Source organism: Petromyzon marinus, chromosome 1 (genome assembly GCF_048934315.1).
Source record: "Petromyzon marinus isolate PM22_M1 ecotype Great Lakes invasive population chromosome 1, UKy_Petmar_22M1.pri1.0, whole genome shotgun sequence".
Classification (NCBI taxonomy): Eukaryota; Metazoa; Chordata; class Hyperoartia; order Petromyzontiformes; family Petromyzontidae; genus Petromyzon; species Petromyzon marinus.
This window is the reverse complement of record NC_133667.1, coordinates 461,027-605,205: the sequence shown is the minus strand read 5'-3', so window position 1 is coordinate 605,205 and position 144,179 is coordinate 461,027. Positions and strand designations below refer to the sequence as shown.

Here is a 144,179-nt window from a genome sequence, read left to right as displayed (position 1 = left end):
ATCTCTGTGCCTGTGATCGTGCGAATGTATTTAATTCAAATCGCAACAGAACACAACGCACAGGTGTGCAGCGTTGCACGTGCCAAGCGCTCGGCCTTGTCCAGACCACCAGCACAACAGAACTGCATGGGACCGCCGCATTTTCTCAACTCTTCCGGTTGGCGGTCTAAAAAATGGAACGGCCCACACCTGTCTGTAGCTAAACCCTTAACAGGTGTATGGCTGTGGGGGGGGGGGGGGGGAGGGGGTGGGGGGGCCTAGTTGAGAGCGGTGGCGCAGCGGTTAGCGCTCTGCCGTACAACGGCCTACCCCGGTCCCCAGGTTCGTCACCTGCTGGACTGGAGCTCACGCAAACCGCGTGCGCTTATTAGTCCACAGAGAGAGGGAGAGTAAGAACAACAACGCATCAATCGGCCGACAAGGACTCCGCTGTGGCAGGAGGCCGCATGTCTGTCTCAAACACAAAACTTACCGCTAAGAATCGTTTTGGAAAGAAAAGGAGCGGCCAGAAAATGATAATCACACGAAATTAGAAAACAAAAAGTTTGGCCTGCCGGCTGGAGGGGCCTTGCTGTCACGTCCAAGGGACGTGTGCTCTCTGAGTAATATTTATAATTTAGGAAAACATTTCGCAAAGGGCCAGATGTATTTCTTGAGGCTTTCGTGCCGGTAAATTATCGTACTCTCACTTCCCGGGCACCGCGAATTCGAGCGCGAGTCACAGTGATCAGGCGCGACAGGGGAGGGGCGGGCGGGCGAGCGAGCGAGCGAACGTGAGTTTGTTTATTATTCCTCCTCCTCCTCAGCCACGGCTCCCCCTCCTCCTCCTCCTCAGCCACGGCTCCCCCTCCTCCTCCTCCTCTCGCACGGCCGCCACGGCTGCACTCAGTTGACTTCACGGACCAAAAGCTGCTTCCACGGGGGGGGGGGGGGGGGGGGTGGGTGGTGGGATGAAAGGATCGAGGGTGGTTCGCCCCACGGAGTTCCTCCCGGGAGCGCCCCCCCCCCCGCACGCGTCCGGTGCTCGGCGCTCCGCCTTCGCAGCTGTAACAGGGAGCAGGAGGAAGAGGAGGAGGAGGAGGTTTTGTTGACCTCGCTGCAACCAGGGCCGCCCGTAATGCAACGTGCCAGCGGCGGCCTACAGCAAGTTCACATTTTGCTCAGATTCTAGCCGCCGCCGCTGCCCCCGCCGCCCGCAAGCGGCGCTCGGACAGCACAAACGGCAAAAAGCCCTCGACGACGCGTTACGTGTCGAGGGCGTCGACAGTGCGCGGCGTTTGGCTTGCAAACGTAGACGAGGCGACGTTTCGGGCCAAAGGCCCTTCTTCGCGGCACACGGAGAGAGAGGTCGGGGCAGGTCGAGACTCGAGCCCTCCCGCCGAGCGAGGCTTTCCCGTGGCACACGGACCACCACCGCCTTCAGCGTCCGCCTGTAGCCGTGCGACGGCTACAGGCGGCGTCACTATTCGCACGCCGCAGAATAAAAAAAGGGGCTCGTCTTCTTTGGTCCTTTCGGTAAAGTCACCATGTAGAATGAGAATAAAATAATAAATTGATAAAATAACGCAATAATATTCTCACGACGTTTCGGCCACAACGCAAGCGGCCGTCTTCAGGTGAAAAGTACAGAACTGTCGGGACGACAGAGCTTCAATGAACGATGTTAAGATTCGTAGCGACTTTTAAGCTGGTTGGGAGAAGTGAGGCACCTTGACAGAGGGGTTTACATATCAAACAGCTGAGGGATTAGCTTGTGACTGGTCAGGGAAATGGCTATGTAAAGTCAAAACCTACACATCCACAGAGGCAACTAGTAATTTAGCATTGAAATAGCTAAGGGATTAGCTTGTGACTGGTCACTATTCGTTTTTTTTTGCAAGCAGCAACTTGAATTAAAATATTGTTTTGAATTGCTCAGAACTTTCACATAGATGTCTTCACGGTGAATCAGTGCGATCAACCATCATGCGGGCTGCCGGTGCCAGAGGATCGGTAGAGATTGGGAGCACAGAAAGGGGCTCGTCGGGGAAACGCGTTTCAAACGCTCATCAGACCCCCGCGGTGTCGACAAGTGGGGGGCGGTGTCGAGGGCAGCCGTCCACTCGCTCTCTCTGTCCTGGCCTCTCTCATTACCGGCCGTAGAGAGGGGCTGCCGCGAGAAACGTCACCTCGTGTATACATTTACTTTCCCTCCGAGACTGCACGCGCGCGCGCGGAGCGCTATTGACACGGAACGCGTCGAGTCTCTGAAATCGCGACAGGAAGCAGGCGGCGGGGTGGATCGGCGGCGCGGCGCGTCCACGGTCGTACCAACCCGCCGACCTTGACCGAGCACGGACAACTGCGGCCGCGTGCGAGTCACTCCGCTCCTTCCCCTGCGGCCCACAAAGAGCCGGCTCCGACGGTGCAGGGGCAGGCGTGACCCACGCACGCGATTCATGCCGCGCGTGAGCTGCCAGGTCGACGCTGCTGCTGCTGCTGTTATTATTATTTTACCGATACTGTTGTTGCCAAAAGCAGCGGGGGGGGGGGGGTGGGGGGGGGGGTCGGGCACTGTGGGAGATTACGCCGGTCGTGTTTTGCTGGCGGGCTGCGGTTTTTGTTATTTTCTGGGATACTTGGAAGTGGCGACACTTTTAATTTCGCGTGTCGAGTTTAATTAATCCCCGGGTGTGAGAACACATACGTGTGCGCAAAGGTCCCCCGTGTAGCCTCTGACAGGTTGCTGGGGCAAGTGCCGTTAGCGTGCAGCACCTGTGAAGGCCGGCACGGCACACGAGGGGGCGGGTGGCCAGCACCACGCCCGGCCGCCTTTGTCTCCTCCACCTGTGTCAAGGACTCGGTTCGTCCCGGACTCTGCACGGTTCGACTCGTCCACCACCACCACCACCACACTGAGTTCAACCAGCACCACACTGTCACAACACTCACTCACTCACTTGAGTCACTCCACATTCACCAACTCAGTCGCTCACTCACTCTCTTAATCCCCACTCACCACACACTGCAGACCACTTCCCTGGAGAATTCCCTCCTCCCACCACCGCCTCTCTCCCCCCAAGCTCTTACAACAACAACAACAACCACCGTGCTCAAATCAGTCAATCTTGGTGTTCTTTATCTCTTATACGCTCCAGCTTGGATAGTGCCAATAGTTGCTGGTCGTCTCACACCCCGGGCCTTTGGGTCACGTGCTCAGCAACTGCGTTTTAACGTAAAAATACAGGCACACAAGCACGCGCGCGCACGCACACACGCGCACTCCGAAACATTTAAAGTTAATAAAAAACATTCTCGGTTGCCCTCAAATGAGCGTGCACTTGGGTCTGGGTTCGTGCACGGAAGGGCGGGAGGGAGACTTTCTTTCATTTCATTCCCACACTTTGCGTGGGGCAGCGATGACTCCGGCGCTCCAACAGAACGCTCCCCTCGCTCTCTCAGCAGCAGCAGCAGCGTAAACAAGGGGATGCCGTTGTCCTCCCTCCCATAGCTGGCCCGCGTTTTTTTGCTTTTTACTTTACGCATCCCATCAGCGGCAAGGCCTTTCTTCTGGGAACGAGTCTTATCGGCAGCACCGCTTCAACAACTCGGGAGTGGATTTGACGTCCGAGTGTTTCATCGGCAGAGTCGGGCTATGCTCGAAGCACTGCCGATGAACTTGAGAGACGTTTCGACGCAAGGCCGCACCTCTCTCTCCGTCAGCTTTGGGTCCTGATTCATAGCGAGACGACGTGACGCACAACGCGATGATATAACCATTCACGCCCCCTGCCACACGCGACCTGCCGACGATCTGCTTGGCAGCGGCGTGCCCGCGCGCACCGCTGGTCGGACAGACGCTGCGACGAGGTGGTGGGCCCGGGAGGTGGCGAGGAGCGGGGGGAAGTTATTTCAGAAACTTGCCCTGTAAACGAACTTTTGTTTTACCAGGTGAGGCCCAGAGAGCGATAGAGCTCTTTTTCAAAAGCGACATGGCTATGGCAAAAGAGAGCTCAACGAAGCGGCGGCTTGGATTCTGAATGTGAAGTGAAAAACCGGAGAATTCAGAGAAAAATCATGGGGAGAGAGACACGCAAACTCCAAATACACAGCAGGCGTCAGGCTCGGGATCGAACCCACGACCTTCTGCGTACCAGGCGAGGGAGTTAACATCTCCTAGCCACCGTGATGATGATGATGAGAGAGACGCAAACTCCATATTTACAGCAGGCATTGTCAGGGTCGGAATCGAACCCACGACCTCCTGCGTACCAGGCGAGGGAGTTAACACCTCCTAGCCGACCGCACCCTATTTTTTTACCGTGGCTGCCGCGCCGGGAGATATCAGTGCAGCAAGCGCACACGGCTCGTCAGAGCAGAGTCGTCGGGGAGGTGAGCACGGCCGGGCGGCCGGGGGAGGGTCGGGCCGCACCGGGCGGAGGCCGCGGGCCGCCGAGCGCCTCCGGCCAGCGGTGCCGCTCGTTAAAAGGCACTTCCATTGTTGGGGGGGGGGTCGGAGCAAGAGGAGGAAATGCACGGGGGGGGGGGGCTAGGAGGGGAGGGGTGGTATTGGTTGGCGAGCCAGGCAGAGGGAGAACCTTTGAGTGTAGAGTCAAACGGCATGCCTGCCCAGAAGGTGGTTCTCTGTGCAATTGCCTGTGTCTGGGAGCCACTGCCAAAGCTGTCATGGCCCAGACAGTTTATAGCACTCACAACGGAACAGGAGCAGGAGGAGGCAGTGGGGGAGCAGGAGGAGGAAGAGGTGGTGGGTCAGAGAGGGGAGGGGGGAGGAGGAGCAGGAGGAGCAGGAGGAGGTGGTGGGTCAGAGAGGGGGGGGGGGAGAAGGAGCAGGAGGAGGAAGAGGTGGTGGGTCAGAGAGGGGGGAGGGAGGAGGAGCAGGAGGAGGAAGAGGTGGTGGGTCAGAGAGGGGGGAGGGAGGAGGAGCAGGAAGAGGTGGTGGGTCAGAGAGGGGGGGGGGGAGGAGGAGCAGGAGGAGGAAGAGGTGGTGGGTCAGAGAGGGGGGGGGGAGGATGAGCAGGAGGAGGAAGAGGTGGTGGGGCAGAGAGGGGGGGGGGTGGGAGGAGCAGGAGGAGGGCGATTTATCTTGGTGCGTTAACAATCCGTTTTTTGAACACGCTCACTGTACACGGCAGTGCATAACGTTCCAGGGCAGGGGTGGTCGGGGTGGTAGGGGTAGGGTGGTAGGGGTGGGGGGTATGGGTGGTACGGGTGGTAACGATGGTAGAGTGGTAGGGGCGGTAGGGGTAGAGGTGGTGGGTAGGGGTTAGTAGGGGTAGTAGGGCTGGTAGAGTGCTAGGCGTGGTAGGGGTAGAGGTGATGGGTAGGGGTGGTAGGGGTGGTAGCGGTAGAGATGATTGGTAGGAGTGGCAGGGTGGTAGGAGAAGTGGGTAGGGGTGGTAGAGTGGTAGGGGTGGTAGGGGTGGTAGAGTGGTAGGGGTAGTAGAGTGGTAGGGGTGATAGAGTGGTAGAGTGGTAGGGGTGGTAGAGTGGTAGGGGTGGTAGAGTGGTAGGGGTGGTAGAGTGGTAGGGGTGGTAGAGTGGTAGGGGTGGTAGAGTTGCAGGGGTGGTAGAGTGGTAGGGGTGGTAGAGTGGTAGGGGTGGTAGAGTGGTAGGGGTGGTAGAGTGGTAGGGGTGGTAGAGTGGTAGGGGTGGTAGAGTGGTAGGGGTGGTAGAGTGGTAGCGGTGGTAGAGTGGTAGGGGTGGTAGAGTGGTAGGGGTGGTTGAGTGGTAGGGGTGGTAGAGTGGTAGGGGTAGTAGAGTGGTAGGGGTGGTAGAGTGGTAGGGGTGGTAGAGTGGGAGGGGTTGTAGAGTGGTAGGGGTGGTAGAGAGGTAGGGGTGGTAGGGGGCATGTCGGTGATAAGTGGGGGGCGTGGTAGAGTGGTAGGGGTGGTAGAGTGGTAGGGGTTGTAGAGTGGTAGGGGTGGTAGAGTGGTAGGGGTGGTAGAGTGGTAAGGGTGGTAGAGTGGTAGGGGTGGTAGAGTGGAAGGGGTGGTAGAGTGGTAGGGGTGGTAGAGTGGTAGGCGTGGTAGAGTGGTAGGCGTGGTAGAGTCGTAGGGGTGGTAGAGTGGTAGGCGTGGTAGAGTGGTAGGGGTGGTAGAGTGGTAGGGGTGGTACGGGGCATGTCGGTGATAAGTGGGGGGCCTCGGTTTCATTTCTGCCTAAAACCAACTGAGGGAGGAAATCCTCCTCCTCCCTCTCTCCCTACCTGTACTTGCCTCATCTATTTAAAACATTCTACTTCATTTATTTACATAAATGTATCATCTTAAGTGCAACTGACATGCTTTTGCAGCCTTATCCACGTCAGTTGCCCGCATTGATTCATTGTTACATTGGGTCCACGCTTGTTAAAAATAAAAGTTTAAAAGCCCTCTCTCTGTCTCTCTCAAAGTGCTCTTGAAGTGGGCCGGGTGGCCGCTGGGAGAGAGGCGTTCGGCCAGCGGCAGCGGCGGTAGCGGCGGCACCGCCCGTGAGCGATGTTACAGCCCTGGCAGGAAGGGGAAAGCGGAGAACCCTGGGGAAACGCACGCGGAACCGGGAGACAACGTACAGATGGCACGCAGTCAAGACGTCGCCCGAGACAGGAATCGAACCCATTGCCGTCATGGTGTGAGGCACACAGCGCTCCTGCAGCAGTGCCACCCTCTTAACTTTGCTGGGTTAATGAAACACTTGAAATCGCCGTTCGTGATAAATGTTTTTTTGGGTTAGATCGCGTAAATATAAAAGTGGTGTCGTTAAGCCCGCCACCGCCCGACACAGCCAATCAGTAAGGTTTGTCACGAAAACAAAACGTGCCCATTGGTTACTACTTCAGCACTCACCGGTTGCATGTTGGAGAGTAAACCCACAACAACATCTACAATTGGAGCCAGGCCAAAGCACGGGGCCCTCCCGGCACGGGTGCCGTGCTGTTGTTTTCCACTGGCTGGCTGCCAAGCCGTGCTACGCTGCCGGTCTCATGAGATGTCTGGACGTGGCTCCGGGGGCCAGGCAGGGTCAGGGGTGGGGTCCTCAACGCTTTAAACAAGGAAAAGAAACCTGCTATGTTATTCATAACAAACAAACTAAAGAGTAGGCCGTTATGTGCCAGCGTCACGGTCCAAATTAGAAAAATGACAACCGCCAATTACTCACTTGGGTCAAACCACACTCCCACATCCCTCCCCACACAGAGCCAAACTCCCACTACCGACGGAATCCAAGGCCACACGTCGCAGTGCTAGCAGCACCCTCCTGCATCACAGCCTTGAGACTCTTCTGTGACGCTGATGCTATCAACGATGTGACTGTTGCTAGATAATCGGCTCCGTTGTCCGTTTCAATTCGCCGAACGCCTCCACCGTTTATTTATTTGCCATGTGCCTCCGTTGGCCAATCGAGGCCCTCGCGGCACCGTGACGGCGATGGCGGGCCGGGCCCGTGTCGGCCGCGTGCTGCGGGACGCCGCGCCCCGCGTGGCACGATACCCCCAGAGTACGCGGACTAAATTTAACGCAATTACGGAGCCTGCCGCGTGACCTCCACCGCGGACGATGACCTCGGTGGCTCTCGCTGTGCCCCTCGACGCTCGACGGGGGTGGGGGGATGACACGTGGCCCGCCACTCGGTCTCGCGCCACTCAGTAGCCAGGAGGTGGCAGACCAGCAGGGGGTTCTTAAACGTATCAGTGTGAAACTTGCAGCTTTGAGTCGCCACCCCTGTGCACAGCGGCGCCTAGTTGTCTCCGGGCTGACTCCGGGCTGTCTCCGCTCCGCTCCTACGTGTAGCCCGCTCCACGCGCGAAGCCAAACTCTCACCACCTGGGATGATTTCTGGCCAGACATCCCGAGGTGGGTGTCTTGAGACTCTTCAGCGAGGCTTTGCTGGGCTAAATGAAGTGCATCGTCATCATTACGATGACGACCGCTGTCAAGAACTGTCTACTTTAGTCCACATGGCAAGTCCTTAATCGTTCTCCCCTGATTCTCCGACACCTCTGCCCTGCTAATGAACGCGGTGTCGGGGCGCACCGGCTGGCACGCGCCCTGTCACCTCGCCCACACAGGGAGGGCATTGTCCTCTGACAGAGTTGTTAGTCGCCGCTCAGCCGGGCCGGGCCCTGTCATTATTTTCGTGGCCGAAGCTTCCCTCAGGCGCTGGAGGCTGTCAACCATCACAGACCAACGCGCAACCGCACCCACAATGGATAGCGATCGCCCCCCCCCTCCCCCCACCACACACACTGAGAAAGAACTGGCAAGACCCTCCGGCAAACGAGTCACGAGACTCAATGAGATGGCCTCAGGTAAACACGTGGAAGAGTCATCATAACGATAGGAGCTTTGAAACGTGCCCAGAATAATTCCCCCGTATGTGCCCCGCCACTTGGAACGACCCGGTGGACCGCCGTGTGTGATCGTGAGAAGGGTGCGGCACGCGTCCGCTCACGCAGCGGAGCGACCATCGCCGTGTGCGTTCGCTCCACGCGCCACCGGGAGCATCTTCGGGAACTGGAACGTCGGACGTGGTGCGGAACAGCCACGCAAGACGGCACCGCCACTACCGCCGCCGCCACCACCGCCACCGTGTGGTGACGGCCGATGGGTGACGAGCGGCGATGAGCGCCGGGAGGGGGCCGAGCGGCTGGTGTTGTTTTTATTAGGGAGCCGACAGCAAGCGAGGACGCAGGTGGTGGCGAGATGGCTAATCTACACAGCCCTGAGGAGCAGGGGCAGGAGGAGGAGCACGCTCATTATCCTGCACTCGCTCGCTCACTCACACCTGCACGGGCACAACGGGGGCTCTGTGTCTCTGGGTGCTCACCCTCCCCTCCCGGCACGAGCCAAAGCACGCACGGGCCCACGGGCAGACGGACGACAGAATGGACGGATGAACAGACGGAAGGACAAATGGACAGAGGAAAGAATGGACTAACAAGTGGACGGACGGATGGACGTTTGAAAAATGTACGATGGACGGACGATGGACGACCTTGCGCAAGAGAGCTCATGCACCTTTCACCTTTGACCCTGCCTGGGTCAAAATCGCGATGTGAAAAATTCTCCCAAAAAGGCAAAGGCGCAGGCCCTGCAAATAAACGCTCACACCACCGCTGGCGGACGAAGGGGCCTCCACCTCCACACTGCTCAGACGGTCTCGCGTAAGGTTGAGTTACCCGCACCTTGAGACCACGTGACATGTCAAAGGCTCGCTGGCAGATTATGAGGCCCCCACGCGTACGGCTCCCAGAGGCCAAACTCTACGATCGTCTGCGAGCGTTGGTGACCGCGCAGTGCTGACGAGTCCCGGCGAGGACGACACTGACCCACGGCAGAGTCGCTCCGTGCCACATCGCGCCCAACTCATTTTGACACGCCGGGTAGCTGCGTGGTTCGTTTTTGCGCGTGTCGGTGTTGCGTGCGCCGCGTGGACCGCGCGCTTCTCCGCGTCGTCGCTCCGCTCCGGGGGTCATTCCGGCGGCACGCTCGGGGCAGGGAGGGGCCTTGGGGCCTCCGTCCGGGACCTCCGACCGGGGCCCGACTGACCGCCCGACGCGGCCGCTGTTTTATTCGCACGGCCACCGTCGGGGAACCGGTTTGTCGAGGCGCACCTGCGGCCGGCCGGGCCTGCCGGGAGAGAAGTATGCGAGACCCGGGGAGACAGACAGACAGTCTGCGCCGCGCTCACCCTTTCATTAAACCCTCTCCAGCTATTTGCTTGTTTGTTTTATTTATTTATTTTCAAACAACAGCGCAGGAGGCAACAAAAGAAGCGGAGCGGCGCTTCGTCCGCCCAGACGCCCCCCGGGAGCCCCCCACCACCTCGTGCTGCCCTCCCCGCCCCCCCCAGAAAGGGGGCCAAAGCCTCCTTCAGCTCGGTACAAACATTCAAAACGTCAAATCGTTATGACGTTTGACATTGATAATAACAAGTGACGATTTCTTGCTAAGAACGAGCATTGCGAGGTTGTTGGTGCCCATCTCTTGGTTGCAAACCCGCAGGGCCAGTGGTGGAATTCCACGTTCCTGCGGCGCGGGTGAGTTTATCCACAGCACAACTGCCGCTGCTGTTTTCCCGCACAAAGCGGCGCAGTTATTCCCAGCCGCTGCCGCCGCCGCTGCCGCCGCCGCTGCCGCCGCCGCTGCCGCCGCCGCTGCCGCCGCCGCTGCCACCGCCGCCGCGTGCAGTCCCAACCGAGTCACACTGCCGGATGGATTCCGGCGTTGGGGATGGATGCGGTCGAATGCCGGTGGGCTCTGCGGCGGTGTTTATTCGGTGAGCTCACGCCGGATCCCTCGGCCACCGTGGCTCCTGACGCGGCATGGGATGCGGGGGGGGGGGGGGCGTGCGGGGGTCGCTCGCCCCTGGGGGCCATCGGAATCGGCGCGCGGTTTTAACCGCGCGTTGCCCCCTAATTAGATTTCACCGCTAATTGCGCGATTACTCAGACCGATCAATCACGGAGGAGGGCCTGGAGCCTGCGATGGCTTATCGCACGCCGCGTGACGCATTGGCTTCTCGCCACGCGCTCATTGGCGTGTGTTGTCTCGGGCCGTGGGGAGGGGTGGAGCAGCGGTTAGCGCGTTGCCGTACAAGCCAGGTGACCCGAGTTCGACTCCCAGATGCGGCTAACATCGGTGGCGGTTGAATAGAAGGCTGCGGAACGACGGATGAAATTCGTCCGTTGATTACTCCACCCGTACACTCACCCACTCACTCGCCCACTCATCGCTCCCTCCCGCTGGGGTCGATAAAATCGGTACCACTTTGTAGAGAAACGTAATTTAGAAATGGCACATCTTTGCAAATGACCCCCGAGTGAACCTGGGCCGAGGGTGGCGGCGGCGGCCTTCTCTCACAACCAAGTCTCTCCTTGGGCCGCCAACAACTATCGCTCTCACACGCACTCCGAGACGAAGGGTGCCAGCGCTCTGGACGCCGCCGTAGGCTCCAAGAGCCGAAAACTTCCACGTGGAGTCGGTTTTGTTGTCGGTTGCGCCGGTGCACCGCTGCCAACGCAGCACCAGCAGCAGATGCAGCAAGCGCCAGCCGAGGGCGGGTCTGAAAGTAAACCGCGTCGTGACGTTATTTATTTCCCGACCACCACCGTCTCGTTAGTCACCACACAGTTGCATCGCGGCTCTAGAAAGAGGTCTTTTTTGTACAAAATTAAAAAAAATGTGTCTTCTTGTTTTTTGGTTTGCCGCCGCCGCCCACCCCCCTCCCTGGTTTAGATCGTGGCCGAGACCACGGCGGGGGAGACGGCGCCCCGAGAGCACGTTGCTGGTGCTGCCCGCGGCGCCGTGATTTACTGCCTGGCCTTAAACGGCCCAAAAACATCGGGTTGGAGTTTAGTCGTTAGATTGTGATGGGGGTCTGGAGGGTGAGGGTGTAAGGCCTACCGGGGGGGCCATGATGATGTCAAACTCATGGCGCTGTCTCTTTTCAAATCCCTCCCCCGCCAAGATCTTGCGGCCTCGCTCAAGTCAACCGCTATCCACTGCGGTGTTCCTGGTGCCGTTTGTCGCTGGCGGTTCGGCGTTTTTGATGGTCCACACGCAGCCTCGGCGTTGTGAGATCGCTGTCTGGCGCCGCGCTCGCAAATTAATCTGGCGCTCACGGCAAAAGGTTGTTTTTAAAAATATATATAAATTAATATCGCCCGCGTAGCTATATATTTAAAAAAGTGATTCCGTAGGTGATTACGACAATCTATCAGCACGAAAACAAGCCCAAACTAATCAGCGCGCAAGAACACGCGGCGTGAGTCATGCGGCGTGAACATGAACACGCGGAGTGAACGCGGGCAAGCGGAGTGAACATGAACACGCGGAGTGAGTCATGCGGCGTGAACATGAACACGTGGAGTGAGTCATGCGGAGTGAACATGAACACGCGGAGTGAACGCGTGCACGCGGAGTGAACATGAACACGTGGAGTGAACGCGTGCACGCGGAGTGAACGCGTGCACGTGGGGTGAACGCGTGCACGCGGGGTGAACGCGTGCACGCGGGGTAAACGCGTGCACGCGGCATGAACATGAACACGGGGAGTGAACGCGTGCACACGGAGTGAACGCGTGCACGCGGGGTGATTGCATGCACGCGGGGTGAACATGAACACGCAAAGTGAACGCGGACACACGGGGTGAACGCGTGCACGCGGGGTGAACGCGGCCCGTCCGTGCCCACGGGGCTCCCGAGGATCTCGCGAGTCCTCCCCTCTGGTGAAACGAAACATCCCTCAGCGTGATGGCAGATTTCAACAACAATAAGAATAATAGTAAAGTTGAAAACGGAGAGAGGTGACGACAGCTTGGGAATGCCTTCATCTGCGTTCCCTAACCTACACGTGTTCTCTGACCCACGCACACACAAAGATCCCCCACCCCCCCCCCCCCCCCCCCCGTCTAGCCCTTGACAGGCTGTCAGGGCAAGTGCTTTGAGCTAGCAGGCATTTAAAGCTGGGATGTCGGAGTGGGTGGCCAGCGCCACACCCGGCCGCCTTTGTCTCCCCAGTGTTGATGTTTACATACTGCAACCAGGTACTCATTTAAGTCCGAGTCTAACTAGGAGAGGTGTCCCAGGGCCGGTTCATTTATTCGTCACCGATAATGACCGTGAGCGGGAATTGAACCCAGGTGGCCGGTTTTTTTAGCAGCTCGCTAACCACGGAGCCACCGCTCCCCACTGCTTGAGTGCATACAGGCACACACGTGCGCTCGCACGCACAACAACAACAACAACAACACTCAACGGTGGAGACGTCACCACGGCGCTTGTGCCAGGCTAGGTGCAACCGCGAGGAACTCGCCCGCGTAACCGCACGTTCCGACAGCGCCAACACGGTTCACTTGCGCGCGCAAATATTCACGCGCTTGCCCCGGGCACGCCCGCTCACGAGCGGTGATACCGTAACCTGAATCGCGCGCGTTCACAATGTTAACCATTGGGCTAGTTGCACGAAAAGGAAAAAAAAGTAGACAAGTTATTATCAAGGACCCAATCTGATTGGCAGTTGCTGCGAGGTCATGACCTCCTGGGATCAGGTGCCTTGGTTACTTCAAATCCCTGGACCCCGTCCAGGGGGCGCGAGAATCGTCCTGCAACTTGCCGGCAACCGCCGCGTCGCTACGCGCTTGCGCCACCACGAGGTGGACCATCCGATTTGCTTGCCGTCGTTTGGGTGGCGGAGGGCCTCACGGCAGAAATCGGTGAGATCGCTACGTGGCGGTACTAACCCCGAAATAATTCCGTCGCCAAGTGCCGCGCGGATTCCGGCCCGTCGATTGACACGGGCGAGGCGATGACGTTCAGGATCCGTAACTCGCATGACGTGCACTCGCACTACGGACATCGCGCCCAGCCGATCGAGTAAATAATGAAACGGTGCGCACCGCTGAGTCATAGACAGCATCCTCTGTCCGTAACGGCTGCAGATGTTGCTTGCGTGAGCTGAGCTTTAATATCGATGCAAATTAGTCGAGACTGGTGGCACATTGCAGCGCTTTCGGGGAGATCGCTCCGTGTTGACGTGCGGGGCAGGCGGTGGGGGGGGGGAGGGCGAGGAACTCAAAGCCTCGCAGACATCTCCACTCCACGCGGTGCCAGCGCGCTTCCCCACAATCGTAAACACAAGCAGCTGCTTGCCGCGCGACGCCAGAGGACGGGAGATTTCTCGCCATCCCTCCTCGTCCGAGCCCCCAGCTCCTCCGCTTTGGCAGAGGAGAATCCCCAGCTCGTTCAGGGCCGCGGGTCGACGCGCAATCAAATCTACGTCGTGTCAGGCTATGTTTGTTCCTAAGCTTGATTTGTTTTCGCGTCTTCGAGCCCGGGGGGGGGGGGGGGGGGGGGATGGCAGGCACGAGGAGAGCCGTCCGTGTGTACAGTACGTGAGTGGGAACGCGATGCGGGGGGGGGGGTACAGAAACAACAGCGCGATGCACATTGCGCTGAAGTATGGGGTGCCAAACTCACGGAGGGAAGAAAAAAAACCCACCCCTAAAAAGTAGTACAGTCAATGAACATTAATTTGAATTAGGAATTGTTCCTGCCAATAAGCCTGCCTGTCCAAACCAAGTAACAGCGTGTTATCCCAGTGTAGGTCCATTTGAGATGCAATGTTGGCAGGGCCCTGTTATTGTTTCTCGCCTTTGCATATTTGCTAAACCATCTCCAGACACTGACGCAGCAACCCCAGTCGCTCGCCGTAGCAGCCGCGACCTCGGAACGATTCGCTCGGTGTCGCCGGCTCACGATTGGCCCAGAGCAAGGTCACGATTGGAGAGATCACCGTCGTGGCCGAAGCGGAAGATTCCACCGCCGCCACCGCCACCGTTGCACCTCGTCACTAAAGACGTCGTCCACACTGTTAAGAGGAGTGGGGCTTTGGCAGCAGAAGGGGCAGCCGGGGGAACGGAACGCGTTTCCGAGAGGACGTCAGGCGTGGAGACGGAGTGGTGGAATCGGCTTGTGTGGTGCATAGAGCGGGCTCCGAGTGAACCGTCGCATCGAGGGACCATGAGAGGTGGCGGCGGCTTGTGGGAGGGAGGCCTTTGTCCAGCAGCGGATCGATCGATAAATCGGCGTGACACATCGGAGGTGGCGCGCTGGCGGGGAGTGCGGGTGAGGTCAGGTGCCAGAGAGGGGCACCGCTGTACTTGAAAGAGGAAATGCAGAGGGCCCAGCCAAAGCCAAGATTCCGGCCACAGGCCAAAACATGTGGAGGACAAACTGTAGCGGTCAAATGAGCGCCCAAATTGTGGTGGGAAAACTGCGGCGGACAAACTGTGGCGGACAAACTGTGGCGGACAAACTGCGGCGGACAAACTGTGGTGGACAAACTGTGGTGGACAAACGTGCCACATGAGTACCGAGCCAGTTGTTGATATTCCACATGCATATGGCAGGGGCGAGTCGCCCCACAGGACAATCGCATATTCTATATAAACGCAGATGATGGGCCAAGTAAACCCCACAATTAGTGACTGTCCGAAAGCGAGCCGCTCAGTCCACCGCTGAGCCACCGACCAGCCACAAAGCGCAGCGCTGATCCCAAGAGTTCATGTTTGTATTTCATCTCGTTCTGCCGGGAAAGCCTCGCCGAGTCTCAAGGCTCATTTTCATGAGGGTCCTGCCAGGCTTTCGCAGGTGGGTGAGAAGTTGCCTGCTGCTGCTGCTACTGCTGTTGCCGTGTGATCCCATACGAGCGATATCGCGAGTCGGGACATTTGGCCAAGACTGGTTACATGCTACGTGTTGCGCTTCACGTAGCAAATTCATTGCGAAACCGGCTCACACACACACACAGACACGGAAAGTGCGAGAAATGTGTACGTCATCTTCCCATTCGTACCACACGACTTCGAGGTACAATTCTGATTATCAGCTCTGGCCTTCGACAGGCTCCAGACTTTCTTCCCCAGCCATGGGACGAGGGCCCCTCAGAGGGTTGAGGAGTGTGGGGGATTTACGGTCTCACCGCTGATTTGTGCGCCTGAAAATATTTTGATTTCCCGTGCCACACGATGGGTTATTGCTCAGATTTCGCTTTCCTCCGTCGCTGTCATTTGTTTCGATTTTGTTATTCTGGTGACTTTGGCCGGTGGCTCCGGCAAGCGGAACTCTGCCCTGGTCTCTTGAAGTTTTCGTCGGGCCAAACAAAAATCGCTGAGCTGAACCCTCACCAGGGGCCCGCATGAACTCGTTAAACGCGCAACGCATTCATATCGACAATAGGAATGCGTTGGGTGCTTTTTCTTTCTCCGGGGAATCCCGCGCGAAATTAAGGTTCGCTTTGAGCGCTTGCAGAGAGCCGGCCTCGCCCGACGGTGCCACCGGCACCACTAACGGCCACCACCACCGCTCCAACCATCGCCGCTGCAATGGCCGCCGTGCGGCGCTGCCGTTACGAGGAACGGTCATTTCCGCTCCTGGCGTTCGCCCAAGAGTTCGAAACTCCCGTTAGTCACCCAGTAGCTGCAGCAGGGCCTCGTTCCACCCTCGTGGAGACTCTGGGGCACGGCTGCTGGCCCCACGCAACTCACCAACAACACTTCCTCACCAAAGGCCACCTTTTGCTCAACAAAGTTGACCTTGTGTCATCAAAACTGGTTTTTCCCTTTCTCCCTGGCCAGCAATTAAGAGGAGGGGTGGGGTGGGGTTTGTTGGCCTACGTAATTTTTTACTTTTGCACAAATGTCGGAGTGAATGCCGCCGGGTTGTGTTCAAGGGATTTTGCCATCACCGCACCGCTGCAGCCAAACGGTTCCGCTGCCCGCCGAGCGCGCGTGCGGACGACGTTGAGAGTTGACGTTCGCGTGGCCAAGGGCGAGCGCCCGAGAGACCAGGGTAGGAGCCCCGCTTGCAAGAGCGGCCCGTGTCACCACGGCGACGAAAGCAACCAAGTTAAAAAAATGCGCCGCGTCTTCTCTCGCCGGGGTTCTCGGGGGGTGCGGGGTGGCGCCGCGCCGCACCTGCGCCCGCTCGCACGGATCAAACGACTCGGCCGCCACGGCTACCGCGGCCCGCCCGAAAGGGGGCGAGAGCACACGAGCCACATAGTGCAGGGCGGTGGCGACACGGGCGACACCAACGGAACTCTCGAAGCACGACCCCCGTCGTTCGCCTCCACGCACAAACGCACCGTCTCGTCAGGTCTCCAGCGGCACTCGCTCAAGCGCATCTCGGGACTGGATTCCACCTCCTGGGTCTCATCAGCAGAGCCGGCCGAACACGTACTGCTGGATTACACGGGCGCCTGTGGCAGGAGCTGTTGCCGCATTTGTTGATTTGCACGCGAGCGCCGTTTATTGTTGATCCTGTCCGCAGTGAGCTCTGGCCTGGGTTTCGTGTCAATAATTTGTCGCTGCTTTTGCTCCTTGTTAGTTGGGCACATTCCCGCCACTCGGGGATGTCCTGTAACTGCTGCCGATGGTCTTGGGTTGTGATCTACGAGTCTCGACGTGACTCCATAGATCTCTATGTAACTCTACGGATCTCTGTGTAACTCTATGGATCTCTGTGTAACTCTATGGATCTCTGTGTAACTCTATGGATCTCTGTGTGACTCTATGGATCTCTGTGTAACTCTATGGATCTCTATGTACCTATATGGATCTTTGTGTAACTCTATGGATCTCCATGCAACTCTATGGATCTCTATGTAACTCTATAGATATCTGTGTAACTCTATGGATTTCTGTGTAAGTCTATGAATATCTGTGTAACTCTATGGATCTCTATGTAACTCTTTGGATCTCTGCGTAACTCTATGCAACTCTGAGGATTGCTGTGTAACTCTATGAAACTCTGTGGATCTCTGTGTAACTCTATGTAACTCTATGGATCTCTGTGTAACTCTATGGATCTCTGTGTGACTCCATGGATCTCTGTGTAACTCGATGAATCTCTGTGTATCTCTATGGATATCTGTGTAGCTCTATGGATCTTTGTGTAACTCTATGGATCTCTATGCAACTCTACGGATTTCTGTGTAACTCTATGGATCTCTGTGTAACTCTATGGATCTCTGTGTAACTCTATGGATCTCTGTGTAACTCTATGTAACTCTATGGATCTCTGCGTAACTCTATGCAACGCTTTGGATCTCTGTGTAACTCTATGCAACTCTATGGATCCCTGTGTAACTCTATGCAACTCTATGGATCTCTATGCAACTCTGTGGATCTCTGTGTAACTCTGTGCATCTCTGTGTAACTCTGTGATCTCTGTGTACCTCTATGGATCTCTATGTAACTCTGGATCTCTGTGACTCTATGGATCTCTATGTAACTCTATGGATCTCTGTGTAACTCTGTGGATCTCTGTGTAACTCTATGCAACTCTGTGGATCTCTGTGTAGCTCTATGCAACTCTGTGGATCTCTGTGTAACTCTGTGGATCTGTGACTCTATGGATCTCTGTGTAACTCTATGGATCTCTGTGTAACTCCATGGATCTGTGTAACTCCATGGATCTCTGTGTGACTCTATGGATCTCTGTGTAACTCTATTGATCTCTGTGTAACTCTATGGACCTCTGTGTTACTCTGTGCATCTCTGTGTAACTCTATGGATCTCTGTGTAACTCCATGGATCTCTGTGTGACTCTATGGGTCTCTGTTTAACTCCGTAGATATCTGTGTAACTCCGTGGATCTCTGTGTAACTCCGTGGATCTCTGTGTAACTCCATGGATCTCTGTGTGACTCTATGGATCTCTATGTGACTCTATGGATCTCTGTGTAACTCTATGGATCTCCGTGTCACTCTATGGATCTCTTGGGCTCTGTATCACTGTCTGCACGCCAGACTTGGCCGGGGATGCACGGCCTGCGGTTGTTTTCGCCGATCTTTACATAACAGTCGCACGGCATCGCGAACGCGTGCGGATCGCCTTGCCGCGAATGTTATGTCACCACAACCTATGGCAACCTCTGGGGTATATTAAACACCGGGTGGAATCTTGCACAAGCGCTGAGCACTTCTCCATTGGAAACCAATTACATGAACAAAGCGGCGTAGGCGCATTTAACTCAATCCGTCTGTTTATCCCGAAAAGCCTCACCGAGCCTCAAGACTCTCCTTATGGGAGGGTCCTGCCAAGCGTTTTGTTAGCGGTAGAGAGGGCGATGTTGCTGCTGCTGATGCTTCGATCCCAATTGAGTGATTTTGTTGTTTTACCAATATGAGCAAGCTGTTGGTGATGCCAAGGGAAGTCACCTTCCCAATCTGCCCAACTTATGGGCCACGATGCCCGCACACGTCCCGGCACGATGCGGCTCCCGTGATGATTGCATCGTCGAGGCACGCGTTGTGTCCCGTACCCCCGCTCCGTTTCACGACCACCGTCGTCGTAGGCAGGCTTGCTTTCGCGACCAAAACTATCCACGACTCGCTTACCTAGCCGGCTTCGCCCGAGACTTGGATTCTCGTCTTGGATTAATAGACGGCCTACGCGGAAGGTGGGGGGGGGGGGAGGGTGCGTGACGTCAGCAAGGCACACTGCGTGACGCTGCCGCATGCGGGTGACATCACAGATGTGACGTCACCGCTCATTTGCCATGCAAAATATTATATGCATTATTACGCCCACCCCACCCCTAAATACAAAAGTCTATTTTTATACTTTTTGCATTGTGTACAGTCTGGAAGCTACCCACATGCCAATTTCCAAGTTTGTTGCATGTTGGGAAGTATGCTAACCATTTCGAACAGACACACACATTCACGAATTTCCCTGTTATATATAGATAGAGGTTTTTTTTGTTGAGTTAGAGCACGTAAATAGAAACATGTCGTTAAACCCACCACCACCGGACGCGATCAATTCGTAAGGTTTGTCACGTGAACAAAACGTGCCAATTAGTCACCACTTCAGGACGAGCCCAGTGTGTGCTCAAGCAGCACAAGCCCAAACAAACCTTCATTACGGTTACCCTATTCTTACCCTACTCTTACCCTATTCTTACCCTATTCTTACCCTACGCTTACCCTATTCTTACCCTCTTCTTACCCTATTCTTACCCTACTCTTACCCTATTCTTACCCTATTCTTACCCTATTCTTACCCTCTTCTTACCCTACTCTTACCCTACTCTTACCCTCTTCTTACCCTCTTCTTACCCTCTTCTTACCCTATTCCTACCCTACTCTTACCCTACTCTTACCCTATTCCTACCCTATTCTTACCCTCTTCTTACCCTACTCTTACCCTAGTCTTACCCTACTCTTACCCTATTCTTACCCTATTCCTACCCTATTCCTACCCTCTTCTTACCCTCTTCTTACCCTACTCTTACCCTATTCTTACCCTATTCCTACCCTATTCTTACCCTACTCTTACCCTATTCCTACCCTCTTCTTACCCTCTTCTTACCCTACTCTTACCCTATTCTTACCCTATTCCTACCCTCTTCTTACCCTCTTCTTACCCTACTCTTACCCTATTCTTACCCTATTCCTACCCTATTCTTACCCTATTCTTACCATATTCCTACCCTATTCTTACCCTACTCTTACCCTACTCTTACCCTATTCTTACCCTACTCTTACCCTATTCTTACCCTATTCTTACCCTATTCCTACCCTATTCTTACCCTACTCTTACCCTACTCTTACCCTACTCTTACCCTACTCTTACCCTATTCTTACCCTACTCTTACCCTATTCTTACCCTATTTTTATCCTACTCTTACCCTACTCTTACCCTACTCTTACCCTATTCTTACCCTATTCCTACCCTATTCTTACCCTCTTCTTACCCTATTCCTACCCTATTCCTACCCTATTCTTACCCTATTCTCACCCTATTCCTACCCTATTCCTACCCTATTCTTACCCTATTCTTACCCTACTCTTACCCTATTCTTACCCTCTTCTTACCCTCTTCTTACCCTATTCCTACCCTATTCTTACCCTATTCTTACCCTATTCTTACCCTATTCTTACCCTATTCCTACCCTATTCCTACCCTATCCCTACCCTATTCTAACCCTATTCTTACCCTATTCTTACCCTATTCTTACCCTACTCTTACCCTATTCTTACCCTATTCCTACCCTATTCCTACCCTATTGTTACCCTATTGTTACCCTATTCTTACCCTCTTCTTACCCTCTTCTTACCCTATTCTTACCCTATTCCTACCCTATTCTTACCCCATCCCTACCCTATTCTTACCCTATTCCTACCCTATTCTTACCCTCTTCTTACCCTCTTCTTACCCTACTCTTACCCTATTCTTACCCTATTCCTACCCTATTCTTACCCTATTCTTACCCTACTCTTACCCTATTCTTACCCTATTCCTACCCTATTCTTACCCTATTCTTACCCTCTTCTTACCCTACTCTTGACCCTATTCTTACCCTCTTCTTACCCTCTTCTTACCCTACTCTTGGCCCTATTCTTACCCTATTCTTACCCTACTCTTACCCTATTCTTACCCTATTCTTACCCTATTCTCCGCAACACGCCACGACCTACACGCTGGGGCGCGTACAGTTCCTAAGGCGCTAACCCGTAGCCGATGGCACCCTTCGACGGTAGTGCTGTTTGTTGCTGGCCGCTCGGCGTTTTGCGCCTTGTGGGGGGGGGGGGGATTTAAGAGATCAAGAGCCCGGCGCGCCTTGTGTAACCGCGTGCCCTCTAGCGGTAGCAGGCGACAAACGAAGCTATCTCAGACGACGAACGACAAATCGCCTTCTTCCCAAACAGGTCCTGCAGGGTGGGCTGGTAGGAACATTGGAATTTTGCGCAATTTTATGACATTGTTACGTAAAATTGTGCAAATTGAGAGCGTCTTCCCACCTTTTTGCCCTCAAAATCGTTGAGGGTTCTGCGGACAAATTAACCTCTGTAGAGGAATGGAATGGTGAAATCCTTATTGACTGAAATCTGCTCATTTTGGAGCAATGTATCATAAAATCGTTAAGGGCTGGGCCGAAAAATGACAACAATCGCATTTTAAAATGAGGAATTGTTTCCCGGTATACGGTAGTATGGGGCTTCTGAAAGGGGGCGGACGGACGGACGGACACATTAATCTATTGCAGGCTGGTACACTCAGTTTACAACTTCGTTCCTACCAGTATCAGTGTATCTCTGTGTGCAGTTCAGCAAGACTGAATCCGTAATTGCGGCGCGGCGTGCGTTTCAACGGCGTTTTGGCATTGATCCGCCAATGTCAAAGAGCGTCCGTCGTTGGTAGCGACAATCAGAGGAAACGGGCTGCTGTTGATGTAAGGGCACAGGGCGACCACGAAGAAGACACTTTGAGAGGCGTTTGGGACGAATTAAACTATGGTGTCGATGTTGTCCGTACAGCAGGTGGAGGGTAACATTGGGCATTTATAAAATGGTTAGTAAAACTTGATAACTCATTAAACCGTTTGTAACTTTTTGTGTAATTGTTACATGTTGCCATCGTGAAATAAACTGTTTTGGCATTGGGTCCATCCTTTCGGAACACCCTGCATATTGCTTAAATAGTTTTTACTGCGAAGAGTGCGTCTTCTTTATCAGCAAGCACCGCTTTCAACACGCTGCACCGGTTTCGACATTGGGTGTCTCATCAGCAGCCACGCCTTGCTGGAATCACCACGGTAGATGATAACAGCGATGGGCTACTGCTCACTCACACGCCTCAACATCCTTTCACATTATAATAACAACTCACTTTATTGGAGTGTCTGCAGAATGTTTCAATCTCTCGAGGAATCGTGCAGTGTTCTTCACGACTTAATGTTTACTCTGTTCACAGCTGCCAAGAGTTCGTGAGCTCAGACGATGGAGGTGTGATAAGGCCGCTATTACTCGTGTGTGTATATGCAAGGACTCCTCGACCTAGGAACAATTTGACTTACGAACAATTTGACTTACGAACAACTTGACTTACGAACAATTTGACTTACGAACAACTTGACTTACGAACAATTTGACTTACGAACAATTTGACTTACGAACAATTTGACTTACGAACAACTTGACTTACGAACAATTTGACTTACGAACAGACCTCTGGAACCTTATCCGTTCGTAAGTAGAGTCCTAAGATTCTCTTTCGGGAGAGTCCTGCCAAGTTCTCGCAGTAGGGGGGCGATGTTGCTGCTGCTGTGTAAACCTAAAAATAAAACTAAAAATATAAACAGGTTTTTGTTTTATTATTGTACCAGCTAAGGCACACTGAACTCTTTTTTTTCAGAAGCGACCTGCCAATCACAAATGATGGCTCAACCAATTGGCTCGGCGTGGCGATGTGGATTCTAAACGTGGAGTGAAAAACCGGAGTTCCCGGACAAAAATCCACGCGGCCACGGGAGAGACAGAGAGACGCGCAAACTCAAAATGTACAATAATGCAGTGACGCCGTGCGTGTAGAACAACGCATCGTAACACGATGTTTTGTTCCTGGGTAGTCAGTGTTATTTTCTAATTGCTATTGCCTCAAAAGTATAGAAAATGGCCATTATTTCCCACAAACTTTGCCTTTGCGACCGGGACTTTGTGAAGTAATGACACAAATGCACACCACGTTTTCTCATTGAAAATAGGCGCATTTCAAAATGGTCACAAAAGCAAAGATTGTAGGTAATAATAATGATAGCCACTTTCTGTACTTTTGAGGCATAAGCAATTAGGTTGCTTAGGAAATAACACTTACTACTACCCACGGTGTTATTAGCTCTGGGAAGATGAATCCGTACAACCCCGGAAGAACCCCACGCAGAAGAGAGGGAAAAGCCACGCAAACTGCAACACAAGAGAGGCGGCCCCACGTGTCCCTGTTGTTGTTGTTGGGCCCAAGTGTCACTACCGCAGGGCCGCCACCCTGCCGCCCGACACACACAACCCAGTCCAGGGTGAAGTATGGTCAAATACCCCCCTCCTCCTCGTCCACGACCATCAAGGTGTGGGGGAGGGGAGCTCATCCAGCAGTGGAGTGACGACGATGACTGTACGTGGACAGTACCTCTATACGTCATGGGTCCTCGTTTGCATCCCCACTCCCGTGTCTCCTGGAATCTTCGTCGTCAACGCGAGTCTGGACGCGCCGCGCCAGCCCGATGATTGGGAAACCCGTGCTGCATGGCGCTGGGCAGTGATTCTCATTGAAGAGATCACGTGGGTACCTGCGTGTGTGTCTGTGTGTGTGTGTCTCTGCCTGCGTCTGTGTTTGTGTGTGACCCTCGTGGTGGGGAGCGGCGGTGCAGCGGTCAGCGCGACGCTGCGCTACGAACCCGGCGACCCGGGTTCGATTCCCGCTCACGGTGATTATCTGAACCGGTCCCGGGCCTCCCCTAGGTCGACTCAGCCTCAAATGAGTACCCTGGTGCTATGTTTAGTAAACATCGCCGCTGGGGAGACAAAGGCGGTCGGGCGTGGTGCTGGCCACCCACCCCCTCGTGTACCGTTACCGGCCTTCATAGGTGCTGCTCGCTAACAGCACTTGCCCCTACAGTCTGCTAAGGCTACACGGGGGATCTTTGACCTATTTGACAGTTTAACAGCAGAGGTCTCACTCCGAATCAGTCGAGCGGCAATCTCTTCATCGGTTGCGTAACGCTGTGTGGAAGCTACCTGGTCTGTCGCTCCGCACTAAGCTTCAAGTCTTCTCGGCCACGGTCATTCCCTCCTTTCTCTACGCTTGCGAAACGTGGACCCCCCTAATGGAACATCTTCGCCGGTTAGAAACATTTAGGCTGGCCTGCCTACGATCCATCCTGGGTTTAACCAGACTGGATTGTGTGAGGAGCTCACAAATCCTTGAAAGATCTGGGCAAGGTCCCATCGGTGAGCTCCTCTGGCAGGCAAGGCTGCGATGGCTTGGTCATGTAGCCCGCATGCCCAGCCACCGCATGCCGAAACAGCTTTTGTTCGGCCGGATCGAGGGGGCTAAACGGGCACGGCACGGGCGAGACAAGAGATGGAGCGACGTGGTACAGGAGGACGTGGAGCTGAGTGGACTTGCCGATGACTGGTACCAGCGGTGTCAAGATCGGCCTCTGTGGAGGAGGCTCGTGAAGGACGCTGCTGGGCAGTTGGAGGCAGTCGCCCTCCAACAACAACGGAGGGCGGAGGAGCGACGCTCACAACAACGAGCGGAGCGCCGGGTGGCTAAAGCACAGAAAGTTGGCACAGTAGGGGGCACAGGTGGTGCATCAGCCAGCCATCTCAGTCAGTCGACCCATGGTACCTGGGTCTGCCCCGTGACCTCCTGCCAGCGGGCGTTCGACACTCCACGTGGCCTAAAGGTGCACATGTCCTGGCACAAGCGTCGTGTTGACGTCACCGCCACTCAGTGGCGAAAGGCGGTTGTTGTTGTTGTGTGTGTGTCTGTGTGTCTGTCTGTGTGTGTGTCTGTGTGTGTCTGTGTGTGTACGTGTCTGTGTGTGTACGTGTGTGTGTGTGTGGGGAGCGGTGGTGTAGCGGTTAGCGCTACGCTGTGCTACGAAGCTGGCGACCCGGGTTCGATTCCCGTTCACGGCCAACACCGGTGACGATTATCTGAACCGGTCCTGGGCCTCCCCTAGGTCTACTCAGCCTCAAATGAGTCACCTGGTGCGATGCGTAAACATCGCCACTGGGGAGACAAAGGCGGCCGGGCGTGGTGCTGGCTATCCACCCCCTCGTGTGCCGTGCCGGCCTTCATTGGAACTCGCTAACAGCACTTGCCCCAACAAACAGTCTGTTACATATGCTTAGGTTATTTCAGTAAATTCACATAGATAGAATAATAATAAAGCGAATAGAAATTAAATAAATAAAAATACAAACCACGATGTTTCGATCGCAACACAAGCGGTCGTCAGCAGGAAAAGGGGGTTAGCCTCTAAAGGCGAACTTTATCAACAGTTTGCCTTTAGTCTTGTTACAGGCTACGGGGGGGGGGGGGGGTCTCTTTGTCGACGATTTCTGGATGAGCCACGAGGTGGCGGTGTCGCGCCACCGTCGCAATGCCCCGGAGTTCCACGGCTTCTTCGCACAGAGCTCCACGGCTTCTTCCCACAGAGCTCCACGGCTTCTTCCCACAGAGCTCCACGGCTTCTTCCCACAGAACTCCACGGCTTCTTCCCCCAGAGCTTCTTCCCCCAGAGCTCCACGGCTTCTTCCCCCAGAGCTCCACGGCTTCGTCCCACAGAGCTCCACGGCTTCTTCACCCAGAGCTCCACGGCTTCTTCCCACAGAGCTCCACGGCTTCTTCTCGGCCGATGCGCTGCTTGGACGCAGGGCCGGGTCAAGGACGTGGGGGCCTCCGCCAGCTGGAGGGCCGCCAGAGATGAAGTGAAAAGTTATTTCAATTGTGAATGCCGAATTTTATTTGTCGTTAGCCTTGTAAAAAAATGAATTGTATGTTTTTTTTACTTTGTTTTCCTCTCACAGTACGTTTTCCTCTCACAGTACGTGTAGCTCAGGGGCCTACAACATCTTAATCCGGCCCTGTTTGGACGAAGACCTCCCCTCATTCCTCAATGGTCCCACGGTTCCCGCACGGCGAGCTGCCTCCATCTCCCCGGCGGACGTTCGCCGGGGGGGCGTTCCCGCTCCCTCTTCCCCCTGACTGCCACTCCGGTATTGGCCTCGACCAGCGAGGGCCATTGTGACCGCGACGCGTCCTGCTGCCCAAAGGCCCCCAACTCCTCTGAACGGTCAAATGTGGCCGTGAATCTATGTGGCGCGTGTCCTCTAATCCATGTGCTCGTTTGGCTTCCATTGGTGTTTGGTCTGGGACTGTTGTTGTTTTGCTGCCTTGTCCCAAACTTGTAGTTGGTGTTGACAACTCGGCAGGAATGGATGGACGTACTTGTCTTGAAATTCTTTCGCACCGTACGTAGCCAACCTTGCTAATCGGAGGTGTGGGGAAGGACACCAATTAGTAATTTATCAATTGCTTATTTATATATATTTGTTTTAACGACTTGCACTCATATTTTTGTTTGTTGATGTAACTCGCTGACCCCCCGCCCCCCGCTACTAGACATCTGTGAAAAAGAGCTTCATAGCTCATCGGATTCCTCCTCCTGCGGCCGAAATGATCAAAGGCATTATTTCATCTCTAAATGTAGGGTCGCCTCCTTTTCCAACCACTGACCAAGCCGGGGCATGAGAAGTGTTGCGGTGTCCCACGATAACAGTTCAACTCACTACCAAGTGTAGCAGATAACAGTTCAACTCACTACCAAGTGTAGTAGATGACAGTTCAACTCACTACCAAGTGTAGCAGATAACAGTTCAACTCACTACCAAGTGTAGCAGATAACAGTTCAACTCACTACCAAGTGTAGTAGATAACAGTTCAACTCACTACCAAGTGTAGTAGATAACAGTTCAACTCACTACCAAGTGTAGCAGATAACAGTCCAACTCACTTCCAAGTGTAGCAGATAACAGTTCAACTCACTACCAAGTGTAGTAGATAACAGTTCAACTCACTACCAAGTGTAGCAGATAGCAGTTCAACTCACTACCAAGTGTAGCAGACAACAGTTCAACTCACTACCAAGTGTAGTAGATAACAGTTCAACTCACTACCAAGTGTAGCAGATAACAGTTCAACTCACTACCAAGTGTAGTAGATAATAGTTCAACTCAATACCAAGTGTAGCAGATAACAGTTCAACTCACTAACAAGTGTAGTAGATAACAGTTCAACTCACTACCAAGTGTAGCAGATAACAGTTCAACTCACTACCAAGTGTAGCATATAAGAGTTCAACTCACTACCAAGTGTAGCAGATAACAGTTCAACTCACTACCAAGTGTAGCACATAACAGTTCAACTCACTACCAAGTGTAGCAGATAACAGTTCAACTCACTACCAAGTGTAGTAGATAACAGTTCAACTCACTACCAAGTGTCGTAGATAACAGTTCAACTCACTACCAAGTGTAGTAGATAACAGTTCAACTCACTACCAAGTGTAGTAGATAACAGTTCAACTCACTATCAAGTGTAGCAGATAACAGTTCAACTCACTACCAAGTGTAGTAGATAACAGTTCAACTCACTACCAAGTGTAGCAGATAACAGTTCAACTCACTACCAAGTGTAGCAGATAACAGTTCAACTCACTACCAAGTGTAGCATATAACAGTTCAACTCACTAACAAGTGTAGAAGATAACAGTTCAACTCACTACCAAGTGTAGTAGATAACAGTTCAACTCACTACCAAGTGTAGTAGATAACAGTTCAACTCACTACCAAGTGTAGCAGATAACAGTTCAACTCACTACCAAGTGAAGTAGATAACAGTTCAACTCACTACCAAGTGTAGTAGATAACAGTTCAACTCACTACCAAGTGTAGTAGATAACAGTTCAACTCACTACCAAGTGTAGAAGATAACAGTTCAACTCACTACCAAGTGAAGTAGATAACAGTTCAACTCACTACCAAGTGTAGCAGATAGCAGTTCAACTCACTACCAAGTGAGGAAGATAACAGTTCAACTCACTACCAAGTGTAGTAGATAACAGTTCAACTCACTACCAAGTGTAGCAGATAACAGTTCAACTCACTACCAAGTGTAGTAGATAACAGTTCAACTCACTACCAAGTGTAGTAGATAACAGTTCAACTCACTACCAAGTGTAGCAGATAACAGTCCAACTCACTTCCAAGTGTAGCAGATAACAGTTCAACTCACTACCAAGTGTAGTAGATAACAGTTCAACTCACTACCAAGTGTAGCAGATAGCAGTTCAACTCACTACCAAGTGTAGCAGACAACAGTTCAACTCACTACCAAGTGTAGTAGATAACAGTTCAACTCACTACCAAGTGTAGCAGATAACAGTTCAACTCACTACCAAGTGTAGTAGATAATAGTTCAACTCAATACCAAGTGTAGCAGATAACAGTTCAACTCACTACCAAGTGTAGTAGATAACAGTTCAACTCACTACCAAGTGTAGCAGATAACAGTTCAACTCACTACCAAGTGTAGCATATAAGAGTTCAACTCACTACCAAGTGTAGCAGATAACAGTTCAACTCACTACCAAGTGTAGCACATAACAGTTCAACTCACTACCAAGTGTAGCAGATAACAGTTCAACTCACTACCAAGTGTAGTAGATAACAGTTCAACTCACTACCAAGTGTCGTAGATAACAGTTCAACTCACTACCAAGTGTAGTAGATAACAGTTCAACTCACTACCAAGTGTAGTAGATAACAGTTCAACTCACTACCAAGTGTAGCAGATAACAGTTCAACTCACTACCAAGTGTAGTAGATAACAGTTCAACTCACTACCAAGTGTAGCAGATAACAGTTCAACTCACTACCAAGTGTAGCAGATAACAGTTCAACTCACTACCAAGTGTAGCATATAACAGTTCAACTCACTAACAAGTGTAGAAGATAACAGTTCAACTCACTACCAAGTGTAGTAGATAACAGTTCAACTCACTACCAAGTGTAGTAGATAACAGTTCAACTCACTACCAAGTGTAGCAGATAACAGTTCAACTCACTACCAAGTGAAGTAGATAACAGTTCAACTCACTACCAAGTGTAGTAGATAACAGTTCAACTCACTACCAAGTGTAGTAGATAACAGTTCAACTCACTACCAAGTGTAGAAGATAACAGTTCAACTCACTACCAAGTGAAGTAGATAACAGTTCAACTCACTACCAAGTGTAGCAGATAGCAGTTCAACTCACTACCAAGTGAGGAAGATAACAGTTCAACTCACTACCAAGTGTAGTAGATAACAGTTCAACTCACTACCAAGTGTAGCAGATAACAGTTCAACTCACTACCAAGTGTAGAAGATAACAGTTCAACTCACTACCAAGTGAAGTAGATAACAGTTCAACTCACTACCAAGTGTAGCAGATAGCAGTTCAACTCACTACCAAGTGAGGAAGATAACAGTTCAACTCACTACCAAGTGTAGTAGACAACAGTTCAACTCACTACTAAGTGTAGCAGATAACAGTTCAACTCACTACCAAGTGTAGAAGATAACCGTTCAACTCACTACCAAGTGTAGAATATAACAGTTCAACTCACTACCAAGTGTCGTAGATAACAGTTCAACTCACTACCAAGTGTAGCAGATAACAGTTCAACTCACTACCAAGTGAAGTAGATAACATTTCAACTCACTAACAAGTGTAGAAGATAACAGTTCAACTCACTACCAAGTGTAGTAGATAACAGTTCAACTCACTGCCAAGTGTAGCAGATAACAGTTCAACTCACTACCAAGTGTAGCAGATAACAGTTCAACTCACTACCAAGTGTAGAAGATAACAGTTCAACTCACTACCAAGTGTAGTAGATAACAGTTCAACTCACCGCCAAGTGTCGTATATAACAGTTCAACTCACTGCCAAGTGTAGCAGATAACAGTTCAACTCACTACCAAGTGAAGTAGATAACAGTTCAACTCACTACCAAGTGTAGTAGATAACAGTTCAACTCACTACCAAGTGTAGTAGATAACAGTTCAACTCACTACCAAGTGTAGCAGATACAAGTTCAACTCAACACCAAGTGTAGCAGATAACAGTTCAACTCACTACCAAGTGTCGTAGATAACAGTTCAACTCACTGCCAAGTGTAGCAGATAACAGTTCAACTCACTACCAAGTGTAGCAGATAACAGTTCAACTCACTACCAAGTGTAGTAGATAACAGTTCAACTCACTACCAAGTGTAGTAGATAACAGTTCAACTCACTACCAAGTGTCGTAGATAACAGTTCAACTCACTACCAAGTGTAGTAGATAACAGTTCAACTCACTACCAAGTGTAGTAGATAACAGTTCAACTCACTACCAAGTGTAGTAGATTTCAGTTCAACTCAATACCAAGTGTAGCAGATAACAGTTGGACTCACTACCAAGTGTAGAAGATAACAGTTCAACTGAATACCAAGAGTAGCAGATAACAGTTCAACTCACTACCAAGTGTAGTAGATAACAGTTCAACTCACTACCAAGTGTAGCAGATAACAGTTCAACTCACTACCAAGTGAAGTAGATAACATTCAACTCACTACCAAGTGTAGTAGATAACAGTTCAACTCACTACCAAGTGAAGTAGATAACAGTTCAACTCACTACCAAGTGTAGCAGATAACAGTTCAACTCACTACCAAGTGTAGCAGGTAATAGTTCAACTCACTACCAAGTGTAGTAGATAACAGTTCCACTCACTACCAAGTGTAGCAGATAACAGTTCAACTCACTACCAAGTGAAGTAGATAACAGTTCAACTCACTACCAAGTGTCGAGGATAACAGTTCAACTCACTACCAAGTGTAGTAGATAACAGTTCAACTCACTACCAAGTGTAGTAGATAACAGTTCAACTCACTACCAAGTGTATAAGATAACAGTTCAACTCACTACCAAGTGTAGTATATAACAGTTCAACTCACTACCAAGTGTGGCAGATAACAGTTCAACTCACTACAAAGTATAGTAGATAACAGTTCAACTCACTACCAAGTGTAGTAGATAACAGTTCAACTCAATACCAAGTGTAGCAGATAACAGTTCAACTCACTACCAAGTGAAGTAGATAACAGTTCAACTCACTACCAAGTGTCGTAGATAACAGTTCAACTCACTACCAAGTGTAGGAGATAACAGTTCAACTCACTACCAAGTGTCGTAGATAACGGTTCAACTCACTACCAAGTGTAGCAGATAACAGTTCAACTCACGACCAAGTGTAGTAGATAACAGTTCAACTCACTACCAAGTGTAGCAGATAACAGTTCAACTCACTACCAAGTGTAGTAGATAACAGTTCAACTCACTACCAAGTGTAGCAGATAACAGTTCAACTCACTACCAAGTGTAGCAGATAACAGTTCAACTCACTACCAAGTGAAGTAGAAAACAGTTCAACTCACTACCAAGTGTCGTAGATAACAGTTCAACTCACTACCAAGTGTAGTAGAAAACAGTTCAACTCACTACCAAGTGTCCTAGATAACAGTTCAACTCTCTACCAAGTGTAGCAGATAACAGTTCAACTCACTAGCAAGTGTAGTAGATAACAGTTCAACTCACTACCAAGTGTCGTAGATAACAGTTCAACTCACTACCAAGTGTCGTAGATAACAGTTCAACTCACTACCAAGTGTCGTAGATAACAGTTCAACTCACTACCAAGTGTCGTAGATAACAGTTCAACTCACTACCAAGTGAAGTAGATAACAGTTCAACTCACTACCAAGTGTAGCAGATAACAGTTCAACTCACTACGAAGTGTAGCAGATAACAGTTCAACTCACTACCAAGTGTAGCAGATAACAGTTAAACTCACTACCAAGTGTAGTAGATAACAGTTCAACTCAATACCAAGTGTCGTAGATAACAGTTCAACTCAATACCAATTGTAGCATATAACAGTTCAACTCACTTCCAAGTGTAGTAGATAACAGTTCAACTCACTACCAAGTGTAACAGATAACAGTTCAACTCACTACCAAGTGTCGTAAAAACAGTTCAACTCACTAGCAAGTGTAGTATATGACAGTTCAACTCACTACCAAGTGTCTAGATAACAGGTCAACTCACTACCAAGTGTAGTAGATAACAGTTCAACTCACTACCAAGTGTAGCAGATAACAGTTCAACTCACTACCAAGTGTCGTTGATAACAATTCATCTCACTACCAAGTGAAGTAGATAAAAGTTTACCTCACTACCAAGTGTAGCAGCTAACAGTTCAACTCACTATCAATTGTAGTAGATAACCGTTCAACTCAATACCAAGTGTAGTAGATAACAGTTCACCTCACTACCAAGTGTAGTAGATAACAGTTCAACTCACTACCAAGTGTCGTAGATAACAGTTCAACTCACTACCAAGTGTCGTAGATAACAGTTCAACTCAATACCAAGTGTAGTAGATAACAGTTCACCTCACTACCAAGTGTAGTAGATAACAGTTCAACTCACTACCAAGTGAAGTAGATAACAGTTCAACTCACTACCAAGTGTAGTAGATAACAGTTCAACTCACTACCAAGTGTAGCAGATAACAGTTCAACTCACTACCAAGTGTAGTAGATAACAGTTCAACTCACTACCAAGTGTCGTAGATAACAGTTCAACTCAATACCAAGTGTAGTAGATAACAGTTCACCTCACTACCAAGTGTAGTAGATAACAGTTCAACTCACTACCAAGTTTAGCAGATAACAGTTTAACTCACTACCAAGTGTAGCAGATAGCAGTTCAACTCACTGCCAAGTGTAGTAGATAACAGTTCAACTCACTTCCAAGTGTAGCAGATAACAGTTAATCTCACTACCAAGTGTAGTAGATAACAGTTCAACTCACTACCAAGTGAAGTAGATAACAGTTCAACTCAATACCAAGTGTAGTAGATAACAGTTCAACTCAATACCAAGTGTCGTAGATAACAGTTCAACTCACTACCAAGTGTAGCAGATAACAGTTCAACTCACTACCAAGTGTCGTAGATAACAGTTCAACTCACTACCAAGTGTAGCAGATAACAGTTCAACTCACTACCAAGTGAAGTAGATAACAGTTCAACTCACTACCAAGTGTCGTAGATAACAGTTCAACTCACTACCAAGTGTAGTAGATAACAGTTCAACTCACTACCAAGTGTAGTAGATAACAGTTCAACTCACTACCAAGTGTAGCAGATAACAGTTCAACTCACTACCAAATGTAGAAGATAACAGTTCAACTCACTACCAAGTGTAGAAGATAACAGTTCAACTCACTACCAAGTGTAGTAGATAACAGTTCAACTCACTACCAAGTGTAGCAGATAACAGTTCAACTCACTACCAAGTGTAGAAGATAACAGTTCAACTCACTACCAAGTGTAGAAGATAACAGTTCAACTCACTACCAAGTGTCGTAGATAACAGTTCAACTCACTACCAAGTGTAGCAGATAACAGTTCAACTCACTACCAAGTGAAGTAGATAACAGTTCAACTCACTACCAAGTGTCGTAGATAACAGTTCAACTCACTACCAAGTGTAGTAGGTAACAGTTCAACTCACTGCCAAGTGTAGCAGATAACAGTTCAACTCACTACCAAGTGTAGCAGATAACAGTTCAACTCACTACCAAGTGTAGTAGATAACAGTTCAACACACTGCCAAGTGTAGCAGATAACAGTTCAACTCACTACCAAGTGTAGCACATAACAGTTCAACTCACTACCAAGTGTAGAAGATAACAGTTCAACTCACTACCAAGTGTAGTAGATAACAGTTCAACTCACTACCAAGTGTCGTAGATAACAGTTCAACTCACTGCCAAGTGTAGCAGATAACAGTTCAACTCACTACCAAGTGAAGTAGATAACAGTTCAACTCACTACCAAGTGTAGTAGATAACAGTTCAACTCACTATCAAGTGTAGCAGATAACAGTTCAACTCACTACCAAGTGTAGAAGATAACAGTTCAACTCACTACCAAGTGTAGAAGATAACAGTTCAACTCACTACCAAGTGTCGTAGATAACAGTTCAACTCACTACCAAGTGAAGTAGATAACAGTTCAACTCACTACCAAGTGTAGCAGATAACAGTTCAACTCACTACCAAGTGTAGCAGGTAATAGTTCAACTCACTACCAAGTGTAGTAGATAACAGTTCCACTCACTACCAAGTGTAGCAGATAACAGTTCAACTCACTACCAAGTGAAGTAGATAACAGTTCAACTCACTACCAAGTGTCGAGGATAACAGTTCAACTCACTACCAAGTGTAGTAGATAACAGTTCAACTCACTACCAAGTGTAGTAGATAACAGTTCAACTCACTACCAAGTGTATAAGATAACAGTTCAACTCACTACCAAGTGTAGTATATAACAGTTCAACTCACTACCAAGTGTGGCAGATAACAGTTCAACTCACTACAAAGTATAGTAGATAACAGTTCAACTCACTACCAAGTGTAGTAGATAACAGTTCAACTCAATACCAAGTGTAGCAGATAACAGTTCAACTCACTACCAAGTGAAGTAGATAACAGTTCAACTCACTACCAAGTGTCGTAGATAACAGTTCAACTCACTACCAAGTGTAGGAGATAACAGTTCAACTCACTACCAAGTGTCGTAGATAACGGTTCAACTCACTACCAAGTGTAGCAGATAACAGTTCAACTCACGACCAAGTGTAGTAGATAACAGTTCAACTCACTACCAAGTGTAGCAGATAACAGTTCAACTCACTACCAAGTGTAGTAGATAACAGTTCAACTCACTACCAAGTGTAGCAGATAACAGTTCAACTCACTACCAAGTGTAGCAGATAACAGTTCAACTCACTACCAAGTGAAGTAGAAAACAGTTCAACTCACTACCAAGTGTCGTAGATAACAGTTCAACTCACTACCAAGTGTAGTAGATAACAGTTCAACTCACTACCAAGTGTCGTAGATAACAGTTCAACTCACTACCAAGTGTCGTAGATAACAGTTCAACTCACTACCAAGTGTCGTAGATAACAGTTCAACTCACTACCAAGTGAAGTAGATAACAGTTCAACTCACTACCAAGTGTAGCAGATAACAGTTCAACTCACTACGAAGTGTAGCAGATAACAGTTCAACTCACTACCAAGTGTAGCAGATAACAGTTAAACTCACTACCAAGTGTAGTAGATAACAGTTCAACTCAATACCAAGTGTCGTAGATAACAGTTCAACTCAATACCAATTGTAGCATATAACAGTTCAACTCACTTCCAAGTGTAGTAGATAACAGTTCAACTCACTACCAAGTGTAACAGATAACAGTTCAACTCACTACCAAGTGTCGTAAAAACAGTTCAACTCACTAGCAAGTGTAGTATATGACAGTTCAACTCACTACCAAGTGTCTAGATAACAGGTCAACTCACTACCAAGTGTAGTAGATAACAGTTCAACTCACTACCAAGTGTAGCAGATAACAGTTCAACTCACTACCAAGTGTCGTTGATAACAATTCAACTCACTACCAAGTGAAGTAGATAAAAGTTTACCTCACTACCAAGTGTAGCAGCTAACAGTTCAACTCACTATCAATTGTAGTAGATAACCGTTCAACTCAATACCAAGTGTAGTAGATAACAGTTCACCTCACTACCAAGTGTAGTAGATAACAGTTCAACTCACTACCAAGTGTCGTAGATAACAGTTCAACTCACTACCAAGTGTCGTAGATAACAGTTCAACTCAATACCAAGTGTAGTAGATAACAGTTCACCTCACTACCAAGTGTAGTAGATAACAGTTCAACTCACTACCAAGTGAAGTAGATAACAGTTCAACTCACTACCAAGTGTAGTAGATAACAGTTCAACTCACTACCAAGTGTAGCAGATAACAGTTCAACTCACTACCAAGTGTAGTAGATAACAGTTCAACTCACTACCAAGTGTCGTAGATAACAGTTCAACTCAATACCAAGTGTAGTAGATAACAGTTCACCTCACTACCAAGTGTAGTAGATAACAGTTCAACTCACTACCAAGTTTAGCAGATAACAGTTTAACTCACTACCAAGTGTAGCAGATAGCAGTTCAACTCACTGCCAAGTGTAGTAGATAACAGTTCAACTCACTTCCAAGTGTAGCAGATAACAGTTAATCTCACTACCAAGTGTAGTAGATAACAGTTCAACTCACTACCAAGTGAAGTAGATAACAGTTCAACTCAATACCAAGTGTAGTAGATAACAGTTCAACTCAATACCAAGTGTCGTAGATAACAGTTCAACTCACTACCAAGTGTAGCAGATAACAGTTCAACTCACTACCAAGTGTCGTAGATAACAGTTCAACTCACTACCAAGTGTAGCAGATAACAGTTCAACTCACTACCAAGTGAAGTAGATAACAGTTCAACTCACTACCAAGTGTCGTAGATAACAGTTCAACTCACTACCAAGTGAAGTAGATAACAGTTCAACTCACTACCAAGTGTAGCAGATAACAGTTCAACTCACTACCAAGTGTAGCAGGTAATAGTTCAACTCACTACCAAGTGTAGTAGATAACAGTTCCACTCACTACCAAGTGTAGCAGATAACAGTTCAACTCACTACCAAGTGAAGTAGATAACAGTTCAACTCACTACCAAGTGTCGAGGATAACAGTTCAACTCACTACCAAGTGTAGTAGATAACAGTTCAACTCACTACCAAGTGTAGTAGATAACAGTTCAACTCACTACCAAGTGTATAAGATAACAGTTCAACTCACTACCAAGTGTAGTATATAACAGTTCAACTCACTACCAAGTGTGGCAGATAACAGTTCAACTCACTACAAAGTATAGTAGATAACAGTTCAACTCACTACCAAGTGTAGTAGATAACAGTTCAACTCAATACCAAGTGTAGCAGATAACAGTTCAACTCACTACCAAGTGAAGTAGATAACAGTTCAACTCACTACCAAGTGTCGTAGATAACAGTTCAACTCACTACCAAGTGTAGGAGATAACAGTTCAACTCACTACCAAGTGTCGTAGATAACGGTTCAACTCACTACCAAGTGTAGCAGATAACAGTTCAACTCACGACCAAGTATAGTAGATAACAGTTCAACTCACTACCAAGTGTAGCAGATAACAGTTCAACTCACTACCAAGTGTAGATGATAACAGTTCAACTCACTACCAAGTGTAGCAGATAACAGTTCAACTCACTACCAAGTGTAGCAGATAACAGTTCAACTCACTACCAAGTGAAGTAGAAAACAGTTCAACTCACTACCAAGTGTCGTAGATAACAGTTCAACTCACTACCAAGTGTAGTAGAAAACAGTTCAACTCACTACCAAGTGTCCTAGATAACAGTTCAACTCTCTACCAAGTGTAGCAGATAACAGTTCAACTCACTAGCAAGTGTAGTAGATAACAGTTCAACTCACTACCAAGTGTCGTAGATAACAGTTCAACTCACTACCAAGTGAAGTAGATAACAGTTCAACTCACTACCAAGTGTAGTAGATAACAGTTCAACTCACTACCAAGTGTAGCAGATAACAGTTCAACTCACTACCAAGTGTAGTAGATAACAGTTCAACTCACTACCAAGTGTCGTAGATAACAGTTCAACTCAATACCAAGTGTAGTAGATAACAGTTCACCTCACTACCAAGTGTAGTAGATAACAGTTCAACTCACTACCAAGTTTAGCAGATAACAGTTTAACTCACTACCAAGTGTAGCAGATAGCAGTTCAACTCACTGCCAAGTGTAGTAGATAACAGTTCAACTCACTTCCAAGTGTAGCAGATAACAGTTAATCTCACTACCAAGTGTAGTAGATAACAGTTCAACTCACTACCAAGTGAAGTAGATAACAGTTCAACTCAATACCAAGTGTAGTAGATAACAGTTCAACTCAATACCAAGTGTCGTAGATAACAGTTCAACTCACTACCAAGTGTAGCAGATAACAGTTCAACTCACTACCAAGTGTCGTAGATAACAGTTCAACTCACTACCAAGTGTAGCAGATAACAGTTCAACTCACTACCAAGTGAAGTAGATAACAGTTCAACTCACTACCAAGTGTCGTAGATAACAGTTCAACTCACTACCAAGTGTAGTAGATAACAGTTCAACTCACTACCAAGTGTAGTAGATAACAGTTCAACTCACTACCAAGTGTAGCAGATAACAGTTCAACTCACTACCAAATGTAGAAGATAACAGTTCAACTCACTACCAAGTGTAGAAGATAACAGTTCAACTCACTACCAAGTGTAGTAGATAACAGTTCAACTCACTACCAAGTGTAGCAGATAACAGTTCAACTCACTACCAAGTGTAGAAGATAACAGTTCAACTCACTACCAAGTGTAGAAGATAACAGTTCAACTCACTACCAAGTGTCGTAGATAACAGTTCAACTCACTACCAAGTGTAGCAGATAACAGTTCAACTCACTACCAAGTGAAGTAGATAACAGTTCAACTCACTACCAAGTGTCGTAGATAACAGTTCAACTCACTACCAAGTGTAGTAGGTAACAGTTCAACTCACTGCCAAGTGTAGCAGATAACAGTTCAACTCACTACCAAGTGTAGCAGATAACAGTTCAACTCACTACCAAGTGTAGTAGATAACAGTTCAACACACTGCCAAGTGTAGCAGATAACAGTTCAACTCACTACCAAGTGTAGCACATAACAGTTCAACTCACTACCAAGTGTAGAAGATAACAGTTCAACTCACTACCAAGTGTAGTAGATAACAGTTCAACTCACTACCAAGTGTCGTAGATAACAGTTCAACTCACTGCCAAGTGTAGCAGATAACAGTTCAACTCACTACCAAGTGAAGTAGATAACAGTTCAACTCACTACCAAGTGTAGTAGATAACAGTTCAACTCACTATCAAGTGTAGCAGATAACAGTTCAACTCACTACCAAGTGTAGAAGATAACAGTTCAACTCACTACCAAGTGTAGAAGATAACAGTTCAACTCACTACCAAGTGTCGTAGATAACAGTTCAACTCACTACCAAGTGAAGTAGATAACAGTTCAACTCACTACCAAGTGTAGCAGATAACAGTTCAACTCACTACCAAGTGTAGCAGGTAATAGTTCAACTCACTACCAAGTGTAGTAGATAACAGTTCCACTCACTACCAAGTGTAGCAGATAACAGTTCAACTCACTACCAAGTGAAGTAGATAACAGTTCAACTCACTACCAAGTGTCGAGGATAACAGTTCAACTCACTACCAAGTGTAGTAGATAACAGTTCAACTCACTACCAAGTGTAGTAGATAACAGTTCAACTCACTACCAAGTGTATAAGATAACAGTTCAACTCACTACCAAGTGTAGTATATAACAGTTCAACTCACTACCAAGTGTGGCAGATAACAGTTCAACTCACTACAAAGTATAGTAGATAACAGTTCAACTCACTACCAAGTGTAGTAGATAACAGTTCAACTCAATACCAAGTGTAGCAGATAACAGTTCAACTCACTACCAAGTGAAGTAGATAACAGTTCAACTCACTACCAAGTGTCGTAGATAACAGTTCAACTCACTACCAAGTGTAGGAGATAACAGTTCAACTCACTACCAAGTGTCGTAGATAACGGTTCAACTCACTACCAAGTGTAGCAGATAACAGTTCAACTCACGACCAAGTATAGTAGATAACAGTTCAACTCACTACCAAGTGTAGCAGATAACAGTTCAACTCACTACCAAGTGTAGATGATAACAGTTCAACTCACTACCAAGTGTAGCAGATAACAGTTCAACTCACTACCAAGTGTAGCAGATAACAGTTCAACTCACTACCAAGTGAAGTAGAAAACAGTTCAACTCACTACCAAGTGTCGTAGATAACAGTTCAACTCACTACCAAGTGTAGTAGAAAACAGTTCAACTCACTACCAAGTGTCCTAGATAACAGTTCAACTCTCTACCAAGTGTAGCAGATAACAGTTCAACTCACTAGCAAGTGTAGTAGATAACAGTTCAACTCACTACCAAGTGTCGTAGATAACAGTTCAACTCACTACCAAGTGTCGTAGATAACAGTTCAACTCACTACCAAGTGTCGTAGATAACAGTTCAACTCACTACCAAGTGTCGTAGATAACAGTTCAACTCACTACCAAGTGAAGTAGATAACAGTTCAACTCACTACCAAGTGTAGCAGATAACAGTTCAACTCACTACGAAGTGTAGCAGATAACAGTTCAACTCACTACCAAGTGTAGCAGATAACAGTTAAACTCACTACCAAGTGTAGTAGATAACAGTTCAACTCAATACCAAGTGTCGTAGATAACAGTTCAACTCAATACCAATTGTAGCATATAACAGTTCAACTCACTTCCAAGTGTAGTAGATAACAGTTCAACTCACTACCAAGTGTAACAGATAACAGTTCAACTCACTACCAAGTGTCGTAAAAACAGTTCAACTCACTAGCAAGTGTAGTATATGACAGTTCAACTCACTACCAAGTGTCTAGATAACAGGTCAACTCACTACCAAGTGTAGTAGATAACAGTTCAACTCACTATCAAGTGTAGCAGATAACAGTTCAACTCACTACCAAGTGTCGTTGATAACAATTCAACTCACTACCAAGTGAAGTAGATAAAAGTTTACCTCACTACCAAGTGTAGCAGCTAACAGTTCAACTCACTATCAATTGTAGTAGATAACCGTTCAACTCAATACCAAGTGTAGTAGATAACAGTTCACCTCACTACCAAGTGTAGTAGATAACAGTTCAACTCACTACCAAGTGTCGTAGATAACAGTTCAACTCACTACCAAGTGTCGTAGATAACAGTTCAACTCAATACCAAGTGTAGTAGATAACAGTTCACCTCACTACCAAGTGTAGTAGATAACAGTTCAACTCACTACCAAGTGAAGTAGATAACAGTTCAACTCACTACCAAGTGTAGTAGATAACAGTTCAACTCACTACCAAGTGTAGCAGATAACAGTTCAACTCACTACCAAGTGTAGTAGATAACAGTTCAACTCACTACCAAGTGTCGTAGATAACAGTTCAACTCAATACCAAGTGTAGTAGATAACAGTTCACCTCACTACCAAGTGTAGTAGATAACAGTTCAACTCACTACCAAGTTTAGCAGATAACAGTTTAACTCACTACCAAGTGTAGCAGATAGCAGTTCAACTCACTGCCAAGTGTAGTAGATAACAGTTCAACTCACTTCCAAGTGTAGCAGATAACAGTTAATCTCACTACCAAGTGTAGTAGATAACAGTTCAACTCACTACCAAGTGAAGTAGATAATAGTTCAACTCAATACCAAGTGTAGTAGATAACAGTTCAACTCAATACCAAGTGTCGTAGATAACAGTTCAACTCACTACCAAGTGTCGTAGATAACAGTTCAACTCACTACCAAGTGTCGTAGATAACAGTTCAACTCAATACCAAGTGTAGCAGATAACAGTTCAACTCACTACCAAGTGAAGTAGATAACAGTTCAACTCACTACCAAGTGTCGTAGATAACAGTTCAACTCACTACCAAGTGTAGTAGATAACAGTTCAACTCACTACCAAGTGTAGCAGATAACAGTTCAACTCACTACCAAATGTAGAAGATAACAGTTCAACTCAATACCAAGTGTAGTAGATAACAGTTCACCTCACTACCAAGTGTAGTAGATAACAGTTCAACTCACTACCAAGTTTAGCAGATAACAGTTTAACTCACTACCAAGTGTAGCAGATAGCAGTTCAACTCACTGCCAAGTGTAGTAGATAACAGTTCAACTCACTTCCAAGTGTAGCAGATAACAGTTAATCTCACTACCAAGTGTAGTAGATAACAGTTCAACTCACTACCAAGTGAAGTAGATAAGAGTTCAACTCAATACCAAGTGTAGTAGATAACAGTTCAACTCAATACCAAGTGTCGTAGATAACAGTTCAACTCACTACCAAGTGTAGCAGATAACAGTTCAACTCACTACCAAGTGTCGTAGATAACAGTTCAACTCACTACCAAGTGTAGCAGATAACAGTTCAACTCACTACCAAGTGAAGTAGATAACAGTTCAACTCACTACCAAGTGTCGTAGATAACAGTTCAACTCACTACCAAGTGTAGTAGATAACAGTTCAACTCACTACCAAGTGTAGTAGATAACAGTTCAACTCACTACCAAGTGTAGCAGATAACAGTTCAACTCAATACCAAATGTAGAAGATAACAGTTCAACTCACTACCAAGTGTAGAAGATAACAGTTCAACTCACTACCAAGTGTAGTAGATAACAGTTCAACTCACTACCAAGTGTAGCAGATAACAGTTCAACTCACTACCAAGTGTAGAAGATAACAGTTCAACTCACTACCAAGTGTAGAAGATAACAGTTCAACTCACTACCAAGTGTCGTAGATAACAGTTCAACTCACTACCAAGTGTAGCAGATAACAGTTCAACTCACTACCAAGTGAAGTAGATAACAGTTCAACTCACTACCAAGTGTCGTAGATAACAGTTCAACTCACTACCAAGTGTAGTAGGTAACAGTTCAACTCACTGCCAAGTGTAGCAGATAACAGTTCAACTCACTACCAAGTGTAGCAGATAACAGTTCAACTCACTACCAAGTGTAGTAGATAACAGTTCAACACACTGCCAAGTGTAGCAGATAACAGTTCAACTCACTACCAAGTGTAGCACATAACAGTTCAACTCACTACCAAGTGTAGAAGATAACAGTTCAACTCACTACCAAGTGTAGTAGATAACAGTTCAACTCACTACCAAGTGTCGTAGATAACAGTTCAACTCACTGCCAAGTGTAGCAGATAACAGTTCAACTCACTACCAAGTGAAGTAGATAACAGTTCAACTCACTACCAAGTGTAGTAGATAACAGTTCAACTCACTATCAAGTGTAGTAGATAACAGTTCAACTCACTACCAAGTGTAGCAGATACAAGTTCAACTCAACACCAAGTGTAGCAGATAACAGTTCAACTCACTACCAAGTGTCGTAGATAACAGTTCAACTCACTGCCAAGTGTAGCAGATAACAGTTCAACTCACTACCAAGTGTAGCAGATAACAGTTCAACTCACTACCAAGTGTAGCCGATAACAGTTCAACTCACTGCCAAGTGTAGCAGATAACAGTTCAACTCACTACCAAGTGTAGCAGATAACAGTTCAACTCACTACCAAGTGTAGCAGATAACAGTTCAACTCACTACCAAATGTAGTAGATAACAGTTCAACTCACTACCAAGTGTAGTAGATAACAGTTCAACTCACTACCAAGTGTAGTAGATAACAGTTCAACTCACTACCAAGTGTAGTAGATAACAGTTCAACTCACTACCAAGTGTCGTAGATAACAGTTCAACTCACTACCAAGTGTAGTAGATAACAGTTCAACTCACTACCAAGTGTAGTAGATAACAGTTCAACTCACTACCAAGTGTAGTAGATAACAGTTCAACTCACTACCAAGTGTAGTAGATTTCAGTTCAACTCAATACCAAGTGTAGTAGATTTCAGTTCAACTCAATACCAAGTGTAGCAGATAACAGTTGAACTCACTACCAAGTGTAGAAGATAACAGTTCAACTGAATACCAAGAGTAGCAGATAACAGTTCAACTCACTACCAAGTGTAGTAGATAACAGTTCAACTCACTACCAAGTGTAGCAGATAACAGTTCAACTCACTACCAAGTGAAGTAGATAACATTCAACTCACTACCAAGTGTAGTAGATAACAGTTCAACTCACTACCAAGTGAAGTAGATAACAGTTCAACTCACTACCAAGTGTAGCAGATAACAGTTCAACTCACTACCAAGTGTAGCAGGTAACAGTTCAACTCACTACCAAGTGTAGTAGATAACAGTTCAACTCACTACCAAGTGTAGCAGATAACAGTTCAACTCACTACCAAGTGTAGTAGATAACAGTTCAACTCACTACCAAGTGTCGTAGATAACAGTTCAACTCAATACCAAGTGTAGTAGATAACAGTTCACCTCACTACCAAGTGTAGTAGATAACAGTTCAACTCACTACCAAGTTTAGCAGATAACAGTTTAACTCACTACAAAGTGTAGCAGATAGCAGTTCAACTCACTGCCAAGTGTAGTAGATAACAGTTCAACTCACTTCCAAGTGTAGCAGATAACAGTTAATCTCACTACCAAGTGTAGTAGATAACAGTTCAACTCACTACCAAGTGAAGTAGATAACAGTTCAACTCAATACCAAGTGTAGTAGATAACAGTTCAACTCAATACCAAGTGTCGTAGATAACAGTTCAACTCACTACCAAGTGTAGCAGATAACAGTTCAACTCACTACCAAGTGTCGTAGATAACAGTTCAACTCACTACCAAGTGTAGCAGATAACAGTTCAACTCACTACCAAGTGAAGTAGATAACAGTTCAACTCACTACCAAGTGTCGTAGATAACAGTTCAACTCACTACCAAGTGTAGTAGATAACAGTTCAACTCACTACCAAGTGTAGTAGATAACAGTTCAACTCACTACCAAGTGTAGCAGATAACAGTTCAACTCACTACCAAATGTAGAAGATAACAGTTCAACTCACTACCAAGTGTAGAAGATAACAGTTCAACTCACTACCAAGTGTAGTAGATAACAGTTCAACTCACTACCAAGTGTAGCAGATAACAGTTCAACTCACTACCAAGTGTAGAAGATAACAGTTCAACTCACTACCAAGTGTAGAAGATAACAGTTCAACTCACTACCAAGTGTCGTAGATAACAGTTCAACTCACTACCAAGTGTAGCAGATAACAGTTCAACTCACTACCAAGTGAAGTAGATAACAGTTCAACTCACTACCAAGTGTCGTAGATAACAGTTCAACTCACTACCAAGTGTAGTAGGTAACAGTTCAACTCACTGCCAAGTGTAGCAGATAACAGTTCAACTCACTACCAAGTGTAGCAGATAACAGTTCAACTCACTACCAAGTTTAGTAGATAACAGTTCAACTCACTGCCAAGTGTAGCAGATAACAGTTCAACTCACTACCAAGTGTAGCACATAACAGTTCAACTCACTACCAAGTGTAGAAGATAACAGTTCAACTCACTACCAAGTGTAGTAGATAACAGTTCAACTCACTACCAAGTGTCGTAGATAACAGTTCAACTCACTGCCAAGTGTAGCAGATAACAGTTCAACTCACTACCAAGTGAAGTAGATAACAGTTCAACTCACTACCAAGTGTAGTAGATAACAGTTCAACTCACTATCAAGTGTAGTAGATAACAGTTCAACTCACTACCAAGTGTAGCAGATACAAGTTCAACTCAACACCAAGTGTAGCAGATAACAGTTCAACTCACTACCAAGTGTCGTAGATAACAGTTCAACTCACTGCCAAGTGTAGCAGATAACAGTTCAACTCACTACGAAGTGTAGCAGATAACAGTTCAACTCACTACCAAGTGTAGCAGATAACAGTTCAACTCACTGCCAAGTGTAGCAGATAACAGTTCAACTCACTACCAAGTGTAGCAGATAACAGTTCAACTCACTACCAAATGTAGTAGATAACAGTTCAACTCACTACCAAGTGTAGTAGATAACAGTTCAACTCACTACCAAGTGTAGTAGATAACAGTTCAACTCACTACCAAGTGTAGTAGATAACAGTTCAACTCACTACCAAGTGTCGTAGATAACAGTTCAACTCACTACCAAGTGTAGTAGATAACAGTTCAACTCACTACCAAGTGTAGTAGATAATAGTTCAACTCACTACCAAGTGTAGTAGATAACAGTTCAACTCACTACCAAGTGTAGTAGATTTCAGTTCAACTCAATACCAAGTGTAGCAGATAACAGTTGAACTCACTACCAAGTGTAGAAGATAACAGTTCAACTGAATACCAAGAGTAGCAGATAACAGTTCAACTCACTACCAAGTGTAGTAGATAACAGTTCAACTCTCTACCAAGTGTAGCAGATAACAGTTCAACTCACTACCAAGTGAAGTAGATAACATTCAACTCACTACCAAGTGTAGTAGATAACAGTTCAACTCACTACCAAGTGAAGTAGATAACAGTTCAACTCACTACCAAGTGTAGCAGATAACAGTTCAACTCACTACCAAGTGTAGCAGGTAACAGTTCAACTCACTACCAAGTGTAGTAGATAACAGTTCAACTCACTACCAAGTGTAGCAGATGACAGTTCAACTCACTACCAAGTGTAGCAGATAACAGTTCAACTCACTACCAAGTGAAGTAGATAACAGTTCAACTCACTACCAAGTGTCGAGGATAACAGTTCAACTCACTACCAAGTGTAGTAGATAACAGTTCAACTCACTACCAAGTGTAGTAGATAACAGTTCAACTCACTACCAAGTGTATAAGATAACAGTTCAACTCACTACCAAGTGTAGTAGATAACAGTTCAACTCACTACCAAGTGTAGTAGATAACAGTTCAACTCAATACGAAGTGTCGTAGATAACAGTTCAACTCACTACCAAGTGTAGGAGATAACAGTTCAACTCACTACCAAGTGTCGTAGATAACGGTTCAACTCACTACCAAGTTTAGCAGATAACAGTTCAACTCACGACCAAGTGTAGTAGATAACAGTTCAACTCACTACCAAGTGTAGCAGATAACAGTTCAACTCACTACCAAGTGTAGTATATAACAGTTCAACTCACTACCAAGTGTAGCAGATAACAGTTCAACTCACTACCAAGTGTAGCAGATAACAGTTCAACTCACTACCAAGTGTAGTAGAAAACAGTTCAACTCACTACCAAGTGTCGTAGATAACAGTTCAACTCACTGCCAAGTGTAGTAGATAACAGTTCAACTCACTACCAAGTGTAGTAGAAAACAGTTCAACTCACTACCAAGTGTCCTAGATAACAGTTCAACTCACTACCAAGTGTAGCAGATAACAGTTCAACTCACTACCAAGTGTAGTAGATAACAGTTCAACTCACTACCAAGTGTCGTAGATAACAGTTCAACTCACTACCAAGTGTCGTAGATAACAGTTCAACTCACTACCAAGTGTCGTAGATAACAGTTCAACTCACTACCAAGTGAAGTAGATAACAGTTCAACTCACTACCAAGTGTAGCAGATAACAGTTCAACTCACTACGAAGTGTAGCAGATAACGGTTCAACTCACTACCAAGTGTAGCAGATAACAGTTAAACTCACTACCAAGTGTAGTAGATAACAGTTCAACTCAATACCAAGTGTCGTAGATAACAGTTCAACTCAATACCAAGTGTAGCAGATAACAGTTCAACTCACTTCCAAGTGTAGTAGATAACAGTTCAACTCACTACCAAGTGTAACAGATAACAGTTCAACTCACTACCAAGTGTCGTTGATAACAATTCAACTCACTACCAAGTCAAGTAGATAACAGTTTAACTCACTACCAAGTGTAGCAGCTAACAGTTCAACTCACTATCAAGTGTAGTAGATAACAGTTCAACTCAATACCAAGTGTAGTAGATAACAGTTCACCTCACTACCAAGTGTAGTAGATAACAGTTCAACTCACTACCAAGTGTCGTAGATAACAGTTCACCTCACTACCAAGTGTCGTAGATAACAGTTCAACTCAATACCAAGTGTAGTAGATAACAGTTCACCTCACTACCAAGTGTAGTAGATAACAGTTCAACTCACTACCAAGTGAAGTAGATAACAGTTCAACTCACTACCAAGTGTAGTAGATAACAGTTCAACTCACTACCAAGTGTAGCAGATAACAGTTCAACTCACTACCAAGTGTAGTAGATAACAGTTCAACTCACTACCAACTGTCGTAGATAACAGTTCAACTCAATACCAAGTGTAGTAGATAACAGTTCACCTCACTACCAAGTGTAGTAGATAACAGTTCAACTCACTACCAAGTTTAGCAGATAACAGTTCAACTCACTACCAAGTGTAGCAAATAGCAGTTCAACTCACTGCCAAGTGTAGTAGATAGCAGTTCAACTCACTTCCAAGTGTAGCAGATAACAGTTCATCTCACTACCAAGTGTAGTAGATAACAGTTCAACTCACTACCAAGTGTAGCAGATAACAGTTCAACTCACTACCAAGTGTAGTAGATAACAGTTCAACTCACTACAAAGTGTAGCAGGTAACAGTTCAACTCACTACCAAGTGTAGCAGATAACAGTTCAACTCACTACCAAGTGAAGTAGATAACAGTTCAACTCACTACCAAGTGTAGCAGGTAACAGTTCAACTCACTACCAAGTGTAGTAGATAACAGTTCAACTCACTACCAAGTGTAGCAGATAACAGTTCAACTCACTACCAAGTGTAGTAGGTAACAGTTCAACTCATTACCAAGTGTAGCAGGTAACAGTTCAACTCACTACCAAGTGTAGTATATAACAGTTCAACTCACTACCAAGTGTAGCAGATAACAGTTCAACTCACTTCCAAGTGAAGTAGATAACAGTTAACCTCACTACCAAGTGTAGTAGATAACAGTTCAACTCACTACCAAGTTTAGCAGATAACAGTTCAACTCACTACCAAGTGTAGCATATAGCAGTTCAACTCACTACCAAGTGTAGCAGATAACAGTTCAACTCACTACCAAGTGTAGAAGATAACAGTTCAACTCACTACCAAGTGTAGTAGATAACAGTTCAACTCACTACCAAGTGTAGCAGATAACAGTTCAACTCACTACCAAGTGTAGAAGATAACAGTTCAATTCACTACCAAGTATAGAAGATAACAGTTCAACTCACTGCCAAGTATAGCAGATAACAGTTCAACTCACTACCAAGTGTAGTAGATAACAGTTCAACTCACTACCAAGTGTCGTAGATAACAGTTCAACTCACTGCCAAGTGTAGCAGATAACAGTTCAACTTACTACCAAGTGTAGTAGATAACAGTTCAACTCACTACCAAGTGTTGCATATAACAGTTCAACTCACTACCAAGTGAAGTAGATAACAGTTCAACTCACTACCAAGTGTCGTAGATAACAGTTCAACTCACTACCAATTGAAGTAGATAACAGTTTAACTCACTACCAAGTGCAGTATATAACAGTTCAACTCACTACCAAGTGTAGCAGATAACAGTTCAACTCACTACCAAGTGTAGTAGATAACAGTTCAACTCACTACAAAGTGAAGTAGATAACAGTTCAACTCACTACCAAGTGTAGTAGACAACAGTTCAACTCACTACCAAGTGTAGTAGATAACAGTTCAACTCACTACCAAGTGTAGCAGATAACAGTTCAACTCACTACCAAGTGTAGTAGATAACAGTTCAACTCACTACCAAGTGTAGTAGATAACAGTTCAACTCACTACCAAGTGAAGTAGATAACAGTTCAACTCACTACCAAGTGTCTAGATAACAGTTCAACTCACTACCAAGTGTAGTAGATAACAGTTCAACTCACTACCAAGTGTAGCAGATAACAGTTCAACTCACTACCAAGTGAAGTAGATAACAGTTCAACTCACTACCAAGTGTCGTAGATAACAGTTCAACTCACTACCAAGTGAAGTAGATAACAGTTTAACTCACTACCAAGTGTAGTATATAACAGTTCAACTCACTACCAAGTGTAGCAGATAACAGTTCAACTCACTACCAAGTGTAGTAGATAACAGTTCAACTCACTACCAAGTGTAGTAGATAACAGTTCAACTCACTACTAAGTGTAGTAGATAACAGTTCAACTCACTAAGTGAAGTAGATAACAGTTCAACTCACTACAAAGTGAAGTAGATAACAGTTCAACTCACTACCAAGTGTAGTAGATAACAGTTCAACTCACTACCAAGTGTAGTAGATAACAGTTCAACTCACTACCAAGTGTAGCAGATAACAGTTCAACTCACTACCAAGTGTAGTAGATAACAGTTCAACTCACTACCAAGTGTAGTAGACAACAGTTAAACTCACTACCAAGTGTAGTAGATAACAGTTAAACTCACTACCAAGTGTAGTATGTAACAGTTCAACTCACTACCAAGTGTAGCAGATAACAGTTCAACCCACTACCAAGTGTAGTAGATAACAGTTCAACTCAATACCAAGTGTAGTAGATAACAGTTCAACTCAATACCCCAACCGGTACAAATCCACTTCCTACCGTTGCCTCCCAAACACAGATGACCAGGGATCGACACGAGCAAAAGAAGAAGATTTTATTTTATTTGTTTTTATATTTCGACTTCGGTAAGGAACTCAATATTTCCAAAGCCGCAAGTGCTTGTGGTGAACACGAGACGGTGGTCCTCAATAAAGAACGTCACGAAGCAGCTCCTGGCAGAGCCTCGTGCGGCTCCAGGGCCACAGGTTACCGACAACTGCCGATGACGCCAAATTCCCGACTTCCCCGGGTCAAACGAGCGTGGTGAAGATGAAGATGGTTGATCACCATAACGATGGTGATGTTGTTGATGGTTGATCATCATCATCATGAAGTTGATGGTTGATAATCATCATCATGAAGTTGTTGGTTGATCATCATCATGAAGTTGATGGTTGATCATCATCATGAAGTTGATGGTTGATCATCATCGTGATGATCATGCTCAAGGTGATAGTGGTCATAATGATGCTGATGGTAATAGCATTGGCGATGATGATTTTCATGATGATGAGTGTTTACTCAGAAGTGCCTCACTGAGTCTCAATACTCAGGAGGGTGTTATACAGGAGGGTCTTGCCCAGTTGTTACGATGTTACCTTCTCCTGCTGTCTGTGTGATCACAACACCAGTTTGAGTGTTTCGTTTATTTCGTTAAAACGTTTTGTTTATTCAGCTATGGGAGGAAACCGGAGGGCCCAGAGGAAAACGATGCAGAACAGGGGGAGAACATCAGATCTACACACACTCACTCACGTACAAAGATGCCCCGTACAGGGTGGGGCACGTGCTGTTCACGAGCAGCACCTCTGAAGGCCGGGGCAGTACGCGAGGGGATGGGCTTTTTGTTTGGTGCGGTTGCACCCGATTCAAGAGCCGAATGGCTCACAGGGCTACACCTGACAAATTGACTAACTATGAACTATGAAATGGGTGGCCAGCACCACGGCTGCCGCCTATGCCTCCCGAGTGGCGACGTTTTCGACTTAGCACCAGGCACTCATTTGAGGCTGAGTCGACCTAGGGGACGCCCAGGACCGGTTCAGATTATCGGCACTGGCGTTTGGTGGCGGTGAGCGAGAATCGAACTCGGTGCTCCGGGTTCGTAGCGCAGCGTAGCGCTAACCACGACTCCCCCTTCCCACCCGCTCGCACTGCAGAATAGGGGCAGAACGTCCCATCTCCACGTGAAGGCGCCCTAGTCGGGATTCGAAGCCAGGTGACCCTTGCTACGAGGCGCTAGGGTCACCACTCCGCTGTCGCCACCAGCGTGGAGCCGCTCCGGGCAGCGGAGAAGTGCATCATGGGATGTGTGGCCCATGCTGAGTAGGTGGTTGGTGGTGGTGGTGGCGATGGTGGTTATTGTGGTGGTTCTGGTGGTGGTGCTGGCGGTGGTGGTGGTGCTGGCGGTGGTGGTGGTTGTGGTGGTGGCGGTGGTTGTGCCTTTGGTTGTGCCTGTGGTTGTGCCTGTGGTTGTGGTGGTAATTGGCGTTGGTGGTGGTTGCTCCAAGGTAACATTTTTCCATGAGCAGGTGCGTCCGGATCTGCGATAAGAGATGGAAACTGGAATTCAGAATGAGCTCGCCACCGCGTACGGGAAGGTTGTTGTCTAAGCGATAAGAATGAAGTTGGTTAAAATGAGAGTGGTTTTCTTTTTGTTTACATTTTTTACCGCTGCATTTGGGAAAATAATCGGAAGAAACCGGTTAATATTGGTTCCCGCACAAATATATAAATTTCGAGCGCGATAAACAACGCCGCTTGTTCATCCTTTTAACTGAGAGCCAAACGCAGCTCCGGTGGGTCTCATGGTGAGCACATCCGTGGCTTACCCTCCAGACATCAGATAGAGAGGCAGTGAGATAATATATACTACTCACCTCGTATCTATCTCATCTCAATCTCTCTCCTGTGATCTCACTACACGGGGATACGGAAGGGAGGCAGAGTCCGAACTCCGTAGCGCGCTTTTCTTAAACGCGACCACGCGATGCTGATGTGGAGCGTCACGACCAGCAGAGTGGTGCAACTAAAGAGCCTCACCCAGCCAACCACCCACCCGGCCAACCACCCACCCGGCCAACCACCCACCCAGCCAACCACCCACCCAGCCAACCACCCGACCAACCACCCACCCAGCCAACCACCCAGCCAACCACCCAGCCAACCACCCACCCGGCCAACCACCCACCCGGCCAACCACCCACCCGGCCACTCAAACACCCGGCCAACCACTCACCCAGCCAACCACCCACCCAGGCAACCACCCACCCAGCTAACCACCCACCCACCCGGCCACTCACGCACCCGGCCACTCAACCACCCGGCCAACCACCCACCCAGCCACTCACCCACCCAGCCAACCACCCACCCAGCCAACCACCCGGTCAACCACCCACCCAGCCACTCACCCACCCAGCCAACCACTCACCCACCCAGCCACTCACCCACCCAGCCAACCAGCCAACCACCCACCAAGCCACTCACTCACCCAGCCAACCACTCACCCAACCACCCACCCAGCCACTCGCCCACCCAGCCAACCACCCAGCCACACACGCACCCAGCCACTCACCCAGCCACACACGCACCCAGCCACACACGCACCCAGCCACACACCCACCCAGCCACACACGCACCCAGCCACACACGCACCCAGCCACACACGCACCCAGCCACACATCCACCCAGCCACTCACCCAGCCACACACGCCCCCAGCCACACACGCACCCAGCCACACACCCACCCAGCCACACACGCACCCAGCCACACACCCACCCAGCCACACACCCACCCAGCCACACACCCACCCAGCCACACACGCACCCAGCCACACACCCACCCAGCCACACACCCACCCAGCCACACACCAGAGACGATGATTTGAGCTACAACAGCAACTCGCAACCTTCCACTCTCGCCCCACCGCCACGCGACCCCCCACCCCACCCCCGTGCCCGCTTGGCCCCCACGTAAATGGCGATTTGCCCATTTGGGAGCTTGATTTGGAGGAGGGTTATTGTTGTAACTCGATTCCGCCTTTTTTTTTCTTTTCAAGCAAAGAACGAAACGGTCGCGACCTCCCCCGTCGGAGCCGCACGTGACCACGAAGCGGGCAGCTCACGGCGCACGTGGCGACTCAGAATCCACAACCCCCAAGCAGGGCTACGCGTTGTTGTGGTGGTTGTTGCTGTTGTGGTTGTTGCTGCTGCTGCTGCGGTGACGCTCGTTCCGCTGGAAAGCCCCACAGAGTCTCAACTCTCTCTTTCAGGAGGATCTTGCCAGGTTCTCGTAGTCGGGGGGAGGGGGCGATGTTGCTGCTGCTGCTGCGTGATCCCAATGTACGTGATGTGCAGGTCATTTGTTTTTGTTCACGAAGGAAGGCAAGCAACACAACCCAGAGGAGACCCTCGAGAGGGAGGGTGGACGGACTGTGAGGCGCGACTTTTACCGCCTGCGTAGAGCGCCGCGAGATCCCAAAACGTCTCCAGAGGGCCCAGATGCAGTAGGCAGATGATGGTACCAGGGCCCAGGTAGCCCCGCGGGTCAGAGGGGCAATGGGAAGGCCGACGTACAATTTGTACGGCTCTGTCAGTACACAGCTGACGGCCTCCCAGCGCTATGCCCGCCGGGGGGGGGGGGGCTGTTTTGACCATACTTCACCACGTTGGCCAGCTGGTAAAGGGGGAGAGGGCTCGGATGCCAGGGTCAGCTCCGTGTCGACGCTCGCTCGGTCTCGCTGCTGTTTCACCAGGGGGAGAAGCTCAAAGGTGGCGTGAGAGGGAGGGAGGGAGCTCTCCATATTCGCGAGTCACCGGACCCGGGGTGGTAACGTGAAATAAGACGGCGGGCAAGCGAATGGGAACGAGAGATCCGATAGGGAGCGTCGAGCTGCTCCTCGGGCTTGCCACGTGTGCGGGTCAAGCCCGGAACAGGTGGCAAATCGAGGGAAAACTCACTCGCGCCTGGGCCATCAAAAATGAAAAATATAAACAACCAACTCTGCCACACGTGTTTGCCGCTACCACCGCCACCACCACCACCACAACCACCGCCGCCGCGACAACTGCCGCTGTGGACGTATGGCAGCCCGTGGCGGCTTTGATGGTGGTGGTGGTGGTGGCGGTGGTGGCGGTGGTGGTGAGAACGTCTCGAACTCAAAACAAACCGGCGTCTGTCAACGCGGCCCCATTAGGCGCCGCGTGCGTAACGCGACACCGCGGCCCTCGGGAAACCCACGGCACCGCCCGTTCACTCACCCGCTCACTCACCCGCTCACCTGCCTGCTCACCCCGCTCACTCGCCTGCCTACCCACCAGTTCACTCACCCGCTCACCCGCCTACCCACTCGCTCACTCACCCGCCTACTCACCCGCCTACACACTCGCTCACTCACCCACTCACCAACTCACCCGCCTGCCTGCCACGCCACTATCAGCGAACCAACGCCACCGCCACCACCGGCACCGCCACCTTTACCGAACGGCTCCTTGGTGCCCGAGCGCTGCTGCAGTTCGCTGTTGAGGCCGTCGCAGTTTGCAAGGGGATGGTGAGGCCCAAACGACGCAAACGCCTGTCCGCAAAGTGTCTATTGGCTGATGTTCACGACTGCACCTGCGCACCAGCGAGAGTGATTTCATTTTAAGAGTCTACCTTGGGGTGGCCCAGGCCAGGTTCAGATATTTAATTTTGATTTCAAACATTCAAATGTCCCAAATATCCCAGCAGCATTCCTGAAACATAATGGTCAACATGTCCCGGAATTGAACCTGTGTGACCGCTGTTATGAGCCAGGGTCTCCTCTGCAGCAGCTGCGGGATTCTGGTGGAGGGTGGAGAGTGCGTGGAGGTGCCGGTGGTGGTGCTGCCAACACCACCGCAGTGCACACTGCACCAGCCATTCAGTTTATACCGAGTCGACCTAGGGGAGGCCCAGTGCAGGACCGGGTGAGACGTTCGTCACCGCTGTTTGCCGTGAGTTGGAATTGAATTCGGCTCGCTCGGCTTGTTAGCGCAGTGCAGTCAACCACAATCAAGCGTTGCCGGTACCATCGTCATGACCTCAAGTTCCATTGAAAACAGTGTAACACATTTTTTTCTTTTTTGTTGTTCCTGGGTAGTAAGTGTTATTTCCTAATTGCTTATGCCTCAATAGTACAGAAAATGGCTATTATTCCCCACAAACTTGGCTTTTGAGGCCAAGGCAGTGATATTTTGAAATGTTATTATTTTCAATGAGAAAACGTGGTGTGCATTTGTGTAATTCTTTCACATAAAGTCCTGGTCACAAAAGCAAAGTTTGTGGGGAATAATAGACATTTTCTATAATTTTGAGGCATAAGCAATTAGAAAATAACACGTACTACCCAGGAACAAAATTCGTGTTACATCGTGAAATCACAGCATCAATCGGGGCATCCACTACCATCAACCACCACCACCAACAACCACCACCCCCATCAACTACCACCACCACCACCATCAGACAGAAGCAACACTCACACGAACCGCCGCTCGACGTCACCACGGTGCCTGTGCCAGGCTTGGTGCACTTTGAGGCCACGTGAAGTGTAGAAGGTTATCGCTGCTGACTGGACTGACTCAGGTGGTGCGGGTGAAGTACTGTGCCAGGCTAGGTTTAGAAGGCCCACGGGACAGACCCAAGTGCTATGGGTTGACTGACTAAGATGACTGGGGGATGCACCACCCGTGCCCCCACTGTGCCAACTCGCACGCAACCACACACACAGCACGGGCGCGGCGCCGAACATCCCACTCAACGCAGTGAGAATAATAAACATTTATTAGTTAAAACATCGACTTTTTTGAATATTATCATTAACAATAATAATAATACACTTTCACAGGAGGCCACTCGTATTCTTTCAGTAGCGCCATGGCAGAGCAGCACAAAGTGCCACCACTCTATAAACAAAACACAACACCCATTATCTGCCCTTTCATCTATTTCATTTTCCAGACCTTCAAGTACGGACGAGAGAGAATTGCATTCAGGTTGGGAGCGCGGCCGTGGGGGCGAGGTCTCCGAGAGAGAGAGAGGGGGAACCCGCTCCACCTCTCCCACCCCGCGGCCATCTCGTTCCTCCCCGGTAAGGACGCGTTAAATGGTGATCCCCCCCCCCCTTCCGCAGAGTGAGTCGGCCATCGTAGCCGCTGTTACCTACGATGCTGTCATTGAGTTCCGAGGCCGGAGGCCACCACCGCGCAACGATGCGCGGCAACGCATTTGTGTCGTCGAGAAACCCCGCCCCCCCCTCCGCCACCCGACGCGGCCACAGCACGACTCGTCACGTGGGCGCGATCGTCTCGGCTCGCCACCGGCGTGAAGGAAAAGCCACGGGGCGAATCGTCACGGGTCACGTTTTGTGCAAGCCACAGGGCTCGGCGGTCGCGTCCGATCGCCGCTCGACTCTGCGAGGATTCTTCTCCGGGTCACCGGCGAGCGAGCCGAGAGCAGCAACCGCAGCGTTGCTTGTCCGCCACGTGACAATTTTAAATGTTTGGCTGCGTCGGGTGGCGGAGGGCTTTTAACGACACACATTCGGGTCAGATCGTTACGGGGTGGCCGAACGCCAAGATCAACGGCGAGTCGACACACGAACACCCCCCCCCCCACCCCCGCCATCCACACGGCTTTCATGCCCACAGCCTTGCCCAGACCACCAAACTCAAGAGAGAGCCGAATAAGCGTGGCCGCAATTGTCGCTCACCGAGCCGCCAGGCGGGGCGACCGTGGGGATCGTGAGGACGGGGATGACGCGCGCTCGTGGGTGGGTGCCGGGCTATTCGAGCGATGGGATGGCCGAGCTCACGGCCGCTCGCCTAAAATGAAGACGCGACCTCCTGACGTGACGTCCCACGAGCATCGCACACAACTATCGGGGCGTGAGACGCCGCATTCAATACACTTGGGGGGGGGGGGGGCAGGGTGGGGTAATGTAGTCGCTCCATGAGCCGTGTATGGACAGAGGCATCAACCGAGCTGCAGATGGAAACTCTGCTCGGGAGGTTAGATCCATTTACTTATTTACGTTTTTTTCCCAGCCAGGAGAGCCTCACCGAGCCTCTAAGACTCGTTTTCAGGAGGGTCCTGACAAACTTATCCCAATTGAGTAAATTTTGCAGGTGGTTTTCCAGCACTGAGATGATGTCTGACCAATGCCGGTGACATTGTACGGTTTTATTTTAGCTTCGGGAGGAAGAAACCGGAGGAGACCGATGTAGAGCAGGGGAAGAGAGAACACACAGACTCCATAAAGACTCCACACACAGACTCCACACACAGACTCCATAAAGACTCCACACACAGACTCCACACACAGACTCCATAAAGACTCCACACAGACGACTCCACAAAGGCGCCCGAGTCGGGAGTCGAACCCAACCGCCTGTAGCACCGGGGCGCCGCTCGTCGCACACTGCCCCCGTCGCACAGCGGCACCGTCCGGCCTGGGGGCCCCAGCGGTGGTGGCGGAGCGAGCGGAACGACGCGAGTTCGCATCCTGGTCGTGAGAGGGCCGACTCGACCCATCCCACACTCTGGGGTTGATAAAATAAGCACCACCTCGTAGACCAAAAAAAAGTCAACAACGGACTCGCCCCACGCCCCATCTCCCACCATAGGAATGTGGAATTTCCACCGCTGGCTCTGCAAGGGCTGTAAACAGGAGATGAGCACCAAGGCCTCGGCGCTCGTCCGAGCAGCAGGAGCCCGCACTCTCGAGCAATCCTAACAGTTTAAGAGATTGCGCGCTGCGGGAAGGAGGTGGTGGCGGCTTCGGCTGTGCCCGCGCGAAAGGGCACCGGGCACACACCGCCAGGGGTTTTTTTTGGGGGGCAAAAAATTGGGAATTTATTTCGTTTGTTGTCGACGACGATGCCGCTCCCAGACACATCTTTGAACACCCTAGCGAGAGTCTCGAGACTCGGCGATCGTTCTCACTGGGCACACACGATGCCATTCGTGGATTTGGCCCGACATCCCAATGTGGCAGGACACCTCCTGCAGTCTTGAGACTCTCCCCAGTTAAACGTGGAGGGATAGACGGCAATATTGTGGTTGTTGTTATTATTATCACGTGGTACTGACAAGGGAAACACACGTGATCTAGTCCCACGGACTAACTAGGAGGCAGGAGATCGTCGACCCGAGTGGTCACCACGGACTGCTGATGAGCTCTCGAGGTTCATCAGAAGACGTCAGCACGCTTAGACCGATCACGTGGCACGAGGCAGCCGGGCCACACCTCTCCTCTGTTTGCACAGTGACCCCGCTTGCAGGGGCGGTGGACTGGGAATTGACGCGGGGCGTCTGCGTCGCTGCGCCACGCGGAGTATCAAGCTGCACGGCGGTTCGATGACACAATGACACAATGGTGTGACGAAGCAGTGGTATGATGCAGGAGTGTGACGACGCAGCGCTGTGATGCAGGAGTGTGACGCAGTGGTGTGACGCAGCAGTATGATGATGCAAGAGTGTGGTGATGCAGCGGTGTGATGATGCAGCGGTGTGACGTCGCAGCAGTGTGACGATGCAAGAGTGACGATGCATCGGTGTGATGCAGGAGTGTGACGATGCAGCGATGTGATGACGCAGCAGTGCGCGTGCCTGCGTACAGACAGTAGCTATCGTAGCAAAGGCGTTTAGTCGTTACAGAAATGAACAATTACGATCAACCAAATCAATAACAATAGGAATAAAAGTCGACTATTGTTTATATAAGACATCTTTTTTTAAATATACTTCTGTCACAAAAAAACCTACTCTGTACACTACAAAAATAAAGACTTCCGTTATAAATAATTTATATTATATATAATGTTACCGTAGCATCTCGGTTAGTGTCAAGTCCGGAAGGTTCATGACCTCTGATGCAGTGGTGGGGGGGAGGGGGGAGTATGACCCCTGACCCGCACGCTACCCCCCCCCACTATCCCCCACTCCGTGACAGAATTCACACCGCGACAACGGAGGAAGATGCCGCCAAACAGTTCCGTTTGGTTTCACCAATTCACCAAACCCACCCCCGTTTACTTTCAAGTCTGTCCCACCCCCCGCCCCCGTCATAGGAATGTGGAATTTCTGCCACCAGCGCAGTGCAGCCAAGGCAGACGGACGTGGCCCAATAGCTTTATGATGGGTTAGCGGTTCGCTCTCTCGTTAGAAGATGGGCCGCTCCCACCGCCATCTCTTAAAGTGACCACAACTCTCGTGCCAGTTATGGTCGCCGCTGGGGTCTCGATGGGTGTGCGCTGACCGTACGCACATTTAATTTTGCTGCAACGGCGAACACGCATCAGGAATTTCCAGAATGCTTGGCGTGTCGGGATGACATCATCGCCAACGCTACGCGTTCCGCAAGCGGCCTCGCAAGCGGCCTCGCAAGCGGCCGCCACCTCCTCCTCGGGCGGCGGTGGCGAGCTGCGATCGTGGCGTTGCCCAATTTGGACGGCGCGCGGCAATCTTGACACGCACGGCACGGCAATCTTGACACGCACGGCACGCGGGGATTTCCCGATGCGCGCGTCGATGATCGCGACATCGCGAGCAGCGGCTCTGGAGAGGCGATCTCGGCGAGGGGGAACGGTGGCCGAGGGGCCCTGAGAGCTCCGCGCCGGCCGCGGACGGCGGCAACTCCGCGAGGAGACCGCGAGCGAGCGAGCGGTCGGCCGGCCCCCCCCCGGCGAATCGTTACGACACCGAACGGAAGCGCTTCGACGGAGCTCTCGCTCCTGGTAGCGGCGCGCCGTGCGCTAACGAAGCTGCCGCGTGAAGTGGGGCAAGGCAGCGAGCTGCGGTTCGTTTCTCGATGCCCGTCATTACAAACACATAACAGTTTTTTAAAACTTCCAATCTGAGAGACGGATACCCGGGTGGTGGGGGGGGGTGTGGAAACACAAACATTAAGGAAAAGCGAGGCCAAACTTTTACCTACTGATTTTTCCACTGCTAAATCCGAGCCGAGCCAGCGTTGGGGCCCTCACGGCACGGGAGGAATTCCCGGGAGCAGATCTGCCAAGCCGATCAGGGATCCAGACCCCAAGACGCTGGCTTTACCAGATGTCTTTGAAAACTGCTCGGAGCCAAGCAGGGCCGGGAGCAGCGCTAATAATTTCCAGTGGGGTGTCGCGTCAGGCGAGGGCACGCTGGCGCCTCTAGTGAGCTGCGCCGGTTTGGCACAGCCCTGGCACGCCTCGGTCGCGCAGTGGAAAAGAGGCACGAGTTACCGACGGACTCGGTCGCCGCTTGCGGTTCATAATTCAAGGAATTTCTATGAAGAATTCACCGTGGGGTTTCCAAAATACAGTGGTGGCGTGTGCAGGTGACTCGTTTTGTTGTAACTTGTAACCAGCGCTGGTCCCTCGTCAAAATTAATGATTTCCCGGAAACCTCGCAAAACTGGAGTGTGCGAGGTCGGGACGCAAGTGCCGGGGGCGGGAGGGGTGGGCGGGTGGGGGGGCTTTCGTGACAACCCCCAGGTCAGTCTTTTAGGGGGGGGGGGGGCCCGGATGCTCGTGAACGGGATTAACGATTCGCCGCCGCCGCTTGATTTTCGGTCAAAATGCAATTCCGGCCGAGGAGTTGCGAATGGTGCCCGCCACCTGGCGCTGGTCCCCGCGGGGCGAGGAACTGTAAACAGGAAATAGCGCCGAGAGGGGAACCGGACCGCAGGGGAGGCTGCGTACGGTGGCCGGATGGACGCAGCACCACGGCGAGAGACGCAGACAGAGACGGGAATACAAAATAATGGCCAACGAAGGGGAGCGCGCAACGGAAAATGCCAACACAATACTGCATCTTTGCCTTCGTATAACGAGATCGCGTATAAATAGGCACGTATTTACGACAAGAGACGTATCCACTGGGTTAAAAATGTAAAATAAAAACGCTCCACGCTAGGCGAGCGTCGGACGCGAGCGGAGGTCTCGCCGTCGCTCCGTGGAGCGTTTGTAATAATCATCATCATCATCACCATCGCGGGAATAAGCCGACATTCTGTTTTTGTAAAGTTATAAAATGATAAATAAACGTCGCGTGGCTCCGAACCGCGCGACACTGAACAAGCTGCCAGAGACCGAACACGACGTCTGTACGACGTCTGTACCGCCCTGCCGCCACCACCGCTTACATTCCTTCATTTCCACTGCGACACGCGGTCGCATCGAATCGTTCACGTCTGTTTTTTTCTTCAAAAAGTTTTTTTCCTTTTTTTTTACCTAAAAAATAAGTTTCTGTTTTTTTTTAATACAGCGCTGATATTGTGTAGCAGCATGCCAGTGAAACATTAACAACAAAACACGCAAATACATTTAAACGCAGTTGTAGACTTAATATTCGTCGCGCCAACGTGTCCACCGGTCGCGAATAATCCGTCGGACGTCACGTGGCGAGCGAGCGACATTTCTCGTGACCGGGCGCTAACCCGGCGACGCGTCGCTCAGCGAGCGACCGCTCCAACGCGCTGCGGGCACGGCGGCGGTCGGCTTCAGTGGCAGTGATTTACTCGGAGGCTCCCTCTCTCCCGTCTCCAACCCTCCGCTTCAACGTTTGTACATTTCGCGTGAAGTAAAAATATGTACAAACACCCCCACCCCCCCCCCCCACCCCCACCCACCGCACCCCGATATAATATTTACTCTCACGTTACAATTATTGCTACGGTCGGCGTCATTTGAGCACGGGGCCCCCCCTCCTCCTCGCCGCTACTTGTGGCGGTTGTGGCGGCGGCAGCGGCGCCCGCAGTCCGAGTCGCACTCGCCGGCGTCGTACGCGGGCACGTGGGGGTCTCCCGCGAAAGGCGCCGCCGACGCCGCCGGCGCGGCCGGCGCCGCCGACCCCGCGCCCGGCCTCAAGAGCGCCACCGTCACCGACGTGGTGGCCGTCACGGTGGCAAACGGCCCGGCCGGCGCCGTCGCCCCGGCCCGGTGGCCGCGGCCTTCGCCCCAGGCTTGTTGGCCGCTAGTCCTGCCGCGGCCGGGCCCGGCGTGCGGCGAATCGGTGCTGTCCGCGCCCGAGCGGCCGTGGAAGCGCGCCGGCCGTGACGCCCACTGCTGCTGCTGCAGTGGTGCTGTGCAGTCCGCCGATGCCACTCCGCCGTGCTGCTGCTGCTGCTCCTGCTGAGGCCTTGGCCTAGGCCGGGCCCTGTACTGCATGGCGCCCATCTCCAGGCACTGTCCCGCAGGCTGCACGAACTACAAAGAAAAGACAAAGATTCATACATACACAGTGTAGGCCCGAGGACTGGTTCAGATAATAAGGGGGGGGGAATCGAATTCGTTAGTTGCTACAGCACGCTGATTGCTACACTACCTCACAACAATAACCGCCGTTCACCACTAAGTGCTAGTGACGTCACCACGGCACTTGTACCATGCTAGGTGCACACTACCTCAAAAGACAAAGATTCCCCGTATAGCCTTAACAGACTGTAGGGGCAAGTGCTGTTTACGAGCACCTATAAAGGCCGGCACGGCACACGAGGGGGTGGGTGGCCAACACCACGCCCGGCCGCCTTTGTCTCCCCAGTGGCGATGTTTACGCATCGCACCAGGTACTCATTTGAGGCTGAGTCGACCTAGGGAAGGCCCAGAACCGGTTCAGAAAATCGTCATCGGTGTTGGCCGTGAGCGGGAATCGAACCCAGGTCGCCAGGTTAGTAGCGCACACACTACCTCACACGCACAAGTACGTACATACATAAATACGTACACACACGCACGCACAGAAATACGCACGCGCACATGTGGAACGTGCATGGGGTTGGAGAGGTGAGGTTAGCCGCTGTCATAGGAATGTGGAATTGGTGCTCAGAGCTGTGATTTTTATTCGGTTGTTTGTGCCGTGATCTCTATTTGCGGCACCCTGGATCGGTGCCACCCCATCCCGCCCTCTGGAGCTCTCGAGCGGAACCCAACGCGCACGAAACGGAAACGGCAACACCGAAGCAGTGGAACGCGGTAAGGCGCGGCGCGTGCCCCGGGGCGGCTCACCGTGACGCGCGGGTGTCCCGCCCGGCGTCCACCACCGCTCCCCGCATGCGGCCTCTGCTGATGCTGCTGCTGATGCTGCTGCTGCTGATGGTGATAATCGTGCTCTCGCACTTGATGCAACCGATGTTGCTGCTGCTGCTGCTGTTGTTGCTGCTGCTGCTGCTGCTGGTGGTGGCGGCGGTGGTGGTGGTGATTGTGGTCGTGGTGTCCGTGCCGGCAAGCGTTGCCCGCGGCGCAGGAGGCGCCGGCGGCGGCGTTTTCGCCGGGCGACGTCGATAGCGACGCGGCGCTCTCGGAGCAGCACTCCGAGTCGGAGGACTCGGTAATGGAGGAGGAGGAGGGGGTGGTGCCGGTGGTGGTGGCGGCGGACGACTCGCCGGGGCGGGCGTGCCGCGCGCCGAGCCCCGGGTACGGCGGAGGGAACGGCGGGCGCCGCCCGGAGTTGCCCCCGCCGGCGTCGCCGCCGCGCCCGCGTCTCGCTGGGTAGGGGGGCGGCTGCGGCGATGGCGTCGGGAGACGGCTGCCGCCGCCGGCAGGGGTCACCTGGGGACGCGATCGCGTGCGCACACGTACACGCGCGTGTTCATGTGTGTACACACGTGTACACGCACGTGTTCATGTGTGTACACACGTGTACACGTGCGTGTACACGTGTGTACACACGTGTACACGTGCGTGTTCATGTGTGTACACACGTGTACACGCGCGTGTTCATGTGTGTACACACGTGTACACGCACGTGTGCACGCACGTACAAAGACAAAGACCCTCCCCAGTAGCCTCAACAGGCTGTTGGTTCGTAGCGCACCACTCCAACCACTACACTACCACTTGCCACAAGCACACACACGCGCAAACACAGGCGGAACAACGCAAATGGTTATTCATCGCGATGATAATTTAAATGGCCGATGAAGAGCCAACGATAGGAGATTCATTTCTGAGTGAATTAGCCGTTGTGAGAACGGGTGACTGGTGGACTCTGGGTGAGAACGGGTGATTGGTGGACTCTGTGTGAGAACGGGTGACTGGTGGACTCTGGGTGAGAACGGGTGATTGGTGGACTCTGTGTGAGAACGGGTGACTGGTGGACTCTGTGTGAGAACGGGTCATTGGTGGACTCTGTGTGAGAACGGGTGACTGGTGGACTCTGTGTGAGAACGGGTGACTGGTGGACTCTGTGTGAGAACGGGTGATTGGTGGACTCTGTGTGAGAACGGGTGACTGGTGGACTCTCTGTGAGAACGGGTGATTGGTGGACTCTGTGTGAGGATGGGTGATTGGTGGACTCTGTGTGAGAACGGGTGACTGGTGGACTCTGTGAGAACGAGTGATTGGTGGACTCTGTGTGAGAACGGGTGACTGGTGGACTCTGTGTGAGAACGGGTGATTGGTGGACTCTGGGTGAGAACGGGTGACTGGTGGACTCTGTGTGAGAACGGGTGATTGGTGGACTCTGTGTGTGAACGGGTGATTGGTAGACTCTGGGTGAGAACGGGTGATTGGTGGACTCTGTGTGAGAACGGGTGATTGGTGGACTCTGTGTGAGAACGGGTGACTGGTAGACTCTGTGTGAGAACGGGTGATTGGTGGACTCTGTGTGAGAACGGGTGATTGGTGGACTGTGTGAGAACGGGTGATTGGTGGACTCTGTGTGAGAACGGGTGATTGGTGGACTCTGTGTGAGAACGGGTGATTGGTGGACTCTGTGTGTGAACGGGTGATTGGTAGACTCTGTGTGAGAACGGGTGATTGGTGGACTCTGTGTGAGAACGGGTGACTGGTGGACTCTGTGTGAGAACGGGTGATTGGTGGACTCTGTGTGTGAACGGGTGATTGGTAGACTCTGTGTGAGAACGGGTGACTGGTAGACTGTGTGAGAACGGGTGATTGGTGGACTCTGTGTGAGAACGGGTGATTGGTGGACTCTGTGTGAGAACGGGTGATTGGTGGACTCTGTGTGAGAACGGGTGATTGGTGGACTCTGTGTGAGAACGGGTGATTGGTAGACTGTGTGAGAATGGGTGACTGGTGGACTCTGTGTGAGAACGGGTGATTGGTGGACTCTGTGTGAGAACGGGTGATTGGTGGACTCTGTGTGAGAACGGGTGACTGGTGGACTCTGTGTGAGAACGGGTGATTGGTGGACTCTGTGTGAGAACGGGTGACTGGTGGACTCTGTGTGAGAACGGGTGACTGGTGGACTCTGTGTGAGAACGGGTGATTGGTGGACTCTGTGTGAGAACGGGTGACTGGTGGACTCTGTGTGAGAACGGGTGACTGGTGGACTCTGTGTGAGAACGGGTGATTGGTGGACTCTGTGTGAGAACGGGTGATTGGTGGACTCTGTGTGAGAATGGGTGACTGGTGGACTCTGTGTGAGAACGGGTGATTGGTGGACTCTGTGTGAGAACGGGTGATTGGTGGACTCTGTGTGAGGACGGGTGACTGGTGGACTCTGTGTGAGGACGGGTGACTGGTGGACTCTGTGTGAGAACGGGTGACTGGTGGACTCTGTGTGAGTCTCCCCGAGCAGGCCGGGCCCTCAGTGCGTCCCAAGCCGGCGTGCGTGGCCTCACCTCCGGCGGAGGCCCCACGATGGAGAGGAGCACGGGGAGCAGCACGATGCCGTTGAGCAGACCGAGCACCGTCATGATGGTGAGCACCGCGAAGAAGTACCTGCAGCAGAGAGCCTCCGTGAGACGGAGGTCCCCCGTGCGGCCCACGCGGGCTCTGGGGGCAAGTCTTGTTGGCGAGCACCTATTAAGGCCTATGGGTAGGCGTGTGGCCAGCACCACGCCCGGCTGTCTTTGTCTCCCCGGTGTGGAAGTTTTTTTTTGCATACGGCGTAATCTCACTCATTTACGGCTGAGTCGACCTAGGCGAGGCCCAGAAGCGGCATATGAAATCGTCACCGATGTTGGCAGCGTGCAGAACCGGACTCAGATCGCCGGGTTCGTGGCGCGGTGTGCTAACCTCCGCGCCACCGCTCCCCAAAACATTACCGCTCCCAGGCACACACACGGAGTCATTATGATGACGATCATGCCTCTTCATCCGGGAAGGCCTCACAGAGTCTCAAGGCTCATTTCAGGAGGCTTCTGACAGATATTCACAGTAGGGAGTGATATTGCAATGTATGATACCAACTCAGGAATTTGCAGGTTATTTATCAGCATTGGCTCGATGCGTTGGCCCACGCCAATGCCACTGTGCGTGTGTGTGTTTTTTTTTTAGATATGGGAGGAAACCGGAGAACCCGGAGGGAACCCACGTGGAACGGGGGGAGAGAATACGAACTACAGACGGAAAGGCACCCAAGTTGGGAATCGAACCCAGGCCTTGTTGCTGTGAGGGCAGGATTGTGCCCACCTTGCCAAGCGGCTGGCACATTTGCACGTGCGCTCACACTGCACATAGGAAGGTAGCAAACGGGTACCACACAGCAACCAAGCAGGTTCCGTGTTTTATGGAAGCTGCAGGGGAAAATAAAAACAAAAAATGGAGCAGCGAGGAGAAAGAGCTATGGACACGAGAGACAGGGACACGAGACACACGGACACGAGACCCAGGGACACGAGACACGGACACGAGAGACAGGGACACGAGACCCAGGGACACGAGACACACGGACACGAGACACACGGACACGAGACCCAGGGACACGAGACACGGACACGAGACCCAGGGACACGAGACACACGGACACGAGACCCAGGGACACGAGACACATGGACACGAGACACGGACACGAGACCCAGGGACACGAGACACACGGACACGAGACCCAGGGACACGAGACACACGGACACGAGACCCAGGGACACGAGAGCCAGGGACACGAGACACGGACACGAGAGCCAGGGACACGAGAGACCCAGGGACACGAGACCCAGGGACACGAGAGACACGGACACGAGACACACGGACACGAGACACGGACACGAGACACGGACACGAGACCCAGGGACACGAGACCCAGGGACACGAGACACACGGACACGAGACACACGGACACGAGACACACGGACACGAGAGCCAGGGACACGAGACACACGGACACGAGAGCCAGGGACACGAGAGCCAGGGACACGAGACACACGGACACGAGACACACGGACACGAGACCCAGGGACACGAGACCCACGGACACGAGACACACGGACACGAGACACACGGACACGAGACACACGGACACGAGACACGGACACGAGACACACGGACACGAGACACACGGACACGAGACACGGACACGAGAGACAGGGACACGAGAGACCCAGGGACACGAGACACGGACACGAGAGCCAGGGACACGAGACACACGGACACGAGACCCAGGGACACGAGAGACAGGGACACGAGAGACCCAGGGACAAGAGACACGGACACGAGAGATAGGGACACGACAGCCAGGGACCCGAGAGCCACAGATGCGAGCACATTTGCTGACACAAACCCACGGCGAGTGCCAATTACCTGTCCTTGCAGGCCGTCTGTCCGGAGACGAGCGCGACGGAGACAAAGAGAGAGACAGAGAGACAGAGAGAGAGACACAAGGGGGAGATGGAGACACATGGAGAGGAGGAGGGTTACTGACGGAGTGGCTCCGCGCAAGTGCTTTTGTTTAGGGTTAGAGGTAAGGGTCAGGGGTCAGGAGTAGGGTGACGGGATAGCAGTGAAGAGAGTTAGGTTTTGAGTCAGTGGTAGGGGTAGGATTAGAGGATTTCTGGCCGACTCTTCCCACGTTGGCCAGTCCTCCTGAAAGAGCTGCGAGTACCCACACTTTACCCCGACGCACGCGACCTACCCATCGACTTGGCCGTGGTGAACGCGTTCACTCTATTGCTGCGGGAGATCGGACGCACGGCCACTGGACCCGCTTGGCCGCTATCACCTTGGCTCGATTCAACCGTCGTGCGAGAAACTCTTCTCTGTCATGCTCTCAATCGTGCTGCTTGTCGCCGGCCAGCGGGAATTTTTTTTTTGCGACCGTAACCCAATAAGAGGACCACAGAGCTTGGGCAATCGGTTCTGGCTGCCTTCCCTCGTCTGTGGCCTCCACCCGCGTCCCCATGCGCGACGCTTCGCACGGACGCCGCGACATGCGAATTCGTCGTCGTCGTCGTCGTGAACCACCGGGCCCCTGGGCTCACGAGAGGACAAGGTCTCGCGAAACGTGGTCGCGCTCGGCCCGCGCTTCGCAGCGTCTCCCCTCCTCTCGGGGAGCTGACGCAAGGGGGCCGGGCCTGGCGGCACGGCCTGGCGGCCCAGCCTGGCGGCACGGCCTTGTGGCACGGCATGGTGGCACGGCCTTGTGGCACGGCCTGGTGGCACGGCCTTGTGGCACGGCCTGGTGGCACGGCCTGGCAGCACGGCCTTCTCTCCAGCACCACTGGGATGTTTGTGTGCAGAGTAACGCGATCCGGCCTCCTCACTCCCTCGCTCTCTCTTCCTCTCCCCAACACTGCCACGACCACCCCCTTCCATCCCTCCTCTTTCTCCTCTTTTCTGCCTCCCCACTCCTCACTATTTCTCTCTCTCTCTCTCTCACCCTCTCATCCCTCATCACTCCTGCCTCTTCCTCTCTCTGGATAAATAAGTGAATTATTAAACTCTCTCTTCTCTCTCAATCACTCCTCTTCCACCCCCTCCTCTTTCCCCTCCCCCTGCTCCCCCCCCCTCTCTCAATCACTCCCCTTCCCCCACCTCCTTCTCTCCACCCCCGCCCTCTCTCTCTCTCTTCCCACCACCCAAATGCGCCCTCTGCCCTTTGACCTGCCCAATGCAGGCTGCCCCGGGGGGTCACATAAACATCCAATGGAGGGAGGGGGTGAGGAGGGGGTCTCTCCCACCCCCACCCCTCCCCTCCCGTCTCTCCTACCCAACAAAGGCCAAGTTTCACCGCACTATTAGGGCCCCTCTCTCACCGGCAGCCCCGCTCTCGCGGGGCAAAGGCGCAGCCCCGCAACTGCTCGCTCGTGCCTACTGCCGGCGCACAAAGAGAGCGGGAGAACTCCGGGTTGCCGGTGCAACGTGCAGCTGCACCGTTACGGCCGCCTCCACCGCCTCCACCGCCTCCACCACCATCGCAGCCGTGGCAGCCGTGGCGGCCGCGCCGTCCTCCTCCTCCTCCTCCGGCGCAGAGCCGCTGCGTGTTTATTTGTCTGTGGGGGCCGCGCAGGCCGCGTTGTTTATTATCCCAGGGAGTCTGCGCTCGGGCGAGAGAGGGGGGCCTGGCGGGGCCTCCCGGCAGGGCCGCGCCGGGGCGGCCGGTGCCGTAATTTATTTTGCTCGTTGCGAGCGCCGCCGAGGCCCCGTGTTTATTTTCGTTGAATTTACACAAACACCGTGGGGGGAGACGCGTCCCCTCGTGTGCGTGCGGTCGCACGCAAACAGACAAAGATCCCCCCCGGTAGCCTCGGCAGGCTGTCGGGACAAGTGCCGCCGTCAGCGAGTAGCAGCCACCGACGCAGGACTTCACGGGCGCACGAGGGGGACGGGTGGCCAGCAATACACGCCTTTGTCTCCGCATCGCGCCGGGTACTCGTTTGAGGCCGTGTCGACTCGGGGTAGGGCCCAGGACCGGTTCAGATAATCGCCAGCGATGTTGGCTGTGAGCGGGAATTGAACTCTGCTCACTGGGTTTGGAGTGTAGCGCCCTAACAGCTGCGCCACCGCTCCCCCTACACTCCCTTCTCTCTCGGCTTCTTCCCTCGCACGGCTCCGCTCTGGAATTCCCTCCTCCCATTGTTGTCATCGTCGGCATCGTCGTCATCATCGTCTCTTCCCGCCCCCCCCCCCCCCCCCAGGCTCTTAGACCAATAATCACCTTGCTCAATTCAACAGACGTGTTCCACTGTTCGCTATTAGAACTCTTGAGAGTGCTGTTTGTTGCCGGCTGCTTGACGTTTAGAGCCTTTGCTCGGCAACTACTTTTTGGAAAAAAATACGCAGGCGCAGCACACGGCGCAGCCGCACACACATACACGCGTACGACGCACGTGCGTGTGTGTATATATTACACTCGCGTGTGTGTATGTGCACGTGCACGTGTCTATAAACACGCTGGGGCAGTGTTTACACAGCCTCACTGTTTATGGCGATCCTCTGCTCAGTCTCCCACCCCCCCCCAGTCTCAGGGTCAAGCCAAACAACCAGCGGCCATCATCACCACCACCACAGCTCAATATTAACACCACCGGCATCACCACCGCCGCTTCAGGTAGTGGTGGATACGCACGTGGCAGCTGTAACCCAGCGCTGAGGAGGCAGCAGCGAGGGTTGTTGGATCTTCGCACCAACGCTGTGAAACTCCCTTCCCATCGGTGCCAAGGGGGAGCCATGCCCCGGCTCGCCAGAACTACCGCCACCAATACCATCACCACCGCTACAATCACCATCACCGCAACCGTCACCACCGCTACCATGGGCGCGTCTGCCACCACCTTTGCTGCCAACCACAGACAATGCTGGCCCTAAACCGGTGGTAGAAATTCCACATTTCCATGACGGGCGAGTTTATGCCTAGGAAAACCACTGCTGACCGTCCCAACAAAGTGGTTGTTATTTTATCGATCCCCGCAGGGAGGGATGATGATGGGCTGAGTCAACCCTCCCCGGAATCTGAACTCACCAACTTCAGATTGCGAGTCACTCGACTCACTACAGTCGGCACAGTCACTACAGTCGGCACAGTCACTGCAGTCGGCACAGTCACTACAGTCACTGCAGTCGGTACAGTCACTACAGTCACTGCAGTCGGCACAGTCACTACAGTCGGTACAGTCACTACAGTCACTGCAGTCACTACAGTCACTGCAGTCACTACAGTCACTACAGTCGGTACAGTCGCTGCAGTCGGCACAGTCACTGCAGTCGGCACAGTCACTACAGTCACTGCAGTCGGTACAGTCACTACAGTCACTGCAGTCGGCACAGTCACTACAGTCACTACAGTCGGTACAGTCGCTGCAGTCGGCACAGTCGCTGCAGTCGGCACAGTCACTGCAGTCGCCACAGCCACTACAGTCACTGCAGTCGGTACAGTCACTGCAGTCGGCACAGTCACTACAGTCACTACAGTCGGCACAGTCACTGCAATCGCCACAGTCACTACAGTCACTGCAGTCGGTACAGTCACTACAGTCACTGCAGTCGGTACAGTCACTACAGTCACTACAGTCGGTACAGTCGCTGCAGTCGGCACAGTCACTACAGTCACTGCAGTCGGTACAGTCACTACAGTCACTGCAGTCGGTACAGTCACTACAGTCACTGCAGTCGGCACAGTCACTGCAGTCGGCACAGTCACTACAGTCGGTACAGTCACTACAGTCACTGCAGTCGGTACAGTCACTGCAGTCGGCACAGTCACTACAGTCGCTGCAGTCGGCACAGTCACTACAGTCACTACAGTCGGCACAGTCGCTGCAGTCGCCACAGTCACTACAGTCGCTGCAGTCGCCACAGTCACTACAGTCGCTGCAGTCGGTACAGTCGCTGCAGTCGGCACAGTCACTGCAGTCACTGCAGTCGGTACAGTCACTGCAGTCGGCACAGTCACTACAGTCACTACAGTCACTGCAGTCGGCACAGTCACTACAGTCACTACAGTCACTGCAGTCGGCACAGTCGCTGCAGTCGCCACAGTCACTACAGTCGGCACAGTCACTACAGTCACTGCAGTCAACAGTCACAGCTGCCAGCAGAACCGTAAAAACCACAATCGTCTTGTCCGTCGCATCAGTTTGTGGCGGGAGTTGTGAGCTGGCGAGTGAGTTGCTCACCCTGGCAACCCCGGCAACGCTCGCAAACGGGGCTCGCCGTGGCCACTAACGCTCTCACCCCGGCCACAACAAGACCGCCTTGCGCCTCGACGCGCCAACCCAACCGCCGGCGATCCATCGCTCACCGCCCTCGTCACCCTGACCACCGCTCGCTCGCTCGCTTGCTCGCTCACCAGACGATGAAGTCGAACTCGGAGCCGACGAGCATGACGAGTCCCAAGAGCGTGGAGACGGCGCCGTCCAGCACGGGCGCCAGCATGTGCTGCAGCGAGCGCACAGCCCGGCTGTCGCGGTCGCCCGTCGCCGTCAGGAAGCCCTGGGCGGTGTGGCGGCACAGGGGAGGGGACGGAGACGGCGCGGGTTGAGCGGCGGCAGCGGCGGCGGCTCCCCATCGACAGCACGACGTCATCATCGTCGTCATCAGTGCCATCGCCATTGCCATCACGGCCGTCATCGTCGACATCGTCGTCATCATTGTCGTCATCGTTGTCGTCGTCGCCATCGGCGCCAAATGTTGTCGTCGTCACCGTCACCGTCAACTTCATCATCGTTGTAATCATCGACGACGCATCTGAGGCCCGGTCGCGACGTTTATCCAAGTGCACGATGCCTCGTCATGTCACCTGACAAGGCTCCGCCGCCCCTCCCACCTCACCAGCGTGACGTGCATCGTGAACTCCACGCCCATGCCGACGAAGGCGACGAGGTTGATGACGGGAACGGCGCTCAGCTGAATGCCCATGAGCCCCATCATCCCGAAGAGCTCCACCGTCATCGTCGCCAGCACCGCCACCTGTGTGCGTGCGTGGTCGTGTCATTGTGGGTGTGTGTTCGTGTATAGGTTTGTGGTTGGGTGTGTGTGTGGTTGGGTGTGTGTGTGGTTGGGTGTGTGTTTGGTTGGGTGTGTGTGGTTGGGTGTGTGTGGTTGGGTGTGTGTGGTTGGGTGTGTGTGGTTGGGTGTGTGTGGTTGGGTGTGTGTGGTTGGGTGTGTGTGGTTGGGTGTGTGTGTGGTTGGGTGTGTGTGGTTGGGTGTGTGTGGTTGGGTGTGTGTGGTTGGGTGTGTGTGGTTGGGTGTGTGTGGTTGGGTGTGTGTGGTTGGGTGTGTGTGGTTGGGTGTGTGTGGTTGGGTGTGTGTGGTTGGGGGGTGCGTGTGTGTGGTTGGGTGTGTTTTGGGAAAGGACAAACAACAACAACAAACACCTCCTGTCAGCGAGCCTTCGACACTTCACGTGCACCTTGCCTAGCACAGGCGCCATGGTGACGTCACCGTCACTTAGTGGCGAATGGCGCGGGTATTGGTATTGGTTGGGAGAGGGCGACAGTTAAACGTGGGCGCAGAAGAGACAGCATCCACACAACGAAATATATATATACACAAAGACTGAGATCAGCCCTAAGAGCGGATAGGTGGTTAGCGCACTGCGCTTTGACCCCGGCGACCCGAGTTCAATTCACGTTCACCAGCCAACAACGGTGAGGATTATCTCAACCGGTCCGGGGCCTTCTCCAGGTCGGTTCAACAGTTACTGAGTACGTGGCACAGTGCGGAAAAAAAAAATCAGCATTGGGGAGACAAAGGTGGCTGTGGGTGTTGCTGGTCACAGCACCACCCCTCATGCTCGTGAACAGAACTTTGCCCAGTCATACAGACGCACGCACGCACGCACCCACGCCATTCCAAACTCCTCACCATCCCTCTTCTCCCCACACAGTCCGGTCACAATCCAATTTCACGCCTCTGTGTTCTAACACATTCCATAAGGGAGTTTTCCCAACACACACGCACGCACATGCGTGCGCACACGTGCACACACGCACACACTCACACGTACGCAAGTGCACACACGCACGCGCTCACACGTACGCACGTGCAAACACGCACTCACTCACACATACGCACGTTCGCACGCACGAAGAAGAAGTTCCTCGTTCAGCGGAAGGGGTAGGTGGGGGGGGGTTGTGTGGGGGGAGGGGGCGAGGAGGGAAGCCCCGCGGAGTCACGAACGTTACTCGACTCCCTGCGATCGCGGAGTCACGAGCCTAAGTACGTGTCTGTCGTTCACAACACGCACGCACACACGCACACACGCACGCACGCACACACGCACGCACGCACGCCAGCCATCGGAATGCACAAAATGTGAAACAAGCGACATTTGCGCTCAGAACCATTGGGATGTTTTCACGCGAGGCATTACCATTCCACTCTTCCAACCATGCGTGTATACATTAATTGGCGCAGGAAAATTGTATTAATTGACCTCCCAGAGGGCACCTATGGTACGAACGGTTGTCGATGGACACGTAAAGATCGCCGGCCAAAACACTGGAAAGAGTCGACATGGCAAGGAGCTCTCCCTGCGGTCCCTAGCACACGCTTGGGGTGGATCTCATAATCCGGCCCGCACGTGCGCGTTTAGCTGTGCGTGTAGGTGTGCGCGTTTAGCTGTGTGTGTAGGTGTGCGTGTGTAGGTGTGCGCGTGTAGCTGTGTGTGTAGGTGTGCGTGTGTAGGTGTGCGCATGTAGCTGTGTGTGAAGGTGTGCCTGTGTAGGTGTGCGTGTGTAGCTGTGTGTGTAGGTGTGCGCGTGTAGGTGTGCGCGTGTAGCTGTGTGTGTAGGTGTGCGCGTGTAGCTGTGTGTGTAGGTGTGCGCGTGTAGCTGTGTGTGTAGGTGTGCGCGTGTACCTGTGTGTAGGTGTGCGTGTGTAGGTGTGCGTGTGTAGCTGTGTGTGAAGGTGTGCGTGTGTAGGTGTGCGTGTGTAGCTGTGTGTGTAGGTGTGCGCGTGTAGCTGAGTGTGTGTGTAGGTGTGCGTGTGTAGCTGTGTGTGTAGGTGTGCGCGTGTAGCTGTGTGTGTAGGTGTGCGTGTGTAGGTGTGCGCGTGTAGCTGTGTGTATAGGTGTGCATGTGTAGGTGTGCGTGTGTAGCTGAGTGTGTGTGTAGGTGTGCGTGTGTAGCTGTGTGTGTAGGTGTGCGCGTGTAGCTGTGTGTGTAGGTGTGCGTGTGTAGCTGCGTGTGTAGGTGTGCGCGTGTAGCTGTGTGTATAGGTGTGCGTGTGTAGGTGTGCGCGTGTAGCTGTGTGTAGGTGTGCGTGTGTAGGTGTGCGTGTGTAGCTGTGTGTGTAGGTGTGCGCGTGTAGCTGTGTGTGTAGGTGTGCGTGTGTAGCTGCGTGTGTAGCTGCGTGTGTAGGTGTGCGTGTGTAGCTGCGTGTGTAGGTGTGCGCGTGTAGCTGTGTGTATAGGTGTGCGTGTGTAGGTGTGCGCGTGTAGCTGTGTGTGTAGGTGTGCGTGTGTAGGTGTGCGTGTGTAGCTGTGTGTGTAGGTGTGCGTGTGTAGGTGTGCGTGTGTAGCTGTGTGTGTAGGTGTGCATGTGTAGGTGCGTCTGGGCAGCGGTGGCACCGGTTAGCACGCTGCGATACGAACCCGGCGACCCGTGTTCGAATCCCGCTCACGACCAACGCCGGTGATGATTTTCTGAACCGGTCATGGGCCTCCCCCCTAGGTCAACGTTGGCTGAAAACGGGAATCGAACTCAGGTGGCCCGGTTTTGTAGGTAGTGCAGTGCGCTAACCGCCGTGCCACCACTCACCCACAGAGACACGAACACGCGCACGCGCACGCATGCGCACGCATGCGCATGCGTGCGCGTGCATTTCACGCAGGAATCTCGGGAATGCATTCGTGTGACGTAGCTGTACGGACAGGAAACAAACGTGTGGAGGAGGAGGACAGGGGTATAGGTGTGCATGTGTGTGCGCACGTGCGCGCGTGTGCGACCAGCGCACCTAGCCTGGCACAAGTGCTGTTGCGACGTGAATGACGGCCGTTGCTGTTGTTGGTGTGCGAGCAGGTTAACTAGCGTGCGTGCGTGTGTGGTATGCGTGCACACGTGCGTGCGTGCGAGCATTAGTGCGACGCGTGAAGTGTGAGCACATGCACGTGGCATGCCTCCCCACCAACCCCTCCCCACCTCCTCCAACCCCCTCCCACGTGTGGCACACACACACATTACCTGCTCAATGTGCGCGTGTTCGTACGCGTGTGTGTGTGTGCGCGAGGAGCGGTGGCAAAGTGGTTAGTGCACCGTGCTATGAACCCAGCAACAGAGTTCCATTCCCGCTGACGGCCAACATCGGTGACGGCGAATATCCGCATCGGTCTTGGGTCTCCCCTAGGTCGACTCAGCCGTTAACCGAGTACCTGGTTTTAAGTGAATTAAACGCCAGCACTTGGGAGACAAAGGCGGCCGGGCGTGGTGCTGGCCACCAACCTCCTCATAAGCGTGCCGTGCCAGCCCTTATGGGTTCTTGCTCACCGCACTTGCCCCAACAGCTAAAGCCTATATGGGGGATCTTTGTATTTGTAGCACTGAGGCTGCCCGAAAACCCGGGACAATTGGGGCAGCGCTCACTTTTAACCGAGTAACGAATCGCAATGCAGGATCACGATTCCAATCTGGAGGAAACCCATGCAGAACAGGGGGGAGAAAATACAAACTCTACACAGCAAGGCGGCCAGGTCAGGAATCGAACCCAGGCCCCTTCAGACTGCGAGTCATGAGGAAGAGACAGACACACGGATGGAGAGAGATGCACAGAAAGACTGACGAACAGAGACATGGAGACAAAGATGCACGGACAGGCCGATGATCAGAAAGAGACACGAAGAGTAAGATGAAGGTGTCGTACCCTTAAGGTAAAGGCACCACCACCAACACAATCACTGCCACCCCCATCACCACCACCACCACCGCCAGCATCAACCACCACCATCACCGCCGCCGCCACCACCACCGCCATCACTGCCACCCCCATCACCACCATCACCACCGCCACCACCGCCACCATCGCCCTCTCACCAGCAGCCCAGCGGTCCAGGGGTTGAGCAGCAGGAGGGCACACACGAGGAAGGTGCAGGCCAGCCCCACGCTGAGCGCCAGCAACAGCCAGTGGCGCAGGCCCACGTACTGCTCCCAGAAGAGGAAGGGGTACCCGGCCGGGTAGCTGGGCAGCCCGCCGGCGGCAAAGCTCTCGCAGACGGCGCGCACGCGCTCAATGGCGCGCACGTGGTCCGCTGACTCCGACAGCCCCGCCAGGTAGAAGGGCAGCTGAGCAAACTCGATCCGCTCCGCCGGCTTGACTGGGGGGAGGGTCGGGGTGGAGAGACAGCGAGCGGAGGAGAGAAGACGGGGTGGGGGGGGGCCGTTAGGAGCGTTGGGTCAAGCGAGCCCGACTCTGCTGATGAGAGGCTGAACGTGGAGGCCGGTCCACAGTTTTGTTTGTTTTGTACAGATGCGGCTGTTCAAGGATGCGCTCCCAGAAGGTCGTGGTGGCTGCGTGGATGTGTAAACAAAAATAAATATTTTTACGTGGAGGGGAAAAAAAATAAGGAAAGAAAGTGGCTGAGAGGTCAGGGCGCTGAGCTAGCACAGCTGAGATCCAGGGTTCCAATCCGGTTGCAGCCACTGCCTGTGATTGAACCGGGGTCTCAAGTGTAGCGAGTTGATGGGTCTGAGCCAGTCACCAGTAACTCTCATAGAGACCCCCGAACTCGCAAAAGAAACCCGTAGGCTTTACAAAGAGACGCTTAGAGTTTTGCTCACAGACCTCTTTGAACGTCACTTGAGTAAACGGAGCTAAATAAACGTGAATAGACATCGCTTGAGAAACGCAGCTCAGCAATTCAATGAGTTCCCGCTGCTACACAAACGAGCATCGTGGCATCGGTGCTCATGTCAGAGCCAGTGGTGGGAATTCCACAGTCATATGACGGAGGCAAGTCTATCCAGAGGACGGTCACTGTTGACTTCTCCACAGAGTGGTGCTCATTCTATCGATCCCAGGATTTGAATTCGCAACCTTGGCTGGTTTTATTATGGATCACGAACCATCCACTGCTGGATGGATATCAATACGGCCCCTCCACCCAATAATCCGGCGTGAAATATTGAGCGACGGACGTTGAACTTTCTCTACGATCGCAGTGCCCTTGGAAAGGTAAAACCACACGGTGGCTCTCTGGCTGGCTGGCTGGGGGGGATAGGTGGTGGGGGGGGGGGCATCAGTGGGGGTGGGGGGAGCGCTGGCACCCTCTCAGCCGGTGGCCTTTCCCACATCGCCAGCGCCCTCAACGGCACCACCGGCGAAACCTGTTTGTAATTTGTGCAGTAAATTTCGCATGGTGGTTGGCCCCGTGCCACGCACGCACACACTCTCGCCACCCCGCCCCACACTCCCTCCCCACTCCCTCTCTCTGAGAGGGTGAGCCCCCACCAGAACCAGCCAGCTACCCCACACAGACAAAGACAAAGATCCCCCGTGTAGCCTTTAACTGGCCGTCGGGGAAAGTGCTGTTGGCGTGGACCCACGTAGGCCAGCACGGGACACCTACAGCGAGGGAAAAAAGTATTTGATCCCCTGCTGATTTTGTACGTTTGCCCACTGATAAAGAAATGATCAGTCTATAATTTTAATGGTAGGTGTATTTGAACAAGTGAGAGACAGAATAGCAACAACAAAATCCAGAAAAACGCATGTCAAAAATGTTATAAATTGATTTGCATTTTAATGAGGGAAATAAGTATTTGAACCCCTCTCAATCAGAAAGATTTCTGGCTCCCAGGTGTCTTTTATACAGGTAACGAGCTGAGATTAGGAGCACACTCTTAAAGGGAGTGCTCCTAATCTCAGCTCATTACCTATATAAAAGACACCTGTCTACAGAAGCAATCAATCAATCAGATTCCAAACTCTCCACCATGGCCAAGACCAAAGAGTTCTCCAAGGATGTCAGGGACAAGATTGTAGACCCACACAAGGCTGGAATGGGCTACAAGACCATTGCCAAGCAGCTTGGTGAGAAGGTGACAACAGTTGGTGCGATTATTCGCAAATGGAAGAAACATAAAAGAACTGTCAATCTCCCTCAGCCTGGGGCTCCATGCAAGATCTCACCTCGTGGAGTTGCAATGATCATGAGAACGGTGAGGAATCAGCCCAGAACTACAGGGGAGGATCTTGTCAATGATTTCAAGGCAGCTGGGACCATAGTCACCAAGAAAACAATTGGTAACACACTACGCCGTGAAGGACTGAAATCCTGCAGTGCCCGCAAGGTCCCCCTACTCAAGAAAGCACATATACATGCCCGTCTGAAGTTTGCCAATGAACATCTGAATGATTCAGAGGACAACTGGGTGAAAGTGTTGTGGTCAGATGAGACCAAAATGGAGCTCTTTGGCATCAACTCAATTCACCGTGTTTAGAGGAGGAGGAATGCTGCCTATGACCCCAAGAACACCATCCCCACCGTCAAACATGGAGGTGGAAACACACCCTAAGGGGACATGACAAGTTCACCGCATCAAAGGGACGATATTGTATTGTCAAATCATGGGTGTGAACCTCCTTCCCTCAGCCAGGGCATTGAAAATGGGTCGTGGATGGGTATTCCAGCATGACAATGACCCAAAACACACGGCCAAGGCAACAAAGGAGTGGCTCAAGAAGAAGCACATTAAGGTCCTGGAGTGGCCTAGCCAGTCTCCAGACCTTAATCCCATAGAAGATCTGTGGAGGGAGCTGAAGGTTCGAGTTGCCAAACGTCAGCCTCGAAACCTTAATGACTTGGAGAAGATCTGCAAAGAGGAGTGGGACAAAATCCCCCCTGAGATGTGTGCAAACCTGGTGGCCAACTACAAGAAATGTCTGACCTCTGTGATTGCCAACAAGGGTTTTGCCACCAAGTACTAAGTCATGTTTTGCAGAGGGGTCAAATACTTAGTTCCCTCATTAAAATGCAAATCAATTTATAACATTTCTGACATGCGTTTTTCTGGATGTTGTTGTTGTTATTCCGTCTCTCACTGTTCGAATAAACCTACCATTAAAATTATAGACTGATCATTTCTTTGTCAGTGGGCAAACGTACAAAATCAGCAGGGCATCAAATACTTTGTTCCCTCGCTGTATAAGCGGTGTGGTGTCGCCAGCTCCACATCCGGCCGCCTTTGTCTCCCCAATGCACCGCACCAGGTGCACAATGAAGGCTGAGTCGACCTAGAGGAGGCCCAGGACCGGGTTTGATATTCTTCGCCGGCATTGACCGTGAGCGGGAAATCGAACTTTGGTCGCCAGGTTCGTAACGCAATGCACTAACGGCTGCACCACGACTCCACACACACACTGACCTACACGCACACTGACCTACACGCACACTGACCTACACGCACACTGACCTACACGCACACTGACCTACACGCACACTGACCTACACGCACACTGACCTACACGCGCACTGACCTACACGTGCACTGACCTACACGTGCACTGACCTACACGCACACTGACCTACACGCACACTGACCTACACGCACACTGACCTACACGCACACTGACCTACACGCACACTGACCTATACGCACACTGACCTACACGCACACTGACCTACACGCACACTGACCTACACGCGCACTGACCTACACGCGCACTGACCTACACGCGCACTGACCTACACGCGCACTGACCTACACGCACACTGACCTACACGCACACTGACCTACACGCACACTGACCTACACGCACACTGACCTACACGCACACTGACCTACACGCACACTGACCTACACGCACACTGACCTACACGCACACTGACCTACACGTGCACTGACCTACACGCACACTGACCTACACGCACACTGACCTACACGTGCACTGACCTACACGCACACTGACCTACACGCACACTGACCTACACGCACACTGACCTACACGCACACTGACCTACACACACACTGACCTACACGCACACTGAACTACACGCACACTGACCTACACGCACACTGACCTAAACGCACACTGACCTACACGCACACTGACCTACACACACACTGACCTACACGCACATTGACCTACACGCGCACTGACCTACACGCACACTGACCTACACACACACTGACCTACATGCACACTGACCTACACGCACTGACCTACACGCACACTGACCTACACACACACTGACCTACACGCACTGACCTACACACACACTGACCTACACACACACTGACCTACACGCACGCACACAGACACACGCACTGACCTACACGTGCACTGACCTACACGCACACTGACCTACACGCACGCACACAGACACACGCACTGACCTACACGTGCACTGACCTACACGCACTGACCTACACACGCACTGACCTACACGCACACTGACCTACACGCACTGACCTACACACACACTGACCTACACACACACTGACCTACACACACACTGACCTACACGCACACTGACCTACACACACACTGACCTACACGCACACTGACCTACACGCACACTGACCTACACACACACTGACCTACACACACACTGACCTACACACACACTGACCTACACACACACTGACCTACACACACACTGACTTACACACACACTGACCTACACACACACTGACCTACACGCACGCACACAGACACACACACTGACCTACACACACACTAACCAACACACACACTGACCTACACGTGCACTGACCTACACACACACTGACCTACACGCACACTGACCTACACAGACACTGACCTACACGCACACTGACCTACACACACACTGACCTACACGCACACTGACCTACACGCACACTGACCTACACGCACACTGACCTACACGCACACTGACCTACACGCGCACTGACCTACACGCGCACTGACCTACACGCGCACTGACCTACACGCACACTGACCTACACGCACACTGACCTACACGCACACTGACCTACACGCACACTGACCTACACGCACACTGACCTACACGCACACTGACCTACACGCACACTGACCTACATGCACACTGACCTACACGCACTGACCTACACACGCACTGACCTACACACACACTGACCTACACACACACTGACCTACACGCACACTGACCTACATGCACACTGACCTACACACACACTGACTTACACACACACTGACCTACACGCACGCACACAGACACACACACTGACCTACACACACACTAACCAACACACACACTGACCTACACGTGCACTGACCTACACACACACTGACCTACACGCACACTGACCTACACACACACTGACCTACACACACACTGACCAACACGCACACTGACCTACACACACACTGACCTACACACACACTGACCTACACGCACGCACACAGACACACACACTGACCTACACGCACACTGACCTACACGCACACTGACCTACATGCACATTGACCTACACACACACTGACCTACACACGCACTGACCTACACGCACACTGACCTACACACACACTGACCTACACACACACTGACCTACACACACACTGACCTACACGCACGCACACAGACACACACACTGACCTACACGCACACTGACCTACACACACACTGACCTACACGCACACTGACCTACACACACACTGACTTACACGCACACTGACCTACACGCACACTGACCTACACACACACTGACCTACACACACACTGACCTACACGCACGCACACACACACACTGACCTACACACACACTGACCTACACACACGCACACAGACACACAGGCACACAAAGCACACCATGCACCCCCGCCATCTCCCTAACCACCTCGCTCTTCCCTGCCCCCTAAACCGTTTTCTCCCCGGCTCCTTCTCTCTCCGCCCCCACCATCCACTCCCTCCCGCCCGCCCCCCCTCGGAGTAATCCCGTTTGGGGCGGTGTGCGGCCGCACGGCGCTCGCTTCCTCAAGGTGCCGGCGTTTACGCGTTGCGGTTTCACCGCCTCTAATGAGGAGCAGCCGCACGCCACTCAGTGAGCTACCCCGCCAGCACAGCGGCAAGCGACACAGCGACAGACTGACGGAGCGACACAGTGACATGGTGACACGGTGACACACCGTCACAGTGACACGGTGACACAGTGACACGGTGACACACCGTCACAGTGACACGGTGACACACTGTCACAGTGACACGGTGACACACCGTCACAGTGACACGGTGACACAGTGACACGGTGACACACCGTCACAGTGACACAGTGAAACACCGTCACAGTGACACACCGTCACAGTGACACAGTGACACACCGTCACAGTGACACAGTGACACACCGTCACAGTGACACACCGTCACAGTGACACAGTGACACACCGTCACAGTGACACAGTGACACACCGTCACAGTGACACACCGTCACAGTGACACAGTGACACACCGTCACAGTGACACAGTGACACACCGACACAGTGACACGGTGACACACCGACACAGTGACACGGTGACACACCGTCACAGTGACACAGTGACACACCGTCACAGTGACACGGTGACACACCGTCACAGTGACACGGTGACACAGTGACACACCGTCACAGTGACACACCGGCACAGTGACACGGTGACACACCGGCACAGTGACACACCGTCACAGTGACACAGTGACACACCGTCACAGTGACACACCGTCACAGTGACACAGTGACACACCGTCACAGTGACACGGTGACACGGTGACACACCAGCACAGTGACACAGTGACACACCGGCACAGTGACACGGTAACACGGTGACACAGTGACACAGTGACACTCCGGCACAGTGACACGGTGACACAGTGACACACCAGCACAGTGACACAGTGACACACCGTTACAGTGACAGTGACACACCGACACAGTGACACGGTGACACACCGACACAGTGACACGGTGACACACCGGCACAGTGACACGGTGACACACCGGCACAGTGACACACCGTCACAGTGACACAGTGATACACCGACACAGTGACACGGTGACACACCGGCACAGTGACACGGTGACACACCGACGCAGTGACACACCGTCACAGTGACACACCGTCACAGTGACGCAGTGACACACCGTCACAGTGACACGGTGACACACCGACGCAGTGACACGGTGACACACCGACGCAGTGACACACCGTCACAGTGACACACCGTCACAGTGACGCAGTGACACACCGTCACAGTGACACGGTGACACACCGACGCAGTGACACGGTGACACACCGTCACAGTGACACGGTGACACAGTGACACGGTGACACGGTGACACAGTGACACACCGTCACAGTGACACGGTGACACGGTGACACAGTGACACGGTGACACAGTGACACACCGTCACAGTGACACAGTGATACGGTGACACACCGTCACAGTGACACAGTGACACACCGTCACAGTGACACAGTGATACGGTGACACACCGTCACAGTGACACGGTGACACACCGTCACAGTGACACGGTGACACACCGTCACAGTGACACGGTGACACACCAGCACAGTGACACGGTGACACACCGTCACAGTGACACGGTGACACACCGTCACAGTGACACGGTGACACGGTGACACACCAGCACAGTGACACACCGTCACAGTGACATGGTGACACACCGGCACAGTGACACGGTGACACAGTGACACACCGTCACAGTGACACGGTGACACACCGGCACAGTGACACACCGTCACAGTGACACAGTGACACACCGTCACAGTGACACGGTGACACAGTGACACGGTGACACAGTGACACACCGTCACAGTGACACACCGTCACAGTGACACGGTGACACACCGTCACAGTGACACACCGTCACAGTGACACAGTGACACACCGTCACAGTGACACACCGTCACAGTGACACAGTGACACACCGACACTGACACAGTGACACACCGGCACAGTGACACACCAGCACAGTGACACAGTGACACACCGGCACAGTGACACACCGTCACAGTGACACGGTGACACAGTGACACACCGGCACAGTGACACGGTGACACACCGGCACAGTGACACGGTGACACACCGACACGGTGACACGGTGACACACCGACACAGTGACACGGTGACACACCGTCACAGTGACACAGTGACACACCAGCACAGTGACACAGTGACACACGGTCACAGTGACACAGTGACACGGTGACACACCGTCACAGTGACACGGTGACACAGTGACACACTGGCACAGTGACACACCGTCACAGTGACACACCGTCACAGTGACACAGTGACACACCGACACAGTGACACAGTGATACACCGTCACAGTGACACGGTGACACACCGTCACAGTGACACGGTGACACACCGACACAGTGACACGGTGACACACCGACACAGTGACACAGTGACACACCGACACAGTGAGACACCGTCACAGCGGGACACTGGCAAACTGCCCCCGCCACATCAGCGCACCGTGACATTGACAAAGTAGCACACTGCCTACGGTTAGCGAGAGGCCTCAAGCGAGCGTGCGGTGCGTCTGCCAGTCATCTCAGCCAGTCAACCCACGGCACCTGGGTCTGTCCCGCGACCTCCCGCCAAGCGGCGGCGGAGCCTTCGACATGTCGCGCGACAGCCTCGAGGCGCACCTAGCCTGGCGCAAGCGGCGACGCCGATTGTTGTCCGTCGTCGTGATTGACGGCGACGACGACGGCGACGACGGCACTCACTGCGCATGACGTCGGGCGCGGTGTTGAAGCGGCTGAAGAGCCACTCGGGGGGCTCGGGCCGCAGGTTGGCCTGCGAGGCGGCGTAGGCCAGCGGGTCGTTGGTCACCCAGGCCGTGAGGAAGGTGTAGAAGCCGTCGACGTCCACCAGGCCCCGCTCGTTCACCAGCCGCCGGCTCTGCAACTGCCGGGGGCCAAGGGAGACGGAGTCACGCGAGTCCGCCCGGGCTGATACTGCCGCTCCCGTCTCCCCGGCAGGCACCCTTCCCCGGACAGTTCGCCACGACGGGCCGAGCGCGACGAGCGGCGTCACAGGAGAGCGAGCGCGTGGCGTCGCGCGGAGAGCAGGGGAGCCCTCTTACCACGGGCTTGTCACCGGTCAACGCGGCCGCTTCTCTCCGGGCGCAACGTCCCGGACGGGGGAAAACTCGCACGCGCAAAAGTGCAGAGCGCGAAAAGGACCGCGTGCAGAACGCGACAGCCGCGCTGTGCCCCGACCGCTCGCGCGCCGTGAAATGAACGACCCCCGGAGGGACAAACGCCATCGTCGGGGTGACGCCGTCGCGTGGCACGACCCGCGGGGTTCTCCCCAGGGACGCGGTTTCGGATTTTGGTCCTCGGCATCGGCGCCGTGGTTCGCGGCCGCGGCCGTCGTGTGGCCGTACCTGGGCGTAGTCGAAGGGCGCGCTGGCGTCGCCCGTCTGGATGAGAAGCATGTACGCCAGCACGCCGTCGTCGGAGCCGTTATGGAACTCGTCCCGGCGGATGCGGCCGGATCGCCAGTCCTCATCGAATGCCACCTGCAGTCCTGGGGGGTGCGGCGTGGCGGGTGTGGAGGGGGTGGGTGGAAGGGGTGGGGAGCGGCGGTGCAACGGTTAGCGCGCCGCACTAAGAACCAAGCGACAAGGGCTTGATTCCCGCTCAGGGTAAGCACCGATGATTATCTGAACCGGTCCTGGGCCTCCCCCCGGCCTCAAATGGTTACCCGGTGCCGTTGGTGAACATCGCCACTGGGGCCGAGCGTGGTGCTGGCCATCCACCCTCTCGTGCGCCGTGCCGGCCATCATAGGCGCTACTCGCTAACGGCACTGGCCCCAACAGTGCGGCGTTTAAGGCGATACGGGGGACAGGGCGGTACGGTCACGCTCACGGACCCCGGATGCTCGCCGGAACCACGATGGCTATCTGCCGTGCCGAGCCGCGCGACGGTGGCGAGCGGCGCGCGCTCACCCTGCAGCCAGTCGCGGAAGTGGTGAAGCCAGGTACGGGGCAGGGCGCCGTCGGGGCCCCGCAGCGTGTAGGGGAGGCCGTGCAGGGCGTCGTGCAGCCGGTAGAGGCTCTCCTGGGCGCGGGGGTAGTCCACGCCCTCGGTGGTGACCAGGTAGGCCCCGTACACCGAGAAGTAGGCCGCCTGCGCCGTGAGGAAGGCGTGCTCGCGCGTGCCGCGCGGGACCACGTCGGCCAGGCCGAGGCCGTCGCGCACGCGCGTCGTGCCATACAGGCACAGCGCCAGCAGGCACATGAACGCGCTCAGCACGGCCACCTGCGGGGGGGGGCGGGGGGTAGTGGCACCGCTCGCTCACCGCTCGCTCGCGGGCAAAGCATCGCGCGCGCGCCACTCACGCGGCACTCACGCGGCACTCGCTCGCCACTCACGCGCCACTCACGCGGCACTCACTCGCCACTCACGCGGCACTCACGCGGCACTCACGCGCCACTCACTCGCCACTCACGCGGCACTCACTCGCCACTCACTCGCCACTCACGCGCCACTCACGCGCCACTCACTCGCCACTCACTCGCCACTCACGCGGCACTCACGCGGCACTCACTCGCCACTCACCCGTCACTCACCCGCCACTCACGCGGCACTCACGCGGCACTCACGCGGCACTCACGCGGCACTCACGCGCCACTCACTCGGCACTCACTCGCCACTCACTCGCCACTCACGCGGCACTCACTCGCCACTCACGCGCCACTCACGCGCCACTCACTCGCCACTCACTCGCCACTCACGCGGCACTCACGCGGCACTCACTCGCCACTCACGCGGCACTCACGCGCCACTCACTCGCCACTCACTCGCCACTCACGCGGCACTCACGCGGCACTCACTCGCCACTCACTCGCCACTCACTCGCCACTCACGCGGCACTCACGCGGCACTCACGCGCCACTCACGCGCCACTCACTCGCCACTCACTCGCCACTCACGCGGCACTCACTCGCCACTCACTCGCCACTCACTCGCCACTCACTCGCCACTCACGCGCCACTCACGCGCCACTCACGCGCCACTCACGCGCCACTCACTCGCCACTCACGTGGCACTCACTCGCCACTCACTCGCCACTCACGCGCCACTCACGCGCCACTCACTCGCCACTCACGCGGCACTCACTCGCCACTCACTCGCCACTCACGCGGCACTCACTCGCCACTCACGCGCCACTCACTCGCCACTCACGCGCCACTCACGCGCCACTCACGCGCCACTCACGCGGCACTCACTCGCCACTCACCCGGCACTCACCCGCCACTCACTCGCCACTAACCCGCCACTCACTCGCCACTCACCTGGCACTCACCCGCCACTCACTCGCCACTAACCCGCCACTCACTCGCCACTCACCCGGCACTCACCCGCCACTCACTCGCCACTCACGCGGCACTCACTCGCCACTCACCCGGCACTCACCCGCCACTCACTCGCCACTCACGCGGAACTCACGCGGCACTCACTCGCCACTCACTCTCCACTCACTCGCCACTCACGCGCCACTCACGCGCCACTCACGCGCCACTCACGCGGCACTCACTCGCCACTCACCCGGCACTCACCCGCCACTAACCCGCCACTCACTCGCCACTCACCTGGCACTCACCCGCCACTCACTCGCCACTAACCCGCCACTCACTCGCCACTCACCCGGCACTCACCCGCCACTCACTCGCCACTCACGCGGCACTCACTCGCCACTCACCCGGCACTCACCCGCCACTCACTCGCCACTCACGCGGCACTCACTCGCCACTCACCCGGCACTCACCCGCCACTCACTCGCCACTCACGCGGCACTCACGCGGCACTCACTCGCCACTCACTCGCCACTCACTCGCCACTCACGCGCCACTCACTCGCCACTCACTCGCCACTCACTCTCCACTCACTCGCCACTCACTCGCCACTCACTCGCCACTCACGCGGCACTCACTCGCCACTCACTCGCCACTCACGCACCACTCTCACCTTAGTCCTGCGCAGCAGCAGCCAGGGCGCGTACCGCGTCCGCGCAAACTCCTGCAGGTTCCACCGCGTCCACGCAGGCGGAGGCCGCTCGCTCGCCCCCCAGCCGGCCGGCCACCCTCCCCACGGCCCGCCACCGCCACCACCATCGCCGTCGCCGCCGCCGTCGTCGCCTTCGTCCGTTCCGTACGCCGCGGTCGCGCCGTGGTCGGCGAGGAGGTCGCGCGTGGAACTCGCCGACTCCGGGACGACGACCGTGCCGGACGACGACGCCGGCGACGACGACGACGACGACGTCGCCGTCAGAGCGACGGACGGCTCCGGGCCGAGCGAGCGCGGCCGGAACGTGACCTCGGTGCACGGGTGCACGGTGGTCACGCACTGCTGGCTCGCGGGGTCGTACTGCACCTGGGTCGCGGCGAGGGCGACGGTCGGGGCGAGGGTCAGGGCGTCGCTTCGCGGTGCATTGCCGCACTGAACGGTTCCGAACGATTCCGCGCGGTCCCAAAAAAAAATCCCCAAACGCCTCGACGCAGTCCGCCCAAGCTGCACGCCGCGCGCGGCGGCGCGGAACCCCTAGCAGGGCGAGGGGGCGACGTGGGGGTGCGGGGAGGGTGCGCTCACCTCCACGGTGGAGTGCATGGTGATGTGGGTTTCGGGGAAGCCGGTGGGGCTGCTGTAGGGCGGCGGGGGGGACACGTCGCCCCCTGCGGCCGCGGCGGCCGCGGCGGCCGCGGCGGCGGCCAACTCGCGGAACGCCGGCGCCTGCGGCCGCGAGGGCCGCATCGCGCTCGGACTGCGGTCGCACGCAGTGCACACGCACGACACACACACGACACGCAACACACGCAATAGTCACAGTCGTTATTATGATCGTCATCATCATCGCTCTGCTTGTTTACCCAGGAGGGTCCTGCCATGCTTGTCGCAGCAGTACGGTGGGCCGATTGCTGCTGCTGCTGCCGCCGCCGCTGTGCGATTCCAGTTGGGTCATTTGTAGGCGATGTTCCAGCATCGGGGATGTTGTGGTGGTCAATACCGCTGACATTGCGTGTCACTTTGTTTTAGCCATGGGAGCAAATCGAAGAACCTGGAGGAAACCCGTGCAGAGGAGAAAATAGACAAAGGCCTCCCGTATAGCCTCTAGACGACGGTTGAGGCAAGTGCTGTGATCGAGTAGCGCCTATGAAGGCCAGCACCGCATACCAGGGGGTGGGTGGCCAGCACCATGCCCGGCCGCCTTTGTCTCCCGAGTGGTGATGTTTACACATCGCAGCAAGTACTCATTTGAGGCTGAGTCTACGCAAATAATCGTCACTGGGGTGTAGAACTGGGGGAGAACATACAAACTGCTTGCAGAAAGGTGCCCGAGTCAGGAATCGAACCCAGGTGCTTCCTGATGTGAGGCGCGAGCGTCACAACTGCTCCACCCTCGTGTGTGCATGCAGCACACACCGCACTGACACCACAGGGTGCGTGGTAGCGCTGTGTGCTAGTGAATGGTAGTGCAGGCACTGCGTGGTAGTGCGGGCACTGCGTGGTAGCACTGCGTGCTAGTGCCGCATGGTAGTGTGGGAACCGCGTGGTAGTGCGAACACTGCGTGCTAGCGCTATGTGGTAGTGCTGCATGGTAGTGCTGCATGATAGTGCGGACACTGCGTGGTAGTGCTGCATGGTAGTGCGGGCACTGCGTGGTAGTGCTGCATGGTAGTGCGGGCACTGCGTGGTAGTGCGAACACTGCGTGCTAGCGCTATGTGGTAGTGCTGCATGGTAGTGCGAACACTGCGTGGTAGTGCTGCATGGTAGTGCTGCATGGTAGTGCGGGCACTGCGTGCTAGCGCTGCGTGCTAGCGCTGCATGGTAGTGCGAACACTGCATGGTAGTGCTGCATGGTAGTGCGGGCACTACGTGGTAGCGCCGCGTGCTAGCGCTGCATGGTAGTGCAAACACTGCGTGGTAGTGCTGCATGGTAGTGCTGCATGGTAGTGCTGCATGGTAGTGCTGCATGGTAGTGCGGGCACTGCGTGGTAGTGCTGCATGGTAGTGCAGACACTGCGTGGTATCGCTGCATGCTGGCGCTGCATGGTAGTGCGGGCGCTGCGTGGTAGCGCTGCATGGTAGTGCGAACACTGCATGGTAGTGCTGCATGGTAGTGCTGCATGGTAGTGCGGGCGCTGCGTGGTAGCGCTGCATGGTAGTGCGAACACTGCATGGTAGTGCTGCATGGTAGTGCTGCATGGTAGTGCGGGCACTGCGTGGTAGTGTGAACACTGTGTGGTAGTGCTGCATGGTAGTGCGGGCACTGCGTGGTAGCGCCGCGTGCTAGCGCTGCATGGTAGTGCAAACACTGCGTGGTAGTGCTGCATGGTAGTGCTGCATGGTAGTGCGGGCACTGCGTGGTAGTGCTGCATGGTAGTGCGGACACTGCGTGGTATCGCTGCATGCTGGCGCTGCATGGTAGTGCGGGCGCTGCGTGGTAGCGCTGCATGGTAGTCCGGGCACTGCGTGGTAGTGCTGCATGGTAGTGCTGCATGGTAGTGCGGGCGCTGCGTGGTAGCGCTGCATGGTAGTGCGAACACTGCATGGTAGTGCTGCATGGTAGTGCGGGCGCTGCGTGGTAGCGCTGCATGGTAGTGCGAACACTGCATGGTAGTGCTGCATGGTAGTGCGGGCACTGCGTGGTAGCGCCACGTGCTAGCGCTGCATGGTAGTGCGAACACTGCGTGGTAGTGCTGCATGGTAGTGCTGCATGGTAGTGCTGCATGGTAGTGCGGGCACTGCGTGGTAGTGTGAACACTGTGTGGTAGTGCTGCATGGTAGTGTGGGCACTGCCTGGTAGCGCTGCGTGGTAGCGCTGCATGGTAGTGCTGCATGGTAGTGCGGGCACTGCGTGGTAGCGCTGCGTGCTAGCGCTGCATGGTAGTGCGGGCACTGCGTGGTAGCGCTGCGTGGTAGTGCGAACACTGCGTGGTAGTGCGGGCACTGCGTGCCAGTCCACCTGTAGAAGCAGCACAGCAGGTCGAGTCGCCCCTCCTCGCGGCGCTGCAGGTCCAGGCTCAGGATGGACGGGAAAATGAGCAGAACCATGGCAAAGTTGAAGACCACCACCACAGCAGCCTGCGCCACCAAAACCGCACCATCGCACAACCCCATCACCACACAGCACCGCACGACCACACAACCGCACCATTCCACACAAGGCAACACGGAACCACGTGGTCATTTTTATTAGTTTTATTTATCCCTGACTGGTGGCAACCCGAGCATCACACACGGAAAGTCACCCACACACACACACCGTGGAGACACAGCACACACACACACCGTGGAGACACAGCACCCACACACACACACCGTGGAGACACAGCACACACACACACACACCGTGGAGACACAGCAGCACACACACACACACCGTGGAGACACAGCAGCACACACACACACCGTGGAGACACAGCAGCACACACACACCGTGGAGACACAGCACACACACACACCGTGGAGACACAGCACACACACACACCGTGGAGACACAGCACACACACCGTGGAGACACAGCACACACACACACCGTGGAGACACAGCACACACACCGTGGAGACACAGCACACACACACACCGTGGAGACACAGCACACACACACACACCGTGGAGACACAGCAGCACACACACACACCGTGGAGGCACAGCAGCACACACACACACCGTGGAGACACAGCAGCACACACACACACCGTGGAGACACAGCACTCACACACACACACCGTGGAGACACAGCACACACACACACACCGTGGAGACACAGCACTCACACACACACACCGTGGAGACACAGCACACACACACACACACATCGTGGAGACACAGCACATACACACACCGTGGAGACACAGCACACACACACACCGTGGAGACACAGCACACACACATCGTGGAGACACAGCAAACACACACACACCGTGGAGACACAGCACACACACACACCGTGGAGGAACAGCACACACACACACACCGTGGAGACACAGCACACACACACACACATCGTGGAGACACAGCACACACACACACACATCGTGGAGACAGCACACACACACACACCGTGGAGACACAGCACACACACACACACACCGTGGAGGCACAGCAGCACACACACACACCGTGGAGACACAGCAGCACACACACACACCGTGGAGACACAGCAGCACACACACACACCGTGGAGACACAGCACACACACACACACACCGTGGAGACACAGCACACACACACACATCGTGGAGACACAGCAGCCACACACACACACACATCGTGGAGGCACAGCACACACACACACACCGTGGAGACACAGCACACACACACACCGTGGAGACACAGCACACACACACACACACCGTGGAGACACAGCACACACACACCGTGGAGACACAGCACACACACACACCGTGGAGGCACAGCAGTCTACTTTGTGAGTTCCTCCCTCCCTCCTTCCCATCTGTGCCTCCGTTTCCACAAAACAAAAACGATCTGCTGCAAAGAAATAACAAACCGGCTTTGAGCGAGCGAGGGAGGGGGTGGGTGAGTGAGAGAGCAATCGAGAGAGGGAGGGGGTGGGTGAGCAAGCGAGCGAGGGAGGGAGGGGATGAGTGAGCGAGCGAGCAGTTGGGTGAGCAAGCGAGCGGGCCAATGAGCGGGCCAATGAGCAGTCGAGCGAGGGAGCGGGCACTTTCCGCTGTGCGTGGATATGTGCGTGGTGAGCGGTATGTATATCCGCCTGTGGTGAGCCGTGAGCGATGTGTGGATCTGTGTGCGGTGAGAGGTGAGTGGGAGACACGCTACATGCCAGACCGGCTGGGCTAGGTCCACTCACAGAATCCCCCATGGCCCCTTCCTCCCCTCCCTTACCCCCCTCCACTCCCCCACATTCAGGGCCACCCACGGAGCCACATGGGTGGCTGACAGGAGGGGGGGGGGGGCTGACAGGAGGGCGGTGGGGGCCCAGGGAATGTAGGTGGGCTCTGGAGGGACAACCGCTTTTATAAACAATTTGGCTCGTGAGGCCCCGGCTCTGGACATCGGGACGGGGGCCGCAGGAGTACGGTTCGCACGACTTGCACGTCCTTCGACAACACAGCCCGCCTGGCCATGGGAATGTGGAATTTCCGGGTGCTTTATGAAGCGAAGAGGTTGCTTGTTTGTTTGATGCAGAACGGTGGTGCAGCAGCACACGCGACGGCACTGACGACCAGGTCCACACTGATGGGTAATTGCGAGGATTCGCAAATAGGTCTCTTATTCTATATCGTTTTTTTTAAATCAACAAACGCCAAGCGGCCAGCAATAAACAACACTGTAAGGAAGGATTGCGGAACGGATCGTGGAGCAGACCGTGGAGTGGATTATGGAGTGGACCGCGGAGCGGGCCATGGAGCGGATCGTGGAGCGGATCATGGAACGGATCGTGGAGGAGATCGTGGAGGGGACCGTGGAGGGGACCGTCGAGTGGACCGTGGAGCGGACTTTGAAGCAGATCACGAAATGGACCATGGAGCAGATCATGGAGTGAACTGCGGAGCAGATCATGGAGGGGACCGTACAGTGAACTTTGGGGCAGACCGTGGAGTGAATCGACAAGTGGACCCTGGAGTGGATCATGGAGGGGATCGTGGAGCAGATCATGGAGCAGATCGTGGAGGGGACTGTGGAGTGGAGCGTGGAGTGGATCGTGGAGTGGAACGTGGAGGTGTTGGCCCGGGAGAATAGGAGCAGGAAGTGCCGCGTCAGCCCGAGCCGGGGAAATCCCATGAATAAGAAACTCGTTCACATTCCCAGAAGACCCTCGCTAAGCCTCACGGTGCATTTCCGGGAGGGTCCTGCCCCATCAGGAAGCTGGGCCACGGTTCCCATCGATGGGTGGAATGGGGCATCAGATGCTATCATGGAAAGCTACAAACTTTTCCTCACTTTTAATTCCCCTCTCATGAACCTTCTTCTGTTCCTCTCTTCTCCCTTCAGTGTCTTCCGTTTCCCTAAACCATTGCTAGAGAGGGTGAGTGCGTGTGGGTCTGTGTGCGTGCGAGTGTGGATCTGTGTGTGCCATCGTAAGCACCGGTCATTCGAAGGCCGTGTATTCCTTTTCCTGTCGCTCGCATCCCATCGTTGAAGATTATCAACCCCAAGTAAACGTTCAAACTGTAGTCCCGTCGTAAGAGTTGGTTAGCATTAAAAAAGTGAAACCGTACAACGATATTTGTTTTATAGCATCAAGTCATCCACCCACCCATACACCTCTTCTCACTCGCTCACGGGGAAAAGATCCCCCGTATAGCCTGAACAGACTTTTTAGGGCAAGTGCTATTAGTGAGCTGCACCTATGAAGGCCGGCACGGCACACGAGGGACTGGCGTGGCCAACACCACGCCCAGCCGCCTCTGTCTCCCCAGTGGCGATGTTTACACGCCGCAGCAGGTACTCTTTTGAGATTGAATCCACCCATGGAAAGCCCAGGACCGGTACGGAATTTCAGGGCTAGGATGAAGATTACAATGCTGATGATGCTGCTCATGACGCTTCAGCTGCTCACAATGGCACTGATGCTGCTGTTAATGACGACACTGCTGATGGCACCGATGTTGCTGCTGCTGAAGGTACTGATGGTGCCGTAGGGTCTCACGGTGCCAATGCTGCTGGTACCGATGGTGCTGATGGTGCTTACGGTGCTGGCCATACCTGCAGGGAGAAGGCGCGCAGAGCCGGGATGGGGATGAGCGCTGCCATGAAGAAGGCGGCCATGTTGTTGATGGAGGTGAGTGCCACGCCGGTGCCTGTGCGCTTCAAGCACTCGCCCGTCCTCCGCTGCAACCACCAACAACAACATCAACAACATGGCTGTGTGTGTGTCTCTGCGCCTGTTGTTAGACTGTGTGCGTGCGTGTGTGTGTGCGTGCGACTGTGTGCGTGAGTCTCTGCGCGTGTGTGCGACTGTGTGCGTGCGTGTGTGTGTGTTCGACTTTGTGCGTGCGTGTGTGTGCGACTGTGTGTGTGTGCGAGTCTCTGCGCGTGTGTGCGACTGTGTGCGTGCGTGTGTATGCGTGCGACTGTGTGCGTGTGTGTGTGTGTGCGAGAGTGCTGTGGGGAGCGGTGGGCCTGACAGTCTGTTCAAGGCTTTATGGGGGATCTCTGTCTCTGTGGGGAGCGGTGGCGCACTGCTTAAGGCACCGCGCTACGAAACCCGGCGGACCCGAGTTCCATCTCTGCCCACAGCCAGCATAGGCCTTGGGACCCCCCTAGGTTGACTCAGCCTCGAATGATTACCCGGTGCGGTGCGTAAACCATCACCAGTGGGGAAACACGGTGCTGGCCACGCTCGCGAACAGCCCCTGCCCCTACAGCCTCTTGGGACCGTAGGGGGGACGACCTTTGTCTTTGTGTGTGCGCGGCCGGCACCTCGAGCGGAATGTTCGTTTGCTGTCCCATCTCAGTGAAGCAGTGCGCCAGCAAGAAGACATCATCTACCCCGATCCCCAGCGCTAGGAAGGGCAGCACCTGCAGGCGGGGGGGGGCACGGGGGGGGGGTTGGGAGGTGGCGGGGGGGACCGGGGGGGGGGGCATGGGGGGTGGGGGTTGGGAGGTTGGGATGGGGCGGGGGGTGGGGCGAGGGTGGAGGGACACGTGACCTCAATCAGAACCATGGACAGTATTCGCAGTCAACATTATGAGTCAAAAGAGATACATCGTAATTGAATCAATTGATTCGCTAATTTTCCATGAAGGTCCTGCTTTTAGCCAATGAATGATAACGAGTTGTGTTTATTATACTGTACACGTGTGGGAGGAAAACGGAGCATGTCAAGCGCGAGGGGGCAATGCTCTATCTCCCACGTACAGATGTAAACAGATGGCGATTAGTCCACTTTCCTACACCGCCTTCTCCTAGCGAGTCAGGGTACGGCTCCTCCCCTACGCCCACGGCAAGGGAGTTTGACAGCAACATCTGTGTGTGATCCACCAATCCTCGCTGCTGCCTGCACAGCGCTGGATCACAGGCAGTGTTTAGCTGCCACCACCACCACCACCGCCGCCCGGCAGAGTTGTGGGTTAGGCCATGTAACGATCCGCCCCAATGTGACAAATGGCCTGCTGCTGCTGCTGCTGCGGTAGGCAGTGGTGCAAAAGCACAAATAACAAAACAACTCAGCACACTCGGTGCCAATGCCACTGTGGCCTTAACGGGAACAAAAAATAAAGGCGACGTTTCGAGCAGCAGCCCTTCAGCAGTGGGGCAATACCCTCTTAATACCCCGCTTGGTACCCCCGTGGCACCCCCGTGGAATGCCCCCCCAGCCTCCCCCCGTCCGCACCTGCGTGGTGGCGGCGTTGAAGGAGATGCCGATGAGCGAGCAGAGCCCGAGGCCGGAGGCAACGGACAGAGCGACGAGCAGAACGCCGGCGAGGCCCACGGCGCCCTGGGAGCGGCCGCACTCCCAGCGCAGCATCGTCATGCACGAGTACACCATCTACACAGGCGACAACAATCCCCCCCAATAGCCTTCACCGAATGTTGGGCGCAAGCGCCGTCGGCGAGCAGAATCTACGAAGGCCGGCACGGCACACGAGGGGGGCGGCTGGCCAGCAAAACGCCCGACTGCCTTTGTCTCCCTCGTGGCGATGTTTACACATCGCACCGGGTACACATTTCAGGCTGAGCTGACCTAGGGGAGGCCCGGGACGGGTTCAGATATTCGTCACCAATGTTTGGCCGTAAGCGCGCATCGAACTCGGGTTGCCGGGTTTGTAGTGCAGCGCACGCTAACCACTGCGCCACTGCTTCCCACCAGCATCATCGTGCACTCAGACACACACGTGCACATGACTACACCATCGCACAGACACACAGACACGTACACACGCGAGGAACAGGTGTTCTCATTGGGGGGTGTCCAATGTCCCATGGTGGCGGGTCAGGGGTCAGGGGTTAGGGAGCAGGGGAGCCTCCCACTGTGACGGGAAATCTTGGGGTCGAGACCCCTCGTAACCTTGCCCCGTCTCCATGACCCCCTCGGTGACCCCTCTGTGACCTTTCCCCCTCATCTCCGTGACTGCTCAGATTGTATCCCGCTCGGTGACCCCCGCGCGACCCCTCGGTGACCTCCCCGCCTCCCCTCGGTGACCTCTCCGCAGACTCCCCCCCCCCCCCCCCCCCGTGACCCCCGCCTCAGTGACCCCTGCACGACCCCGGGCATCTCACCATGAGCAGGTAGCCCCCGGCGATGCGCACGGCGCTCACGCTGGAGAAGGAGCGGAGGATGTCTTTGAGCGTCGTCTGCGTGAAGGAGCTGACGACGTGGCTCGAGTTGGGGGGCACGCTCTGCTGCACCACCTGCACCGCACGGCCCCCCCCCCCCAACCGCACGCCACCACCACAACCATCACCGCAGAAAGACGGCGGTTATAACAACGGACGCACACGACGACGATCAATATCGTGAATAGGATGATGCTTGTTTACTCAAGGAAAGCCTCATGATTCTTTTTCAGGATCATGCCATTTTTTCGCTGCAGGGGCTGATGATTGCTGCTGCTGCTGCTGCTGCGTGTGATCTCCATGGACCAAACATTTTATTATTTTTCAAATCTGGAAGAATTGTACCATCATGGGATCTTCACTGTCCACTGTGAGTGAAGCAGACAGCGCGTGGTAGTATTTTTACGGTTAATACCACACCACTGCAGTATTAACCAGGGTGGCCTGCCGGATGTTAACCACAAAACTCTGCAACGATCGGTGAGTGCACAATTGCTGGGCCCCCACGCGGTCACTGCCCCGTGACGATCGTGATGATGGAGCGCATGCGGACGACAATTTGGGCAGCCACCAAAATAACAACAACACGAGCTGCCCACACGTGGTGGAGAGGGCAGCAGGAGGAGGATGGGCAGGTGGACGAGTAAGCGAACGAGGGAGCGAGCGGGCGAGTGAAATAGCGCGTGATAGAACGAGCAAGGCGGGTGAGTGCCTAAGTGAGTGGGTGAGTGGGCAATCGAGTGAGCCGCACAGCGAGGGAGCAGGTGGGGGATACGAGCGAGCGGTAGCGTGAGTGAGCAGGTGGGTGCATGATCAAGCGGGCGGCATAGCGGGTGGGTGGGTGATCGAGTAAGTGGCAGAGCGAGGGAGCAGGTGGGTGATTGAGCGGGCGGCAGAGCTGGCAGGTGGGTGATCGAGTGGCTGGCGGTCGAGCGTGTGGGCGAGCGGGCAACTTTCCCTCACCTGCACAAACTTGCGCTGCCACGCGTCGAGCACGGCGGCCGCTTTCTCCCGGTTCCAGTTGACGTCTAACATCTCGTAGTCGCCTTTGAACGTGCGGAACAGCTGATCGGCGCTCATCAGGTGGAACACCGTTTGTAGGGCCTGGGCGCTGTGGGAGGAGGGCAGGTCACAGAGGTCAGAGGTCATGCCGAGTTGCAATGGTACATCGCATCTCAGTGTATTTTGAAAGGGCACCCCCAGCGGCAGCTGTCCCTGTGTGGTACAAGGTAGGGGACAACGACTGCTGCCGATGCGTAGTCCCAATTCAGTGATCCGCAAACTCGGACCGTGACGCCGATGAGGTCACGGGACCCCGAACGTCCACCGTGATCGAGGCGGCCGGCAAGTGGCGTCTGTACGTTGAGCACGGTGGCACCGCGGGACGAATCGGGGCGGCCCACCGAGCGGCGCGCGACTCACGTGAGAAGGCGAGAGCCGTTGCGTGCGGCGCCGCCGATGATGAGCTCCTCCTGCCAGTGCATGTAGCGCCGCGAGAAGCCGTAGCAGCCGCCCGAGAGCTCGCCCGCCACGTCGGGTGCCTGGGACACGCGCGCAGAGACGCACGCGCGCAGAGACGCACGCACACAGAGACGCACGCAGAGACACACGCGCGCAGAGACGCACACGCGCAGAGATGCATGCACACAGAGACGCACGCACACAGAGACACACACACACAGAGACGCACACAGAGACGCACGCACACAGAGACACACACACAGAGACGCACACAGAGACGCACGCAGAGACACACGCATTATGTCAATATTTCTCCTGCCTCCTACATGAGCGAGACTCATATACAGACACTGCCTCTGCCTCTTCTTCCTCCTCAACCTCATAAACCAACCTCCTATTCATCCTCCTCCTCACCCTCCTCACCCTGCTCACCTGTCCCGAGTGTTTGTTGGGCGCGGTGTCAGGGCAGTCGGGGTCCGAGGGCTCCAGGCAAGGCCTGTCCATGTAGGCCCGGCCGACGCCGGCGCGCTGCAGCAGCCGCTTCAGCTGGCTCACGTCTAGCACGGAGCCCAGCGCCTCCAGCAGCCGCTCGGGGTCCAGGTTCGTCCACCGGATCACCGGTTGACTGCTGCAGATACAACAGAGCCACGCCGAGTCGATGCACTCTTGTTTTCAGGAGGGTCTTGCTGCTGCTGCTATTGCACTGCGTTTTTATTTGTAAGATGTTTTCAGCCAATTCATCATGAGTCGCATTTATCATTCACGTGGGAGGAAACCGGAGCACCCGGAGAAAACCCACGCCTTTGCGAGCGGGCAACGCTCTATCCCCATACAGATAGAAACAGATGGCGATCAGTCCACTTGCTACACTGTCTTCTCGTGGCGAGCCAGGGGTAGGGCACCCCCTGACGCCCATTGGAAGGGAGCTTCACAGCAACATTTGTGTGTCGATCCACCAAACCCCGCTGCTTCTGCCTCCACAGCGCCGAATTACAGGCAGCATCCATGTGCAGCAGCAGCGTAGCCACCACCGCGCAGACGCGGAGTACGGTGTTGACCGGAGCAATGCCCAGACACCTGTCTCCCTCCTGTCCGTCTCCTCCTCCTCCTCCTCCTCACCCACCCCCCTTCCTCTGTACCCTTAGGCGAGGTTGACACGAGGAGTGAACTCATGAGGGAAGACCCAGGATGAATTACGATGTCACTCGCAGCTTTTTGTTGCCCGTGGCTCGGAGTTGAACTCAGATCGCCGGGTTCGTAGCGCACCGTGCTAACCACTGCGCCACCGCTCCAGACGTAGACGGGCATGTGCAAACTCAGGTTTTTCGGGTCCGTAGTGCATTGTGCCAATCGCTGTGTCACCGCTTCACACAAAGATACAAATATTCCCCGTGTAGCCTTTAACGACTGTTGGGGCAAGTGCCGTTGGCAAGTAGCACCGATGAAGGCCGGCACGGCACACGGTGGCTGGGTGGCCAGCACCACGCCCGGCCACCTTTGTCTCTCCACCGGGAATCGGGTTCATTGCACAGGGCGCTAACCATTACGCTACCGCTCGCCACTAAACACACACACACACCAACTCACAAACTATACATGTTCACTTTAGGCTGAAGGGGTTTGTAGTGCAGTGTGCTAACCACTGCACCACCACTCCCAACATACTCACAGACTCACAAACACACGCACAGACGCACGCACAGCCGGCTTCCGTGCACAGGGGCTAGAGAGGCGTGAGCGCGCGTGTGTGTGAGTAAATGCGTGCACGCATGTGTGTACGTAATTGTGTACGCGCGAGTGCGTATGTGAGTGTGTGTGCGCCAACAGTCTCGTTCAGGCCACATGGGGGATCTTTGTTTACGCGGTTTATGCTGCGCGCGTGCGTGTGTCCGTACTCGCACGTGTGTATACGCGTGCGAGTGCGGGTATGCAAGTGTGTGCACGTGTGCGTACGGGTGTGTACACCCGTGTGTGCCTTGTGCGTGCGGGGTAGGGTAGGGGTCTCTCTCGTGGCAGTCCACATTCCAAATCCCCCTCAGGGGGTGGCCTGGGTTACCAAAAACCATTTCAAAGGCTGCGTGTGTCGAGCGGGGAGGAGAGGAGGAGGAGAGGAGGGGAGGAGGAGATGAGGAGTAGGAAGAGAGGAGGAGGAGAGGAAGTGGAGGAGAGTAGGGAGGAGGAGCAGGAGGAGAGGAGGACAGAGGGGAGGAAGAAGAGGAAGTGTGAGTGGGCTGTGTGTGTGTCTGTTTTGGAGTGTGTGTAGTGTGTGTGTGTGTTTGGTGTGAGTGTACGCGTGCATGTGCGTACGGTGTGCGCACGTGTCTTATGTGTGTGGAGTGCGTGTGTGCGTGTCAGTTGCTCTGCACGTGCGTGCGTGCGTGCTCTTAGCCTGGCACAAGAATTTCTGTGGCGTCGCCGTCACTTATTGGCAAATAGCGGTTGTTGTTGTTGTGGGAGTGCGTCTGTGTGTGTACGTGAATGTGCGTGTGTGCGTGCATGTGTTTGTCATTCTGCGCACTTGCCTGTGTGTATCTGTGCACATGTATACACGTGTGTAGTGGGGAACGGTGGCGTAGTGGTTAGCGCACCGCACCACGAACTTTGCGACCCGAGTTGGATTCCCAGACATGACCAATATCGGCGTGGGCCTCCCCTAGGTTGACTCAGTATTAAATTAGTACTTGGTGCAATGTGAAAACAGCAGCACTGGGGAGGCAAAGGCGGCCGGGCATAGTGCTGACCACCCACCCCCTCGTGTGCCGTGCCGGCCTTCATAGATGCTCGCTAACCGCATTTGGCCCAACAGTCTGTAAAATATTACACGGGGGATCTTTGTCTTGTTTGTGTCTTTGTGCTTAATTGCACTTCAGTTAAGAAACCCTGGTTTTTGTGTTTGGGGCTCAATGTGAATGCACATGTGGTGAACACACACACGCACGCACGCACACACTCACACACGCATGCACACATGCACAAAGACCCCATTAAGCCGTACATGCTGTCGGAGCAAGTGCTGTTAGCGAGCAGCTGTTAAGGCCGGTATGGCACACCAGGGCGTGGTGCTAATCACACCACGCCCTCGTGTGCCCGACCGCCTTTGTCTCCCCGCTTCTGAAATTTAAACACGGCGGCAGGTACTAATTTAAGGCTGAGCCAACCTAGGAGAGGAAGAGGACAGAATTTAACTCAGGTTGGCGGGTTTGCAGCGCGGCGCGCTCCACCAACCGGTACTCTCCAGCGTGGTGAAGTATGGGCAAGCAACCCCCCACATAATGGGCACGTCCTTTGGAGGCCTCCACCCAAGCAGCGGAGTGACAATGGGCTCTAAGCGAGGAAATGCACATGTTCATTTTGATGTTGGATGTATTCTTGTGAAACAGGTGTGTTTATCTGTGTACACGGGGAAGCTTCGCTGCGCAGAGCCTCGCGACTTTTATTTCACGAGGGTGCTACTACGCTGGGATGTTTGGCCATGAGTTCCCCGCTGGCCGCGAGAGCCTGGGAGGGAGCCGGAGAGCCCGGAGAACACGCAGCACGGCGCTGCTGCAGACCGACGTGCTATACTGCCACCACCTGGGTACATCACATCTCATCCCTTGGTCCAAAGCAACTTACCCAGAATGCCCTGACCCAGAATGCCCTGACCCAGAATGCCCTGACCCATGATGCCACCACAGCTCGCTCCCTTTCTCTCTCACTCCCTCTTATACACCCACGGTGGTGCTGGTGGTGATGACGGTGGTGGCCGGTTGTGGTGGTGATGGCGGTGACAGTGACGGGAGTGATGGTGGTGGGGATGATAGTGGTTTTGTGGCGGTGATGATGGTTTGGCGGCGGTGGTGGTGCCGAGCGCTGGGTGAGACAGCTGTTCCGCAATTTCCCCATCGCCCCCCCCCCCACCACCACCGCCACTCTCGCCATCGACTCCCCTCCGCCCTCAACACTCAACCCCCCCGCCCCTCCCCCACCCCCGCCCCCCCAAACACGGCGGTCTTCATTCTCTCCCGTCTCGTAGAGAGCTCTGCACGGACACGGAGTCACAAACCGCCCCCCATAGCAAGCCGCCCCCATTAGCACAAGAATGAGCGCTGGGGTAAGTGTATTTACGGCCCAGCCGCTACCAAATTTGGCCACCCATTGTCCCGGCGGTCCCAGCTGCAGATCCGGGTGACAAAGCCAGCACTGGTGTCCAAGTTTCTCACGGGCAGCGCTGCTTGTAAATCTCACAGCCCCTTCTTCTCGCTCTCTCTCTCTCTTTCTCCCGGCATCCTCCTCCTCCTCCTCCGCTCCATCTCGCTCCGCCGCACTCCCTGCCTCTCTCCCGCTCTCCCTGCCTCTCTCATCCTCCCGCTCGCTCTCTCTCCTCTCTCTCTCTCTCCCTCTCTCTGCCCATCCCACCCCGCGCGCTATCCCCCGAAGCTCAGTCCACCCCGGAGTTTGCAGACCGCCGCCACCCACATAGGAGCACTGAGCTTGCTCGCTCGTTAAAATCCTGCCGCTCCCCCCCAACCTCCCCCCCGCCCCCTCACTCCGTGCCGCCCCTCCATCCACCCCCCACCACGGTTTTGTTTCGGTGTCCAACCGGCCGCACGCTGACGTCTTGATATCGGCAGAGTCACCGGACTGTGTGTCGGCGACACCTGGGGTCGTGGCCAATCGCACGCACCGAAGGCGGGACCGCACACGGGGGGGGGGGGGGGGGGGCACTGCCACCGGCCGTCAGTCACCTCCCTGTCACCCTTCTACCGCTACCACCGTGGTTAGCGCTCCCGTGAACTTCGCTCGTCGATTCCATCACACGCCGCGTTCAACCACCACGCTGCAGGTCACAGCAACACTCACCAACTCACCCACTCATTCACCAATTAACCCACTCGCTCACCCACCCACTCAACACACTGCAGGTCACAACAACATACTCACTAACTCACCCGCTCACACACCGATTAACCCACTCGCTCACCCACCTACCCACTCACCGCACTGCAGGTCACCCCACTTCTCTCTCTGCTTCTTCCCTCGCACTGCTCCACTCTGGAAGAGCTCCCTCCCATCGTCATCTCTTCCCCCCAAGCTCTTACAATAATAACAGCACCTTGCTTAACACAAGGAACGTGTTCCTCTCTTATCCATTACAACCCCAATGGTGCTACTCGTTGCTGGCCGCTCGGCGTGTCGAGCCCTTGGGCCCTGTGCTCGGCAACCGCAATATAAAAGATAAATGTTGACGCACACGGCCCTCCGTGTCCCTCCACTGCTGGATGAGGGCCTCCCCACGCCACGCTGGCCGTGGGGACTGTTCGACCGTACTTCACCACACCGCGAGTTGACGAGACCACAAACTCGCTGCACAGGAACTCAGCGGTGCCGGCTCCGACCTCTCAGCGTCTCTGACCTCTGAGTCACCCGCCTACCTACGTCCTCCTCTTCCCCTTCCATCATCTCCATCTTCACTGTCAATCCTTCTGATCCACACATCTCGACCAACACTGAACACTTAAAATAAAAAAGTAGTGGTAAAGACTTACGGCAGATATATGAAGCCTTCTTGTAGTTTAGCTCCGTCCCAGAAGCAGTCGAGTGGCGTTATGACCACGCACGGGAACAGCCGTTCCACCAGCTTCCAGGAACGGGCAGATGGGCAGGCGAGCGGGCAAAGGACACACGGAGAAAGAGACGACAACACAGAAACGATTACAAACTCCACAAGGCCTCGTACCTCTATCTCCGCTGCTGTCACATCTGGAGTATAGCACCCAGACATTGAAGCCAGCACGAGATGCCCTACTCTTTTTGTGACTACCGTTATGAGATTCTTAACACTTACTGTGAAGCAAAGCAGATTATTTACGGTACTATTCATGGGTAATGCACCGCGGTATTAACCAGGGTGGTCCCTGGGTTCAAATCAACCGCGAATATCTGTAAGGAGCAGCAAACGTGCCACCACCGGCCACGTCACCCACCTCCCCACTCCACCACAAGACTGGAGATCCCAGATCCCCGTGAGTCTATGGGTCTCCGATGGCGTCTATGGGACATGAGGGCAGCCCCGACTCGGATTTGAACCCAGACATTCGGTGGTATCTGCTCGGGCAGAGTCGAAAAGGGCAGGGGATGCTGGGAGAAAAGGGTGAAACGTGGTTGTGTGAGGGTGGAGAAGGAGCCTGGGAGCGATGGGGAATGGGACGTCACGCATGGACTCACCTGGTCCACGAGGGATATCTCGAAAATGGGTATGCCGCTCTTGAAGCAGAGCTTGTCTAAAGTCCACTCCCTGGAACGCGCCACGGGGAGATGCAGTGGCATGGGGAAGAGAGTGAAATCAACCAACGACATCAATCAACAACAATAAATAACAACTGACAACAACAACACCTACTAACTGCCAATATCAACGACCAACAATAACGTTCAACAACAACAACGCCACCACCATCAACAATAACGGCAACTCCTGCCGACACCAACCAACATCAACCACCGCCAACCAACATCAACAACAACAATAACACTGACATTACGCAGACAACGATGACGGTGACAATGATGGCGACGATGACGATGGTGACCATGATGGCGATGACAATAATCACGACGGTGACGGATTGGGTGATGATCACGACGTTGATGATGATGATGATAAAGACGATGGCGGCACTCACTTCCCGTAGAGGGTGACCTGCGTGCGACTGGCCGCCTGAGCCGACACCAGGTGCTGCCTCAACCCCTCGGGGGTCAACTGCTGCCTGGCCTTCTCAGCTCCGATGCCACCACCCGAGCGCCCCGTCTGAATGAGCATCTGTGGACTCGTTCCGGCGTCTTCGCCGATCTTGAGCCGTGTGTAGGCGAGCTCTCGGCTCACTCGTCCGTCCACTGCACAGACAAAGATCCCCCACCCCGTATAGCCTTAACAGACCGGTGGGACAAGTGCTGTTAGTGAGCAGCACACGCGAGGGGTGGGTGGCCAGCACCACACCTGGCCGCTTTAGCCTCTTCAGTGCTGATTTATATACAGTGAGGGAAAAAAGTATTTGATCCCCTGCTGATTTTGTACGTTTGCCCACTGACAAAGAAATGATCAGTCTATAATTTTAATGGTAGGTTTATTTGAACAGTGAGAGACAGAATAACAACAAAAAAAATCCAGAAAAACGCATGTCAAAAATGTTATAAATTGATCTGCATTTTAATGAGGGAAATAAGTATTTGACCCCTCTGCAAAACATGACTTAGTACTTGGTGGCAAAACCCTTGTTGGCAATCACAGAGGTCAGACGTTTCTTGTAGTTGGCCACCAGGTTTGCACACCTCAGGAGGGATTTTGTCCCACTCCTCTTTGCAGATCTTCTCCAAGTCATTAAGGTTTCGAGGCTGACGTTTGGCAACTCGAACCTTCAGCTCCCTCCACAGATTTTCTATGGGATTAAGGTCTGGAGACTGGCTAGGCCACTCCAGGACCTTAATGTGCTTCTTCTTGAGCTACTCCTTTGTTGCCTTGGCCGTATGTGTTGGGTCATTGTCATTCTGGAATACCCATCCACGACCCATTTTCAATGCCCTGGCTGAGGGAAGGAGGTTCTCACCCAAGATTTGACGGTACATGGCCCCGTCCATCGTCCCTTTGATGCGGTGAAGTTGTCCTGTCCCCTTAGCAGAAAAAACACCCCCAAAGAATAATGTTTCCACCTCCATGTTTGACGGTGGGGATGGTGTTCTTGGGGTCATAGGCAGAATTCCTCCTCCTCCTCCTCCAAACACGGCGAGTTGAGTTGATGCCAAAGAGCTCCATTTTGGTCTCATCTGACCACAACACTTTCACCCAGTTGTCCTCTGAATCATTCAGATGTTCATTAGCAAACTTCAGACGGGCATGTATATGTGCTTTCTTGAGCAGGGGGACCTTGCGGGCGCTGCAGGATTTCAGTCCTTCACGGTGTAGTGTGTTACCAATTGTTTTATTGGTGACTATGGTCCCAGCTGCCTTGAGATCATTGACAAGATCCTCCCGTGTAGATCTGGGCTGATTCCTCACCGTTCTCATGATCATTGCAACTCCACGAGGTGAGATCTTGCATGAAGCCCCAGGCCGAGGGAGATTGACAGTTCTTTTGTGTTTCTTCCATTTGCAAATAATCGCACCAACTGTTGTCACCTTCTCACCAAGCTGCTTGGCAATGGTCTTGTAGCCCATTCTAGCCTTGTGTAGGTCTACAATCTTGTCCCTGACATCCTTGGAGAGCTCTTTGGTCTTGGCCACGGTGGAGAGTTTGGAATCTGATTGATTGATTGCTTCTGTGGACAGGTGCCTTTTATACAGGTAACAAGCTGAGATTAGGAGCACTCCCTTTAAGAGTGTGCTCCTAATCTCAGCCAGTTACCTGTATAAAAGACACCTGGGAGCCAGAAATCTTTCTGATTGAGAGGGGGTCAAATACTTATTTCCTTCATTAAAATGCAAATAAATTTATAATATTTTTGACATGAGTTTTTCTGGATTTTGTTGTTGTTATTCTGTCTCTCACTGTTCAAATAAACCTACCATTAAAATTATAGACTGATAATTTATTTTTCAGTGGGCAAACGTACAAAATCAGCAGGGGATCAAATACTTTTTTCCCTCACTGTACACCGCACCAGGTACTCGTTTAGGGCTGAGTCGACCCAGGGGAGGCCCAGCACCGGTTTAGGTTTTCATCACTGGTTTTGACCATGAGTGCGAATCGAACTCGGGTCGCCGGGTTCATGACAAGCGCGCGAACCGCTGCGCCATCGCTCTCCCGCAAAAACAAAGGGACACAACAACAACCGCCATTCGCCACTAAGTGGTGGTGACGTCACCAGCGCGCTTGTGCTGGGCTATGTGCACCACATACGCACGCACACACTCATGGACAAAGGAACTTTCAAGCACTTTAAACATGTGGGAACACCATCATCACCACCGTCACGACGTGTTATCGGGTTGCATCGTCCGCTGTTCAACACCACTTCCGACGTTTCAATCCCTGAAGCTCCCCCCGAGTGCGTGCAACGAAACGTCGGACTTCGCACCAAACATCATGCGGCAAGACCGCCAACCCACGCCGGTGAGCTGTATGTTCAAAAACGACTCGACACCGATGTGAGCCGTGTCAGGGATCTGAACCCAGCTCGCCGGATTCGTAGCGCGGCAACAAAGAGTTGGATTGGGCTCCATCCGCGTTCCACAACACACGGGAAAATTGATCCGGACTGGATTTTTCCCAGCACTCACCCTGCCCATTTCCCTCCTCCTCCTTCTCCCTCTCCTGCTCACTCTCCCGCTCCCCCCACCATTCCGGGCTAGCCGTGCCCAACGTGGGTAATTGAGTGATGGATGATTTCCACACGGCGGTGGCGGCGCACGATCGTTTTAAACGCGGCACGCGAGCGCAGCTTCGTGGGTCGTGCGACAACGAGCGAGAGCCGGGTTTTCGCTTCAAGCGTCACTTCTGTGTGACCGTGCGAGCGCACGCGAAAGAGAGCGGCAGAGGAGCCTGGTTCGCACAGAGCGCCCTGGGGTCACCGACCGTCACGAGCAAAGCAAAACAAATAAAGTTATGGCAATGCAGCAAATGTTTAAAAAATCTGAGCAAAACCCAAAATAGAAACGGGGCAAAAGCAACTGCGCCACAGAATAAATCATAAACAGTGCTGAAACATAATCGAAGTTACTTAAATTAAATTCCTGGTAAGGCAAGTTGGCTCGGACACCGTTCATAGTAAAGTCGAAGAAAAATGACAATCGAGTTTGGGCGATTGTTGCACCGGCGAGTGAACAGAGAATGACGCGTGTCGGAGAAGGAACGAGCACGGTGGCGCACAGCCTCGCTCTGTGACAAAGATCCCCCGTGTGGCCTTGACAGACTGCTGGGGCAAGTGCTGTTAGCGAGCACCTACGAAGGCCGGCACGGCACACGAAGGGATGGGTGGCCAGCACTATGCCCGGTCGCCTTTGTCTCCCAAGAAGAAATGTTTACACACCGCACTAGGTAATCATTTTCAGGTTGAGTCCACCTAGAGGAGGCCCAGGACAGGTTCCGATAATCGCCACCGAATATAAGTATGTTGAACTTCTTTCGCATCGTACGTAGCCAACCGTGCGAATTGGAGGTGTTGGTTGTGAGCGGGAATCAAAGCCGTTTGTAGCGCAATGCGCTAACCACGATGGTACCACTCCCCCACCTAAACACACACACTGTCTCACACTCACGCACACACACACACGCGACAGCTGTCTTTACCCGGGGTCACACGGTGACTCGACCTTTCACCCCCCGAGTTTCCCAAAAAAGGGACGGACGGAATGAACGTCCTCAGCTGGAATGAAGGCACAAGCCAGGGGGGGAAGGGTGGGGAGGGGAGAGGCACAGTCCTGCAATGCCTTCCTCTTGCCACTGCTGGTAGAAGGGTCTGCACTAAAGACAGCTCCAGGGAGCTCCTCTGGAGGCAGTGGTGGCCTATATTGAGGCTGTATCCCATTATTGCATTCTTATGTATGTGTAAACGTTTAGGGAGCTGCTCGACTAATTAGTTTTTTTTGTTCCAACAACTGGTCCCGCCTCTTTAATGATGTCCACGGGCAGGGTGGTGGTGGCGGCGTGCCTCTTGAGTCAGATCAAGAAGTTCCTGGGTTCGATTCCCTAACTGAGTGAGCTCCACAGACGCACTCGCTCACACTCTGCAGAACAGGGGGAGAACGTACAAACTCCGCACAGAAAGGGTTGGGAATTGACTCCATGGGACAGAACAGCATAGTTATTGTTGGGGTAAAACGCTAATTGCCAAGTTGATGACGATGATGAACAGTGAATGGTGAACGTAACATTAAGAAATACATTTTAGGACCGATCGTAATATCAGGCACGCTGCAATGAACGCACGTGATATAACCAGCGCCACTTGGGTTAAACCAAGGGAAGTCAATTAACTGCGGAATCCTACACGTGTTCTGCATTCGTTAAGCACAAGGGCAATGAGTGGCCACTTACAAATTAAAAGTCCCCTTGGGCCACCCAACTGCACCTGCCCTGCAAATTAAGAGTTCCCCCCCCCCCCACCCCGACAGCCGCACTGGGCAGGAAATGTAGATTTTTTTTTTGTAACTGCCACACAAGTGTATGCGCCGATGCTGATTGGTTCGGAATCTTGTGACCGCTCCCAGCCAACGGTGAGCGGGGGCACGCCACATTTCTGACTTCCAGGATTTATCTCTGACCTCCTGGCTCTTGTCCTGAAGGTGCTCGGCGCAATTTCCAGCGAAAGGTCGCGAATTGAATCGCAATATTTGGTTATGAGGATTGTTCTTTCATTCACCGGTGGGCGAGCCGAAACAATCACAAATGGTGGCGCAATCACCGCTCGTACGCCGTGGGACAATTTCATTTGTTTGGCTATGTTGGGTGGTGGAGGGATTTTTTTACCGATCCGTTTGTCCTAATTCGATTCATGTGGCGAACGCAGCGGCCTTTAGTTGCTGAAGGGGTCATGGAGACCTATTACATACCGAACACAAAGACAAAGATCCCCTGTGTAGCCTACGTAGACGGTTTGGGTAAGTGCTGTTAGCGAGCACCTATTAAGGTTGGCATTTGGCATGAAAGGGTGGTGTGGCCAAAGCCATATCCGGCTACCATTGTATCCTCAATGCATCAGGCACTCATTTAAGGCCGAGTTGACCTAAGGCAGGCCCAGCACCGGTTCAGATAATTAATCATCACTGATGTTGGCCGTGAGCACAAATCGAACTCGCCGGGTTCTGAGCACAATGCGCTAACCACTGCGCCACCGCTCCCCTCAACATTACTACACACATACGCATACCTGAAGTGCTCACATACACGTGTTGTGTATAGGGTGGATGGAAAGTTCCTTTGCCCATTCATCATTTTGTGTCCACAGCAGCTTTCAAGACAGGGGTGTATGAACTTTCCGTCCACCCTACACCGAGTCTCCTAAGCGGGCCCAAATAGAGCCATTACAGTACACGTCTAGTTATTACAATGAGGGCTTATATGTCGATAGACTTGTTCCTGCTAAATGAACGTGGAATTTGCACCCGTGAGAATGGCTGTGTCACGTAGCCCACATGCCCAGCCAACGCATGCCCAAACAGATTCTGTTTGGCCGGACTGAGGGTGCTAAAAGGGCAATGCACGGTCTGGAGAAGAGATGGGCCGATGTGTTGTGGGAGGATGTGGAGTGGATTGGACTCGCCGCTGACTGCTACCAGCGGTGTCAAGATCGGCCTCTGTGGAGAAGGCTGTTAGGGATATTACTGGGAAGTCGGAGGCAGTCACGCTCCAGCAACAGCGGTGGGTGGAGGAGCGACGCTCACAACAACGAGGGGAGCGTCAGGCGGCTAAAATGCAGCAAGTTGGTAAAGTGGGGAGCGCGGTTGGTACATCGGCCTGTCAACACAGTCAGTCAACCCATGGCACTCGGGGTCTGTCCGGTGACCTGCCAGCGGGCCTTCCGACACTTCACGTGGCCTCCAAAGTGCACCTAGCATGGCACAAGCGCCGTGGTGATGCGCCACCGCTACTTATTGATGAACGGCGACTGCCGTTGTTGTTGTGTCTCTATGTGCGTGTCTCTGTGTGTGTGTCTCTTCTCTATGTGTGTGTGTCTCTGTGTGTGTCTCTTCTCTATGTGCGTGTGTCTGTGTGTGTGTCTCTATGTACGTGTCTCTGTGTGTGTCTCTTCTCTATGTGCGTGTGTCTGTGTGTCTCTTCTCTATGTGTGTGTCTGTCTATGTGTGTGTCTCTATGTACGTGTCTCTGTGTACGTGTCTCTGTGTGTGTGTCTCTTCTCTATGTGTGTGTCTGTGTGTGTGTGTCTCTGTGTGTGTCTCTTCTCTATGTGTGTGTCTCTATGTGTGTCTCTGTGTGTGTGTCTGTGTGTGTGTCTGTGTGTGTCTCTGTGTGTGTGTCTCCATGTGCCTCTTCTCTGTGTGTCTCTGTGTGTGTCTCTTCTCTATGTGTGTGTCTCTGTGTGTGTGTGTCTCTGTGTGTGTGTGTCTCTGTGTGTCTCTTCTCTATGGGTCTCTGTGTGTGTGTCTCTTCTCTATGTGTGTGTCTCTATGTGTGTGTCTGTGTGTGTGTGTGTCTCTTCTCTATGTGCGTGTCTCTGTGTGTGTCTCTGTGTGTGTGTCTATGTGCGTGTCTCTGTGTGTGTGTGTCTCCATGTGCCTCTTCTCTATGTGTGTCTCTGTGTGTGTCTCTTCTCTATGTGTGTGTCTCTGTGTGTGTGTCTCTGTGTGTGTGTCTTCTCTATGTGTGTGTCTCTATGTGTGTGTCTTCTCTGTGTGTGTGTCTTCTCTATGTGGGTCTCGTCGTGTGTGTCTCTATGTGACCGGCTCCAGTTTAACAGCAGATGTCTCACTCCGAATCAGTCGAGCGGCAATATCTTTTCATCGGTTGCGTAACGCTGTGTGGAAGCTACCTGGTCTGTCGCTCCGCACTAAGCTTCAGGTCTTCTCGGCCACGGTCATTCCCTCCCTTCTGGACGCTTGCGAAACGTGGCCTGCCTACGATCCATCCTGGGTTTGACCAGACTGGATTGTGTGAGGAGCTCACAAATCCTTGAAAGATCTGGGCAAGGTCCAATCGGTGAGCTCCTCCAGCGGGCAAGGCTGCGATGGCTGGGTCATGTAGCCCGCATGCCCAGCCACCGCATGCCGAAACAGCTTTTGTTCGGCCGGATCGAGGGGGCAAAGCGGGCACGGCACGGGCTAGAGAAGAGATGGAGTGATGTGGTACAGGAGGACGTGGAGCTGAGTGGACTTGCCGATGACTGGTACCAGCGGTGTCAAGATCGGCCTCTGTGGAGGAGGCTCATAAAGGCCGCTACTGGGCAGTTGGAGGTAGTCGCCCTCCAACAACAACGGAGGGCGGAGGAGCGACGCTCACAACAACGAGCGGAGCGCCGGGTGGCTAAAGCACAGCAGGTTGGCACAGTAGGGGGCACAGGTGGTGCATCAGCCAGTCATCTCAGTCAGTCGACCCATGGCACCTGGGTCTGCCCCGTGACCTCCTGCCAGCGGGCGTTCGACACACCACGTGGCCTCAGGGTGCACATAGCCTGGCACAAGCGTCGTGGTGACGTCACCGCCACTTAGTGGCGAATGGCGGTTGTTGTTGTTGTTGTCTCTGTGTGTGTGTCTCTGCATGTGTGTCTCTTCTCTATGTGTGTGTCTCTGTGTGTGTGTCTCTGTGTGTGTGTGTCTCTTCTCTATGTGTGTGTCTCTATGTGTGTCTGTGTGTGTGTCTGTGTGTGTGTGTGTCTCTATGTGGGTGTCTGTGTGTGTGTGTGTCTCTGTGTGTGTGTCTCTTCTCTATGTGTGTCTCTGTGTGTGTGTGTCTCTGTGTGTGTGTCTCTGTGTGTGTGTCTCTTATCTATGTGTGTCTGTGTGTGTGTGTCTCTTCTCTATGTGTGTGTCTCTGTGTGTGTGTCTGTGTGTGTGTCTCTGTGTGTGTGTCTGTGTGTGTGTGTCTCTGTGTGTGTCTCTGTGTGTGTCTCTGTGTGTGTATCTCTATGTGGGTGTCTGTGTGTGTGTGTGTCTCTGTGTGTGTGTTGGCTTCCACCCCAGCCGTGCTGCCGGGGATGGGCGCTGGGATAATGGGGCAGCTGGGGGAGGGGAGAGCACAGGGAGAGAGAGGAAGGGGGAGGTGGGGGGAGAGAGAGGAAGGGGGAGGTGGGGGGAGAGAGAGGAAGGGGGAGGTGGGGGGGGAGGTGGGGGGAGAGAGTGGTGGTGGGGGGGAGCGGGGATGGAACTCGGCCACCACCGGTCAGACCACACAGCGCGCACAGGGGGCAAAATGGCGGCAGCTTTGGCTGCTGTCTCCTCTCTCCTCCCCCTCACCCCACTCCTCTCTACCCCTCACCCCACTCCTCTCTACCCCACTCCTCTCTACCCCTCACCCCACTCCTCTCTACCCCTCACCCCACTCCTCTCTACCCCTCACCCCACTCCTCTCTACCCCTCACCCCACTCCTCTCTACTCCTCACCCCACTCCTCTCTACCCCTCACCCCACTCCTCTCTCCACCCCCTCACCCCACTCCTCTCTACCCCTCACCCCACTCCTCTCTACCCCTCACACCACTCCTCTCTACCTTCTCCCCCCCTCACCCCACTCCTCTCTACCCCACTCCTCTCTACCCCTCACCCCACTCCTCTCTACCCCTCACACCACTCCTCTCTACCCCTCACCCCACTCCTCTCTACCCCTCACCCCACTCCTCTCTACCCTTCACCCCACTCCTCTCTACCCCTCACCCCACTCCTCTCTACCCCTCACCCCACTCCTCTCTACCCCGCACACCACTCCTCTCTACCCCTCACCCCTCACCCCACTCCTCTCTACCCCTCACCCCACTCCTCTCTACCCCTCACCCCACTCCTCTCTCCCACACCCCTCACCCCACTCCTCTCTACCCCTCACCCCACTCCTCTCTCTCCTCACCCCACTCCTCTCTACCTTCTCTCTCCCTCACCCAACTCCTCTCTCTCCTCACCCCACTTCTCTCTCACCCCTCACCCAACTCCTCTCTCTCCTCACCCCACTCCTCTCTACCTTCTCTCTCCCTCACCCCTCTCTCTCCATCACCTCTCCGTCACCCCGCACTACTTTCCCTCACTCCTCTCTCTCTCCCTCACTCCTCTCTCCTGTCTCTCCTCTCGCTTACTACTTCTCACTCCTCTCCTTCACCCCCCTCCGGCCTCCACTCGCTCTCAGTTCACACACTCCTCTCCCCTCACCACCTTCTCATCACTCTCCACTCCTCACTCCACTCTCCCTCATCGACCCCCCCCCCCAGTGCTCTCAATGCCTCTATCTACCCTGTACCCCCCTGACATCCCCTACTCCCCTGATGTCTTCCTCTCTCCCGTACTCTCCTACCTCGCTCCTCTATCCCATACTCTCCCATACACTCGTGTACTCTCCGGTATTCTCTCCCATCCTCTCTCCTACTCTCCCGTAACCTCGTCCTCTCACCCCTTCTCCCCCACTCTACTGTCCCATCTCCCATACTCTGTTCTGCTCTCCCCTGCACCGTCCCTTCTCTTGGCCGATAAACATCCCCGCTCCCCGTCCCTCGCGGGGGTCACGCCCTGCGAGCCCACTTGGAATCCTGCAGAAACGACGGTGACTTGACCAAATTCAAACTCGGAGGACAGAGGTGGACCGTTACATCGCAAGGAAATCATTGGGCCTCGTGGAGAATATAAATGTAAATAAACTGACGATTCACCTCCTTCCCATATCTGACTTCCACCTAACATTTTATTTAAATCCACATATCCCATCAGCCACACGGCATTCCTTCTGGGAGCGATTTTAACCGAAATGCTCACCACAAGCGAAGCTCAGGAACGGTTTCGTGACATTCAGTGTCTCATCAGTAGGATGATCATGAGAGGTGACCGACAGCTTGGAGAGGCCTTCATCCAGCAGTGGATGGACCATGGTTGATGAAGATATATTTGGGTTCACGTCATACCACGCCCATGCCGGGCCACGTTTGTCTGCACAGTTGGGTTGTCAAAATTATCATCATTGCCATCCTTGAACTCGGGTGGCCGAGTTTGCAGCACGGTGTGATAACCACTGCACCACCGCTCCCCACAAACACAACAGTCACCATTCACCACTAAGTGGCGATGATGTCATCACGGCGCTTGTGCCAGGCTAGATGCACTGCGAGGCCACGTGAAGTATTACCGGCTGGCTGCTAGGTCACGGAACAGACCCAGATTCCGTGAGAAGATTGGCAGATGCACCGCATGCGCCGCACGCACCACGCTAACCGCACGTACCACACTGCAAGCACCGCCCGCACCGCACGCACCTTCAACCCAGAGCTCCTCGATGTCAGTCTCGACGGAGGCCACGCGGAGGCCCACGGCGAAGGCCCCGAAGACGAGGAGGCCCAGGAAGAGGACCTTGCCGCAGTGTGCGTGGATCCGGCAGCCGAGCTCGAACAGCACGGCCTGCAGGCGTGCACGCAGCCACAGCGGCGCGTGCCGCCCAGTCGCCCGGCCCTGCCACCGCACCAAGAAAAGAAATCACGCTCGTGTACGGACCTCGCGACGCGTTCACCCGGTATCCTCTCACTTCACTTCAGCCGTGGATTCCATAGGGTCCAGATCCCCACCACGCCCCCTACTCCTGCCCGCTTCCCACCTTGAGACCCCGAAGATTGAAATTGTATTGCTATTTACTGGAGAAAAAAACCTTGAATGTTTTATTATTGCCATGAATGTGGGGCCCTCGTTAGTGCGTGGTGTAAGGAAATAAATGCACAACACCCTGCGCAGTTCAGAAAGCCACATTAATTGGTGGTATCGCGAGATGACATCACGCATAATTACGTGTTCATAATCATGATGATCACCATCATTGCGATGACGATCTCAATTGTTATAAGCAGCTTTATTATCATAATAATTATCAACAAGGACACCTCCTCCTCGATAATCATCAACACACACCATCAGAATCGTCATAAACATCCCCATTAAAAAAAACATCATCATGTCACAGCCTGGTTTCTTGTTGCTAGATACTACGTACGGAATAAATCGAGTGGAATAAATTTCAGCAGATAAAGTGACAAAGTGATTTTCTGCTCAAATGAGCATTGAGGCATTAGTGCTCACCTCCCGTTTACATCCCTGCAGAGCCAGTGATGGGAATTCCTCATTCTTATGGTGGGGGCGAGACTAGGCAGAAAATAAATCTCAGCGCATCTTCCTTACAAAGTCCATACCTACTTTATCGCCCTCCGAGGGATGATGGGCCGAGTCACCCCCCATAACCAGGAGTTGAACCCGTGACCTTCCGAGTGGATCATGGTGGGTGGAAAGTGGTGGGTGGGTGGCTCGTGGTGGGTGGATTGTGGTAAGTGGGTGGATCGTGGTGGATGGATTGCGGTGTATGGATTACGGTGGGTAGATTGTGGTGGGTGGATGGATTGCGGTGGATGGATCGCGGTAGGTGGATCGTGATGGATGGAGCACGGTGGATGAATCACAGTGGGTGGATCGCGGTGGATGGATTGTGGTGGGTGGATTGTGGCAGCTTTATTTGTGCAGGGTGCTTAAGTGCTGGGCGGGCATGGGGTTACTCTCGGTCATTTGGGCGTCCTGCGTGAGATCTCACGATGATGGTGAAGCCACAATTTGAAACTCTGGAGCCCAAGAATTGTATTTTTGCACACAAAAAAAACACAACACACACGGACACAGACACACGGGCACACACAAGAAACACAAATAGGATTGAACAAAGGGACGACTAAAAAATGTACCCCAGAAAAGGGAATTAAATAAATAAACAGAAAACAAAAACTGGCAGCGGAGAAGAAAAAGAGCTGGTGGGGTTTTTTTTCCACCCGTAAAATAGAGCCTTGTTTTTAGGGCCAAACAAATGGGACAATGGGCCCAGTGGTTTTAGTGTGAAATGAGAAAGGGGGCCAGGGGCTGTGGGGACAAAGAGAGGAGCCCCACTCACCCCCTTAGCTCCCTGCCACCCCCTTAGCCCCCTGCAAGCCCCCTCACAATATTCTCTCAATTCACACAGGGACCCCCTAACATACAGAAACCCCAAATGCCTGGGCATGTTAGAATGCCTAATTCTACATCGACACACTCTTACACACACATGCGCACACACTCACTGACACACTCACTCACTGACACACACACACAACTCTCTCACACTCTCGCTCACACACGGTGGCGACGCCACGGCCCAGAGGCAGCGCGCTCGCCACCTGTGGCAGAGAGGTTCGCGGATTCGTTGCTACTATTAGCCGTAAGAATACGAAGCGCCATCCGCTTCACTCGCAGTGGACGTTAAAGAGTCCCGTGACGACGTTCGCACGAAGCGGCCGTGGTGTGCCGGCGTCACGGGACAAATTTGCCAGATTTAGAAAAATTGCCCGAAAATTACTCAATTGGGATTTGCGCATCCAGCTCATCAAGCCCACGACTGCGGGCAGGACCCACCAGGGAAAGAGTCCTGACACTCAGGCTTTCCTGGGATACACGCAGAATAAATACTACTACAAGAGTAACACATTATGCTTCATCATTACCATCATCACTAACATTTGCATACAAATTATCATCAGTAGCAGCATTGATATTATCATCAGCAGCACCTGCGATCAGCACGATTGGCTACGTACGGTACAAAATAAGTTATACGTACATATAGATACATCACATCATAATAAACAAAATCATGATCAACATCACCATCATCAGCTGCACCATCAACAGCATCAGCAACAACATTATCAGCAGCATCTCCAGCAACATTACCAACCCCATGTTGCAAGCGTGTGGAAGCACGTGTGTGTCAGAGCTGAGTGCGGGACTAATAGGTGCTCGCTAACAGCACTCGTCCATACAAGGCAACAGGGTATACTGTGAGTGAGCATAAGCGATGTGTGTGTGTGTTCGTGTGAATATTGGTAAAGATATGTGGGAGTGTCTCCCCTACGTGTGAGTGTATGGATGTATGTTTACGTGAGTGTATTATGCACGTGAGTAAATGTATGAATGAACGTGTGTGGGTGTGAGTTGTGGGAGTATGAATGGATATCTGTGTGTGAGTGTATCTATGCACGTGTGTGTGAGTGTATCTATGCACGTGTGTGTGAGTATCTCTGCACGTGTGTGTGAGTTTATCTATGCACGTGTGTGAGTGTATCTCTGCACGTGTGTGTGAGTGTATCTATGCACGTGTGTGTGAGTGTATCTCTGCACGTGTGTGTGAGTATCTCTGCACGTGTGTGCGTGCATCTATGCACGTGTGTGTGAGTGTATCTCTGCACGTGTGTGTGAGTGTATCTCTGCACGTGTGTGAGTGTATCTATGCACGTGTGTGTGAGTATCTCTGCACGTGTGTGTGTGAGTGTATCTATGCACGTCTGTGTGAGTGTATCTCTGCACGTGTGTGTGAGTGTATCTCTGCACGTGTGTGTGAGTGTATCTCTGCACGTGTGTGTGTGTATCTCTGCGCGTGTGTGTGAGTGTATCTCTGCACGTGTGTGCGAGTATCTCTGCACGTGTGTGTGAGTGTATCTCTGCACGTGTGAGTATCTCTGCACGTGTATCTCTGCACGTGTGTGTGAGTGTATCTATGCACGTGTGAGTATCTCTGCACGTGTGTGTGTGAGTATCTCTGCACGTGTGTGTGAGTATCTCTGCACGTGTGTGTGAGTGTATCTCTGCACGTGTGAGTATCTCTGCACGTGTGAGTATCTCTGCACGTGTGTGTGAGTGTATCTCTGCACGTGTGAGTATCTCTGCACGTGTGAGTATCTCTGCACGTGTGAGTATCTCTGCACGTGTGTGTGAGTATCTCTGCACGTGTGTGAGTATCTCTGCACGTGTGTGTGAGTGTATCTATGCACGTGTGTGAGTATATATGCACGTGTGAGTTTATCTATGCACGTGTGTGTGAGTGTATCTCTGCATGTGTGTGTGAGTGTATCTATGCACGTGTGTGTATCTCTGCACATGTGTGCGTGTATCTATGCACGTGTGTGTGAGAGTATCTCTGCACGTGTGTGAGTGTATCTCTGCACGTGTGTGTGAGTGTATCTATGCACGTGTGTGTGAGTGTATCTATGCACGTGTGTGAGTATCTGCACGTGTGTGTGAGTGTATCTCTGCACGTGAGTATCTCTGCACGTGTGAGTGTATCTATGCACGTGTGTGTGAGTGTATCTCTGCACGTGTGTGTGAGTGTATCTCTGCACGTGTGTGTGAGTGTATCTCTGCACGTGTGTGTGAGTGTATCTATGCACGTGTGTGTGAATGTATCTCTGCACGTGAGTATCTCTGCACGTGTGAGTGTATCTATGCACGTGTGTGTGAGTGTATCTCTGCACGTGTGTGTGTGTGTATCTCTGCACGTGTGTGTGAGTGTATCTCTGCACGTGTGTGAGTGTATCTATCCACGTGTGTGAGTGTATCTCTGCACGTGTGAGTATCTCTGCACGTGTGTGTGAGTGTATCTATGCACGTGTGTGTGAGTGTATCTCTGCACGTGTGTGCAAGTGTATCTTTGCACGTGTGCGTGAGTGTATCTCTGCACGTGTGAGTATCTCTGCACGTGTGAGTGTATCTATGCACGTGTGTGTGAGTGTATCTATGAACGTGTGTGAATGTGTATACTGTGTGTGTGAGTGTATCTCTGCACGTGTGTGTGAGTGTATCTCTGCACGTGTGTGTGTGTGTATACTGTGTGTGTGTATATATACTGTGTGTGTGAACTGTGTGTGTGTATACTGTGTGTATACTGTGTTGTGTGTGTATACTGTGTGTGAACTGTGTGTGTATACTGTGTGTGAACTGTGTGTGTGTGAACTGTGTGTGTATATACTGTGTTGTGTGTGTATACTGTGTGTATACTGTGTGTGTATACTGTGTTGTGTGTGAACTGTGTATATGTATACTGTGTATATACTATGTGTATACACACACAGTTCACACAACACAGTATACACACACCACAGTATACACACAGTATACACACCACAGCATACACACAGTATACATACACAGTATACACACAGTATACACACACACCACAGTATACACACAGTATACACACACACAACACAGTATACACACAGTATACACACACAACACAGTATACACACAGTATACACACACAACACAGTATACACACACAACACATTATACACACACACAACACAGTATATACACACCCACAGTATATACACACACAGTTCACACACCTAAGACCTACACCATTGTGTACATACGTGACACACACACTCTACTTGACACAACACACACTGGCACCCCTACACATACTGTACTCGTCTCAAACCATAACACTGCGATAAACACAACACGCTTCTCTATGCAACTCCCTACACATACGACACCAACCAACACAACATTGCAGACACTACAGAACACAACACTGACACAATGCACACGCTGTGCTGATCCACACACAATATTACACACATTATGCATGCAACACAACGCACGGGACACACACGAAGACGACACATACACACAATTACACGCACTGTACAACTTTACATTCCATACACTGCATAAGCAGCACAGTACAGTGCACATAATTACCATCAACACAGTGCACACAATAACACATGCTGTACACACACACAAACTAACAACAGCATATACAATACACACACATGCTGTACACACACAAACTAACACACAGCATATACAATACACACACACATGCTGTACACACACAAACTAACACACAGCATATACAATACACACACACATGCTGTACACACACACAAACTAACACACAGCATATACAATACACACACACATGCTGTACACACACAAACTAACACACAGCATATACAATACACACACACATGATGTACACACACACACAAACTAACACACAGCATATACAATACACACATCACATGATGTACACACAAACTAACACACAGAAAATACAATACACACACAAACTAACACACAGCATATACAATACACACATCACATGATGTACACACAAACTAACACACAGCATATACAATACACACACACATGCTGTACACACACACACAAACTAACACACAGCATATACAATACACACACACATGCTGTACACACACAAACTAACACACAGCATATACAATACACACACACATGATGTACAAACACAAACTACCACACAGCATATACAAAACAAAGACAAAAAGATCCCCCATATAGCCTTAACAGACTGTAGGGGCAAGTGCTGTTAGCGAGCACCTATGAAGGCCGGAACGGTACTCGAGGGGGTGGGTGGCCAGCACCACGCCCGACCGCCTTTGTCTCCCTAGTGGCAATGTTTACACACCGCACCAGGTACTCATTTGAGGCTGAGTCGACCTAGGGGAGGCCCGGGACCGGTTCAGATAATCGTCACTGGTGTTGGCCGTGAGCGGGATATATACAATACACACACACACATGCTGTACACACACAAACTAACACACATCATATACAATACACACACACATGCTCTACACACACACAAACTAACACACATATACAATACACACACACATGCTGTACACACACAAACTAACACACAGCATATACAATACACACACACATGCTGTACACACACACAAACTAACACACAGCATATACAATACACACACACATCCTGTACACACACACAAACTAACACACAGCATATACAATACACACACACATCCTGTACACACACACACTAACACAGCATATACAATATACACACACACATGATGTACACACACACACTAACACAGCATATACAATACACACACATGATGTACACACACACACTAACACAGCAAATACAATACACACACATGCTGTACACACACACACACAAACTAACACACAGCATATACAATACACACATCACATCCTGTACACACATGTACAATATACACAGCACAAGATGTACACACACACACACTTAACACACAGCACATACTGTACGCGTGCAAAGTACTACACAGGACAGTGCGTATACAGTACACACTAACAACACGCACTGTGCCTCTGTGTGTTTGTCCTGTGTGGGTTGATGTGCGCGTTTAACTGTGCGTCTGTGTTGGTGTTTTTATCTCCGTGCCATGTGTGTTTACCCGTGCCATGTGTGTTTACCCGTGCGTGGTTATGTTTGTGTGTGTGTGGTTATGTCTGTGTGTGTGTGTGGTTATGTTTGTGTGTGTGTGGTTATGTCTGTGTGTGTGGTTGTGTTTGTGTGTGCGTGGTTATGTCTGTGTGTGTGTGGTTATGTCTGTGTGTGTGTGTGGTTGTCTGTGTGTGTGTGGTTGTCTGTGTGTGTGTGGTTATGTCTGTGTGTGTGTGGTTATGTCTGTGTGTGGTTGTCTGTGTGTGTGTGTGGTTATGTCTGTGTGTGTGTGGTTATGTCTGTGTGTGTGGTTATGTCTGTGTGTGTGGTTATATCTGTGTGTGTGGTTATGTCTGTGTGTGTGTGGTTATGTCTGTGTGTGTGTGGTTATGTCTGTGTGTGTGTGGTTATGTCTGTGTGTGTGGTTATGTCTGTGTGTGTGTGTGGTTATGTCTGTGTGTGTGTGGTTATGTTTGTGTGTGCGTGGTTATGTCTGTGTGTGTGTGGTTATGTTTGTGTGTGCGTGGTTATGTTTGTGTGTGTGGTTATGTCTGTGTGTGTGTGGTTATGTCTGTGTGTGTGTGGTTATGTCTGTGTGTGTGTGGTTATGTTTGTGTGTGCGTGGTTATGTCTGTGTGTGTGTGGTTATGTTTGTGTGTGCGTGGTTATGTCTGTGTGCGTGGTTATGTCTGTGTGTGCGTGGTTATGTCTGTGTGTGTGGTTATGTCTGTGTGTGTGTGGTTGTCTGTGTGTGTGTGGTTATGTTTGTGTGTGCGTGATTATGTTTGTGTGTGTGGTTATGTCTGTGTGTGGTTATGTCTGTGTGTGTGTGGTTATGTTTGTGTGTGCGTGGTTATGTCTGTGTGTGTGTGGTTATGTTTGTGTGTGCGTGGTTATGTCTGTGTGTGCGTGGTTATGTCTGTGTGTGTGGTTATGTCTGTGTGTGGTTATGTCTGTGTGTGTGTGGTTATGTCTGTGTGTGTGTGGTTATGTCTGTGTGTGTGTGTGGTTATGTCTGTGTGTGTGTGGTTATGTCTGTGTGTGTGTGGTTGTCTGTGTGTGTGTGGTTATGTCTGTGCGTGTGTGGTTATGTCTGTGTGTGTTCTGTACGCGCTCCAGCATGCGTCCATGTCCCAGTCCGTCTGTCTCTCCGCGTTGCCCGGTCTCTACGTCCACCCCTCTAGGGTCTGTGCGCGTTCAACTCATCCGCACGTCCATCAGTCGGTTCATCTGCAAGTCGATTGGTCCCCATCTGTGTGCGTTCACACGACCCCGTGTCCATCTCTCTCCATCGAGCCTGTCCACGTCTGTCCGTCCACCCACACGTCCATCTACTGATGCTGAGTGTCCAAGCTGTCCAACCACGTGTGCGTCTCTGTGTGTGTGAATGTCCATCTCCCAGCTAACCACCACCACCACCACCGTCACGCGTTACTACCTTGGCTATCTGCTCGAGCGCGAACTCGGCATCACAGTAGCTGGGGCGTTCCAGAAGATCCCGGTCCCTGATCCTCTGATCCCGGTCCCTGATCCTCTGGTCCCGGTCTCTGATCCTCCGATTCCGATCCTGATCCCGATCCGGTATTGGTCGAGACCCAACCCGATCTCTCATCCCATCACATCCCGCACCCAGCCGCGCCTCCACGGACATGCTTCCCCGACTCGTGGTTACACTCCGCCTCCTCCTCCTGCTGCTGATGCTGCTGCTGATGATGATCACGGTGTCCTCCTCCACCTCCCCGTGCTGTTGATGAGATTGAAGATCTCCTAGCTGTCCCCGCCAGCCGCCATGCCACCATTTCGGCCAGTCAATATTCGCTTTGGCTGAAAGTGTTGGCTTCACAACTCCTCCTAACCCATTGTATAGCGCCCTCCTAGCCCTCCCTCATCCTCCATCCTCGAATGCTGAGTCCTCCTTCTGCTCGCCCGTCCCAGATCCTCTCTGTCTCCACGCGTGCGTGCGTGCGTGGTGCGTGGTGTGTGTCCCCTCGTGTCCGCACACGGTCTATTGAGGCTCGGCCCAAGTTATGTGTGGGGGATTTCTTTTTGCCTGCGAGATTTTTTTTTCTTCCCCCAACGCAAGTTTCACCAATAATACCCAACCACACACCCCACTCACACACCCACCCACCCACCTACTCAACCCTCCATCCCACCCATCTACCCAACCCTGCATCCCACACATCCATCCTGAAATCTACACACACGCCCACCGCTCGCTACCCACCACACACACACTCGCCTCTCTTTCCCCACCCACCCACGGATTCGCAAATCCAATCGCACATCCACAAACAACCACACACACACTCTTCCACTCGCTCAGATACTCACAAACGCGCCCATGGACACATCCATCCCACGTACTCACTCGCTCAAGCACTCACCAAAATCACTCACCAAAATCACTCACCCAACCACAAATGCATCCACGCACTCACTCACTCAAACACTCACCCAGCGACTCACCCTGCCGCTCATCCATCCACGCACGCACTCACTCACTCAAACACTCACCCAACCACAAATCCATCCACGCACTCACTCACTCAAACACTCACCCAACCACAAATCCATCCACGCACTCACTCAAACACTCACCCTGCCGCTCATCCATCCACGCACTCACTCACTCAATCACTCACCCAACTACAAATCCATCCATGCACTCACTCACTCAAACGCTCACCAAACCACAAATCCATCCACGCACTCACTCAAACACTCACCCTGCCGCTCATCCATCCACGCACTCACTCAAACACTCACCCAACCACAAATCCATCCACGCACTCACTCAAACACTCACCCTGCCGCTCATCCATCCACGCACTCACTCAATCACTCACCCAACCACAAATCCATCCACGCACTCACTCAAACACTCACCCTGCCGCTCATCCATTCACGCACTCACTCAAGCACTCACCCAGCCGCTCATCCATTCACGCACTCACTCAACCACTCACCCAGCCACTCGCCCTGCTGTTCATCCATCCACTCACTCACTCAAACACTCACCCAACCACAAATCCATCCACGCACTCACTCACTCGCCCAGCCACTCACCCTGCAACTCATCCATCTACGCACTCACTCACCCAACCACAAATCCATCCACGCACGCACTCACTTAATCACTCACCCAACCACAAATCCATCCACGCACTCAGTCAAACACCCTGCCGCTCATCCATCCACGCACTCACTCATTCAAATACTCACCCAGCCACTCACCCTGCCGCTCATCCATCCACGCACTCACTCACTCAAACACTCACCCAGCCACTCACCCTGCCGCTCATCCATCTACGCATTCACTCAAACACTCACCCAGCCACTCACCCTGCCGCTCATCTATCTACGCACTCACTCACCCAGCCACTCACCCTGCCGCTCATCCATGCACGCACTCACTCACTCACTCAACCAGCCACTCACCCTGCCGCTCATCCATCCACGCACTCACTCACTCAAACACTCACCCAGCCACTCACCCTGCCGCTCATCCATCCACTCACTCACTCACTCAAACACTCACCCAGCCACTCACCCTGCCGTTCATCCATCCACGCACTCACTCACTTATCCACTCACTCAAAAATGAAATCACGCACCCAACCACCCATGCAAGCAATATATGGAATAAGGTTAGGGAGAAATGATGGAGGAAAGGGATGGAGGGAGGGATAGATGGATAGGAAGAAGGGACGATGATGAATGGGAGAGAGGGAGGGGAGGCGGATAGGGATGGAGGGAGTGACGATGCAGGGGAGTGATGGAGGGGGGTACAAAGGGGATGAGGGAGTGAGGGAGGGATGAAAGGATGATGAATGGGAGAGAGTGAGGGAGTCGTGGAGAGGAAGGAGGGAGGGAGGGAGGAGGGGGGGTGACTGACGGGAGGGAGGAGTGAGGATGGCTGCTGGACGGGAGATCGAGTGGTCGAGCGGTGATTCCTTTTTATAAAGTGCGACCCTTACTTTCGGCCCGTTCCGCTGGTGAAGGGGGGGGGGGGTGAAGGAAGGTAGAGGGGGGGGGGGCTCCGTGCTCTGCTCCCATTGGCTGAGACAGGGGTTGGGGGTTCGGGGTCTCAATGGGAGGGGGGCGGTGCAAACGAAGTGTGTGGGGGGGGGTGCAGAGAGAGTGAGTGGGGAGCGGTGGCGCAGCGGTTAGCGCGATGCGCTACGAACCCGGCGACCCAAGTTTGATTACCCGCTCACGGCCAACATCAGTGGCGATTGATGATGTCTGAATCGGTCACTGGCCTCCCCTAGGTCTACTCGGCCTTGACATGTGTACCTCGTGTGGTGCGTAACACATTGTGGAGACAAAGGCGGCTGGGAGTGGTGCTGTCACCACTCACCCCTCGTGTGACGCGCCGGCATTCTTTGCCCAAACAGTCTGTGTGGGCTACACGGGGGATCTTTGCCTTTATGTAGGAGTGTGTAAGTCGATGTTGTGAGTGTTTGTGTGTGTTGCCCTGTGTGTAGATGTCTTTGTGCTGAGAATCTGTATGTCCGTGATTGTATGTGTGGGAGAGAGGAGGAGGATGAATACACAGACATGTCTCTGTGAGTGAGTCCGTGAGTGTGTGTACTGTGAGTATGTGAGTCTCTGTGTGTACTGTGAGTGAGTATGTGAGTGTCTCTGTGAGTGAGTCCGTGAGTGTCTGTGTGTACTGTGAGTGAGTATGTGAGTGTCTGTGTGTACTGTGAGTTCGTGAGTGTATATGTGTACTGTGAGTATGTGAGTGTCTGTGTGTACTGTGAGTATGTGAGTCTCTGTGTGTACTGTGAGTGAGTATGTGAGTGTCTGTGTGTACTGTGAGTGAGTATGTGAGTCTCTGTGTGTACTGTGAGTATGTGAGTGTCTCTGTGAGTCCGTGAGTGTCTGTGTACTGTGAGTATGTGAATGTCTGTGTGTACTGTGAGTGAGTATGTGAGTCGCTGTGTGTACTGTGAGTGAGTATGTGAGTCTCTGTGTGTACTGTGAGTGAGTATGTGAGTGTCTCTGTGAGTGAGTCCGTGAGTGTCTGTGTGTACTGTGAGTGAGTATGTGAGTCTCTGTGTGTACTGTGAGTCCGTGAGTGTCTGTGTGGTACTGTGAGTGAGTATGTGAGTCTCTGTGTGTACAGTGAGTATCTTAGTCTCTGTGTGTACTGTATGTGAGTGTCTGTGTATACTGTGAGTGAGTCTCTGTGTGTACTGTGAGTGAGTATGTGAGTGTCTGTGTGTACTGTGAGTATATAAGTCTCTGTGTGTACTGTGAGTATGTGAGTGTCTGTGTGTACTGTGAGTATGTGAGTGTCTGTGTGTACTGTGAGTATGTGAGTGTCTGTGTGTACTGTGAGTATGTAAGTCTCTGTGTGTACTGTGAGTGAGTATGTGAGTCTCTGTGTGTACTGTGAGTCCGTGAGTGTCTGTGTGTAGTGTGATTGAGTATGTGAGTCTCTGTGTGTACTGTGAGTGAGTATGTGAGTCTCTGTGTGTACTGTGAGTGAGTCTGTGAGTGTCTGTGTGGTACTGTGAGTATGTGAGTGTCTGTGTGTACTGTGAGTCCGTGAGTGTCTGTGTGGTACTGTGAGTATGTGAGTCTCTGTGTGTACAGTGAGTGAGTATCTTAGTCTCTGTGTGTACTGTATGTGAGTGTCTGTGTATACCGTGAGTGAGTCTCTGTGTGTACTGTGAGTGAGTATGTGAGTGTCTGTGTGTACTGCGAGTATATAAGTCTCTGTGTGTACTGTGAGTATGTGAGTGTCTGTGTGTACTGTGAATGAATATGTGAGTGTCTGTCCGTCTGCTACAGCAGAGGTGTAGGGAATTCCAGCAAGACCTACATCTCTGCTTTATTGACATGGTCAAGGCCTATGATACCATCATTAGGCCTGGGCTCTGGGTTGTTATTCGTACTTTTGGAGTCCCTGACCCTCTGCTCACGATCATTAAGGATCTTCATCATGGTGAGCGGGCCTGGGTAAAACTACGTGGCCGGGAGTCAGAGCCATTCCCTGTACACCTTGGGGTGCGACAGGGATGTCCTCTGGCTCCCACATTATTTAACATCTATTTTAACCACGTAGTCCATTTTGTACAGATATAATGGGAGGCTGATCGATGCCCTGGTGCGGTAAAGGGATGGCTCCCTATTGCTCAACCATGTTATGTATGCCGATGATTTGGTAATAGCTGCTCATTCAGAGGGGGAGTTGGAGACGCTGCTGCTGAGACTGGAGCGTGCCACTAAGAGATGGGGCCTTACCATCAGTCCCACCAAAACTAAGCACCTGCCTGGGTATTTTGTACCATCGGACACTCCACCCCCACAACTCCCAATCGGTGATTGGGCAGTTGTGGAGAGAGTGGAGAGTTTCCCATACCTGGGCAGTGTGCTTATAACAGGCTCCAGTTTAACAGCAGAGGTCTCACTCTGAATCAGTCGAGCGGCAATATATTTTCATCGGTTGCCTAACGCTGTCTGGAAGCTACCTGGTCTGTCGCTCCGCACTAAGCTTCAGGTCTTCTCGGCCACGGTCATTCCCTCCCTTCTCTACGCTTGCGAAACGTGGACCCCCTTAATGGAACATCTTCGCCGGTTAGAAACATTTAGGCTAGCCTGCCTACGATCCATCCTGTGGTTCTTTGTAAGCCATCTGGCTACCATGAGAGATTCGTTCATGAGGCTATCCACATATACAAGCACAGAGACAATTTCAACCGAGAAGATGGATTCTGGCTTAGCAATCATTGGAAAGATTTGATTAACCATTTCAGGTCTTAATTGATTGTTCACGCTTACAGTGGCTTTCAGACAGCATACATTACATTTTTCGTCTTCCCCCTCCTCTTTTCAGAACATAGATGGACTAGTCCTTCTAAATAAACTGCCAAATCGCTGCGCGTGGCGCTGGCGGTTTTTTAAAATAAATAAATAGACAAATACACCGTTTAAAAATAAATAAACTTATGCAAACCGACACACCTGATGACGACCGTTTGTGTTATGGTCGAAACGTCGTGAGAATTTTTATTGTTTTATTTATTTTATTATTTTATTGTTTCCCTTCAACGTGACTTTACCGAAAGAACTAAGAATAAGCTGGATTGTGTGAGGAGCTCACAAATCCTTGAAAGATCTGGGCAAGGTCCCATCGGTGAGCTCCTCCGGCAGGCAAAGCTGCGTTGGCTGGGTCATGTAGCCCGCATGCCCAGCCACCGCATGCCGAAACAGCTTTTGTTCGGCCGGATCGAGGGGGCTAAACGGGCGCGGCACGGGCTATAGAAGAGATGGAGTGATGTGGTACAGGAAGACGTGGAGCTGAGTGGACTTGCCGATGACTGGTACCAGCGGTGTCAAGATTGGCCTCTGTGGAGGAGGCTCGTGAAGGACGCTACTGGGCACTTGGAGGCAGTCGCCCTCCAACAACAACGGAGGGCGGAGGACCGACGCTCACAACAACGAGCGGAGCGCCGGGTGACTAGGGCACAGCAGGTTGGCACAGTAGGGGGCACAGGTGGTGCATCAGTCAGTCATCTCAGTCAGACGTTACTTTAGCAAAGAGACAGAGACTGTGTCTCTGTGTGTGTCTCTGTGTGAGTCTGCCAGAGACAGAGACTGTGTGTCTCTGTGTGTGTGTCTCTGTGTGAGTCTGCCAGAGACAGAGACTGTGTGTCTCTGTGTGTGTCTGTGTGTGAGTCTGCGAGAGACAGAGACTGTGTCTCTGTGTGTGTCTGTGTGTGAGTCTGCGAGAGACAGAGACTGTGTGTCTCTGTGTGTGTCTCTGTGTAAGTCTGCGAGAGACAGAGACTGTGTGTCTTTGTGTCTCTGTGTGAGTCTGCGAGAGACAGAGACTGTGTGTCTCTGACTGTGTGTCTCTGTGTGTGTCTCTGTGTGAGTCTGAGAGAGACCGAGACTGTGTCTCTGTGTGTGTCTCTGTGTGAGTCTGCGAGAGACAGAGACTGTGTGTCTCTGTGTGTGTCTGTGTGTGAGCCTGCGAGAGACAGAGACTGTGTGTCTCTGTGTGTGTCTGTGTGTGAGTCTGCGAGAGACAGAGACTGTGTGTCTCTGTGTGTGTCTCTGTGTAAGTCTGCGAGAGACAGAGACTGTGTGTCTTTGTGTCTCTGTGTGAGTCTGCGAGAGACAGAGACTGTGTGTCTCTGACTGTGTGTCTCTGTGTGTGTCTCTGTGTGAGTCTGCGAGAGACAGAGACTGTGTGTCTCTGTGTGCGTCTCTGTGTGAGTCTGCGAGAGACAGAGACTGTGTGTCTCTGTGTGTGTCTCTGTGTGAGTCTGCCAGAGACAGAGACTGTGTCTCTGTGTGTGTCTCTGTGTGAGTCTGCGAGAGACAGAGACTGTGTGTCTCTGTGTGTGTCTCTGTGTGAGTCTGCCAGAGACAGAGACTGTGTGTCTCTGTGTGTGTCCGTGTGTGAGTCTGCGAGAGACAGAGACTGTGTGTCTCTGTGTGTGTCTGTGTGTGAGTCTGCGAGAGACAGAGACTGTGTGTCTCTGTGTGTGTCTGTGTGTGAGTCTGCGAGAGACAGAGACTGTGTGTCTCTGTGTGTGTCTCTGTGTGAGTCTGCGAGAGACAGAGACTGTGTGTCTCTGACTGTGTGTCTCTGTGTGTGTCTCTGTGTGTGTCTCTGTGTGAGTCTGAGAGAGACAGAGACTGTGTCTCTGTGTGTCTCTGTGTGAGTCTGCGAGAGACAGAGACTGTGTGTCTGTGTGTGTGTCTCTGTGTGAGTCTGCGAGACAGAGACTGTGTGTCTCTGACTGTGTGTCTCTGTGTGTGTCTCTGACTGTGTGTCTGTGTGTGAGTCTGCGAGCGACAGAGACTGTGTGTCTCTGTGTGAGTCTGTGTGTGAGTCTGCGAGAGAGGATTGCTGGATGCTGAGGACGTTACTCAGCAGAATCACAGATGCCTCGTGGAGTTCCGACCACCCAAGTCGCGTTCGGCGTAGATTCAAACCGGCTTGAGTGTTCACGGGTGGGAGTGTGACCACTGTGTGTGTGTCACTGTGTGTGTGTCACTGTGTGTGTGTCATTGTGTGTGTGTCATTGTGTGTGTGTCACTGTGTGTGTGTGACCACTGTGTGTGTGTCACTGTGTGTGTGTCACTGTGTGTGTGTGTGACCAGTGTGTGTGTGTCACTGTGTGTGTGTGATCAGTGTGTGTGTCACTGTGTGTGTGTGATCAGTGTGTGTGTGTCACTGTGTGTGTGTCATTGTGTGTGTGTCACTGTGTGTGTGTGTGACCAGTGTGTGTGTGTGTGTCACTGTGTGTGTGTGATCAGTGTGTGTGTCACTGTGTGTGTGTCACTGTGTGTGTGTGTCACTGTGTGTGTGTTTGACCAGTGTGTGTGTGTCACTGTGTGTGTGTGTCACTGTGTGTGTGTGTGTCACTGTGTGTGTGACCAATGTGTGTGTGTGTGACCAGTGTGTGTGTGTGTGAGACCAGTGTGTGTGTCACTGTGTGTGTGTGTGTCACTGTGTGTGTGTGACTATGTGTGTGTGTGTGTGACCAGTGTGTGTGACCAGTGTGTGTGACCAGTGTGTGTGACCAGTGTGTGTGTGTGACCAGTGTGTGTGTGTGTGACCAGTGTGTGTGTGTGACCAGTGTGTGTGAGACCAGTGTGTGTGTGTGAGACCAGTGTGGGTGTGACCAGTGTGTATGTGACCAGTGTGTGTGTGTGACCAGTGTGTGTGTGTGAGACCAGTGTGTGTGTGTGACCAGTGTGTGTGTGAGACCAGTGTGTGTGTGTGACCAGTGTGTGTGTGACCAGTGTGTGTGTGAGACCAGTGTGTGTGTGAGACCAGTGTGTGTGTGTGTGACCAGTGTGTGTGTGACCAGTGTGTGTGTGTGTCACCAGTGTGTGTGTGTGAGACCAGTGTGTGTGTAAACAGTGTGTGTGTGTGACCAGTGTGTGTGTGTGACCAGTGTGTGTGTGTGTGACCAGTGTGTGTGAGACCAGTGTGTGTGTCAGACCAATGTGTGTGTGTGTGAGACCAGTGTGTGTGTGTGAGACCAGTGTGTGTGTGAGACCAGTGTGTGTGTGTGACCAGTGTGTGTGTGTGACCAGTGTGTGTGTGTGTGTGACCAGTGTGTGTGAGACCAGTGTGTGTGTGTGACCAGTGTGTGTGTGTGACCAATGTGTGTGTGTGAGACCAGTGTGTGTGTGTGTGTGACCAGTGTGTGTGACCAGTGTGTGTGTGTGTGAAACCAGTGTGTGTGTGTGAGATCAGTGTGTGTGTGTGAGACCAGTGTGTGTGTGAGACCAGTGTGTGTGTGTGAAACCAGTGTGTGTGTGAGACCAGTGTGTGTGTGTGTGTGACCAGTGTGTGTGACCAGTGTGTGTGTGCGTGTAAGACCAGTGTGTGTGTGACCAGTGTGTGTGTGAGACCAGTGTGTGTATGTGTGAAACCAGTGTGTGTGTGTGAGATCAGTGTGTGTGTGTGAGACCAGTGTGTGTGTGAGACCAGTGTGTGTTTGTGTGAAACCAGTGTGTGTGTGAGACCAGTGTGTGTGTGTTTGTGACCAGTGTGTGTGTGAGACCAGTGTGTGTGTGAGACCAGTGTGTGTGTGTGTGTGAGACCAGTGTGTGTGTGAGACCAGTGCGGTGTGTGTGTGTGAGACCAGTGTGTGTGTGACCAGTGTGTGTGTGTGTGAGACCAGTGTGTGTGTGTGAGACCTGTGTGTGTGTGAAACCAGTGTGTGTGTGAGACCAGTGTGTGTGAGAGACCAGTGTGTGTGTGTGACCAGTGTGTGTGTGACCAGTGTGTACGTGTGTGTGTGACCAGTGTTTGTGTGTGTGTGTGACCAGTGTGTGTGTGAGCAGTGTGTGTGTGTGAGACCAGTGTGTGTGTGCGAGACCAGGGTGTGTGTGTGACCAGTGTGTGTGTGACCAGTGTCTGTGTGTGTGACCAATGTGTGTGTGTGAGACCAGTGTGTGTGTGTGTGTGAGACCAGTGTGTGTGAGACCAGTGTGTGTGTGTGACCAGTGTGTGTGTGTGACCAGTGTGTGTGTGAGACCAGTGTGTGTATGTGTGAAACCAGTGTGTGTGTGTGAGACCAGTGTGTGTGTGAGACCAGTGTGTGTGTGTGAAACCAGTGTGTGTGTGAGACCAGTGTGTGTGTGTGTTTGTGACCAGTGTGTGTGTGAGACCAGTGTGTGTGTGAGACCAGTGTGTGTGTGTGTGTGAGACCAGTGTGTGTGTGAGACCAGTGCGGTGTGTGTGTGTGAGACCAGTGTGTGTGTGAGACCAGTGTGTGTGTGACCAGTGTGTGTGTGTGTGAGACCAGTGTGTGTGTGTGAGACCTGTGTGTGTGTGAAACCAGTGTGTGTGTGAGACCAGTGTGTGTGAGAGACCAGTGTGTGTGTGTGTGACCAGTGTGTGTGTGACCAGTGTGTACGTGTGTGTGTGACCAGTGTTTGTGTGTGTGTGTGACCAGTGTGTGTGTGAGCAGTGTGTGTGTGTGTGACCAGTGTGTGTGTGCGAGACCAGGGTGTGTGTGACCAGTGTGTGTGTGACCAGTGTCTGTGTGTGTGACCAATGTGTGTGTGTGAGACCAGTGTGTGTGTGTGTGAGACCAGTGTGTGTGTGAGACCAGTGTGTGTGTGTGACCAGTGTGTGTGTGTGACCAGTGTGTGTGTGAAACCAGTGTGTGTGTGTGAGACCAGTGTGTGTGTGAGACCAGTGTGTGTGTTATTCACGGGTGGGAGTGTGTGTGTAAGAGGCTAGTGTGTGTGTGTGTGTTCACGGGTGGGAGTGTGTGTGTGTGTGTTTGTTCACGGGTGGGAGTGTTTGTGTGTGTGTGAGACTAGTGTGTGTGAGAGGCTAGTGTGTGTGTGTGTGTTTTCATGGGTCTTCATAGGTGCTCGCTAACAGCGCTTGCCCCAACAGTCTGTTAAAGGCTGTACGGGGGATCTTTGTGTTCACGTGTGGGAGTGTGTGTATGTGTGAGACAGTGTATGTGTGTTCGCGCGTGGGTCGGTGTGATTGTGTGTGAGGTGCTCGTGAACAGTACTTGCTCCAACAGCTTCTATTGGACTTACGGGGGATATTTGTCTTTTTGTGTGTATGTGTACACGTGGAGTGTGTGCGTGAGAGCATGTGTGACCGTCTTAGCTTGTGTGTGTGTTCACGAGTACGTGTGTGTGCGTGTGTGTGTGTGAACACGTGTGCAGTGGTATTCCTCAAATACCCGTATCCCACGTGTGCCCGCATTAGCCTGTGGAAGTGTGTGTGTGTGCGTGTGTGTCCGTGATTGTGTGCAATCACTCGTGCGTGGATGTTGTGAATGTGTGTGTGTGCATGTGTGTGTGTGATTGTGTGTGTGATGGCACAGCGGGGAGCGCAGGTGGTGCATCTGTCAGTCATCTCGGTCAGTCAATCCATGGCACCTGGGTTGTGTCCCGTGACCCCCTGCCAGCAGCAGAGAGCCTTTCACACTTTTTACATGTTGACCTCAAGGTGCACCTAGCCTGGCACAAGCGCCGTGGTGACCGTCACCCACCACTTAGTGTTGCTGGTGTGCGTCTGTGACCGTGCCTGTGTGTGTACGAATGAAAAAATGTGTGCGCATGTATGTATGTAGGTGCGGCATTGCATCCGTGTATGTATTCATACTTAGATTATTGGGGCAAGTGTTGAACTTCTTTCTTACCGTACGTAGCCAACCGTGCTAATCGGAGTAACAGAACCGATGCAGGGGTGGTGGGTGGTTGGCCAGCACAACGCCCAGGCCGCTTTTATCTCCGGAACAGACCCAGGTGTTGACACATCGCACTAGGCACTCGTTTGAGGCTGAGTCGACCCAGGGGAGGGCCAGGACTGGTTCAGATATCAGCCAGTTTTTTGGTCGTGAGCGGGAATCGAATTCGGCTCGCCGGGTTCGTAGCGCACACACACGGACACACACACACACGGACACACACACACGGACACACACACACACGGACACACACACACGGACACACACACACGGACACACACACGGACACACACACACGGACACACACACGGACACACACACACACGGACACACACACACACGGACACACACACACGGACACACGCTTTGCGGGACACCGTTGTGAGGATGTTCGAGTGAGGAGCGAGGCCGGAGTTGAAGCGCTGGAATGAGAAAGTGAACGGAGAGCGTGAGAGAGGAGGTGGAGAGAGTGAGAGAGGAGATGGAGAGAGTGAGAGAGGAGGTGGAGAGAGTGAGAGAGGAGGTGGAGAGAGTGAGAGAGGAGGTGGAGAGAGTGAGAGAGGAGGAGGTGGAGAGCGTGAGAGTGAGAGAGGTGGAGAGAGTGAGAGAGGAGGTGGAGAGAGTGAGAGAGGAGGTGGAGAGAGTGAGAGAGGAGGTGGAGAGAGTGAGAGAGGAGGTGGAGAGAGTGAAAGAGGTGGAGAGAGTGAGAGAGGAGGTGGAGAGAGAGGAGGTGGAGAGAGTGAGAGAGGAGGTGGAGAGAGTGAGAGAGGAGGTGGAGAGAGTGAGAGAGGAGGTGGAGAGAGTGAGAGAGGAGGAGGTGGAGAGCGTGAGAGTGAGAGAGGTGGAGAGAGTGAAAGAGGAGGTGGAGAGAGTGAGAGAGGAGGTAGAGAGAGTGAGAGAGGAGGTGGAGAGAGTGAGAGAGGAGGTGGAGAGAGTGAGGGAGGAGGTGGAGAGAGTGAGAGAGGAGGAGGTGGAGAGAGTGAGAGAGGAGGAGGTGGAGAGAGTGAGAGAGGAGGAGGTGGAGAGAGTGAGAGAGGAGGTGGAGAGAGTGAGACAGGAGGTGGAGAGAGTGAGAGAGGAGATGGAGAGAGTGAGAGAGGAGGTGGAGAGAGTGAGAGAGGAGGTAGAGAGAGTGAGAGAGGAGGTGGAGAGAGTGAGAGAGGAGGAGGTGGAGAGAGTGAGAGAGGAGGTGGAGAGAGTGAAAGAGGAGGTGGAGAGAGTGAGAGAGGAGGTGGAGAGAGTGAGAGAGGAGGTGGAGAGAGTGAGAGAGGAGGTGGAGAGAGTGAGAGAGGAGGAGGTGGAGAGAGTGAGAGAGGAGGAGGTGGAGAGAGTGAGACAGGAGGTGGAGAGAGTGAGAGAGGAGGTGGAGAGAGTGAAAGAGGAGGTGGAGAGAGTGAGAGAGGAGGTGGAGAGAGTGAAAGAGGAGGTGGAGAGAGTGAGAGAGGAGGTGGAGAGAGTGAGAGAGGAGGTGGAGAGAGTGAGAGAGGAGGAGGTTGAGAGAGTGAGAGAGGAGGAGGTGGAGAGAGTGAGAGAGGAGGAGGTGGAGATAGTGAGAGAGGAGGTGGAGAGAGTGAGACAGGAGGTGGAGAGAGTGAGAGAGGAGGTGGAGAGAGTGAGACAGGAGGTGGAGAGAGTGAGAGAGGAGATGGAGAGAGGGAGAGAGGAGGTGGAGAGAGTGAGAGAGGAGGTAGAGAGAGTGAGAGAGGAGGTGGAGAGAGTGAGAGAGGAGGTAGAGAGAGTGAGAGAGGAGGTTGAGAGAGTGAGAGAGGAGGAGGTGGAGAGAGTGAGAGAGGAGGTGGAGAGAGTGAAAGAGGAGGTGGAGAGAGTGAGAGAGGAGGTGGAGAGAGTGAGAGAGGAGGAGGTGGAGAGAGTGAGAGAGGAGGTGGAGAGAGTGAGAGAGGAGGAGGTGGAGAGAGTGAGAGAGGAGGAGGTGGAGAGAGTGAGAGAGGAGGTGGAGAGTGAGAGAGGAGGAGGTGGAGAGAGTGAGTGAAGAGGAGGTGGAGAGAGTGAGAGAGGAGGTGGAGAGAGTGAGAGAGGAGGTGGAGAGAGTGAGAGAGGAGGAGGTGGAGAGAGTGAGAGAAGAGGAGGTGGAGAGAGTGAGAGAGGAGGTGGAGAGTGAGAGAGGAGGAGGTGGAGAGAGTGAGTGAAGAGGAGGTGGAGAGAGTGAGAGAGGAAGTGGAGTGAGGAGAAGTGAGCGAGTGAAGCCTGAGGATAAGTAAAATGTAGTCCATCCATCATCATCAGCAGCAGCAGCCGTGCTCAATCCACTGCTGGATGAAGGCCTCCCCAAGTGGAGGAGGACAAGGGGGGGAGTGAAGGGACTGATGGGGGAGGGGCTGAGGAGGAGAGGGAAGATGACCGGGGGGAGGGGTGAGGGGGGAGGAGGGGCGGGGCTTGGGGGGCTGTGGGTGGTCTCCGTGGTTGCGTGGCTACACCGGGTGTCCAACGAGACTTGGCATTACCGCCCGACTAGCGCGGGTAGCCTGTGTTCCGAGTGTGAGTGTGGGTGTCGTGAGTGTGTTGTGAGTGTTGTGTGTGTGAGTGTGTGGGTGTTGTGACTGTGTGAGGGGTGTGAGTGTTGTATGTGTGAGTGTTGTGAGTGTGTGAGTATTGTGTGTGAGTGTTGTGTGGGTGTTGTGTGTGTGTGTTGTAGCTGTGTGAGTGTTGTGAGTGTTGTGCGTGTGTGTGGGTGTTGTGAGTGTGTGGGTGTTGTGAATTTGTGGGTGTTGTGTGTGTGGGTGTTCTGAGTGTGTGAGTGTTGTGAGTGTGTGGGTGTTGTGGGTGGGTGGGTGTTGTGCGTGTGGTGTGGCTGTGTGAGTGTTGTGAGTGTTGTGCGTGTGTGTGGGTGTTGTGAGTGTGTGCGTGTTGTGTGTGTGGGTGTTCTGAGTGTGTGAGTGTTGTGAGTGTGTGAGTGTTGTGAGTGTGTGGGTGTTGTGACTGGCAAAACAACCCCCTACCTCCTCGCGGTGCCGAACTCTGTCGTGGACAATGGTGTGGGGGGAGATCCAATTCCGATTGGCTCCTCCCCTCATGGCGTCTGTGACCACCACAGGGGCTAAACGGGGGCTTTGGACGGGTGCGAGGGGCTGGTAACCCCTCCACCTTCAAGAATTTACCACGAAACCACAAATTAAAAATGTAACTAATAAGCTTGTGCTGGAGGCCCCGGGGGGACAGGCGTCTATGACGTCTCCTGGCCAAACCCCAATTGGCGGAGCCAGGAGATTGAATCTCTACCCTCGGGGCTCCTCCAGAAACAACGAAAAGCCACTTCGTGTGGCCATGTGGAATGTTCGAACGCTCACTGCGGAGGAGAGGCTGCCACTCCTCTGTCGGGAGCTGGACCGGTACCGCCTGGATCTCTGTCGCATTCAGGAAGTCTGGTGGACCGGTTCTGGCTCCTTCCACCATGAGGGGTGGACAGTCCTCTACTTGGGGCAGCAGACTGCCAAACAACAGGGTGTGGCTCTTCTTATGAACAAAAGAATGAAGGGGGCGTGGGAGCGTAGTGGTGAGGTGTGGGAAGCTGTAAGCCCCAGGCTACTTTGGGCTCGCCTTCCCATTAACCGGAGGCAAGGAGTGGTGGTCGTGGTTACTTATGCCCCCACCGAAGACGAACATCGGTGGAGGGATGCAGGCAAAGCCGATGAGTCAGATGCCTTCTCTGACATCCTGTCACAGGTGCTGGCTAAAGTGGCCCCTCGGGATAGAGTCATCTTGTTGGGTGACTTCAATGCCCGAGTTGGTCATGATGCTGGCACCTGGTCTGGAGTGATTGGAGGGCATGGGCCAGATCAGTTCAATAACAACGGTAGGAGGCTGCTAGATTTTTGTGCAGCCCATGGGCTTGTAATTACCAACACACTATTCCGGCATCGGCGCATCCACACAACATCATGGATGCATGCTGGGTCCAAGCAAGAACATCTGCTGGACTACATAGTGACGGACCAGCGGATGCGAGCCCATATCCTTGACACCAGGACCTACCGTGGAGCTGATCTGCCCTCTGACCATCGACTTGTTATCTGTAAGATGCGCCTGCCATTCTTCCACTCTGGTGGTGGGTGTACACCCAGGAACGCATTCCAACCTAAAGTGGCCTGGTCTCACTTATCTGATGAAAGTTGCAAGCGAGAATGTCATCATCGTTTGCAGCTGGGGTTGACATCGTCCCCCACTCCTGATGTCGAGGGTAAATGGGCGAGGTGTAGGACTGTGACTCATGCAGCTGCATTGGCTGCTTTGGGTACGCGGTCCAGACCTCCCCAGAGACCCTGGCTGACAGAGGAGGTGTTCAGGATAGTTGAGAAAAAGCGACAGGCCCACTGTCATTGGCTACAGAATCCCACGTCAAAGAATGAGGAGGCTTACCGCAGCCTTCGCTCGGAGGTACGGAGAGCTGTGAGGCGCTGCAAGGATAGGTGGTGGTCGCGGGTTGCTGAGGAGATGGAGTCTGCCTCAGTGGCCCGTGATCACAAATCTCTATTTAACTCCATCAAAAAAGTTACCTGCAGTGCCACACCTATTACCATCATTAGGGGAAAAAAAACGGTTATCCAATCTCCGACCCCCAGGAACAGGTTTGCAGATTTGCTGAGCATTTCTGTGAGGTCCTGGGGGAGGGGAAATCCCTCAGCCAGGAAAACATCGTGGCACAAAGTGGAGATGACCCTGCTGAGGCTGCGGTGCCTCAAATATTGGAAGAAGTCACCCCCTGTGAGTGGCTGGCTGAGGTGCCATCTGATGAGGAAGAACTGAAGGCGATCCAGAGTCTGAGACCAGGAAAGGCACCGGGTAGAGACGATCTCCCAAGCGAAATGCTGAGGGAGGGTGGCGTTTGTGCACAGACTGCCCTATATGACATCATAACAGTCTGGACCACTGGACGGGTTCCGCAGGATTGGAAGGATGCCCTGGTGGTCCCCCTCTTTAAGCAGGGGGACCGCACAGACTGTAACAACTACAGGGGCATCTCACTCCTCAGTGTGCCGGGAAAGGTCCTGGCAAGGATTATTCAACATCGCCTCGCCAGGCATGCTGAGGAGAGCCTTGCGGAGCCCCAATTCGGTTTCAGGAAAGGGCGGTCCTGCACAGATGCCATATTTTCTGTCTGTCTGCTACAGCAGAGGTATAGCGAACTCCAGCAAGACCTACATCTCTGCTTTATTGACCTGGTCAAGGCCTATGATACCATCAGTAGGCCTGGGCTCTTGGTTGTTTTTCGTGCTTTTGGAGTCGCTGACCCTCTGCTCACGATCAATAAGGGCCTTCATGATGGTGAGCGGGCCGGGGTAAAACTACGTGGCCGGGAGTCAGAGCCATTCCCTGTACACCTTTGGGTGCGACAGGGATGTCCTCTGGCTCCCACATGATTTAACATCTATTTTGACCACGTAGTTCGTGAAGCCTTAAATAGCTGTACTGGGGGAATCTCCATTTGGTACAGATATAATGGGAGGCTGATCGATGCCCGGGTGCGGTCAAGGGATGGCTCCCTATTGCTCAACCACGTTATGTATGCCAATGATTTGGTAATAGCTGCTCATTCAGAGGAGGAGTTGGAGATGCTGCTGCTGAGACTAGAGCGTGCCACTAAGAGATGGGGCCTTACCATCAGCCCCACCAAAACTAAGCACCTGCCTGGGTATTTTGTACCATCGGACACTCCACCCCCACAACTCCCAATCGGTGATGGGGCAGTTGTGGAGAGAGTGGAGAGTTTCCCATACCTGGGCAGTGTGCTTATAACCGGCTCCCGTTAAACAGCAGAGGTCTCTGAATCAGTCGAGCGGCAATACATTTTCATCGGTTGCATAACGCTGTGTGGAAGCTACCTGGTCTGTCGCTCCGAACTAAGCTTCAGGTCTTCTTGGCCACGGTCATTCCCTCCCTTCTCTACGCTTGCGAAACGTGGACCGCCCTAATGGAACAACTTCGCCGGTTAGAAACATTTAGGCTAGCCTGCCTACGATCCATCCTGGGTTTAACCAGGCTGGATTTTGTGAGGAGCTCACAAATCCTTGAAAGATCTGGGCAAAGTCCCATCGGTGAGCTCCTCCGGCAGGCAAGGCTGCGTTGGCTGGGTCATATATCCCGCATGCCCAGCCACCGCATGCCAAAACAGTTTTGTTCGGCCGGATCGAGGGGGCTAAACGGGCGCGGCACGGGCTAGAGAAGAGATGGAGTGATGTGGTACAGGAGGACGTGGAGCTGAGTGGACTTGCCGATGACTGGTACCAGCGGTGTCAAGATCGGCCTCTGTGGAGGAGGCTCGTGAAGGATGCTACTAGGAAGTTGGAGGTAGTCGCCCTCCAACAACAACGGAGGGCGGAGGAGCGACGCTCACAACAACGAGCGGAGCGCCGGGTGGCTAAAGCACAGTAGGGGGCACAGGTGGTGCATCAGCCAGTCATCTCAGTCAGTCGACCCGTGGCACCTGGGTCTGCCCCGTGACCTCCTGCCAGCGGGCGTTCGACACTCCACGTGGCCTCAAGGTGCACATGGCCTGGCACAAGCGTCGTGGTGACGTCACCGCCACTTAGTGGCGAATGTCGGTTGTTGTTGTTGTGACTGTGAGTGTGTGGGTGTCGTGCGTCTGTGTGGGTGTTGTGAGTGTGTAGGGGGTTGTGAGTGTGTGGGTGTTGTGACTGTGTGAGTGTGTGGGTGTCGTGAGTGAGTGTTGTGAGTGTGTGAGTGTTGTGAGTGTGTGAGTGTTGTGAGTGTTGTGAGAGTGTGGGTGTTGTGAGTGTTGTGAATGTGTGTGTGGGTGTTGTGAGTGTGTGAGTGTTGTGAGCGTGCGAGTGTTGTGAGTGTGTGAGTGTTGTGTGAGTGTTGTGTGTGAGTGTTGTGTGAGTGTTGTGTGTGAATGTTGCGTGTGTATGTGGGTGTCGTGACTGTGTTGTGACCGGGTCGGTCATGCAGAGACGCCATATCCTCTTGTCAGTCTGCTACAGAGAGGTGTTGATAATGTTCCACAGGACCCACATCTTTGCTTTATTGACCTGGTCAAGGTCTATGATACCATCATTAGACCAAACGTTGGGTTATTCTTCATGCATTTGGGGTTCGTGACCCTCTGCTCACACCCATTAAAGACCTTCATGATGATGAACAGGCCCGGGTTTAAAGCTGTGAGTCTGAGGCAATCTCTGTTCAACTTGGGATGCGACAGGGATGTCCTCTGGATCCTACATTCACATCTTTTGACGACGTAGTTCCAGAAGCTTTCCATGGCTGTACCAGTGGAACTTACATCTGGTACAGATGGAGTGAAAGGCTGATTGATGTTCGGGTATGGTCAAGGGATGACTCCTTGTTGGTCAGCCATGTTATGCATGCAAATGATCTGGTAAATTGCTGATCACTCTGAGGCGTTGGAGACTGTTGCTGAACCTGGAACGTGCCACTAAGAGGTGGGGCCTCACCATCAGCCCCACAAAAATAAAGCACCTGCCTGGGTATTTTATGTCATCGAACACTCCACCCCGTCAACTCATCACGAATGATGAAGCAGTTGTGGAGAGTGGAGGAGTTCCCATACCTGGGCAATGTGCGTATGCACCTAGTTCCGGTTTGACAGCAGAGGTCTCCGAATCCGTCCAGCGGCATTATCTTTTCATCACCTGCGTAACGCTGCTATGTGGAAGCTACCTTGCCTGTCACTCCACCCGAAGCTCCACGTCTTCTCGGTCACATTTATGCCTTCCCTTATCTATGCTTGCAAAACGTGGAGAACCTCTCAAGGAACATCTGCGCGGGTTTAAGACATTCAGGCTAGCCTGCCTACGATCCATCCTGGGTTTAAACAGGCTGGATTGTGTGAGCTCACAAATCCTTGAAAGATCTGGGCAATGTCCCATCGGTGAGCTCCTCCGGCAGGCAAGGCTGCGTTGGCTGGGTCATGTAGCCCGCATGCCTAGCCACTGCATGCCCAAGCAGCTTCTGTTTGGCCGGATTGAGGGGACTAAACGGACACGGCAAGGGATGGAGAGGAGATGGATTGATGTGGTACAGAAGGATATGGAGCTGATTGGACTTGCCGATGGCTGGTACCAGCAGTGTCAGAATCGACCTCGGTGAAAGAGGTTGGTGAAGGACGCGACTTGAGAGTTAGAGGCAGTCGCCCTGCAGCAACAACAGAGGGCATAGGAGCGGCGCTCACAACGAGCAAAACACCAGACGGCTAAAACGCGTTAAGTCGGCACAGCGGGGACCACAGCTGGTGCATGTGCCAGTCATCCCAGTCAACCCATGACACCTAGGTCTGTTCCGTGCGGAACGAGCGGTGCATCTGCCAATCTTCTCACGGCATCTGGGTCTGCTCCGTGAC

The 144,179-nt window shown here is 52.8% G+C and overlaps 1 protein-coding gene across 2 annotated transcripts; it reads right to left on the bottom strand.

The window, feature by feature from the left end:
- Positions 1–55,915: 55,915 nt before the first annotated feature.
- Positions 55,916–125,251, bottom strand: LOC116950944 (protein patched homolog 1). Of its 2 annotated transcripts, XM_032969579.2 has the most exons (24): positions 124,582–125,251; positions 116,335–116,527; positions 106,126–106,336; positions 105,668–105,737; positions 104,989–105,080; positions 99,893–100,088; positions 99,422–99,540; positions 98,963–99,110; positions 97,943–98,074; positions 97,056–97,211; positions 96,142–96,240; positions 95,425–95,550; positions 91,697–91,815; positions 89,322–89,493; positions 88,701–89,105; positions 86,678–86,990; positions 86,113–86,255; positions 85,451–85,631; positions 76,782–77,062; positions 72,583–72,720; positions 72,101–72,243; positions 65,721–65,820; positions 63,142–63,684; positions 55,916–62,343 (listed from the first exon to the last, which is right to left on the bottom strand). In XM_032969579.2, the coding sequence occupies exons 1-24, from the start codon at positions 124,792–124,794 to the stop codon at positions 61,855–61,857; spliced, it is 4,782 nt and encodes a 1,593-aa protein (XP_032825470.1). In that variant the 5' UTR covers positions 124,795–125,251; the 3' UTR covers positions 55,916–61,854. The 2 variants fall into 2 exon arrangements, with proteins under 2 accessions (XP_032825470.1, XP_032826262.1); XM_032970371.2 differs by lacking the exons at positions 55,916–62,343; positions 63,142–63,684 and adding an exon at positions 67,618–67,634 and having other exon boundaries at positions 65,739–65,820; positions 124,582–125,250.
- Positions 125,252–144,179: the final 18,928 nt, after the last annotated feature.

Excerpts from the sequence above, each read along its gene's own strand:
- LOC116950944 (XM_032969579.2), bottom strand. The coding sequence starts at position 124,794 with ATGTCCGTGGAGGCGCGGCTGGGTGCGGGATGTGATGGGATGAGAGAT. Across the intron at positions 72,721-76,781 it reads CCTGGACCGCTGGGCTGCTG|GTGGCGGTGCTGGCGACGAT; the intron begins GTGAGAGGGCGA and ends GCACGCACACAG. Across the intron at positions 63,685-65,720 it reads TCGTGGGGCCTCCGCCGGAG|GTGACCCCTGCCGGCGGCGG; the intron begins GTGAGGCCACGC and ends TCGCGTCCCCAG.